This window comes from Bufo bufo, chromosome 9, assembly GCF_905171765.1.
Source record: "Bufo bufo chromosome 9, aBufBuf1.1, whole genome shotgun sequence".
NCBI classification, from domain to species: Eukaryota; Metazoa; Chordata; class Amphibia; order Anura; family Bufonidae; genus Bufo; species Bufo bufo.
In genome coordinates, this window is record NC_053397.1 from 44,482,120 (window position 1) to 44,626,298 (window position 144,179).

The 144,179-nt window shown below is 46.1% G+C and overlaps 2 protein-coding genes across 2 annotated transcripts; one reads left to right on the plus strand and one right to left on the minus strand.

Annotated features, from left to right (window-relative positions):
* The first annotated feature begins 14,426 nt into the window (after nucleotides 1-14,426).
* On the plus strand, nucleotides 14,427-95,844 carry SLC44A3 (solute carrier family 44 member 3). The gene is made up of 15 exons (XM_040406606.1): nucleotides 14,427-14,753; nucleotides 22,065-22,166; nucleotides 29,346-29,488; nucleotides 30,217-30,353; nucleotides 33,723-33,816; nucleotides 35,558-35,727; nucleotides 39,961-40,050; nucleotides 40,829-40,953; nucleotides 41,447-41,633; nucleotides 53,200-53,365; nucleotides 53,993-54,146; nucleotides 72,417-72,500; nucleotides 86,409-86,546; nucleotides 89,414-89,650; nucleotides 94,972-95,844. The coding sequence occupies exons 1-15, from the start codon at nucleotides 14,724-14,726 to the stop codon at nucleotides 95,074-95,076; spliced, it is 1,962 nt and encodes a 653-aa protein (XP_040262540.1). The 5' UTR covers nucleotides 14,427-14,723; the 3' UTR covers nucleotides 95,077-95,844.
* A 7,720-nt stretch (nucleotides 95,845-103,564) lies between these two features.
* CNN3 (calponin 3) lies at nucleotides 103,565-132,005 on the minus strand. The gene is made up of 7 exons (XM_040406608.1): nucleotides 131,852-132,005; nucleotides 111,847-111,968; nucleotides 110,244-110,310; nucleotides 110,012-110,149; nucleotides 107,306-107,422; nucleotides 104,695-104,841; nucleotides 103,565-104,531 (listed from the first exon to the last, which is right to left on the minus strand). The coding sequence occupies exons 1-7, from the start codon at nucleotides 131,906-131,908 to the stop codon at nucleotides 104,196-104,198; spliced, it is 984 nt and encodes a 327-aa protein (XP_040262542.1). The 5' UTR covers nucleotides 131,909-132,005; the 3' UTR covers nucleotides 103,565-104,195.
* Nucleotides 132,006-144,179: the final 12,174 nt, after the last annotated feature.

Sequence of the window (144,179 nt, forward strand, 5' to 3'; positions counted from 1 at the left end):
TTGAAGGGGGCACTGTTTTCAAGCACTACAAGGGGGTCAGTATGGGCACTGTAAAGGAATAAGGAGTCAATGTGGATGGCATTGTAAGGGAAGGATGGCACTATAGTGAGGCAATGTGGATGGCATTGTAAGGGAAGGATGGCACTATAGTGAGGCAACGTGGATGGCATTGTAAGGGAAGGATGACACTATAGTGAGGCAATGTGGATGGCACTGTGAAGGATGGATGACACTGCAGCAAGGCAACATAGATGGTACAGTAAGAAATGGATGGCACTGTAATGAGGCAAAGTAGATGTCACTGTAAGGGAAGGATGAAACTGTAACAGGTTGTTGTTTAGGGGCATCACAGTGGTGGATTTGATGGGCCCAGCAGCCAGCAACACTTGCCCCTGTGGTGTGCCAGTGCCACCTGACCAAAGTCAGCACAGCAGTGAGTGTCAGTGACTCTGTTTAAAAAAAAGTTCATGAGGGGAAGACAGAGGAAAGCAGCAAGCAGAGTTCCTGTTGAAAGGACACGGTTCTGTAGGCTCATTATTATATAGAGAAGCGGTCCCCAACCGCCGGGCCGCGGCCCAGGACCGGGCCCTGGAAGATTGTTCTGGGCCGTCTTTAACGTGGTACTAATTCATTAAACTTCATTAGTACAGGAGGACCAGGAAGCGGTGAAGGATCTGTTCTCACCGCTTCCTGGTCCTTGGCTCGGCTATCGGCTGTGCATGGCTGCGCACAGCGTGAGGTCGCTCTGTGACCGCGATACACAGCCGACAGCAGGATGAAGAGGATCACGATGGTGACCAGGAGCAGGAGAGGTAAGTGTTTTTTTTTTATTTTTTTATTTGCGCTGGCGGCTTGTAGTGTACGGGGACTGTAATGCCCGTCACTACAGAAGGGTCACTTGTGTGCTGTCGTCCCCCTTATTTATGGGGAAGTTGGTATAAGTCATATTTATAAAATGTATAAGTTAATGTAATGTAATGCTATGTATTTCCCTGTTGCTGTAAAATGTGCATGTACAGGCCTGCTAGGGGTGTCATTCCAGCTCTTAGTCACTAGAGGGAGCTAGGGAGCCCTAGTCTATATAAGGCCCAGTCAGGGAAAGGAAAGGGAGTTGGAGTCTGTAATCTAGTCTAACCAGAGTGAGAACCAAGCTGGGGATTAGACTATGTCAGAGTCAAGTCCAGGCCTGAAGCCTGAAGACCAGGAGAGGGTATTGCAGCCCCTGTAACCGGGTTCCAGATCCAAGGAGAAGGTTCCCCTCCTGAGCTCATATATGCAGAAGCAGGAACACCACAGCTAACCAGCCTGAGGAAACTGAGAGAGACAGAGGCAAGTCTAGGAAAGCAAGAGGTACTAAAGACAACAGAGGAGGTACTTGATAATTATAAAACCAAGGATATACGCCAGAGCTAGGGCATTGGACCTTGGAGAAGAGTTTCTATGTTCCAGGATCAGTCAGGAATAGAGTGCAAGCTGCCTGTACTGCAAGTCCTGTGTTTAACACTCTAAAGTCACCTTGCTATATATATATATATATTGCCTGCATCAACTGTATTGAAAATCAACTGTCTTCAAAGGAACTGCGCTTCCGTCCATGTCCCTAAATGATGACTACTAAAGCTTGAATTCTGTTTTAACATCACGTGGTTCCTCAGTTATTCCTGCTATCAGCAAACGGCGTGCCACCGTTTAATTGGCACTGGCGTCACGAACATTTCTCATCATCACCTGCCCTTTCAGAGAGTCAGCCGTCTCAGGTTAGTGTCTATTGCACTACAACACCCAGGAACATTTCTAAACCTAACTTGAGTACGCTGCACCTCTCTTTTGGCGTCACGAACAGGATTCGCACGCTTTCTAGTGCAAGAAGCGTGAACTTTGTGCCTTTTACAGTTGCCCTGTGACCAAAGTGACAAATTGCCTGTTTTATTAAAGTGGACTTTGTGGACTGAAAAACATACCCAAAGTGTGCCTAAAACCGCTAAAAAGCGCTGTGCAGTGTTGCGCTATCAAGAGAAAGAAAATCGCCACACCGGAGTGTGGTTTTATGGACTTTTTATCATCCTGCTTGCTGTCAGTGAATGGACAGCGGATTTTGCTAAAGATGGCCGCTGAGCTTGCTGAATTTACTGCTGCCTCATCTTCATCCCGAAAAAGCGGGAAGAGTTGGCGCCTTTTTGATGAAAAAGCGGGAAAGGGTTCAAGGTCAGGCGCCACTGCTTATCTGGACATTAGCATGTCTGCCAGCATGGACTCCGCCTTCCCCATACTGGAATACCTGGGGGGCGGCCTCCCAGTGCAATGGGAGGATCTGGCTGATCTTATTGGCGCCACCCTGTCGCTCTCCAGAGAAGGATCGAGCATGTTGGAGAGTGAGCACTGCTTTGCTGCCACGTCCGCGCCTGAAATACCGAAAATGGATAATGTTGGTGTAGAGCCTGAGGACGCTCCACCGGCCTACTCTCCGGGACCGGAGAAACCTGCCTGCCCGCCACGGGAGAAAGAACCAGAGCCCTGCTATGGCTCTTGGAGAGACTTCTTTCAGCCCTCTTTCAAGTGGTCCTCATTAATGGCAGAGATCCGGGAGGCCGCTATAAAGCGGAATACAAGGACTAAAATATATTATGAGGAACTGACCAAGACTATTCACGAGCGCCACACCAACACCCAACCCCGCCTGGAAAGGAGAAAGGGGTTGGTGGTGTCCTTTGACAAAACCCGTGGCTACGGGTTCATACAAGACTACCTAACTGGCAGAGACTTATACGTCAACAGGAGATCTGTTAAGAGAGACTACCTCCCTTCGTATCAGCATAGCCTCCGCGAGGAAGAGGAGGTGGAGTTCACCCCTGCCGAGAGCCTGAGAGGCCCATATGCGACTGCTGTGACCCGTCCCAAGCGAGAACCTGAGGACTGGGAGGCAGAAGAAGACTACTCTGGCTGCGAGCGGGAACCTGAACGCTCTCCAGAACAGGCCCACCACGCCTTCCAGGAGCGAGGCTCCTTCATTGGGCCTAATGTCTTCTGGCAGCCAACCGTGTTGGAAAAATGGGTGAGCCCCTATCCTTCCCCCGAGCTGCCCCGCCGGGAGAAGACCATCCAAGACCTGGAAAATTTAAAAGGACTCCGCGTTACCCTGGAAAATATCCGTAAAGGTCGGAGACCAGATGCGCCACCGGAGCCTGCAGCGGCCGCGTCCGACGCATCGTGTACTGTACCTGCGCCGGCGGCGCCAGCAGAGGACAGCGATTCGGACACTGAGAGTATAGGTGACCAGATCGTCTGGCTGGAGGAAAAGTTGCGGGAGCTGCGCAAGATTGCCACCGCCAGGATCCAGACGCCGCCTAAAGGAGACGAGGTAAGGGTGCCTGTCACCACCCGTAAACCACCGTCTGCTAACACTGCTCCGTCCAGGCCCCAAAGAAGACCCACTATTCCTGTGAATTGCTGCACAGAGCCCACCGGACCGCTTGCGGCGGCGGTACCCAATGCAGCACAACCCACAATCATTATGCCGGGACCGGTACGGTCCACAAGAGTGTTTACCCCTAGGCCTATGGGGCCAATACCTATTAGGGGTCCCTTCACTTTGCAGCTGCCCCCTAACACTGTAATGTGGGCACATCCTCCTGTAGAGGACTACTACAGGCCGCATTTGCCAGCAGAGCCAGGTGATTATGACATGCCACTGTGAATCAGCCTGCTAGGCCTTTGATTTATTTTGCTAAAGAATGATGTTGAAAGCTTAACCCTTCCAGGACAGGAGTCCTATGTTTCTGGTCCTTTGTTGCTGCTGCCAGTTCATCCACGGCTCAGTGATGGGTGTCAACCACTGAAATATCAAAGTCAACGAAGCCAAGTTTGTTTCCAGGACCTCCTGCCTGCTTTTGCTATCCCACGCCAAGTTGTGCCTGTTCCTTTGTTGCACCTTTTACCCTTAACCCCCTTTTCAGGTTGATCAGGGGTATTACAGCACTTGTTTTATATTGTGCAACTTGATACTAAGGAACTGTGCCCGGAGATAGACTCAAAAGAACCTGAGCCTCTGAGATTCTTACTCTTTTTTAAAGAAAATGTGCCCAGAGATGGACTCCACCGCATGAGGGCCTCTGTGATTTATTAGAAAAGTAACCTGGGTACGGACTCATATTTGTTCTTTGAGCCTCCAAGAACTTTTATACTGTTTTACCGTTTCTTGCTGTTCTATTAAGGACAATTTGCACATATGGACTATCCTGGTATTAATGTTACGCTGTGCCAGGTCAGCGCCCCAGTTCCATTCACTATCCTGAGAGAAGAGAACGACGCCCCTTGTCACCACCCTTCACCTTTGCCAATTGGACCTGATATGAATGTAAATGCAGATGAATTACATATATGTATGCCTGCATGTGTCTTTTTCTGTTTCAGGTAGAAATTCCAGTTGGGCGGGCCCTGATGGAGTACGAGGTCGTACTCAGCTTAAAGCAGTGGGGTATGTAGTGTACGGGGACTGTAATGCCCGTCACTACAGAAGGGTCACTTGTGTGCTGTCGTCCCCCTTATTTATGGGGAAGTTGGTATAAGTCATATTTATAAAATGTATAAGTTAATGTAATGTAATGCTATGTATTTCCCTGTTGCTGTAAAATGTGCATGTACAGGCCTGCTAGGGGTGTCATTCCAGCTCTTAGTCACTAGAGGGAGCTAGGGAGCCCTAGTCTATATAAGGCCCAGTCAGGGAAAGGAAAGGGAGTTGGAGTCTGTAGTCTAGTCTAACCAGAGTGAGAACCAAGCTGGGGATTAGACTATGTCAGAGTCAAGTCCAGGCCTGAAGCCTGAAGACCAGGAGAGGGTATTGCAGCCCCTGTAACCGGGTTCCAGATCCAAGGAGAAGGTTCCCCTCCTGAGCTCATATATGCAGAAGCAGGAACACCACAGCTAACCAGCCTGAGGAAACTGAGAGAGACAGAGGCAAGTCTAGGAAAGCAAGAGGTACTAAAGACAACAGAGGAGGTACTTGATAATTATAAAACCAAGGATATACGCCAGAGCTAGGGCATTGGACCTTGGAGAAGAGTTTCTATGTTCCAGGATCAGTCAGGAATAGAGTGCAAGCTGCCTGTACTGCAAGTCCTGTGTTTAACACTCTAAAGTCACCTTGCTATATATATATATATATTGCCTGCATCAACTGTATTGAAAATCAACTGTCTTCAAAGGAACTGCGCTTCCGTCCATGTCCCTAAATGATGACTACTAAAGCTTGAATTCTGTTTTAACATCACGTGGTTCCTCAGTTATTCCTGCTATCAGCAAACGGCGTGCCACCGTTTAATTGGCACTGGCGTCACGAACATTTCTCATCATCACCTGCCCTTGCAGAGAGTCAGCCGTCTCAGGTTAGTGTCTATTGCACTACAACACCCAGGAACATTTCTAAACCTAACTTGAGTACGCTGCAGGCTGACATAAGGGCTGGGGGCTGACATATGGCTGACATAAGGGGCTTATGGCTGACATGGGGGGCTGATGGCTGACATAAGGGCTGGGGGCTGACATAGGGGGCTTATGGCTGACATAAGTGCTGGGGGCCGACATATGGCTGACATAGGGGGCTAATGGCTGACATAAGGGCTAGGGGCTGACATGGGGGGCTTATGGCTGACATGGGGGGCTTATGGCTGACATAAGGGGCTGATGGCTGACATAAGGTCTGGGGGCTGACATGGGGGGCTTATGGCTGACATGGGGGGCTTATGGCTGACATAAGGGCTGGGGGCTGACATGGGGGGCTTATGGCTGACATAAGGGCTGGGGGCCGACATATGGCTGACATGGGGGGCTGATGGCTGACATGGGGGCTGATGGCTGACATAAGGTCTGGGGGCTGACATGGGGGGCTTATGGCTGACATAAGGGGCTGATGGCTGACATAAGGTCTGGGGGCTGACATGGGGGGCTTATGGCTGACATAAGGGGCTGATGGCTGACATGGGGGGCTGATGGCTGACATCGGGGTTTAGGTTAATACGGGTGTTATTTGATCATATTTTACGTTTTGCTTCATTTTTTTCTCAATAAAATAAATATTTTCACTGTTGGGAACACCCTGTGTATTTAAGCTTTATTCAGCCTCTATCTTTTAAAAGTTTCTGTAGGGATTTGAACTTACAACCTTCGACATTAAGGGCAAGAACCTTAACCACTGGGCTGTGGAGCTCAATGCTAATTCAGGGCTGAAAAACCTCATAGACGTTTCTCTTCTGTTAAAAACAGCATAGAAGTTTCTCTTGTATTACACAAGAGAAACTTAAATTAGGTTTTTCAGCAGAAACTAAGCATTGAGCTCTATAGCCCAGTGGTTAAGGTTCTTGCCCTTAATGTAGAAGGTTGTGAGTTCACACAGAGACATTTCAAAAATAGAGTCTAAATTAGATTTATACACACAGGGTGTCCCTAACAATAATGACAATGCTTGGGAATACCCCTTTCATGTTCATAACACTGACCCCATATATGGCCATACGGAGTCAGAGCAGGGGCTCCTAAGCTGGGAAATTCTCCGCTCCGGAGTCCTGACTGTTCAACCTTCTGTAATCTGCCAACTGTCCTGACTGCGTCAAAACTTCTTTACTGTGAATCTGTGGCATAGTCACAGCAGGAACAGCGGACAGTTCTGAAAAGGGTTTAAATAAATTCTTAAAATTAAATGACATTAGCGCTTATGAAAATGTGTAGAAACCTGAGTCTCATTTCCTTCTGGGATTCGCGTCCCCACCTATCCCTTGGTTGAACTTGAATGATTTATGTCTTTTTTTAACAGTATTAACTATGTAACTTTGGCGCATCTGCCTCCAGCACATGGGGATTAAGACCGGTGTATCAATCGCCAGTCTTAATCAATGACCCCTGCAGTTTTTTTGGGCCAAAGCCAGAAGTGGATCTGACATATAAAAGTATAACAAAAATGATATTCAAAAATGTACCAAAAACTAGATATGTGATTCCAGCCTAAAATCAGAACACGGGGAGACAATTTTATGGCTTCATTCCAAGTGAACAAGCACAGCTCTTGTGTTTTTCTATGTGGGCTGGGTGTAATGTAATGGAAAGTTCACAGTCCAGTCTCATTTCACGCCACATTAACTTAAAAAAATATGTGCATGTAAATGGACCCGAAATCTTCCATGTGCTTATAGTAGACAACTTTAGCCTGGAAAGACGTGCAGGTTTGATGAAGTTTTGTGCTCAAACTCAGAAGTGGATGGAGCAGGAAGGAGAAGTATAGGTCCTTCCTTTATATGTCCTGTTCCCTTCAATCCAGCTCCTGGCTTTGGCTCAAAAAATTGCACCAAAAACTTCCACAAAAACCGTGTGAAGCCAGCCTTACCAAAACAGCCACGTGGAGCAAATGGCCCAGTGAAATGATGTCTCTTTTATGATTAGTAATTTTTTTTAGTCTATACTTTGTGTCCTACTCACTGAAACTACTAATTCTACAATTTTCTTCTAAAAACAGCGCCACCCATGTCCATGGGTTGTTGTCTAGTATTGCAGCTCTGCTTAATTGGAGTCATTGGAGCAGAGCTGCAATACCACACACAACCTGTGGACAGGTGTGGTGCTGGTTTTGGAAGAAAGCAGACATGGGTTTTTTTCTAATCCTGGACAACCTCTTTAAAGGTTAAAACCACCTACAAAGTCGGGAAGCGTGAAATTGCGACGATATGAGTAGTAGTGGCCCTGATGAGATATTGTGTGCCGGTGTACTCCCTCAGGTCGTTGCTCCCTTGGGATCGGTGCAGTGGAAAGGTAATTTGAAGAATCAGGCCAGAAGTAAATGCATAACAGTCACTCTTTACATAGTGTAAAATAGAACTGGTGGTACATCCAGCAGTATTAAATACAAAGTACAGTTCCTGGCACCAGATGAGGAAGCATGGTGGCTGGTTGGATGGAAATTTAATGGCACGTGCAGCAAGCAGTTGTGGATATGTGTCCACTTTAATACAGACTTGATGTTAGCCTGGCCTAGTGGTGGTTTAGATGATGGGTGTCTGAGCTGTAGTCCCTCACCTTGCAGCATTGTCTGTAAGCTGTTATTTTGCTGATCACTCTGCTGTCTTGACACACTGATGCTTTCTTGAAGCTGTGTTCTTGATTCTGCAGATCTCTCTGGATCTCACAGGAGAATAAAAAGTAGTTCCCAGAGTAGGAGTATTAACTTGTGCTTCCTCTCCCTGTGCTAGATAAATTGTAACTCCCCCTCTTGGCAGAAAGCAGGACCAGCCCACACCACCAGGGGAAGAACGGGGTAGTTAGCCCTGTTCCTGCCAACCATACCTTCCCTAACTGGAATGAACGGCCAATACATGAAAATACATAACAATACACAGCTATATACAGTTACAGATACCCCAAGGTCTGGGGCACAGCAGAAGATTCTGAGCACAGGGGGAAGAGCCCGCGCACAGGGGGAAGAGCCCGCGCACAGGGAGAAGAGCCCGCGCACAGGGGGAAGAGTCCGCGCACAGGGGGAAGAGCCCGCGCACAGGGGGAAGAGCCCGCGCACAGGGGGAAGAGCCCGCGCACAGGGGGAAGAGTCCCCGCACAGGGAGAAGAGCCAGTGCAGTAAGCCAGATTGGGACAGATGCACACTGGCGCAATATTAATAGTTTTTAGTTCGTGACGCCAATTGCAGCTTGCGCAGATACTGTAACAGGGCCCTTTAAGATGTTATAGCTCCCGTACCAGGTGAGGAATGCCAGAGGGGGATAATGTATCTATGTAATGTCAACGGTGTCTCCTACCTGGGTACGGCTGGACTCCTGGATCCTGGCTCACTTGCAATAAAATGAGTGTTGTTAATAGGAGTAATTGAGGAATGAATGAGATCCAAACAGGTAATATGATCCAACTTGTCTTTACTTAATGGGTGCAGCATAAATCCATATGAGTACAGCAATAGTCTTTAGGTCCCAGCAGGTATTGGCAATGTATGGCAGAGGTTAATGCCTCTTCTGCATCTATACTATGTGGCTGGAGAATCTGGCAGGTATTTATCTTCTGCTCTGGCTGTCTTCTGCTGGATATGGGCCTGGCTAGCTGAGGAGGAATTTGTCTTCCCCTGGTCTCTGGATATGTACTCACAGCTTGGCTCACAGGGAATGCTTCTTCCTGGAGGCTGGAGATGGCTGCTTTTCTTGTCAACCAGCTGAGGCTGATGGCTCAGGCTGGGAAGAGTGATCTTGGCCTTAGCCGAGGTTCGATCCTGTCTTGGGATCCCTGTTTCTGGGAGCTCCTACTAACCCTAGCGGGGTGGCTGGTACACTCCGGATCTAACTGGTTTCTTCCCTCCCTTGCTGCAGGGCGTGGGACCAGCCCACTTCTGCTCCAAGAAGAGGGGGAGCTAGACTGGAATGTACTATTCCAGTCTAGGTATACTAAACTGAACTAAACACATTGCTGCCACCTGCTGGTGTACATGGAAATTACAGCAAAATACATAAAACAGGCCTGGATAATGCATATAACGGAAAATACATTGTTAGATTACACAAGATGGCAATACATATGCACCTGACATGTTGTAGCAGGGAGAAAGAGTTTAGGTACATACTCTGGGATGTTATACCAGCGCACAGGGAGAAGAGCCCGCGCACAGGGGGAAGAGTCCGCGCACAGGGGGAAGAGTCTGCGCACAGGGGGAGGAGTCTGCGCACAGGGAGAAGAGTCTGCGCACAGGGGGAAGAGTCTGCGCACAGGGAGAAGAGTCTGCGCACAGGGGGAAGAGTCTGCGCACAGGGAGAAGAGTCTGCGCACAGGGGGAAGAGTCTGCGCACAGGGCGAAGAGTCCGCGCACAGGGAGAAGAGTCCGCGCACAGGGGGAAGAGTCCGCGCACAGGGGGAAGAGTCCGCGCACAGGGGGAAGAGTCCGCGCACAGGGGGAAGAGTCTGCGCACAGGGAAAGAGTCCGCGCACAGGGAGAAGAGCCCGCGCACAGGGAGAAGAGTCCGCGCACAGGGAAAGAGTCTGCGCACAGGGAGAAGAGTCTGCGCACAGGGAAAGAGTCCGCGCACAGGGGGAAGAGCCCGCGCACAGGGAGAAGAGCCCGCGCACAGGGGGAAGAGCCCGCGCACAGGGCGAAGAGCCCGCGCACAGGGCGAAGAGCCTGCGCACAGGGAGAAGAGTCCGCGCACAGGGAGAAGAGTCCGCGCACAGGGGGAAGAGTCTGCGCACAGGGGGAAGAGTCTGCGCACAGGGGGAAGAGTCTGCGCACAGGGAGAAGAGTCCGCGCACAGGGAAAGAGTCCGCGCACAGGGGGAAGAGTCTGCGCACAGGGGGAAGAGTCTGCGCACAGGGAGAAGAGTCTGCGCACAGGGAAAGAGTCTGCGCACAGGGAAAGAGTCTGCGCACAGGGGGAAGAGTCTGCGCACAGGGAGAAGAGTCCGCGCACAGGGAAAGAGTCCGCGCACAGGGGGAAGAGTCTCCTAAGCAGGTTTATTCTGCCTTGCTCTTATTGATTTTCATATAGGAGTCCCCAGAATCCCCACACTTGTCTCTTTTAAAAAAAAACTATGAGGGTCATTTATGATCAGATATATACCACTTGTTGGTGTCTATCTGTCGCATATTCGGTCGCAAAGGGGATTTGAGGCCAAATTTGCGACTTCTTCCCTTTCCACGCCACCTATCCATTCCAGTTCTAAAAAATGGGGTGTGGGGTGAGCAGGGAAGAGGGTGGGCCGCCGGGCCCATCTGATGTATCATTTTCTACGTCAGTTTTTGGAATAGAAAATTATCTAAATCTACACCAGCAAGTGAGCTGGCGTAGATTTCAGTGATGAGCGGCAGGGGCAATATTCGAATTCACGATATTTCGCAAATATTTGGGCGAATATTCGTCATATATTTGAGAATTCGTGATCCCCAGTCATTATTTTCTTGATTGCGAAAATATCAACGCTACTCCTAAAGTCAAAGATATTGCAGCCTTCTCATTGGCCCACAAGCAAGAAGCAGTGAGGGATCATGGGCAGTGATGGCCAGTTCGCAGTGTTCGCCAGCGAACACATGCGGGCTGCCATCTTGACTCACAAGTCCGGCGATGCACAGGTAAGCCCTTACCTGTGCCTGTGCCGCGAGCCGGTCTGAAACAAATGCGGTCACCAGGAGCAGGCAGTTCCGAGAACAGCCCGATGAAGGCCCCCGGCGGCTGTTCTCTGAACTGCCTGCTCCGTGTGACCGCATTTGATTTCAGACCGGCTCGCGGCACAGGCACAGGTAAGGGCTTACCTGTGCATCGCCGGACTTGTGAGTCAAGATGGCAGCTCGCATGTGTTCGCTGTGAACACTGCGAACTGGCCATCACTGATCATGGGTACTGATGAAAAGAAATCTAGAATATTCGCGATTATGAAGATATAGCACTATATTCTAGATATTCGCAAATTCTCGAAGTGCCGATATTCGTGATAAAAATTTGCTATTAGAATATTCGCGATCAACACTAGTAGATTTAAAGCTGTTAGGCGCTAGCGGTGGATGCGCTTAAGTGATGTAGAGGCCGGCGCATGAAGCACCAGCACAGGGCGGCATATGCTAGTGTTAATAAATAACCCAGACTTTCAGAGTAAAACACTGCAGTAATGAGGGAGCCTGCTGGGTTTTATGATGATTCAGCCAGCAAATTGATGACAGGTTCCCTATAAAGAAATCATGTCAATAATTCCCTATATCTCTTAGGCTCCATGCACAACAATAGCAGTGTCATAGGCACAATAGGCAGTGTATTGTATCGCTATAGTAAACAATAATGCACAAGGCAGTGTATTGTATAACTATTGTACAGTCGTGGCCAAAAGTTTTGAAAATTACATAAATATTGGAAATTGGAAAAGTTGCTGCTTAAGTTTTTATAATAGCAATTTGCATATACTCCAGAATGTTATGAAGAGTGATCAGATGAATTGCATAGTCCTTCTTTGCCATGAAAATTAACTGAATCTCAAAAAAAACTTTCCACTGCATTTCATTGCTGTCATTAAAGGACCTGCTGAGATCATTTCAGTAATCGTCTTGTTAGCTCAGGTGAGAATGTTGACGAGCACAAGGCTGGAGATCATTATGTCAGGCTGATTGGGTTAAAATGGCAGACTTGACATGTTAAAAGGAGGGTGATGCTTGAAATCATTGTTCTTCCATTGTTAACCATGGTGACCTGCAAAGAAACGTGTGCAGCCCTCATTGCGTTGCATAAAAATGGCTTCACAGGCAAGGATATTGTGGCTACTAAGATTGCACCTCAATCAACAATTTAGGCCCCTTTCACACGGGCGAGTATTCCGCGCGGATGCGATGCATGAGGTGAACGCATTGCACCCGCACTGAATACCGACCCATTCATTTCTATCGGGCTGTTCACATGAGCGGTGATTTTCACGCATCACTTATGCGTTGCGTGAAAATCGCAGCATGCTCTATATTCTGCGTTTTTCACACAACGCAGGCCCCATAGAAGTGAATGGGGTTGCGTGAAAATCGCAAGCACCTGCAAGCAAGTGCGGATGCCGTGCGATTTTCACGCATGGTTGCTAGGTGACAGTCTATTCACTGTATTATTTTCCCTTATAACATGGTTATAAGGGAAAATAATAGCATTCTGAATACAGAATGCATAGTAGGTGATCAATTGAGGGTTAAAAAAAATAAAAAAATTAACTCGCCTTCTCCTTTTGTTCGCGTAGCTCCGGGTCTCTTCTTTACTTCTCAAAAGATGAACTACTGGCTAGGACCTGTGGTGACGTCAGATCACATGCTCCAATCACATGGTCCATCACCACGGTGATGTATCATGTGATTGGAGCATGTGATCTGACGTCACCAAAGGTCCTTTAGCCGATAGTTCATCTTTTGAGAAGTAAAGAAGAGACCCGGAGCTACGCGAACAAAAGGAGAAGGTGAGTTTATTTTTTTATTTTTTTTAACCCTCAATTGATCACCTACTATGCATTCTGTATTCAGAATGCTATTATTTTCCCTTATAACCATGTTATAAGGGAAAATAATAAAATCTACACAACACCTAACCGAAGCCCGAACTTCTGTGAAGAAGTTTGGGTTTGGGTACCAAACATGCGTGATTTTTCTCACGCGAGTGCAAAACGCATTACAATATTTTGCACTCGCGCGGAAAAATCGCGGGTGTTCCCGCAACGCACCCGCACATTTTTCCGCAACGCCCGTGTGAAAGAGGCCTTATAGGATCATCAAGAACTTCAAGGAAAGAGGTTCAATTCTTGTTAAGAAGGCTTCAGGGCGTCCAAGAAAGTCCAGCAAGCGTCAGGATCGTCTCCTAAAGAGGATTCAGCTGCGGGATCGGAGTGCCACCAGTGCAGAGCTTGCTCAGGAATGGCAGCAGGCAGGTGTGAGCGCATCTGCACGCACAGGGAGGCGAAGACTTTTGGAAGATGGCCTGGTGTCAAGAAGGGCAGCAAAGAAGCCACTTCTCTCCAAAAAAAACATCAGGGACAGATTGATCTTCTGCAGAAAGTATGGTGAATGGACTGCTGAGGACTGGGGCAAAGTCATATTCTCCGATGAAGCCTCTTTCCGATTGTTTGGGGCATCTTGAAAAAGGCTTGTCCGGAGAAGAAAAGGTGATCGCTACCATCAGTCCTGTGTCATGCCAACAGTAAAGCATCCTGAGACCATTCATGTGTGGGGTTGCTTCTCATCCAAGGGAGTGGGCTCACTCACAATTTTGCCCAAAAACACAGCCATGAATAAAGAATGGTACCAAAACACCCTCCAACAGCAACTTCTTCCAACAACAGTTTGGTGAAGAACAATGCATTTTCCAGCACGATGGAGCACCGTGCCATAAGGCAAAAGTGATAACTAAGTGGCTCGGGGACCAAAACGTTGACATTTTGGGTCCATGGCCTGGAAACTCCCCAGATCTTAATCCCATTGAGAACTTGTGGTCAATCCTCAAGAGGCGGGTGGACAAACAAAAACCCACTAATTCTGACAAACTCCAAGAAGTGATTATGAAAGAATGGGTTGCTATCAGTCAGGAATTGGCCCAGAAGTTGATTGAGAGCATGCCCAGTCGAATTGCAGAGGTCCTGAAAAAGAAGGGCCAACACTGCAAATATTGACTCTTTGCATAAATGTCATGTAATTGTCGATAAAAGCCTTTGAAACGTATGAAGTGCGTGTAATTATATTTCACTACATCACAGAAACAACTGAAACAAAGATCTAAAAGCAGTTTAGCAGCAAACTTTGTGAAAACTAATATTTGTGTCATTCTCAAAACTTTTGGCCACGACTGTACACTATAAATAACTGATCGCACAAGGCAGTGTATTGTATCACGTTAGCACACCGACACAGCTGTAGTAGCACTGTGTACCGCCAGGTGGCGCCGCACCCAGCACTGCTCGTCCATGTCGGCCGCAGCGCTGCCCGTCATATAGCACTGGGCTGAGAGGAGTCGTTCACCTGGCGCCGGGCAGAGGGCGGGCACCACTAGCCGTGCCCTGTGTGCTCAGTCCCACTTCCCCGCTCATGCCGCCTGTCAGTGCCAGGTGACGCCCACTCTCTGCCCTGTAGTAAAACTTCCAGTAAGTTCCCGGCTCCGGGGCTGTGTCTGCAGGGAGGAGCCCGGGACATGTCCTCCGCGGTGGTCCGGTGATCCGGTGATCCGGCGGGGGCGACCACCTTCTTCCTCCACCATGTCGCGCTGCTGCTGCGGGGAGTATCAGGTAATCACGTGACCCCAGGGTGAGGTGGGCACAGCCTGGCACCTGCCAGCCGCACCCTGCAGACGGGACAGGGCAGGACTGGAGGTGCCTGACGTGTTTCATACCCTGTGGTCACCAAGTCCAGGCTGAGGCCACAATACCCAGTGCAGACACATGGCTGCCATGCTGCAGAGGGCACAGTGCTCAGGACTGCACACAGCAGGCACCCAGCTTTCCTAGGAGCTGATAGAACTAAATAACCTGATGCCTCCAGGGACTGAGAGTCATTGGGAAGCGCGTTCCGCGGATGGCCGGCGGATTTATGGTTTGTTAGGCAGTGTTCACATGGCTCTGCCACCGTTTCTCCCTCGCTTCTTCAGGTTCAGTGCTGTGGACCCCAGTGAAAGCGAAGAGACCCCAACCGAGGTTTCCTGCCAGTGCAGAAAACGCACCAAGAATGGACGCGTCACAGCGTTAACCCACCAGCCGCAAGGCCTCCCAGGGAAGCGGCCGCTGCCGAAATTTTGGCACGGAGTCCGCAGCAAAATTCTGGTGACGGAATCCACCGTTTGAACTAGGGGTGCACCGAAATTTCGGCAGCCGAAAATATCGGCCGAAAATGCACCTAATCCACTTCGGCCGATATTGTTACATATCGGCCGAAAATATGGGGTGTGGGATTTGTCACCCACCATCTGCGGGCGGGCGCCGGGCGGGCGGTTTACTTTGTCACTGCATCTTAATTTTACCTTACAATCGTGAGGCTCCAGTAACTAACAACTCTGCAGGCAGAGCGGAGGGCGGCGTAACGTCACTTACTCACGTGACGCGCCTGCTCCGCCTCCTTCATTCATAAAGTGGGCGGAGCAGGTGCGTCACGTGAGTAAGTGACGTTACGCCGCCCTCCGCTCTGCCTGCAGAGTTGTTAGTTACTGGAGCCTCACGATTGTAAGGTAAAATTAAGATGTAGTGAGTGATTAGTCTGCTGTGAGCAGCAGGGCCGGGGCTGTTATGGGTAGGGGGATCGGTCTATGGCACTGCTATGGGGAGGGGGGATCTGTGCACTGCTATGGGGAGGGGGGATCTGTGCACTGTTATGGGGAAAGGGATCTGTGCACTGTTATGGGGAAAGGGATCTGTGCACTGTTATGGGGAAAGGGATCTGTGCACTGTTATGGGGAAAGGGATCTGTGCACTGTTATGGGGAAAGGGATCTGTGCACTGTTATGCCCATAACAGTGCACATATCCCCCCCTCCATAACAGAGCCACCCACAGATCCCCCTCTCCATAACAGTGCCACCCACAGATCCCCCTCTCCATAACAGCGCCACCCACAGATCCCCCTCTCCATAACAGCGCCACCCACAGATCCCCCTCTCCATAACAGCGCCACCCACAGATCCCCCTCTCCATAGCGCCACCCACAGATCCCCCTTTCCATAGCGCCACCCACAGATCCCCCTCTCCATAACAGCGCCACCCACAGATCCCCCTCTCCATAACAGCGCCACCCACAGATCCCCCTCTCCATAACAGCGCCACCCACAGATCCCCCTCTCCATAGCGCCACCCACAGATCCCCCTCTCCATAACAGCGCCACCCACAGATCCCCCTCTCCATAACAGCGCCACCCACAGATCCCCCTCTCCATAACAGCGCCACCCACAGATCCCCCTCTCCATAACAGCGCCACCCACAGATGAATTTCATTCATGAAAAAGAATTATTAATAAAATCATTAAAAAAAAAGTATTTTAAAAGTATTTGGGCAAAAAGGCAGTTTCGGTTTCGGTTTCGGTTTTCGGTCAAGGGCATCCTGAATTTTCGGTTTCGGTTTCGGACCAGAATTTTCATTTCGGTGCACCCCTAGTTTGAACATACCCTTAGGGTTTTATTCGCAGAGATTTCCTCTATTGTCCAATTCATATCAGCAGGGCGAGAAGAAATCCAGAAATGTCCCAAACAAGACGGGTTTTCCGGGAATATTACCTTGTCAGGGAAGGCCCTTAGCCTGTATTATCACCTTCCGAAAGATTCCTACTAAGGGTACTTTCACACTAGCGTTATTCTTTTCCGGCGCTGAGTTCCGTCCTAGGGGCTCAATACCGGAAAAGAACTGATCAGGCATATCCCCAAGCATTCTGAATCAGTTTGCATCAGGATTTCTTCAGTTCAGTCGTTTTGACTGATCAGGCAAAAGAGAAAACCGCAGCATGCTACGGTTTTCTCTCCGGCGAAAAAAACTGAAGACTTGCCTGAACGCCGGATCTGGCATTTTTTTTCCCATAGGAATGAATTAGCGCCGGATCCGTCGTTCCGGCATGCGCAGATCGGTAAAAATGTGAAAAAATGTACAAGATGGATCCGTCGGTCCGCATGACAAGCGGAGAGACGGATACGTCCTTGCAATGCATTTGTGAGACGGATCCGCACCCGGATCCGTCTCACAAAAGCTTTCAGTCAGCGGCGGATTCGGCGGGCAGTTCCGACGACGGAACTGCCCGCTGGATCACACTGCTGCAAGTGTGAAAGTAGCCTTAGGCTGCACTCGCACAACATCCGGTAAAAAGGGAGAAACTGGCAGTTTTTCGTGGCCTTTGCTTCAGTGTGCGCATCCGTTTTCTGGCCGTCTATCATTTTTAATGTTCGTTTTGCGGTAAAACCAAATAGATTTTGTTTTTTTTCCCGTTAACCCCAATCTGTGCACTGCCCTCGGAATATACTATGCCCCCCACAGTGCTGTCTGTATATATAATGCCCTCTGTACTGCCCCCAGTATAAAGGTATTGCACCCGGTATAAATATATTGTCACCATTGTGCCCCCAGTATAAATATGCCACCATTGTGCCCCCGGTATCAATATGCCACCATTGTGCCCCCAGTATAAATATGCCACCATTCTGCCTCTAGTGTATGTATGTGTATATATATATATATATTTTTTTTTATATATAGTGTACCTGTTTTTAACTGCCATTAGATGTGCGTACTTCTGTCTAAACAGCCATAAAAAACGGACCCGTGGAAATCAATGGAGTCTGCCTCGCCATTAAAATGTCCAGAAATAGGACTTGTACTAATTTTTGATGGCCGCAATTCACTGACCATTAAAAAACCGCCATGTGAATTGCCTCATAGACTGCATAGGTTCTGAAAATGGCCATTAAAAATAGATGGCTGTCACGCGACCTTTACCACTGTCGTCTGAATATACCATTACGTTGGCTGCAGCGGCGTATGTCCATGCTCTGGCCAAAAAAAAAAACAAGTCGGGGACCAGAAGATGGATAAACAGGAGCCAGCGAGCAGAACTGCGGTGGCGGGGAGCAGGTAAGTAGGAATCTTTTGGGAAGCGGTGCATGCGACGGGCCCCCGATGCTACAGGCTCTTCCGCTCAGGTCCCGGCTGGATGTGTCCCTTTCTCTTCCTGTTCAGCTGCAGTTACTATTGTGCTGCTGAACAGGAAGAGAAGGGAAGACCTGAGCCGGAGCGCCGCGGCCTGTGTGAGTGCAGTGGAGACAGAGGCATCATCACCAGGAAAGGATGTGTACTGTGCGGAGATATCTGTCACTATAGGGCTATTCCCACCTATAAAGGGAAGGCTTATCGCTATTACTTTATAATCAATGGGGGGCCCATCCAGCCCCTGGGATCCCCCCAATCCTGTGATGAAGGGTGCAGAGCTCCTTTTTTTTACTTGAATGGTGGAGGCTGCACAGTAGGTGGTCAGGAGCGCCGAAAGAGGATACAGTGGTAGATTTAGAACTATGTCGGTCCTAAATCTGCAGCTTTGATGCAGTGCTGGTCTGAACAGCGGGCAAGCCATAGGTTGCAGTCCACTGGGGTAGACTGATAATGGTATATTTAGATGGTGCGGTTATACACACACGTTTTATAGTGAATTGCTGCAGTTTTATAGCTAGCACAGGTGAAGATCATAAAAATCACAAACCCACGACACGTTACGCTCAGCAAAAACTGCGCCACAATCGCGTTGTCTGAATAGATTCTGAGGCATTCCTATTTATGGTATTTTGTATGGGTTCTCAGGTTGGGTTGCTCACATTGAATGAAAATGCTTAAAGGGGTATCCACAGGATAGGAGATAACGCTCAGATTGTTGGAGGTCTTACTGCTGGGACCCCCACCAATCACTAGAACAGGTGTCCCGTACCCTGTGGAGCCCCCCTGAAATTGACAGAGCGGCTGGTGGTATCGCCGCTGCTCCCATAGAAATAAGTAGAGGTGTAATATCCGACCAACCGCTCTTTCCATTTCAAAAGGGCTCCACAGGTTACTGGGCCCCCAGTCTCTTGATCCGTGGGGGTCCAAGCAATAGGACCCCCACCAATCTGATAGGAGATAACTTGTTATAGCCAGAATACCCATTTAAAGGCTATGGACTGCTTCAGTGGCATTTTTTATGATTGCATTTTTGGCTAAATATTTTTTTAGTCAGTATTAAAAAAAAAAGTGTTCAGCTATTTCTGAGATACATGGGTTAAAAAATAATTCTGTTTGTAAGCTGTGACTTTCTGTTTTCTTTGACTCCTTTCATCTGACGGCTCATGTGTTGCTCTTATCTCTGATTTCCTGACCTCATAAACACTTATTCAAGCAGTGCTCTTTATCAAATTGCTAAGAATTGAGCTATCAGATGACGGGTTCAAAAAGTCACAGCTTGCAAACAGACTGATCTTTTAACCCATGTAACTCAGAAATGGCTGAACATTTTTAATAAAGACCAATTGAAAATATGATTTTTAGCCCAAATTGAGTAAAATACTTCATATATTACAATACAAATAAAAAATTTGCCTGAAGTTGTCCATAGCCTTTAAGATCTTAGGACAGCCATACACATTAGGCAACTTTCGGACGAGCTTGTGCAGTCCACGTGATGGCCGCATTTCAACGTCTGGCCGCTGAGTTCCTGCCCAACCCCAGGTCTTTTGTCCTGTACGCACATGATTCCCTGTGAGTCTTAGGGTCCATTCACACGTCCGTTTTTTCTTTCCTGATCTGTTCCGTTTTTTGCTGAACAGATCTGGACCCATTCATTTTCAATGGGTCCTGGAAAAAAACGGACAGCTCAATATCTGATTTTTTTCAGGACCCATTGAAAATGAATGGGTCCAGATCTGGTCCAGATCTGTTCAGCAAAAAACGGAACAGATCAGGAAAGAAACAACGGACGTGTGAATGGACCCTTAAAGGGGTTTTCCAGGGCATTTTCGCCGATCAGCTGTATGAGGAGAAGGACATAGCAGCAGAGAGCAAGAAGAGAGACAGGAAAAGCACCAGCCTATGTGCGCTCCCACATTCCAAGCCACCAGAGAGGCCGGCTCTTTTTCCTATACTGTGTGCAAGCACGACCACCACTGCTGGATTGCAGGGTGGTCGTAACCCCTGGAAACAAGCAAGGTATAATGTGATGGAAAAATGAATCCAGCCAGCAAAGGAAGCAATATGGACAATCGCAAAACATTAGGAAGTGCCTTGTATTAACTTTCTCTACATGAAAATGCCATTTGCTGACGGGAGATCTGTTCACAGCTCTATGTTTGACGTGGCAAAGTTTTTTTGTTTTTTTTTGTGTTAATGGTGACATTTCTCACCTTACCATCGTGTGCATGTCAGTGTTTATTCAGGGCAGTGAACTCTGCTGGGGTGGATTTCCTAATCCGGTAGTAATGGCTGAATCAGTGCAGACAAACAAACTGCAAGCTTGAAATACTTGTACTCCGGCCGCACAGTGATCTGTTTATCTCTCATGGACGGCGTCCCAGATATGCTGCAGTAAAATGAAGTATGGTGGGAAAAATCTTTACCCTGCAAGATACAGTATATCCACCACACATACAGCACCATGTTCTTCCATACACAGTAGTGTATTGTCGGTGAAACCTACAGCTATTGAATGTGTATGGGGGAAAGATGGCTGTCAGTCTACAGCTACTGAATGTGTATGGGGAAGAGATGGCTGTCAGTCTACAGTTACTGAATGTGTATGGGGGAAAGATGGCTGTCGGCCTACAGCTACTGAATGTGTATGGGGAAGAGATGGTTGTCAGTCTACAGTTACTGAATGTGTATGGGGGAAGAGATGGCTGTCTGCCTACAGTTACTGAATGTGTATGGGGGAAAGATGGCTGTCAGTCTACAGCTACTGAATGTGTATGGGGGAAAGATGGCTGTCTGCCTACAGTTACTGAATGTGTATGGGGGAAAGATGGCTGTCAGTCTACAGCTACTGAATGTGTATGGGGGAAAGATGGCTGTCGGCCTACAGTTACTGAATGTGTATGGGGGAAGAGATGGCTGTCTGCCTACAGCTATTAAATGTGTATGGGGGAAGAGATGGCTGTCGGCCTACAGCTACTGAATGTGTATGGGGAAAGATGGCTGTCGGCCTACAGTTATTGAATGTGTATGGGGAGGAGATGGCTGTCGATATACCTACTATGATGAGGCAGTAAGGGCGCACAACTTCTGTGAGGGAGCACTAACGGCACTTAATTGTGAGTGGGCACTAAGGAGGTATAAATACTGGAAGGGGGCACTATGGGAGGCATAACTACTGTGATAGGACACTAATGGGATGTAACTACTGGAAGGGGGCACCATGGGAGGTATAACTACTGTGATAGGACACTAATGGGATGTAACTACTGGAAGGGGACATAGTTAATGAACAGTGGCACTAAGAGGCATAACTACTATGTGGCATCACTAAAGGAGCATTTTACTATGTTGGGGCACTAAGTGGGCATAACTACTCTGAGGGGACAAAGCAAATGTCATGGAGCACTAAGGGGGCTTGTCTTCTGTGAGGAAGCACTAAGGAGGCATAACTACTATGAGGGGGCACTAACAGGGGGCCCACTCATTAAACTTCTGCACTATGCCCACCAATATATTAAGACGGCCCTGCATAAGACCATGCATTTCATTATGTTTTATGTGCTATGACTATAGTACGGTAATAAAAATTCTCTCTGTAACATCCCTGAAGGAAATTGAGCGCTTGGTCATGGATACATATCATATCTGACACCTCACCGGCATGGATTCACTCGTGTGTGTTTACAGTGACAGGGGGGCCCCCTCTCAGGGTGACGGACTGCCAGGGAAGGTGACCCACTAGCTTGCCAGATGGCAGAGAGATTTGGAGCTGTCAGTTTCTTCTGTCCCAGGAATTGAAGTCTAGCGTCCAGGAGAGACCCCGCAGGCTGCTACATGGGAGGATTCAGGAGTCGCCTTCTCACTTGTTGCTGGAGGCACATTTTAACCATTGTCATGCTGCAGTGTCTTTTCTTTTTTCTCAGGTTTCTGAAGATACCAGGCAGAGACAATGGAGGCTTTTACTGCGCAGAAAATGTACCGACATCCCATGGCTGGTTGTATTCTTCCTTTTCTGTTGCGGATTGGTAAGTAATGGTGTCACCGTCATATATATTAAAGAAGAGCTGTTTTTTGACTTGTATTTACTTGTGCAAAAAAAATGCATAAAGTCCCTTTAAAGCAATTTTGTTAGAAAAGTCAAGGGGTGCAGTTTGGGGCATAGACTGGGGTCTGCTATGGTCATATAATGATACAGATGCTAAATAGGAGAGCGTAGTCATGTATGCTTGGTGGCTATGGGAATACATTTTGTGGTGTCATTACCCCAAAAATTTTTACATCTTTGAGTAATTATAAAGACTAACATTAACGGGGTTTTCTGAGATTTTTTTTTTTTAACGTATGACCTGTCCTCTGGTGGTGACAGACTCCCTGTAAGGGTGTAATCCCCGTTTGTAGACATTTCTGTCAATCAGACAGGTTGTAAAAGTAAGGCTAAGTTCACACGAACGTGTGTGATTCGTGGCCGTATTGCGGCCCGCAAATCGCGGGCCGCAATACACGGCCACAGTTCCGTGTGAATTCGGCATCACGGATGCGGACCCATTCACTTCAATGGGTCCGCTAATCCGGAATCGCGGAACGGCCGCACGGGACGGGACCCCTCGGAAGCACTACGGAGTGCCTCCTGGGGTTATGTCCCGTTCTTCTGTTCCGCAAAAATATAGGACTTGTTCTATCTTTTAGCGGAACGGCCGGATCGCGGACCCATTAAAGTGAATGGGTCCGCGATCCGATGCGGCTGACCTACGGCCGGCGATCGTGCATTGCGGCCTGCTATTTGCGGGCCGCAGCACAGGCACGGGTCACACACGTTCGTGTAAACTCGGCCTAAGATGGGGATCCAGCCTCTTCATTCGTTCCAAGAACATGGGTCTCAGATCACCGTTCTTGGCTGGAGAGCAGGATCGGTATGTGTCACCTTTCTCCATAACGATGAATGGACGTGTTGGGGCCCTAATACGCTCAAGTGTTTCTGTTGTTCCTATTTATATTAAAAGTGGTTAAATATACCACTTTAACCCCCCCTTCACTCATTCAGCATGAATGAGTGGAGCATCGGGCCATTTCACGCACATTCTCATTGCTAGGTGGAGGCTTCTACCTAGCAGTGATCCCGGTGACGTCACTGGCATTAATTGGCAGTCTATAGTGCTTTCCTAGCCTGTTTTTACAGGCCAGGACAGTGCTAAAGACCGCCCATAAGTGCCGGTGACATCACTGGGATCACTGCTAGGTGGAAGTTCTCGCGATCAGTCGGGGTCTCAGCACTCGGATCCCCACTGATCAATACTTTCAACATGTCTCTGACATATTAAAAGTTTTACCAAAGCTAAGTGACCCTTTAAAGTAGGCTAATGTTCTGGGTGGATATTGGAAAACAATATACCGTATAAACTGGTTGTACAGGCTGATCCCTGCATATATTAGGTCACAGTAGAAAAGCATGACAAGTATATTGGCTACGCTCTCAGAACTAGGTGCTAAATTCCCCGTGTTTATGGTTAGCTAAACAAATATATATCCAGTTACTTCATCCCTATAAATACACACACATTCCTAGTTTAGGACAGACTGAAAATATATTTTTAAAACAGTAAGAGCATTGCTTAAAGAGGCCCTGTCACCTCTCCTGACATACCTGTTTTAATAGCTACAGGCGTTCCTCATGTAATAACAGTTGTGCAGCCTCTATTCTTATGGCTCTATGTTGTGCCGTTCCTTTATTATCTCTACTAGAAGTTATGAAAGGATTTTTAGCAGTCTGCAGTAAGGATACAGAGGGGTGTTACCAGTTGGGGGGGGGGGCGCCTGCACAGACTGACAATGGCAGCACTGACTGGACAGAATGAGACTGTGTAGGCACACGTCTCCAACTTGTTACCTCCCCTCTGTACCCTTACTGCAGACTGCTAGCAATTCACTCAAAACTTCTAGTAGAAATAATAAAGGAATGGCACAACATACAGACATAAGAATAGAGGCTCCAGAATTGTTATTACATAGGGAATACCTGTACCTATTAAAACAGGCATGTCAGGAGCGGTGAATGGCCCTCTTTAAAGGTCTATACAGTGATGATTTATGCACTGTATAGATGCCCAAAGCACTAGAGCAGGCATCCTCAAACTGCGGCCCTCCAGCTGTTGCAAAACTACAACTCCCAGCATGCCCGAACAGCCTACAGGTATCAGCCTACAGCAGGGCATTGTGGGAGTTGTAGTTTTACAACAGCTGGAGGGCCGCAGTTTGAGGATGTTTGCACTAGAGAGTCGATAAGGCGTTTGTGGGCTTTTCACTTTTTGTCTGTTTCATTTTGGCTAAGTTCATGTCTGCGCTCGCCTTTCCGTTCTTCTGCTCTAATATAGGAACAGAAGAACGGAAAGGATTCGTCACATGACTGAGCCAAACAGAGCCTACGGACCCCATAGACTATAATGGGATCCGTTAGGTTTCCGTTCAGAGGATCAGTTTTGTAGCGGAGACAAAAGTCCTGCTTGGCTTGGTTTCCAAGAATACGTACGGTAGTTTAGACCACATAAGAGGTTTTCTGGGGCTCCTATATTGATGACCCACACTCGGGACAGGCCATCAAGATCAGATTGGTGGCGGTCCGACATAACTGCTGACATTGGCCTCACTGTATGTATTGCGCATGTCACTGAGAGACTGCCAGAAGTGGAATGAAAGCCATATTGGTGGTCCCACAGGGATGTCAGGGACACGATGCATGCTCACCTGCGCATGATATGCACACAGCAGAGAGGTGACATCACAGGCAGAGGGCATCGGTGTGTTAGAAGTGCACCGGGAAGGTACAAGATTGGAAAAGCCCTGATGGGCATTTTGTACCTCATTTGCATATCGCACAACTGCATTTTTTGCCATCAGAAATGCACATAAAGGCACCAGAGGGTCGCTTTAAAGAAAGTATAAGCGAATCGATTCTGCCGGTTCAGAATTCATCCCAAATTTCACAAAACGTTTGGAATCGGACCCGAAACACATTTTGAAGTCTGCTCGTCTTTAGTTGAAAATGCCCATTTTTTTTTTTTTTAACTCAGGATGAATTCCAAACGGATAGAATTGATTTGCTCCTCTCGAGCAGGTTTATTTGTACATACAGTAGGTCCTTGTGTTCCACAGAACAGTTTTCTCGTACTTTGTTTTTCCACTAGGTTTTTGGTGGTAGCCTCAAACTGTTCAATCAGTGCTTTTTTCATAGTAAGATTTTTATCTGTTGCTGTGCTTGCATCTCTACATAATGTTTCTCTGGAAAAGAGACATGCACGCTAGACTCCTTTCCAAAAGGACACTACACTTCACCGTTGGATCAGACGGACAAAAGCAATTACACGCAACAGTTTTTGTCTGGCCAACATCTGTGCAGCCAGGATCAGGCACTATGTGCGGGTGAACGAACATACCATCCACACGAATTTCCATGTGAATTGATGTGCTTTTCTGCAGCATATCCACGCCCAAATCCACAATTGCAGATTAGATGCGGTTTTGCCGAAGATCTCACCCTTCCATTGAAAAGGGTAAAATCCTTAGCTAAAATATAATTGATATGTTATTTGAAAGGGTTCTTCCTCTGGATAGGTCATCAATATCTTAGTGATGGGGGTCCGACACCCGGGACCCCGGCCAGTCAGCTGTTTGAGAAGGCAGAGGCGTTCCTGTGAGCACTGCTGCCTTCTCACAGCTCACTAAGCACTTGGCCGTACATTGTATAGCAGCTGTGCTTGGTATCACTTAAATGGGGCTGAGCTGCACCTAGGCTATGTGATGGGCCATGTGATTTGGGCTGAAACGGTTACTCGAAATAATCGAGTAACTCAACACAAAAAAATCCTCGATGCAACTTTTTTGCATCGAGGATTCGTTTGTGGCATGTGACCATGGAGCACAGGTAAAGCGCTTGCTATTACTCACTACTCCGTGGTCTCCCGCCGGCCCGCACCATGCTGCACTGTATCCTGATGTGCACACCGTCAGGACATAGTGCGGGCTTACGTGCACTATGACCTGATGCTGTGTGACGCCAGGCCCCGATGCAGCATGTGAAGAAGAGGAGAGAAAAAGTTTGAGCACGCCTACATTTTTTCTTTTTGCCTACCTGAGCATGTGAAGAAGAGGATGGAAGATCTGTGGAGTGTCGGCAATGTCCCTACAGGAAAGGTAAGTATTTTATTTCACTGGCGATGCGACTGGGCACTGATGGCTAGGACGGGGAGAGTGGGGGAACTGATGGCACTGGGGGAGGAACTAATAGCATTGGAGGGAGAGTTGATGACACTGGTGGCGATGGCACTGGGGGGGAGCTGGTGGCACTGTGAGTAGCTGATGGTACTGGGAGGGAGCAGATTGCACTGGGGTGAGCTGATGGCATGCGCGGGAGTTCGTAGCACTGGGTGGAGCTGATGGCACGGGGGAGTTCATGACACGGGGTAGCTGATGGCATGGGGGAGTTCATGACACGGGGTAGCTGATGGCACTGGTGGGGAACTGATGGCATGGGGAGTTTGTGGCACTGGGGGGAGCTGATGGAATGGGGGATTAGGGCACTGGGGGGAGCTGATGGAATGGGGGAGTTTGTGGCACTGGGGGGAGCTGATGGAATGGGGGAGTTTGTGGCACTGGGGGGAGCTGATGGAATGGGGGAGTTTGTGGCACTGGGGGGAGCTGATGGAATGGGGGAGTTTGTGGCACTGGGGGGAGCTGATGGAATGGGGGAGTTTGTGGCACTGGGGGGAGCTGATGGAATGGGGGAGTTTGTGGCACTGGGGGGAGCTGATGGAATGGGGGAGTTTGTGGCACTGGGGGGAGCTGATGGAATGGGGGAGTTTGTGGCACTGGGGGGAGCTGATGGAATGGGGGAGTTTGTGGCACTGGGGGGAGCTGATGGAATGGGGGAGTTTGTGGCACTGGGGGGAGCTGATGGAATGGGGGAGTTTGTGGCACTGGGGGGAGCTGATGGAATGGGGGAGTTTGTGGCACTGGGGGGAGCTGATGGAATGGGGGAGTTTGTGGCACTGGGGGGAGCTGATGGAATGGGGGAGTTTGTGGCACTGGGGGGAGCTGATGGCACTGATGGCATGGAGGAGGGCTGATGGCGGGGAGGGTTGATGAGTTTTTATAGAAAATGTTCTGTTAAATATTTTTTTCTTATTAGAGTACTTGATTAATAGTTGGACTAATCAGTAGAATACTTGAATACTAAAATATTTGATAGCTGCAGCCCTACATGTGATGTCACTGCCTTCTCAAACAGCTGAACTACGGGGGTCCCCGGTGTCGGACCCCGCGATCAGATACTGATGACCTATCCTAAGGATAGCTCATCAGTAAAAATCCTGGAAAACCCCTTTAATTTGAAATCCGCACAGCGGGTCAATTTCAGCACGGAAAAAATCCACAAAGTGTAAAGGAGATCTGTGTAATCTCATACACTTTGTTGGTACTACAGTATATTACGCTGCGCTTTTTCCGCTCAGCAAAACCTCACGTATTCTGCAACGTGTACAGGGGACCTGCGGGTTTTCCTTCCTTCTTTATGCCTTTGCCTTTCTTCTGTTAGGTCTCTTTAGTGCTCATTTCGCTGTAATAACGCAGACATTTTAATTTGGGGAGAATGGCTCACTTTGCCTACGACGCTATGCCACGTGGACATGAGTAGTTCTTTCCATGTATGAATCGGTTCGTCTCTGGACTCTTCCTCTAAGCAGCATTTTATTTTTCCATACGGTAATCTTGGATCACAGAGCGTCCGTTACACCCTCGGACTCGCTCCCTTGGTTTTAAGAGAAATAAAAGGGACATTATTTGGTCTCATTCTTTGGAGTTCATTCAAGAAGAACATATGGCGGGTGCAGGTGTAATTAACTGCTTGGCTTCGGGCAGAATATTTTGATGAAGGGCTGGGAATAGCCGGGTATATAGCATTGTTGTTTCACAGAGTTAAGCCAACTGAAAATTTTCCAATATCCAAAGTGATGTAGCTATGCCTGTAGGCTGTAATATATGGCAGCTCCCTCCTTTACTTTACGTCTATGATTCTTGCTATAATAAAAGGGGGAATAAAGCCGGCTATACACCTTTAGATAAAATTTGCCAACTACCTAATTAAGTGGGGATCTTCCGACTTGCCCTTTGATGGCAGAAGTCGCCAGAAGAACAGGGTACGATGGGTTTCAATATGCCTGATCTGCTCCCATGGGAGATGCCATCAGTGGGGTCTGGCAAAGCCATATATCTCTCCCTGACCGAAACAGGCATGAAGTTGGGCTAGTGTATGTGACGGGCTTAAAGGGGTATTCCTATCTTGACATTTACGGTATTTGCACAGGATGTGCTATAATTGTCCGATGGGTGCAAAGCCCTCTGCTGGGACCTGCCCCTATATCGAGAACGGCGCCTTGTTTTGTAGCCGATGTGGATGGAGAGGTGGTCACCTATCCATTCACTTTGAGCGGAATTCTGAAAATAGCGCAGTAAGTAGAATCTACGATTTTCGGAACTCCCTTAGAAGTGAGTAGAGGGAGTGCCGCATACGTGACCACCCCTCCATTGGCAGCGGCTGTAAGATGGGGCCCATTCTTGTGAAAGGTGTGGATCCTGGGAAGTACACCATCAATGTTGAGATGGGACCAGCCCTTCAGGTCTCCATGTCACTTGTCTCGATTCTCCGATTATTGTATTCATGAGTGGAAAGCTATTACTGAGCAGTTATGATGCTCTGTACGTGTAAGCTGATCGTTCAGAGCCATCGGTGTTGGACAGTACATGCCGGGGACATAGGCTACAATATGAAGGTGTATTCACAGCAGGTGATTATATATATATATATATATATATATATATATATATATATTTTTATATATATTTTTTTTTTTAGAAGATAATAAAATAAAGCCGTTGTAAATTCTAGTCTTCAGTGAAAGCATGGGATCTTACAAGACATACTGTACTATGATGCCACCAGTCTGTAGATGGCGCTCGGTTGTACAGAGTAGGGTTCTGATCGGCTGTGGACTGTAAAATCCACAAACTATGGTATATTGCTATAAAGAGCAATCATAACCGGACATATTGGGTGGTTTTATCTAATTTATTATTCCTGTAGTGAGCAATGAAGAATTGGGGGAATCTCGGGGAGGCTATGGTCACCTGCTGTCATACGTCTTCTTCTTATTTTGCAGGTGTTTATCAGTGGATATTCCTTGATGGCCGGAGCTGCAGAGAGACTCATCTTTGGTTACGATAGTTATGGAAATGTGTGTGGGCGAAGAAATTCTCCGATACCTAATGCTCCCTTTTCTGGAAAGGACATGACTGACAGAAAGTAGGTACAAAGCATCCCGTGATCCGTGAGAATACATCAGTACATGTGAAGCTGGAGAGAGGTCGGCACAATGGGCCTAGGGGCTTATTCGGACAACCATATGTGTTTTGCCGTCTGCAGAATACGGATACTGGCTGTGTGCATTTTGCATTTTACGGAATGGCCGGCCCTGTGATAGAAATGCCTATTCTTGTCTGCAATTATGGACAAGAATCTGACATGTTCTATCTTTTTTGTGGGGCTGCGGAATGGAAGTACGGCATACCGTGTGCTGTCTGCATCTTTTGCGTCCTCGTTGAAATGAATGGGTCTGTATTGCAGAACGGATGTGGACACAAACTTATGGTCGTGTGAATGGGCCCTTAGACCTCACCCACATTTCCGTGTCAGTATCACGTCCGTGAACAGAAACATACGCATTTCATCCTTGAAGACGTCCGTGAAGGATCCTTGTTTGGTCCGTTTGTCTGTTTATACCATCCGTGTGTCATCCGTAATTCACGGACGTTGCTCAGCTGAAAAAGGAGATTCTTTGGAAATTCAATCGGTGTTCAGTGAAAAACGGATGCAACATGGATGCCATCCGTGTTGTGTCTGTGATTTTCACTGACCCATAGACTTCAATGGGCGTGCTTGATCTGCATCACTGATCAAAGTACTGCATGTCTCCGTCATTTTTTTTACTGACCCACTAAATGATCTGGCGATATTTTTTTTTTTTTCTGCAGACATGTTTTCTTCCTGGATTCATGCAATATGCAGATCAGAGACCTCAGAATCAATTCCACTGCTTTGTGCGTGTCAAGTTGCCCGCAGGAAGAGCTAACCTCTCTACAAGACCTGCAGCACTTTGCAAAGAATAATGGTAGGTTTCCTAGTTTTTTTGGTGTTTATATGGCATTGTAAATAACACGCTTCAGTTGGGAAATATGCAGTATATATTTCTTTTTGACAGCTTAAAGGCTATGTACGGTACACCTTTTGGGGATTTTTTTAAATTATTGCATTGTACTCCTTTTGAGCTAAAAATATTTTTTTTAATTGGTCTTTATTGAAAATATGGCATCCTTTTTTCTGTACAGAGTTGAGATGCTCTAGTTGCACCCTCTGGATTTTCTGTCTTTTCCGTCAGACCAGGTGCTGACAGACTCCTTATCTCTGCTCTCTGACCTCCGAAACACTTGTTATAGCTCAGTTCTTATCTTACTGATAACAATGTGGCTAAAATAAGTGTTTATGACCTCTCAGTAGTTTAGAGATGAGGTTTATTAGATGACGGCACAAAGTGAAAGTACCAGTTACACCGTTAGAAAAACAGTTAACCCTTTGTGACAGAACAGCTCAATATTTTTAATAACGGCCAATTGAAAAAAAAAAACTATTTTTAGCCAAAAATGAGTAAATGTGCAATCATAAAAAAATAATTGCCTCCGAAGGTGTACATAGCCTTTAAAGGTGATGTCCACCTTTGGGGAGGGGAGAGAAGCATACTTATCAATTTCTTTCCACTGGGTCTGGACTCCTTCCCTCCACGGCCTCGGCTGCTCCATTGGGTTTCCTGGATAAACTTATTGTTTGACACCGCTGCTGCCATTCCCTTTGCGTCATGTTGAATGGTCATGAGATGCACAGAGGAGCAGTTTACATCCAGGATGCTCAGCGGAGTAGCTGAGGCCGTGAAATGAAGGAGCTGTGAGCCGGCACTGGAAAGCAGGTAAGTATGCTTTACTTCACAGGTCTGTATGCTTTTCTCCCCCAAAGGTGCACAACCCCTTTAGGCCAGTTTAATCTTTCTTTTTTTTTTGTCCTTCCTACAATGTGCACACGTGTGCTGCAGAAGTCCGCCCAGCCCCATTCACTATAATAGGGACCGGCCACAGCACGGCAAATATGCCAAGAGGCGGCCGGACAAAAACCACTTCCTGCAAGCCCTCAAATGGATATGTGAACGGAAAAATAAAAATCTTTTGGCTCCAGGAAGATAGTGAAGAAAAATTAAAACAAAAAAACCTCCTGTATCCAAGGGATTAAAGGGGCAATTTAATTAGAAACAAGCCTTTATGAACTGTATTTTAGCAGATTAAAGGGAACCTGTCACCAGGATTTTGTGTATAGAGCTGAGGACATGGGCTGCTAGATGGCCGCTAGCACATCCGCAATACCCAGTCCCCATAGCTCTGTGTGCTTTTATTGTGTAAAAAAAAAATGATTTGATCCATATGAAAATTAACCTGAGATGAGTCCTGTACGTGAGATGAGTCAGGGACAGGACTCATCTCAGGTTAATTTGCATATGTTTCAAATCGGTTTTTTTACACAATAAAAGCACACAGAGCTATGGGGACTGGGTATTGCGGATGTGCTAGCGGCCATCTAGCAATCCATGTCCTCAGCTCTATACCCAAAATCCCGGTGACAGGTTCCCTTTAAGCTAGGGGAATTCCTCTCTGACTGGACTTTTAAGTACATTTTCAGTATTTATTGAGACATTTATAGTATGACATGGAAGACATTCACCTCTGTGACACTCTTATCGGTAGGGGTGCACCGAAATTTCGGCAGCCGAAAATATCGGCCGAAAATGCACCTAATCCACTTCGGCCGATATTGTTACATATCGGCCGAAAATATGGGGTGTGGGATTTGTCACCCACCATCTGCGGGCGGGCGCCGGGCGGGCGGTTTACTTTGTCACTGCATCTTTATTTTACCTTACAATCGTGAGGCTCCAGTAACTAACAACTCTGCAGGCAGAGCGGAGGCCGGCGTAACGTCACTTACTCACGTGACGCGCCTGCTCCGCCTCCTTCATTCATAAAGTGGGCGGAGCAGGTGCGTCACGTGAGTAAGTGACGTTACGCCGCCCTCCGCTCTGCCTGCAGAGTTGTTAGTTACTGGAGCCTCACGATTGTAAGGTAAAATAAAGATGCTGTGAGCAGCAGGGCCGGGGCTGTTATGGGTAGGGGGGATCGGTCTATGGAACTGCTATGGGGAGGGGGGATCTGTGCACTGCTATGGGGAGGGGGGGATCTGTGCACTGCTATGGGGAGGGGGGATCTGTGCACTGCTATGGGGAGGGGGGATCTGTGCACTGTTATGGGGAAAGGGATCTGTGCACTGTTATGGGGAAAGGGATCTGTGCACTGTTATGCCCATAACAGTGCACAGATCCCCCTCTCCATAACAGCGCCACCCACAGATCCCCCTCTCCATAACAGCGCCACCCACAGATCCCCCTCTCCATAACAGCGCCACCCACAGATCCCCCTCTCCATAACAGCGCCACCCACAGATCCCCCTCTCCATAACAGCGCCACCCACAGATCCCCCTCTCCATAACAGCGCCACCCACAGATCCCCCTCTCCATAACAGCGCCACCCACAGATCCCCCTCTCCATAACAGCGCCACCCACAGATCCCCCTCTCCATAACAGCGCCACCCACAGATCCCCCTCTCCATAACGGCGCCACCCACAGATCCCCCTCTCCATAACGGCGCCACCCACAGATCCCCCTCTCCATAACGGCAACACCCACAGATCCCCCTCTCCATAACGGCGCCACCCACAGATCCCCCTCTCCATAACGGCGCCACCCACAGATCCCCCTCTCCATAACGGCGCCACCCACAGATCCCCCTCTCCATAACGGCGCCACCCACAGATCCCCCTCTCCATAACGGCGCCACCCACAGATCCCCCTCTCCATAACAGAGCCACCCACAGATCCCCCTCTCCATAACAGCGCCACCCACAGATCCCCCTCTCCATAACAGCGCCACCCACAGATGAATTTCATTCATGAAAAAGAATTATTAATAAAATCATTAAAAAAAAAGTATTTTAAAAGTATTTGGGCAAAAAGGCAGTTTCGGTTTCGGTTTCGGTTTTCGGTCAAGGGCATCCTGAATTTTCGGTTTCGGTTTCGGACCAGAATTTTCATTTCGGTGCACCCCTACTTATCGGGGATTATGGAAAGGGGTTGTCTTCTTGAGACAGCTCCGTCACGGCAGTTTTGCAGACCGTTGGGTTTCCCGACAGTCTCTATACTGGGCTGCAGAACTTGTTAGGCGCTATATAACTAATGGGAAATAAAATAAAAACCATAAAGTAACTGCTAGAGGAAGGGTAAAATGTCCTTATTGCAGTAAAGGAATTGATCATTTATAGGTTAAGTATATGCAGTGCATCCAGTTAAATTGTAACTGACCGATGTGTCCTGTGTTGCTTCCAGGCTCACAGCTTTGTGTATATAAACTGAACTACACGGAGTACACAAACCATCCCAAGGTTTCAGAATGGTGTCCTGCACTCCCGGTTCCTCCAAGGTAAAGTTTTAACAACATTTGTAAAACATTTTGGTGAGATGATTTATTCTCAGCGCTGGAACTAGCCCTTTGAATGGAGATGGAGAAGGAAGCACAGCGCCATTCAGAGTGTAGTGGCCATGCCAGGTTACTGCAGCTCAGCTTCTATTTCCTTCAGTGAGAGCTGAGCTGCAGTAACCTGATACTTAAAGGGGTTATCCGAGATAGAAAAATGTCCCCCATATGCCCAGGCCCCTCACACTGAATATACTTACCTGGCTCCCTGCACCGCTCCAGGTCCCCGCACCTCCGCTGGGGTGGGGAGCCAATGGCAGGTGGTGATGGGGACGAGCTTGTCCCCGTCACCGCCTGCTCCCCACGACACCGGATGTTTTCATCCGCACACTGGGAGAAGCAGTGGCTGCAGTGCAGGGACAAAGAGCAACGCAGGGAGCAGGGTGCCAGGTAAGTAGATTTAGTGTGAGGTGCCCGGGCATATAGGGGACATTTTTTAGTCTTAGATAACCCCTTTAAAAGAGGACCTGTCTCCACCCCTTGTATGTGTCTTAGTAAATAATTGTATTCCCCATGAAATGACAATCCTTCAGCATACTTTCTTAGAACTCTGGGGGACATTTATAATGGGGTTTACGACACTATTGTGGCTTTAAAAAGTTGTGAATTATGGTGCGTGCTATAATTTGTGACCTTTTACACTTTTTTCGCGCTTATCAAGAGGGGTGGAGCCTATCGCAGCCCGCCAGATTTACTATAACTGACATCAGAAACTGGCGTAAGTTATAGCTCAAGTCTACCCAGCCATGGGTTAAGTTTCTGTGTTAGAGAGGCGCCTAATTTATTGAGAGGCATCTGCCCCTTGATAAATGAAGCACATCTCATTCCAGCAGGAGTGACGTTTGGGAATGCCAGTCTGTGTGTTACCGGTTGGGGTGCATCAGTGCACACTTTCACACTGTCCAGTTGGTGCTACCAGTGGCAGACTGTACAAGGCCACACACCTTTGGCAAGGGGGAATGCTAACACCGAGTTGGCAATTTTGTGATATATTTCTAGGAGGAGGAACAGCAAAAGAGTAAGAAAATTTTTCTACAGAATTGTTATTTTATGGGGAATGCCAGTATTTACTTGAACAGAATATCAGGAGAGGTGACAAGGCATATCACTATTAAAAAACAACAACAACTGTAAATCGAGGAGGAAAGGAAAAGTTGGCACAAACTTGGGGAGCCTTGTGTGCCACAGTTCACCAAACTAGTAATACTTCTGAGATGTTTTTAGCAAGTATTGTAAATGCATATCACAAGGGCAGAGGACTCTGGGAAGGCCACATGGCAACTTTGCCGTCTAAGTAGCCTCCTTAGCAGTATTTTTTTAGTGGTAATTGGAGAATTATTTTGAATCACAAATGTAAAAGATTGTAAAACATTATTCTCCAAAATTCTTCTGCCCTATCTGAAATTTTAGCATTTTCTCTTTATTTCTGGAACACTCACCATAAGCTGGCATTTCCAGTGTTCTGCTGCTCACTTCTCAGCTTTTCTGTGTAGACTGGTATCAGGCTAGCAGAGTCATCTCAATATCATTGAACAACAAGGGATTTAATGACAAGCGATAGCTCTGTTGAGCGGCAGTGAGCTGGCACCTCCTAGATCCGTACATGAAGCAATAGGTCAGCATACAAGATGTAGAACGGTATGACGTATGTGCCTGTTAATCAGCTATGTTTTATTGTTTCTCTCAGCAAATCCTTCCCACTCTTCAATCGCTGCGTTCCTCAAAATCCAGACTGTTATAGCAAGTTTGCATCAATTTTGATAAATGTGATCAATGAAGTGGACTTCTTTCATCGTATACTTAGTGGGATTATGGCTGGCAGAGACAATGTTGTGGGCCTCAGCATTCTTGCAGTTGGTATGAAAAATGTTAATTTTATATATTTTTTTTGAATTTTTTTATTCTTCACTTGCAATCCAACCAATGCTCCCTCTGGGTGGCCGTACACATGAGTTATCTGTAAGAAGAAAATAATGAGCTCATTTTAAGGTGTTAAACAACAGTCTCACCAACAAAATGTAGAAGTTACAAACTATATGGGGAGAGTACATTTGCTTACTGTAGACAGTTCTGTGTATTATATTCCAGTGGCATTACTGCCCCATATATGCTGTAAATGTTCTCACCACTGAACTCAAGAACACAGTTCTTGCCCAGCTGTATTGTGCGTGCCCATCTCTACCGTTGTAACGTAACTCAAATTCAAAAGATTTGATAATGAATATACCTACGCAGGCTAAGTGAATAAATATATTTAAGTGGGATTACCCCTTCACACATTTTGGCATAACTGTACGTCCAAATTGCAGCCTGAAATCAGGCGTTACTGTGCTCCCGTGCCCCTGATAATCATTAACCCCCCATATGCTGCCATTGTTCACTATATACCCCCCGTTGCCCCTGCAGCTTTTTTCTTTTTGCTGGCTATGAGATTTATTCCTTGAGGGGTATAATTTCTAAAATGGGGTCACTTTTGGGGTTTTCTTTCTAGGGTTATTTCGGGGTCTTTTTAAATGTGACATGGCACCTGAAAAACATTCCAGCAAAATCTGCCCTCTGTTAACTATATATAATAATTTAGACAGCACTCCAGTATTAGATTAATGCTTTTTATTTGCCGGACATAGAGGTCCTTTTTTGGGACTGAGGCAACGTTTCGGGCAAAAAGCATGCCCTTCATCAGGCTAGTTGTGTGAGCGGATGCATAGAGGGCCGGCTGTTAACTATATGGCGCTTCTTTCCTTCTACATCCTGCAGTGTGCCCTTACAGCGGTTTACCTCCACATATGGGGTGTTTCTGTAAACTGCAGAATCAGGGTAATAAATATTGACGTTTGTTTGGCTGTTAACCCTTGCTGTGTTACAGGAAATTTACAGGAAAAATTGATTAAAATGGCAAATCTGCACAAGAAAATCAAATGTAAAAATTTCCCCTCCATTTTGCTTTGTAAAAACAGTTTGTAAAATCAGTTTTGAATAACTTGAGGGGTGTAGTTTCTAAAATGGGATCATTTATGGGTGGTTTCTACTATGTAAGCCACACAAAGTGACTTCATGACTGAACTGGTCCTTAAAAAAAAAAAAAAAAAAAAAAAGTGGGTTTTGTCAATTTTCCTAAAAATTTTAAAATTTGCTTCTAAACTTCTAAGCCTTCTAACTTCCTGAAAAAATAAAATGACATTTACAAAATGATGCAAACATAAAGTAGACATATGGGGAATGTCACGTAAAAACTATTTTATGAAGTATCACGATCTGTCTTAAAAGTGGAGAAATTCTAATTTTGGAAATAGCGATTGTTTTCCAAATTTAATGCAAATGTTGGATTTTTTTATGCATAAAGGTAAAACGTATCTACTCAAATTTACCACTAACATGAAGTATGATGTATCACGAGAAAACAATCTCAGAATGGCTAAGAGAAGTAAAAGCGTTCCAAAGTTATTACCAGATAAACTGACACATGTCAGATTTGAAAAATGGGGCTCCGGCATTTGGTCCAAACTGTTGTCACGGAACGTACCAAGACATACGGACGTCCCGGGGACAGTGAGTGACAGAAGATCTGTGAGACTGGCAACACGTGGTTTGATCTGAAAGGTTTTCCTTATGGATCAATAGGTGTCTGTGTTGTTTCTGGGAATGGCCACACCCCTTGCCTCAAGGTGTTGCTTATGTGGTCATTTAACCTTTTTTATTTATAGTTGCTTCTCCCACTATGCTGTGCAGTTTATACCTTCTGTGCCTATGGATTGTTTGTGGTTGGATCTCAGCTGAGTTCCTGGTGCTTCCATAGCCTCTTTGAAGTTAAGTCTTTCCTTTCCCTTTTGTATTTTGTTTGGGTTCTGTGTGTTGCATTTCCCTATTGTTTGTTTTAGGCCTGAAGTAGACTCCTGTTCATACTGGTAGTCAGTCAGGATTTTGGTTAGGGTTTTCACTAGGAGGTGTCCATCTTCCTTTCCTAGTTCTCAGGCCTGATTCCCTGTTTTCCCCTTCCCTCCTATGCTCAGTGTGGTGTTTCCCTCCCAGACCGAAGCGTGACAACTGGCTGTTGCTTGAATGGGTTAAATATACGATAACACAAACGAATCACATACAGAATAAAAAGTAAATAAACATCACTAGCCTAAATATGGGGTAGGGGTTTGGTCGATCATGCTATATAACACATGGCTGTCTACCACATTATAACACATGACGGACACCCCAGGGTGTACTACAAGAGATAGGGCAAATCAATACTTACATCCTACCTAGCCCCTCCTCCAGCGTGCATCACGCATGTCTCTGAGATCACTCAGGAATGTGATCTTATCAGCACAATAGGAATGGGTACTACATTACAAAGCACATCACACAGAATGTTAATAGGAAAAGGGAATAGAATTAAAGGGACAGAACCAATCAGTACTTAAAAAATACCCTTACAATACAACCCTTTAGTGTCTAATGGAGGATAATTGAGGACAGCTAGTGTGAAAATAAAACTAAATGTGTAACATATACACCAGTCAGCCATAACGTTAAAGGGGTTGTCCGGTTACCTATATTGATGACCTATCTTTAGGATTCAGATTAGCGGGGGTCTGACTCCTGGAACCCTCACCGATCAGTTGTTTGAAGAGAATGCAGCACTTCTGCAAACGCTGGGTTCTCTTCATTGTTTACCTGCTCGCCATCAGTATTGGAGCAGCAACCAGCGTAATTACAGCTCCTCTGTCCTATTTACTTGAATCTGAAGGAGCCGTTGTAGTTACACTCCCTCCTATTGAAGTGAATGGGACAGAGGAGCTGTAATTACACCTGCTCACTGCTGCCATGCTGACGGTGAGCAGGTAAACTGTAAAGAGAACGCGGCGCTTGAAAGAGCACTTCATTCTCTTCAAACAGCTGATCACCTGAGGATAGTTAATATTGGAAACCGGATAGCCCTTTTAAAACTTCACAAGACCTCTGAAGGTCATAAGCAGATGCTTTTAAGTCCTGTAACTTGTGAAGTGGGGACCCCATGGATCAGCCTTGTTTTTTCAGCACATCCCACACATGCTAAATTGGATTCAGGTCTGAGGAATTTGGAGATCAAGTCAACACCTTAAACTCTTATGTTCCTCAAATCATTCCTGAATAATTTTTGCGATGTGGCAAGGCACATTATCCTGTTGAAAGAGGATACTTCCATCAGGGAATACCACCACCCTGAAGTGGTGTGCTTGGTGTGAAATCATATTTAGGTTGATGGTACTTGTCGAAGTAACATCCACATGAAGGCAGGCACCCAAGATCTCCCAGGAGGACATTTCCCAGAGCATCACACTGTCTTTGTCGGTTTTCCTTCTTCCCATTGTGCATCCCGGTGCCAACTCTTCCCCTGTTAAATGATGCACATGCGCCCAGCCGAACTTGTGATTCATCAGGTCACCTTCTTCCATTGCTTTGTAGTTCAGTTCTAATGCTCAAATGCCCATTGTAGGCACTTTTGGGGGATAGGGGTCGGCATGGACACTCCAATCAGTCTGCTGGTACTCAGCCCCATAAACTGTAGGCTGTGATGGGCTGTGTGTTTCTACTTAGCAGCTATAACTTTTTCAGCCATTTATGCTGTTGTGGTTCTTCTGTGGAATCAGACCAGACAGACTAGCCTCCACTCTCCATTGGCATCAAGGAGCCTTGGGCAGTCATAACCTTAGTGCTGAGTCCTTCCGTGGACCACTTTTGGTAGGTACTAATCACTGCATACCAAGAACCCCCCACAGGGCCAGCCATGTTGGAGATGTTGTCATCCAGCCATGTAACCATCGCAGTTTGGCACATATCACTCAGATCCTTACGCTTGCTTTTTTCTACCAACCCATTAACTTCAAGAACCGACTCTTCACTTGCTGCCCAGTATATCCCAGTCCTTAGGTGGTTTTAATGTCGGTCTATATAAAGAATGTGGTGACCAACACAGGAATTTATTAGCGGCCTGGGAGACATCAGAACATGCAGTAGGGTGGTCTGAGGGCTCGGAGAGCTGCTCAGCATAGCTATGATTTATTGTATAGACATCATATGTTTTTCTGTCACCAGATAATATGTTTTCCCTTCCAGCTTTGTCAGTGGTGATGGTCTTATCATTTCGTTATATCAGCACTCTGATGGTCCACATCTTTGTAACCCTGCTCATGTTCGGATTACTTTGTGAGTATCTTCCCACCTACTTTATACAATTTCCCAAGTCAAAGGCTATAGGGATTTACTCCATTAACGTACTGTAAATTGTTATATATTGTTATATAGTTTTCATTTTTTATCTTAACTGTGGGATTGTCTCAGCATAGCCGTTGATGTCAGATCACTAGGATATGTCATCAAATGTGTCCAATTAGTGTAGGTCCAGTCACTGTGACGGTCATTGATGGTTCAAGCACAGTATAAGCAACACCAGAAAATCGCGGTGCCACGTCTACTCCTGTTGGCTCCACGAAGCATTCTCCATAGGCCCCATTGGACTTTTTCAACTACATAAAAAAAAAACATGTAAAGCCTCATTCACTTTACCGTGTTAGTATTACGTACGTGAAAAAAAGCTTCCTTATTTAATCAGTGAAGATGTCCATGAAGGATCCGTGTTTGGTCAGTGTGTCCATTTTTACACTCCGTGTGTCATCTGTAGTCCACTGGAGGTTGCTCAGCTGAAAATGAATATCAAGAGCATTTCCTATCTGTCTTCTGTGAGAAAGGGATGCCATCCCTCTTGTGTCCGTGATTTTCATGGACCCATAGACTTCACGGATCAAAGTGGTGCATGTCTCCGTGATTTTATATTATTATTTTTTTTACTGACCCACAGTCCGTAAAAAAAAAAATTATTGATGTGTGGACAGATGGACAGACACATTTAAATCAATGGGTACGTGTGCTATCCTTGGAAAATGCATTTCTACCAACCATTCATTCTGTTGTATTCTTCTTCCAGTTGTCACCGGCGTTCTCTGGTGGCTGTACTACGATCACATCCATGACGTTAGCTATGAGCTGGAAACTGAAAAAGAGAACGCAAAGTTTTTGCTTGGATTCTCCATAATTTCTACACTAATATCTGTGAGTATTCCTTGTGCAGGCTGCTCGATCTCGTATAACAATACTTGTACCCGTCCTTTACTGTCTGTGACTGCACTCTATGGTAACCCTGTGTTTAAGAAACATTTTGCAAAGGGGTTCTCTGGGATTTTGATATTGATGGCCTTTCCTCGGGACGGGTCATCGATATGAGATCGGCAGGGGTCCGACTCCTGGCACCCCATGCGGTTGTATCTTACCAAGCACAGCACCATCCATTTGTTAGCGGCTGTGCTTGGTATCGCAGGTCTGAGCTGTGCCTAGGCCATGTGACTGATGAACGTGACGCCATATGGCCTAGGAAGATGCCTAAGTGCTCATGGCAGAGCCACGGCCTCTTCATATAGCTGATCGTTGGGGGTCCTGGTTTTTGGACCCCCGCCGATCTGATATTGATCACCGATCCCATCAATGTGTACATCCCGGAAAACCCCTTTTAACATGTAAGCAATTTCCAGTTTTGACCTTTTTTCAGATTGTGCTTTTGACGTTCATATTCTTGTTGAGAAAGAGAATACAGATGACAATTCGGCTCTTCCAAGTAGCGAGCAGCTTTACCAGCCACATCCCCTTCCTGCTGCTTCAGCCCCTCTGGACCTTTCTCATTCTTCTCTTCTACTGGATACTTTGGGTGGCCGTGCTTCTTAGCATGGGGACCTCAGGTGAGTCGGAAATCTTTTTAACCGGCTTTATCACATTTCCTTTGAACACAATGAAGCAAGGGAAGGAGAAATGGGGAGTGGGTAAGATGGAAAAGAAACAAATAGACGGGGGTGAGCTTGAAAAATCTATTTGAAGATCTGAAGTGTATTGATGACATAAAACAATTCATCACTGCTTTCAGATTGCAGCATAAATCCTTCAGTCATGTAGCCCATTCCTTTAGAAATCACTTTAACCTTTGGCTCAAATACCTGCTTCCTTTCCCCCGAATAAAATGCTGTGTGTGAAACTGTTCTAAATGTAATCCTAAAGGGGTTGTGCAGTGCTAGTATATTGATGACCTGTCCGCTTATTAAGTTACCAAATATCCGATCGGCGGGGAAGTTGGACTGTTTGAAGAGGCTGCAGTGTCTTCACTGTTTAAAGAGGACCTATCTCCTCTCCTGACACGCCTGTTTTAATAGCTTCATGCATTCCCCATGTAATAACAGTTCTGGAGCATCTATTCTTATGTCTCTACGTTCTACTAGAAATTATGAAAGAATTGCTAGCAGTCTGCAGTAAGGGTACAGAGGGGTGGTAACCAACTGGGGGGGTGTCCCTGCACAGTCTCACTCTATCCAGTCAGTGCTTTCTTTTTTAGACTGTGCAGGTACACGCCCCTGCAGTGGCCGGGTTTGGGGTGACCCCAACGCTATGCTGGGTCCCCCAGACACCGTCAAGGTGTCACTACGTGTTGCTGCTCTCCGGAAAGGGATGGTAATGCGTGGTGCACCCCAATGTGAAATAAGTCCAGAGAGTCAGGGTCTGCAGTAAACCAGGGTGCTTCTTTACTGGAGGAATACAGGTACAAAACAATACAGGCGAGGCATTTGGCTGGCTTCTCCAATCTCCTCCCTGGCAGAAGAAGGGTTTGATGCTGAGGAAAGGCCTGAGCTAGCTGTCCCTCTCTCTCTCTCAGAAAGCTGGTACCCTGGTCAAGGGCCCACAGTATGTAGTTCACTAGTCCGGGTGGCTCCGTGGTCACAGGCTGACATGAGTCTCCCCTCCAAGCACTGTTCCCTAACTGTAGAACACTAGGGGCTCTGACTGCTCTCCTTATTTACAGTTTTTGCTAGACTAGAACCTTCTAGTGGGAGGGGAGGGGGGAAGTGGAGAAACTCGGCACAAACAGATACATTGTTTCAGCTCCCGTCTGTTAGGCTACTTTCACACTTGCGGCAGAGAGATCCGGCAAGCAGTTCCGTCGCCGGAACTGCCTGCCGGATCAGGCAAAATGTATACTAACTGATGGCATTAGTAAGACTGATCAGGATCCTGATCAGTCGAAAAAATGCATTGAAATGCCGGATCCGTCTTTCCAGTGTCATCCGGCAAAAACGGATCCGGCATTTATTTTTTCACCTTGCGCATGCGCATACCAGAAGGACGGATCCGGCATTCCGGTATTCTGAATGCCGGATCCGGCACTAATACATTCCTATGGGAAAAAATGCCTGATCCGGCATTCAGGCAAGTCTTCAGTTTTTTTAGCCGGAGATAAAACCGTAGCATGCTACGGTTTTCTCTTTTGCCTGATCAGTCAAAACGACTGAACTGAAGACATCCTGATGCAAACTGAACGGATTACTCTCCATTCAGAATGCATGGGGACATACCTGATCAGTTCTTTTCCGGTATAGAGCCCCTGTGACGGAACTCTATGCCGGAAAAGAACAACGCTAGTGTGAAAGTAGCCTTATAGATTTACATTAGAGCTTCAATGATACTCAATGGAAATGACACAGCAGGTTTTCCAGACAAAAACAAGTGTCCAGACATAACATAGATAAAACCAGACATTTAAAAGGTCAGACTGTCTGCTATTTGGTGCAGTGCTCCAGACAAAAAAAAAAATACCTAGTTGCCATTGGCTCCTGAACTGAAAAATTTAGGAGCCAAATTAAATTTTTAGTCGCCAAATCGAAACCGAATCAAAATTTTGGTATCGTGACAACGCTACGCTGATCTGATCGGCGTAGGGTTGTTTCGATACCAAGATTTTGATTTGCTTTCGTGGTTCCACGCAAAAAATAAATAAAAACACCAAAAAAAGCCGCGTGCATTGTGCATTTTATGAAACGTTCGGCCCATAATAGACCAGTCCTATCCTATTTTTTGGGGTGACAAGGTGACAAAAAAATGGCGATTCGCATGGTTTTTATTTATTTATTTCTGTTACGGCGCTCGCCGCATGGGAGATATTTTTTTAATAATTTAATAGTTTGGACTTTTCGGACGCAGCGCTATGTAATATGTTTATTTATTTATTATTTATATATTTTATATGTAAAATTGGGAAAGGGGGGATTTAAACTTAATATTTTAGGGTACTTTTACACTAGAGTTTTTCATTTCCAGCACTGAGTTCCGTCACAGGGGCTCTATACCAGAAAAGAACTGATCAGGCATATCCCCATGCATTCTGAATGGAGAGTAATCCGTTCAGGATGCATCAGGATGTTTTCAGTTCAGTCATTTTGACTGATCAGGCAAAAGAGAAAACCGTAGCATGCTACGGTTTTCTCTCCGGCGAAAAAAACTGAAGACTTGCCTGAATGCCGGATCCGACATTTTTCCCCATAGGAATGTATTAGTGCTGGATCCGGCATTCAAAATGCCGGATCCGTCCTTCCGGTCTGCGCATGCGCAGATCAGTAAAAATGTGTAAAAAGATACAAGACGGATTCGTCTGTCCGCATGACAAGCAGACAGATGGATTCGTTCTTGCAATGCATTTGTGAGATGGATCCGCATCCGGATGCGTCTCGCAAATGCTTTCAGTCACATCCAGATCGGCGGATCCGGCAGGCAGTTCCGACGACGGAATTGCTTGCCGGATCACACTGCCGCAAGTGTAAAAGTAGCCTTAGTGTTTTGTTTTTTTTTTTGTTTTTTTTTTACTTACTATTAGCCCACTTAGGGGCTGGAACCCTTGTCCTATTCACCCTTAGGCCCCTTTCACATGGGCGAGATTTCTGCGCGGGTGCAATGCTTGAGGTGAACGCATTGCACCCGCACTGAATCCAGACCTATTCACTTCTATGGGGCTGTGCACATGAGCGGTGATTTTCACGCATCACTTGTGCGTTGCGTAAAAATTGCAGCATGCTCTATGTTGTGCGTTTTTCACACAACGCAGGCCCCATAGAAATTAATGGGGCTGCGTGAAAATCGCAAGCATCCACAAGCAAGTGCGCATGTGGTGCAATTTTCACGCTTGGTTGCTAGGATAAAGTCTATTCACTGTGTTATTTTCCCTTATAAGATGGTTATAAGGGAAAATAATAGCATTCTTTAATACAGAATGCATAGTAGAAGGTCAATTGAGGGTTAAAAAAAGGATAAATATGAACTCCCCTCCTCCAATTGATCGCGTAGCTGCCGGTCTCCTGTTCTTTCTTCAGGACCTGTCAAAGGACCTGTGGTGACGTCACTGAGCTCATTACATGGTCCATTACCATGGTGATGGATCATGTGATGTACCATGTGATGAGCTCAGTGACGTCACCACAGGTCCTTTGACAGGTCCTGAAGAAAGAACAGGAGACCGGCAGCTACGCGATCAATTGGAGGAGGGGAGTTAATTTTTTAATTTTTTTTTTTAACCCTCATTGGCACTGCGCCACAAATGTTCATTATACTGGGGTGTGGGGGGGGGGGGGGGGGGGGCACCAATGTTTATATGTTTATTATACTGGGGAGATAACTGACCTGTTAATACAAATGCAGGAGGCTGGGTGTGGAATCAAATAGCCGGGACCCGACCTCTATGACAGGGAGCTGCGATCAGCGGCAGTTAACCCTTCAGGTGCGGTACCTGAGGGGTTAACTGCCGCTGATCGCAGCTCCCTGTCATAGAGGTCGGGTGCCGGCACCCGCCTCCTGTATTTGTATTAACAGGTCAGTTATGTTCATTGGTGGCGCAGTAGCCACAGCCCCTCCCCTCCTCCTCCCGTCTCTCTTCTTATTAGCAGCGGCGGCGGCAGCACAGGGGGAGGGAGAGACTCCTCCACTGTGCTGCTGAGAAGAACATCAGCGGCGGGGCAGAGAACTATCATCTCCTGTGCCCGCCGCTGTATTCAACTGCAGAGCTGCGGCGGCGGGTCTAGTTGCAAATGGGGACAAGAATAAAAAGTCTTGTCGCCATTTGTAAATTCTAAGTCGCATTGGCGACCATTTTGGTCACTATCTGGAGCCCTGTGGTGGTAAGCAAGTTTGGGTTTTTCCTTACAGCAGTTTATGACCGCATATGGAGTGTTTCTGTAAACTACAGAATCAGGGTAATATAGAGTTTTGTTTGGCTGTTAACCCTTACTTTGTTACTGGAAAACATGGATTAAAATGGAAAATCTGCCAAAAAAGTGAAATTCTGAAATTTCATCTACATTTTCCTTTAATTCTTGTGGAACACCTGTTTACGTTGGATCCCCGCTATATTGATGATATTGAGAACTTATTGAGAGCAGAGGTAATCAACATACTAGCGCTGCACAACCCCTTTAAAAGGTTATTCCATCTTTTATATAAGTTATCAAATAAATAAGAATTCACTCACCAGCTCCCCACCACTTGGTTCTAGTGCCAAGGGTTCAGTCTGTCTTCTTCCAGTCCCTCGCCTGTATAAAGTGCCTTGCAAAAGTATTCACCCCCCTTGACTTTTTTTTCGTATTTTGTTACATTACAGCCTTAAGTTCAATGTTTTGTAAATCTGGATTTTATGTGATGGATCAGAACACAATAGTCTAAGTTGGTGAAGTGAAATGAGAAAAATATACAATATACAAATAAAACTATTGTTTAGAAATAGAAAACAGAAAATTGGCATGTGCGTATGTATTCACCCCCTTTGTTAGGAAGCCCATAAAAAGCTCTGGGGCAACCAATTACCTTCAGAAGTTACATAATTAGTGAAATGATGTCACCTGTGTGCAATCTAAGTGGCCTTTTTTGAAAGGCCACAGAGGCTGCAGCACCTAAGCAAGAGGCATCACTAACCAAACACTGCCATGAAGACCAAGGAACTCTCCAAACAAGTAAGGGAAAATGTTGTTGAGAAGTAAAAGTCAGGGTTAGGTTATAGAAAAATATCCAAATCTTTGATGATCCCCAGGAGCACCATCAAATCTATTATAACCAAATGGAAAGAACATGGCACAACAGCAAACCTGCCAAGAGACGTCCGCTAACCAAAACTCACGGACCGGGCAAGGAGGGCATTAATACGAGAGGCAGCACAGAGACCTAAGGTAGCCCTGGAGGAGCTGCAGAGTTCCACATTAGAGACTGGAGTATCTGTACATCGGACAATAAGCCGTACCCTCCATAGAGTTGGGCTTTATGGCAGAGTGGCCTGAAGAAAGCCATTACTTTCAGCTAAAAACAAAAAGGCAGTTTGTGAAAAGGTATGTGGGAGACTCCCAAAATGTATGGAGGAAGGTGCTCTGGTCTGATGAAACCAAAATTGAACTTTTCGGCCATCAAAGAAAACGCTATGTCTGGAGCAAACCCAACACATCACATCACCCAAAGAACACCATCCCCACAGTGAGACATGGTGGTGGCAGCACCATGCTGGGGGGACTGGGAAACTGGTCAGAGTTGAGGGAAAGATGGATGGTGCTAAATACAGGGATATTCTTGAGCAAAACCAGTCCCACTTCTTCACCTTCCAGCAGGACAATGACCCCAAACACACTGCTAAAGCAACACTTGAGTGGTTTAAGGGGAAACTTGTAAGGCTACTTTCACACTTGCGTTTGGAGCGAATCCGTCTGGTGTCTGTACAGACGGATCCGCTCCTATAATACAAACGCTTGCATCCGTTCAGAACGGATCCGTTTGCATAACTGTTTTTTTCAGATCCGATTTTTCACTTCGTGAAAACTCAGATCCGACAGTATATTCTAACACAGAGGCGTTCCCATGGTGATGTTAGAATATACTAAAAGAACTGTGTACATGACTGCCCCCTGCTGCCAGGCAGCAGGGGGCAGACACCCCCCCCCCCCCTGTTTTTAACTCATTGGTGGCCAGTGCGGCCGGCCCCCCCCCTCCCTCCCCTATATTTAACTCATTGGTGGCCAGTGCGGCCGGCCCCCCCCTCCCCCCCTCTCCTATATTTAACTCATTGGTGGCCAGTGCGGCCGGCCCCCCTCCCTCCCTCCCTGTTTTTAACTCATTGTGGCCAGTGCGGCCGGCCCCCCTCCCTCCCTGTTTTTAACTCATTGTGGCCAGTGCGGCCGGCCCCCCCTGCTTTTAACTCATTGGTTGCCAGTGCGGCCGGCCCCCCCTCCCCCCTGTTTTTAACTCATTGGTGGCCAGTGCGGCTGGCGCCCCCCCCCCCTAATTAAAATGACCGACCCCCCATCATTGGTGGCAGAGGAGAGTTCTGATCGGAGTCCCAGTTTAATCGCTGTGACTCCGATCGGTAACCATGGCAACCAGGACGCTACTGCAGTCCTGGTTGGCATGGTTACTTAGCAATTTTAGAAGCATTATACTTACCTGCGATGTCTGTGACCGGCTATAAGCAATGCGCCGCACAGACCTTTCACTTACCAGTAGGAGGAGCGCCGGGCCGGTCACAGACATCGCAGGTAAGTATAATGCTTCTAAAATTGCTAAGTAACCATGGCAGCCAGGAATGCAGTAGCGTCCTGGTTGCCATGCTTACCGATCGGAGTCCCAACGATTAAACTGGGACTATGATCCGAACTCTCCGCTGCCACCAATGATGGGAGGGTCGGTCATTTTAATTAGGGGAGGGGGGCCGGCCGCACTGGCCACCAATGAGTTAAATATAGGGGAGGGAGGGGGGGGCCGGCCACACTGACCACCAATGAGTTAAAAACGGGGGGGGGGGGCGGTTGCACTGGCCACCAATGAGTTAAAAACAGGGGAGGGGGGGCCGCATTGACCACCAATGAGTTAAAAACAGGGGAGGGGGGGCCGCACTGGCCACCAATGAATTAAAAACGGGGGGGGGGGGGGCGGCGGCCGCACTGGCCACCAATGAGTTAAATACAGGAGGGGGCAGTCATGTACACAGTTCTTTTAGTATATCCTAACTTGAAGCGTCCCCATCACCATGGGAACGCCTCTGTGTTAGAATATACTGTCGGATCTAAGTTTCACGATCTAACTCAAATCCGATGGTATATTCTAACATAGAGGCGTTCCCATGGTGATGGGGACGCTACAAGTTAAAATATACCATTGGATTGTAGAAAACTCCGATCTGATGGTATATTAATAGGGACTCCTGACTTTACATTGAAAGTCAATGGGGGACGGATCCGTTTGCAATTGCACCATATTGTGTCAACGTCAAATGGATCCGTCCCCATTGACTTGCATTGTAAGTCTGGACGGATCCGTTTGCCTCCGCACGGCCAGGCGGACACGAAAACGCTGCAAGCTGCGTTCGGGTGTCCGCCTGCTGAGCGGAGCGGAGGCTGAACGCTGCCAAACTGATGCATTCTGAGCGTATCCGCATCCACTCAGAATGCATTGGGGCTGGACGGATCCGTTCGGGGCCGCTTGTGAGAGCCTTCAAACGGAACTCACAAGCGGAACCCCGAACGCAAGTGTGAAAGTAGCCTAAATGTGTTGGAATGGCCTGGTCACAGCCCAGATCTCAATCCAACAGAATATCTGTGGTCAGACTTAAAGATTGCTGTTCACAAGCACAAACATCCAACTTGAAGGAGCTGGAGCAGTTCTGCAAGGAGGAATGGGCAAAAATCCCAGTGGTAAGATGTGGCAAGTTCACAGAGACTTATCCTAAGCGACTTGGAGCTGTGATTGCCGCAAAAGGTGGCTCTACAAAGTACTGACTTTAGGGGGGTGAATAGTTCTGCACATTGACTTTTTCTGTTATTTTGTCCTATTTGTTGTTTGCTTCACAATAAAAAGAAAACCTCTTCAGTTGTGGGCATGTTCTGTAAATTACATGATGCAAATCCTCAAACAATCCATGTTAATTCCAGGTTGTGAGGCACCAAAATACGAAAAAAGTCAAGGGGGTGAATACTTTGGCAAGGCACTTGCATATCTGGAGGGGGTTACGTGTGCAGCTGCGGCCAGTCACTGCCCCCCCCCCCCCCTCTCCCATGCAACAAGTAAGACAGAAGTGATGTGCTGTTTGGGGACACATATAACCGCTGAGGCCAGTGATTGGCGGACAGAGCACACATGACCCTGTCCTAATGTTTACAGGCCTAGGACTAGAAAGAGCTGAACCAGATACTTGATGCTGGAATGGTGGCGGGGAGCGGGTACCTCTTTACTTTAGGATCAGCACTCTTGGCTTTTAGAGCAGTCATGGAAATTGTCTATTGAAGGGGTTGTGCCAAGTTAGAACCTTATCCCCTGCCTACAGGATATGGGATACGTTTCTGACCATTAACGGTCCGATCGCTGAGAACTCCGTCATGAGAGGGGACTCCCATGCCCACTATGAATAGAGGAGGTCACACATTGCTGCTGCTCCATTCATTCATTCCGACAGTCCTATAGAGGATGAATAAAGAGGCAGAGGCCATGCAAACCAAAGCGAGGGATGAAAGCCACTTCTAGGGGGCACTAAAAAGTGTCACTTTGAATTCACCACATCATTAGAGCACTGGTTCAGTGCTGTTATCATCATTCCGCAGATGGTCCTCCAATATCTACAGTTTAATGGTAATCCTGCAGTGCTGTTTTTGACCACCAGATGTCAGTATAGTAACATGTATCTGTAATATGAGGGTCTGGGAATACAATCTGCTTGCACATTTGCCACAGAGACAAAACTATTTTATTTAATTTTTTTTATAAATTCTGAGTTTCGTATTATAAAAGCCTTATCAAATGTTGAGTAGTCTTGTAAATATACTTGATTACCAATCTTGTACTATTCCTGAGTTCCAGCCTCTGCTACATAGCCCATCTGTGCACTAACTGAGATCTTAAGAGGAAGACACAAAATAGGTCTTTGCAACTTTTTGGGGTCACTTGCGCAATATTATTTTTATTAGGTAATAACCCCCCATATGTCCAAAAAGGTTGTCATGGTGTATCTTAAAAGGGGTTGTCCAAAGATCAATAACTATCACCTTGATTGTTGGTGATTCCACTGCTGGGACCCACTGACCATGAGTATGGGGGTCCCATGTCCCCCGTTTGAGCTGCAGCACTTCATTGGGCACAGGACCCATATGATCGTAGGGGCCCCTGGTGATCAGTCACTCATCCTCTATCCTAGGAATAGGTGATAAGTGTCGATTTTAGGACAACCCCCATCATTCTTTTAGCCATCATAGAAACTGGACAGTCTACTTTAAAACGTACAGTATGTTATATCTGGGATGAGACTCAGATTCTTAATAAAGGTGTACAATATTTAATGAAAAATATGTTGGGTTATAAAGATGGAATTCACAATTTTACGATTAACCCCTCCAAAACCAGAAAAGAAGGAGGAGAGAGGAAACGCTGTGATAGAAAGGAGGTTTCTGCACTTAGGGAAACTTGACTACCCAGCAAATGCTTGTGGTGATTTGTAGCATCTGTCTTCAGTTATTTAGGCTACGGCTATAGGAGATAGATAATCATTTCAGATCCAAGACCTAGGCACGCCAGAATCTCGCCCATTGAATAAAGTGTGCGGCTCCAGTAATTGTGGACTGAAACTTGGACATAGGCTTCTTCATACAAGGATAGGATAGGTCATTAATATCAGATCTGCAGGGGTCCGACACCCAGTACCTCCACCGATCAGCTGTATGAAGGGAAGGCGCGCGCAGTGTGCTTGTGCTGTCTCTTTCTGCTCGCTGTTTTGCTATAGAGAGACGGCACATGCACACTGCGCGCACCTTCCCTTCATACAGCTGATTGGCAGGGGTGCCAGTTGTTGGACCCCCGCCAATCTGATTTCGGTAACCTATCCTGAGTATAGGTCATCATCAATATTAAAAGCCCGGAGAACCCCTTTAAGGAATGTTCCTGGAAAGGACTACCAACAATAAGAAATAAAGTCCCCCTAAAAATCTGAATGCAAATAGATTCTATGATGTAAAAATTGTACGTAATGAAGGATGGACTCAAGTGGAATATTTCTGTACATCAGGAAACGTGCAGATGGTTTATTTTCATTCAAGTACTGAAAATGCATAAAATTAAAAGTGCAAAGAATAGGCTGAGGCCCCCATAATGTGTTAACGATCATTAATAGGATGGTGTTCGATTCAGTGTAGAAGTGTGAACTTAGACTTAGATAAAATTATATAACACATAGATATAATATTAAAAGGCTTTTCCTAGAAAAGACGCTCGTCTGTCTTTTTCATCCCCATAGAGGTGAAAAGATTGGCTCTTGTAAAGGGGCCTAATGACCTGTCCTCAGGATAGGTCATCAGCATCTGATTGGCAGGGGTCTGACACCCGGCACCCCCACCAATCAGCTGTTAGATAGCGTCTGTGCTTAGTATTGCAGGTTAGCCCCACTTGAATGGGACTGAGCTCCTAGCCTATGTGACCGATGAACATGTCATCCCTGGCCTAGGATAAGCTGCAAGGAGGCCGCGGCGCCATCCGGAGTGCTGCATCCTCTTCAAGTAGCTAATTGGTGGGGGTGCCGGGAGATAGACCCCCACGGATCAGATACTGATGATCTATCCTGAGGATAGAATTAACACATTTTTTCAATTGTCCTTTATTTAAAATATTGAGCTGTTCTGTCACAAAGGGTTAACTGTTTTTCTAGCTGTGGGACTGGTACTTTCACTTTCACCTAATAAGCCTTATTTCTAAACAGAGGTTATAAACCCTTATTTAAGCCACATTCTTATCAATAAGATAAGAACTGAGCTATAAAGAGTGTTTATAATGTCAGAGAGCAGAGATAAGGAGTCCGTCCGCTCCTGGTCTGACGGAAAAGACAGAAAATACAAAGGGTGCTACTACAGCATCTCAACTCTGTACATAAGAAAGGACGCCATATTTTTTAATAAAGACCAATTCAAAAAATAATTTTGAATGTTATTGTTTTATTATTTAAGTAAGTTAGAGCAGAACAATACAAGCTGAGCCAAAACCAGTAATGGTTCCAGGACATTAAGAGGTACAATTCTTTCCATTATGCTTTTTCTCTGATTTTGGCTTATGCTGATGCAAATACTGACCATGTGAAAGTGGCTTTAGGCTAGGCTGACATCTACGTCTGCATTTCATTATTTTGTTCCTTCATAGGAACAGAAAAACAAAAGACTTCATTGCCGTATATACGTCACTTCACAAACACCAGTGGTGCCCAAAAGACCCCGCTCACTATAATGGGGTCCATCTCCTCTTAGCTTGTCAGACCCTTGCCTGGGAGTATTTTATTTAAAAAAAATTGGTACATTTTTGGTCAGGATTACATGAATGTCAGAAATGCAACTTGTGGAATTTCACGTTCCCACTTTCAGATCTATGTAAATTCATCTTTTTTTCAGTATTGTAAAACTGTATAAGGCTGAACCTCTGCCTCTTCTCCCATTTTAGGCAGTGCCCAGGTGTCATCAGAAGGACAAGTGGAGTATAAGCCACTGGCCGGCATCCGCTACATGTGGTGGTACCATGTACTTGGTCTGATATGGACCAGTGAGTTCTTCCTCACATGTCAGCAAATCGTTATTTCTGGAGCTACTGTTACGTGGTACTTACACAGGTAGGAGTGCATTTCATGTATGTAGTTAACATAAAGTCAGAAAGGTTAATGTCTAACATCACTATTGGACCAGCAAAAATGTATTTCGTAGTATAAAATTATTGCCAATATTCTGTGTGTGAAGCTAGCCTTAGTCCTCGTTCACATCTCCGTTAAGAGATCCGGCACAGAGCAGCCTGCTGGATCCTCTGCGTCATCGCTGGATCCCCATTGACCACAATAAGGTCCGGCAGAGATGGGCCAATTTCCGGCATAAATGCCAGGTTTTGGCCGGACAAAAAACATTGCATGCAACAATTTTTTTGTCCGGCCAACAGATGTTATTTGCGCTGGATCAGGCAACCGGATCTCCTAAACGGAGATGTGAACAAGGCCTTTGCTATCTATACCCAAAAATACGAAAACCTTGCCTCTAGCGCCACCTGTTGGAAGGCAGCTGACAAGTGGAAGGTCTGTTCTGAGCCATTATAACAGCAGTCATCTAGATTTGTGAATTCTCTTTTTGATATCTGAATACATCAATCTTGTGGATCTTTTCCCATTTTTGCTGTTTATAACCGTGTATGTGTTATTTTTGATATGTCAACTCCTAGGTTTATACTTAATTTCCTGCTTTTTGTTTTGCAGAGATAAAAAGAAAGTTAAGCATCCAATCCTATCCTCCTTGTCTCTTCTGTTTTGGTACCATCTTGGCACTGCCGTCATGGGATCTTTATTACTGATGCTTCTGAAAATCCCGCAGATTATTTTAATGTATCTGTCCAAGCTGCTGAGTAAAGGGGTAAGTCATTATGTAATACCATTGCTTTTATATTCGTACACGGAGTCTGCCGGCTTGTGCTGCAGGCACCAATCTGAAGATACATCTTCTTTGTCCTTGGATCCTGTGTGTATATGGGGGTAACAGGGGGACTCGTGCTTTGTGCGGATCTGTCATGGACGGATCCGTTCAGATAATACAACCGCCTGCATCCGTTCAGAACAGATCCGTTTGTATTATCTTTAACACAGCCAAAACTGATCCGTCTTGAACACCATTGAAAGTCAATAGAGGACGGATCCGTTTTCTATTGTGCCCGATTGTGTCAGTGAAAACGGGTACGTTCCCATTGACTTACATTGTGTGCCAGGACGGATCCGTTTGGCTCCGTTTCATCAGACGGACACCAAAACGGAATGGAGACGGAACGGAGGCAAACTGATGCATTCTGAGCGGATCCTTTTCCATTCAGAATGCATTAGGGAAAAACTGATCTGTTTTGGACTGCTTGTGAGAGCCCTGAACGGATCTCACAAATGGAAAGCCTATCCTTAGGATAGGTCATCAATATCAGATTGGTGGATGTGCCGAGTGTCGGACCTCTGCCGATCAGCTGTTTAAAGGGTCCGTAACGCTTCGGTGAGTGCTATGGTCTCCTCACAGCTTACCAAGCACAGCGCCATCCATTTGATAGCGGCTGTGCTTGGTATTGCAGCTCTGCTCCATTCACTTAAATGTGACTGAGCTGTGCTTAGGCCATGCGATCGATGAATGTGATGTCACAGGACTAAAAAGAGCCTGCGGCGCTTTCCGAGCTCTGCAGTCTCTTCAAACAGCTGATCCACGGTAGTGCTGGGATTCTGCCCTGTGCCCATCTGATGTTGATGACCCTTCCTGAGGATAGACCACCAGTATTAAAGTCGCAGAAAACCTGCAATGTTTGAGTCGAAGGCTGTGCAAATAACCACAGCAAGCTGGGGGAGACTTTGAATAGATTTCTGCTCTCAAGCTATAGGAGTGTGAATGCAGCTCTGGGCTGTAAAACAGACGTGGAACTCGGGATCCGTTATCTAAACCATTTTGCAAGAGTTTAGGGTCGGCTCTGGGTGTTTTATGTTCCATCATAAGCTGCACTGCAGGAACTTTGTGGCATACTCTCAACAGCGCATATATATGTGGCTGACCGTTGTGGCACCAGGAGGAAGGGAAGTAATGAGCACGTGCTCCTGGGTGGGCACCAGAAGGAAGAGTCATTTCGATTTTGGTATATTTGAGTAAGTGTGGCAATAGTTGTATGTAGCAGAGTTGAATTTGTTAGTGTTAGTGTTGTTTGTATACTTTTTCCTACAGTTAATCCCAAAAGAGCACATTATGACATCACAGCTAGTGATGCCAGATGGCATTGTGACATCATAAGTCATGATGTCATAATCTGTGTCACTTGTAGGTTAAATAAGCAAACACTTGCAGCAACAACGTTTCCTGCATTCAAATATTTTCTAGCATGTGGATTCACAGCCAAGCATTAAAAGGGTTATCCAGGAGCAGAAAAAACAGCACCACACCTGTCCGCAGGTTGTGTGTGGTATTGCAGGTCAGCTCCGTTCACTTCAATGGAGCTGAGCAGTAATACCACACACAACCCATAGACAAGTGTAGTACTCGTTCTGGAAGAAGGCAGCCATTTTTTTCTAATCCTGGACAACCACCTTAGAGGGGTAATCCAACTAGAAAAAATTAAAATTGGTGAAACTTACTAATAGTTTTCTGGTACTGTACCACTACTTCCACATAGGCTTTCTTCTCCCTCCTCTGTACTGGTGATGTGCTTGCAGGGGGCCAACTAACTGGCTCAGTTCATTAGCTAAGCCAATGCCTTTCTCAGTCTCTGCACCCGCCATGACATAAGAGGCGGCTGACTTAGCTACCGAAATATGGCAGTCAGGCAGTCCCCCGCAAGCATGTCGCCAACACGGAGAGGGGCAAGGAAGCTCTCTCCTGTGCAATGTCTGTGTAAGTTGCATCTATTTTAATGTGAAGCAGATGAAAACTATTTGGACAACCCCTTTATGGGGGGATTTCAGTTTTATTAAGTTATACCCTATCCACAGGGTCTGATCGCTGGCACTCACACCGATCACAATAATCGGGCCCCTGTACCTTGCTAGACCCCCCCAAAATGAATGGAGCGGCAGGTGGAGAATACGCATTGCCACTCCATTCATGTCTATGGGGCTGCAGGAAATAGCTGTACTCTTCTGTCTCCGGCAGTCACATAGCCTCCCCTCTGCTGACCTCCCAGATGAGTATGATGGGGGTTTATGGAAGACCTGTTCTCATGAGCAGGGGGGATCCCATTGGTCTGAATGGCCAAGTGTTACCAAGTTTATATTCTTTTTAATATATGAGGAAATCCCCGGCATGACATTGTAAGTGCTGTCAAACATGGAGTCTGAAATAGGAATAGAGAGCCAAAGTCCTACAACAGGCACGCTAACATATCCAATATTCCTGTCTCGATGACATCATATTTGTGCTGTCATAGGTAATGATGTCATAATTATGCTTCATCTGTATAAAGCCCTAGTGTGTTCTGCAATGAATGAGATAGATAGAGCTATTGAAGGGTCTCTGTATGTATATGAAGCTCGGGGAATTGCGCTTTAGCTCCTGTTCGGGACGCTTGGCATGTGCATCATATGGTAACTGACCGATAGGTCACCCAGCCGCGGCCACCTGTTTGCCATAGGGCATACGGCATGCGTTTCAGATGAGATGATAGTTTTCAGTAGTAACGCGTTGTACAGGAAATCGGGCTTGTCTTATCTAGTAACACAACTGGAGCGGATGAGATATCGCTTGGGGTGATTTATCGGCTTAAGAATTAATGATGATGTGATTTGTCATTGCCTGTCATTAAAATAAGTATTCAGTATGGTTTGTTGAATGTGCTGACTACTTCAGGCTATGCATTTACACATGTTCATTGCTTCATGCTCAAGAGGAATGACTATGGAAATCTAATTAGATTTAGTGTTTTGGAACGTCATTCACATAACTGTCAGGTGCTTCTTAGGAATAGGAAAAAGGTAGGTCTATAAGGCTACGTCTACACGACGACATTTGTCGCGTGACAATATTTATAATGGCAGTCTATGGTGTCGCACTGCAACATGCGACATACTGCGACGCAACAGTTGCAGAAAAATCCACCTCGAATAGATTTTTCTGCGACTGTCGCGTCGCAGCATGTTGCATGTTGCAGTGCGACACCATAGATTGCCATTATAAAAATTGTCGCGCGACATTGGTGCAGCAAAATGTCGCGCGACAAATGTCGTTGTGTAGAGTAGACCTAGCCTAATTTGCAGCTTTTACTCTCCTGACAGGTGTACGCATGTGTATTAATGGTTATATAATGCCTCCATTTTATTATTGTCATCTTTAAAGGGGTTTGCCAGTTTGTTACTAGCCGCACATGTGCTGAGAACAGGACTTGCATGCAGGGCCGGCCTTTGGGGTGCGGCGCCATAGCAACAGGGGCGCTGGGTGGCCGACAGCTCGCAATGTAATATGCGGCAGGCGAGGCTGCACTTGTGTTCTCCCTCGGGGCGCCCCCTCCATCTCCCCCTCCCCTGTCTGACCTGATTCCTCCTCCCCTGTGTCTGACCTGCCTGCTGCCCCCGCCGCTGCCAATAAGAAGAGAGACGGGAGGAGGAGGGGAGGGGCTGTGGCCACTGTGCCACCAACGTTTCTTATAAAGTTATACAAATACAGGAGGCGGGTGCCGGAATCAAATAGCCGGCACCCGACCTCTGTGACAGGGAGCTGCGATCAGCGGCAGTGGAGTTAACCCTTCAGGTGCGGTACCTGAGGGGTTAACTGCCGCCGATCGCAGCTCCCTGTCACAGAGGTCGGGTGCCGGCTATTTGATTCCGGCACCCGCCTCCTGTATTTGTATAACTTTATAAGAAACGTTAGTGGCACAGTGCGCCCCCCTCCCCCCCCCCCCAACACCCCAGTATAAGAAACATTGGTGGCGCAGTGGGAAGTGCCAAAGAGGGTTAAAAAATAATTAAAAAAATTAACTCACCTCCTCCAGTTGATCGCGTAGCTGCCGGTCTCCTGTTCTTTCTTCAGGACCTGTGGTGACGTCAATGAGCTCATCAGATGGACCATTACCATGGTGATGGATCATGTGATGTATCATGTGATGAGCACAGTGATGTCACCACAGGTCCTGAAGAAAGAACAGGAGACGATCAATTGGAGGTGAGTTAATTATTTTTTTATTTTTAACCCTCATTGGCACTGCCCACTGCACCACCAATGTTTATTATACTGGGGTGTTAAGGGGGCGCACTGTGCCACCAATGTTTATTATACTGGGGTGTTGGGGGGGGGAGGCGCACTGCGCCACCAATGTTTATCATACTGGGGTGTTGGGGGGGGGCGCGCTGCGCCACCAATGTTTATCATACTGGGGTGTTGGGGGGGGGGGGGCGCACTATGGGCCAGTGCACAGGTGCGGTGATCGGATGGATGTTCTCAGCTGGACACCGGCCGACACTGCGCATGCGTTGGGAGCCTCACCAGCGGTTAGGGTAGGGAAAAAGCACTGGCCCGTACGTAATTTTTCCCTTCCCTAACCGCTGGTGAGGCTCCCGGTGCATGCACAGTGTCGGCCGGTGTCCAGCTGAGAACATCCATCCGATCACTGCGCCTGCGCACTGGCCCATAGTTTTTCCCTACCCTAACCGCCGGCGAGGCTCCCGGCGCATGCGCACTCTGCTGTGAAATTTCCCTAACCTGTCGTTGTGCGCCTGCGCGGCGCTGCACACCTCCTCACGTCATGTCCGGTGCGACCGGAAGTGACGAGGGTAGGGAAATCTCACGAAGTAGGCAAGTATAACATTACACCGGACTTTGGGGTGTGCAGGCTGGTAACTACTTGGTTGGATAGTCAGCCAGCCTATGCCATGATGCCAGCAACAAGCAGTGTTTTTTTGTTTTGTTTTGTTTTTTGGGGGGGGGGGGGGCCACAAGGTTAGCTCGCACAGGGGGCCTGAACACCTAAGGCCGGCCCTGCTTGCATGCAGCTAGTAATAACCATTATTAGACCATCGGCGCTGATGTCCAATAGTTTTTAATAAGCGTTCTGGGTGCTTCGCTCCGAACATGGCCCTCCATCAGCGCCCTCCGTTCTTTTACACTGGGAACGGGCTGCTCATCTGCTAGTTCCATTATCCGTCCCCGTTGTAAATGAATGGAGGCCGCTGATGGACTGAACTCTCCATCTCTGGCCTTGTTCGGAGCGAATCAGCCAGGAAAAGGTGAGTGGACCTGGAACTGCCTGCCGGATCTGGCAATCTGCATGCAAACGGACAGCATTTGTAGACTGATCCGGATGCGGATCCGTCTTACAAATGCATTGCAAGAACAGGTCCGTCTCTCCGGATGTCATCCGGAGAAACTGATCCGTTATATATTTTTCTCACACGCATGCGCAGACCGGAAGGACGGATCCGGCATTGTGGTATTTATAGTGCCGGATCTGGTACTAATACATTTCAATGTAAATTAATGCCAGATCCGGCATTCCGGCAACTGATCCGGAATTTCAGACTGAGATAATACCGCAGCATGCTGCGGTATTTCCTCCGTCCAAAACGCTGTTCAGAAACTGAACTGAAGACGTCTCCATTCGGAATGCATTAGGATAAAACTAATCAGTTATTTTCCGGTATTGAGCCCCTAGGACGGAACTCTGTGCCAGAAAAGAATAACACTAGTGTGAAAGTACCCTGAGAAGGACAATTATAGTCGGGCCTCATGATAATCTGTCCACACTCTGATTTTCACTGCGGTGTATTATCAAGATATACTATTATCAATTAACTATTTAATAATAGGGGTTTTCAAATACTTTTAAATTGTGTAATGAAAGTTATATTTTAATTAAGGAAGGTTATTATTAGGGATGAGCCAATCGACTTCGGATGTATTATCCGAAGTCGATTCGCATAATACTTAGTTTGAATACTGTATGGAGCGAGTGCTCCGTACAGTATTAGAATGTATTGGCTCCTATGAGCCGAAGTTATTACTTCACGAAGTCTCACAAGACTTTCCATAATAATTTCATAAATCAATTTCTACTGTAAAAAAAACATTTCCCGAACTCCGGTTCGGTTCCAAGGTACCACTTGGAACCGAAGCCGAGTTCGGGAAATGTTTTTTTACAGTAGAAATTAATTAATTAGTGGCTATGCCTTGTATTGCAGCTCAGCCCCATTCACTTCAATGGGGCTGAGCTACAACTAGGCGATGTGACCGATAAACGTGACCTAGGAAGAGGCTTTGGCGCTCACGGCAAAAGTGTGTCTGATCTGATATTGATGACCTATCCAGAGGATAAGTCATTAATATAATTTACCGGATAACCCCTTTAAACTATCGGACATCAGCACTGACTGCATGCATGTGCTGTTCCCAGTATATGTGCAGCTAGCAATATAAACTAGACCATCCCTATAATATAAAAACAGTATTCTAATGCCTTCCTAAATCCTAGAGATCTGATCTTGGGGTCCCTAATGCATGCGAGGCCTGTATCTTTGTAATACACAGTTGTAACCTCTCTAAGGGATTCTCCTGAATTTAACAATTGCTGACTTATACCTTGGATAGGTATCAGCACAGAGGGATATGTGTGCAGACAGCCTATCGCACACCTTATATACCCAGACACCACACATGACTTCCTTCATAGGCTACACGCTGCCGATGCAGAAAGTGGTCATAATAACGTGACTCGTCTGTGTAGTCCACAGAGACATATAGCCCAATAGACCCCAATTATTCCTACATTTTTTTTCTGTAATTTGGTATTTTGTAGGTGATCGGAGCCTTGAAATCTTTTTTGCCGCTAATGAAAATTATCCTTAGCAAAAGGACTCTTTTTACTACACAGCATATGATTGGGTTAAAAGCTCCAAATTTTGAAGAAGGTGCAGCCAGTATCATGTATAGAAGCTAACGCAGGAAAAATGTGGAGCAGCAGCCGTCCATATCGCATTGTTTAGGTACTTCAGAAAATTAATTCTTTGGCGTCTGTTTCCTGTGGACGACTGTTGTGCTTTTTCTTAGGCACTTGAGGATTTGGATTGTGCGCGCCCCCCGCTTTTCTCGTGGACGCATACATAAATCTAATCATACAATCCATCCCATTGAAAGGCTACTCCCATAAATGTCAAACCAGACTGTGCAGTAGTCAAGGAAGCAAGCGGGGGGGTATTTTTAGCTTCAGCTCATGAGGTTCAGCTTCCTCTGAGATTTAGGGAATTCCTGGCTATGAAGATCTAATGGCATTATAAGGAAGAGGGAACTTAACTAATTTCATTTTCAGTTTAATGGGACGTCCCCAGTGGCAGTTATAAGATGGAATGATCGTCCCCATATCTCGGAGCGTTCGCTAAACACGCATCATGTAAATCCCAGTATTAAATAGTAAAACCAGTGCAACATCTGGGGAGTGGATGTTTACTGTCAGTGACAACTGCTCCTCTCCCCTATCATTTATGATTTGGCTTGGCTTTACTTACTGTTTGTGCCAAACTCATGGACAATTTCATTGAGAGTAATAAAACAATCATTCTTTGTTCGCACCGTGTTTTCTTGGCTTCGGTCACAGTGACCTCTGTTGTGAGTTACTGTGTATAAAAAAATGCTATTTCCTCTATAAAACCAATAAAAATACTGAAAATACTGGCTCATATTTTCCATAGAGGTTACATTTTACTATTGATTGCCAGTATTTATTTATATACACACTCACCTAAAGAATTATTAGGAACACCTGTTCTATTTCTCATTAATGCAATTATCTAGTCAACCAATCACATGGCAGTTGCTTCAATGCATTTAGGGGGGTGCTCCTGGTCAAGACAATCTCCTGAACTCCAAACTGAATGTCAGAATGGGAAAGAAAGGTGATTTAAGCAATTTTGAGCGTGGCATGGTTGTTGGTGCCAGACGGGCCGGTCTGAGTATTTCACAATCTGCTCAGTTACTGGGATTTTCACGCACAAACATCCAGTATGGGCAGTCCTGTGGGCAAAAATGCCTTGTGGATGCTAGAGGTCAGAGGAGAATGGGCCGACTGATTCAAGCTGATAGAAGAGCAACGTTGACTGAAATAACCACTCGTTACAACCGAGGTATGCAGCAAAGCATTTGTGAAGCCACAACACGCACAACCTTGGGGCGGATGGGCTACAACAGCAGAAGACCCCACCGGGTACCACTCATCTCCACTACAAATAGGAAAAAGAGGCTACAATTTGCACGAGCTCACCAAAATTGGACTGTTGAAGACTGGAAAAATGTTGCCTGGTCTGATGAGTCTCGATTTCTGTTGAGACATTCAAATGGTAGAGTCCGAATTTGGCGTAAACAGAATGAGAACATGTATCCATCCTCTGATGGCTACTTCCAGCAGGATAATGCACCATGTCACAAAGCTCGAATCATTTCAAATTGGTTTCTTGAACATGACAATGAGTTCACTGTACTAAAATGGCCCCCACAGTCACCAGATCTCAACCCAATAGAGCATCTTTGGGATGTGGTGGAACGGGAGCTTCGTGCCCTGGATGTGCATCCCTCAAATCTCCATCAACTGCAAGATGCTATCCTATCAATATGGGCCAACATTTCTAAAGAATGCTATCAGCACCTTGTGGAATCAATGCCACGTAGAATTAAGGCAGTTCTGAAGGCAAAAGGGGGTCCAACACCGTATTAGTATGGTGTTCCTAATAATTCTTTAGGTGAGTGTATATTATATATTTATTTTTTTATTTTATTTTTTTCCATGAAAGATATGAGAAGGTGAGGTTGTCCTGTTTATTCTAACTAGCTATTTCATCCTACTTTATATTATTCCCCTTGAACTGATTCAATCCAGGAGAAATCTGTGACTGCGACTTCACTTACTCACAGGGCAGTACAAATGAGCTGCCATCCACGCGAATGACCACCAGTGGGAGCTGTGAGGAATGACTTATGTAATGAAAGGTGCTATTTAACATCGTTTCTGACAGCAAATTTCAGTTTTGTTTGTAAAAATAGGAACTCTACTATGGCAGGCTTGTATGCCTTAGGCTGCCATAGCATCTGAAAGCCTTAGGCTGCCATAGCATCTAAGGATCCTGCATTCCCTGAATCTTATGGTGGCCGTCATGGCACATAACTGGTAGTATTTAGTGTTAGGTTCCCGTTTTATAGAGATCGCCTTGACGCCGGCAGACGGGCCCAAATAATTTTGTACAAATTTATTTGCCAAGAATCTGAAATCTACAAAATAAGTGTAGCATTAGCACAAGAATATCTTCTATAACTATGGCATTATTTTACGGTATTTGTGTTTCCAGAGTGCTGTTGCATTGTGGGTTTTTTTCTTCGTGTTTCTAGCCAAGGCGGCTTGCGCCTGCTCATTAGGATGTGCTGACTGATCCCCTTTTTCTTGTAGCGCTATACACCGCCCATCTGTGCCGGTGACGTCACTGGGCTCACTGCTAGGTGGGAGACTCTGCCTAGCATAGTGCTTTGAAGCCTGGTACATCACTGGCTCACAACAAACAGTGGCTCACACTGCGTGATGCAGCCAGGCAAAGGGGAGCATTGGAGCAAGGAAATGCTAGGGAATACAACCCTGAACCCAGACAAACTCTTTAAAGGGGTTATCCTATGAACAATGTGAAAAATGAAAATCAGACATCATATAGTACATGACAATACATTTCTAATAAATCTAGAACAAGTCCTGTACCTCGCATGGATCCAGAGAGCTATCCATTAATTTCTCTTCTAGATTTATATCAAGCTGACAGCTCATGGGGAGTGTCTTTTCTGCTGCAGATACGGGGGCGTGTCTCAGCTCTCCCTATCACAGCTCAGGGGGCGTGTCTCAGCTCTCCCTATCACAGCTCAGGGGGCGTGTCTCAGCTCTCCCTATCACAGCTCAGGGGGCGTGTCTCAGCTCTCCCTATCACAGCTCAGGGGGCGTGTCTCAGCTCTCCCTATCACAGCTCAGGGGGCGTGTCTCAGCTCTCCCTATCACAGCTCAGGGGGCGTGTCTCCGCTCTCCCAATTAAACTAGCTGACAGCGATGTGCTAATGTCAGCTGAACCTAACTAGCCTATTCCTACTTTTATCTATGCCCCCGTTACTGCAGAAATATAACTTTTTTTATAATATGCTAATTAGCCTCTAGGTGCAGGGGGGGGGTGTTGACCATTCTACCAACTCTGGCCACGCCCTGCTACACTTGATTGACAGGGCCAGGCATCCTTCACCTCCAACTGCCTGCCCTGTGCGCTGGGAAAATCTTGCGCCGTTCAGTATTCGGCGAAGGCGCAGTGAGGAAGCTGGCAGCCAGCGAGCACCCTTCACTCACTGCGCCTGCGCCGAATACTGAATGGGGCGGCGCAGGCGCGAGATTTTCACGGCAGACAGGGCCGGCAGTAGGAGACCAACACTGCCTGTCAATCTAGTGTAGTAGGCCGTGGCCAGAGGTGGGAGAACGGAGCCTCTAGGAGCAGGGTCAACCCCCCCCCCCCCTGCACCAAGAGGCTAATTAGCATATATTTCTGCAGTAACAGGGGCATAGCTGAAAGTAGGAATAAGCTAGTTAGGTTTACCTGACCCTAGCACATTGCTAGTCCAATAGGGTTTTTTCTGGTGACAGGATGAAACTGAGCATGTGCGGCCATCTCAATGAGCAGATCAAAGAAATTAAGAGACACTGACTATAAAGATACATTTTAATGAATAACTCAGTACCTATAAAACATTTTTAATTATATGCAATTACAAAAGTATTCAGATCCTGGTGCTGGTTTGTAAACTGTAGAATATTTTTCGTGGGACAACCCCTCAAAGTTACGATTAAAATCATCTTGTACAATAGCAAACAGTAGCCAACATGATTCAGACTCAAAGTCTAGTCTTTAGTCGCCCCCCTATAATCCCAGAGAAATCTGTGGGCCTTCTTCTGTGGATTGGAGCACGTACTTCACCTTGGATCCCACTGCCCCAGAATCGGTAAACGTTATCCAAAGAATCATTTTTACTTTTTTACCAACTTAGAAAATGCTTTTTTTCGATGGTGGTGAAACAAATAAAACCCTAAAATGAATACGCAGATGAAATCCCTGTGTGCTGTCATTATTCTTTGGATAACCCGTCATCCATTTACACGGTGACCTGATATGGCCTCCAAAGAGAGGTCTCTGGGAGTGAGGCTACACAGTAAGGACTGGACCAGTTACAAAGTGGGACACAGAGGACGCTTGTTTCAGTTAGGGCTCATGCACACTGCTGTAGCCGTGTTTCAGTCCTTAAATTGCAGATCTGCAAAACACGGATAGCGGCTGTGTGCGTTCCGCATTTTGCAGAATGGAACATCCTGCCATCTATAGAACAGTCCTATCCTTTTGTATTGGACGTGTTCTATTTTTTGACGGCCGCGAAACGGACATACGGATCTGGACAGTACACTGTGTGCTGTCCACATCTCTTGCAGCCCCATTGAAATAAATAGGTCCACATCTGATCCACAAAAAACACGGTCGTGTGCATGAGCATTTAACTTGATAACATTATTCCAGGCAGCCCCTCAAACAATAAGGGATGCCATTGGCCAGCTCTTGTCAGCCCTTTCGCTGAGGCCAGTGATTGGCTGCTGCAGTCATGTGTTGTCGGCAGTCAGTTATCTTACAGCCACAGAAAGGACAGTGAGGGTGGCATGGCTGATCATCTGAGATACATACTCTAGAGAAGTTTTTTTTTTTATGTATTTTGCGGTTTTAATTGTAATATGAGACAAAATAAGGTAAGAGGTGAGCTGAAGGGATAAAGTATTGGGAAATGTCCTTCTTTTATGCCTATTTTGTGTTTAGTGTTTCTTTTAGGAGTTCCTTTGGAGCTTTATATTAGAAGCGCTGCCCTGCGGGGTCATCACACAATGTATTAAACCTTTTGTGAACAGGGTGTGCCGTGCTGATTACTTCCAGAGACCTGTTTCTGTCTACTCTGACTAAGGCCTGTATTTCTGTTTTTCATCCTCGGGGTCCATGCACACAACCGTATTTTCGGTGCCGAACAGATGCGGACCCGTTCATTTCAATGCATCTGCAAAAGATGCAGACAGCACACAGGCCCCACAAAAAAATACAACATGTCCTATTCTTGTCCATTTTGTGGAGATGACAAGGCATTCGTTCTTTAGTGCAGTGGCCAGTATCCGTGTTTTGCGGATCGGTGACTTGCAGACTGCAAAACGGATGCGATCGTGTGAATGCCCCCTCGTGGTGATGTTCTACATTTCTGGAACCAGTCAGTTAGGTGATTATGTTGCAGAGGACATTGGGGTATAGTATCCCCGTGCATCGTACGCCATATATAAACAGGCTGATGTTGATCTTAGCTTCATCTGAATGCGGCAGAAATAATAAATTAGCCATGTTCAGTGCGTGTTTTTTCCGATACGCTTGATAGCGCCAGAAAAAGGGGCCAAAGAAATTGATGTTTTACTTGCTATATGTTTTTTCCTGCATGACTGTTAAGAGCTCAGAGGCAGAGGGTTAAACGAAAATGCACAAAGGAAATGATTGCAGACAAATCCTATTATCTATGATGGTGATTGTATGTGTACAGAAAGTGTAATGACACCAGAAAAGTGATGTATTCAGCCAAGCGGAGAGAGTCTTTTACTACTCCTGTATTAGTATAAAGTGCACCAAATTTATTAAAGGGCATCTGTCAGCAGATTTGTACCTATGCCTTGTACCTTAGTGACCATTTAACGTATAGAAGCGCTCTCTTTTATTTTTTTGCACATTTGTTGACTTTGGGGAGCTTTTTAAATAAGTTGGACAAGCCCTTTAATGAAAGAAACAGTATAAACGTGATCACACCCGGCCTTGTCAATCAAAGTGCAGAGAGCGCAGCAGTTGCAGAGAGAGCTGAGCCTCTAGGTGTAACGGCGACGCCCCCGTTGCTCCTAGAGGCTCATTTACATATATTAAAACTTCATTTCTCTCAGCAATGCGGGCACATATGAACATGGGACCAACACACTTCAGCTGCCAGAGGCACATGTAACAGGTCAGCCAGTGTCATAGGGACAGATCCGCTGACAGATGGGCTTTAAGAGGCACAGGCCTCTGAATAAATGTGGTGCATCTTCTGGCAAATCTGACAGGCCGTATGAGACAGAACTCCTCCCGCTGAGCCCACCCACTTCCCACCTCTGCAGTGTCAAGAAGGTAAAAAGTCTGAACTTACTTTGTAACCACGGTGTGCACCATAGTTTTTTACCTTATTATGCCACTTTATTTGCCTCCAAATACTAAAATGACTTTAGTGTGTTTTTGCAATGTTTCTTTCATTAAAGGGGTTATCCAACTTATTTAAAAAGTTGCCCAGAGCCAATAAATGTGCAAAAAAAAGAGAGCACTTCTATACTCAGCAGTTAAATGGTCACTAACGTTCCACACAACGTTACATAAATGAATAGTGCAAGTGACCATAACTGTTACCTCTCCCCTACTTGCTAAATGGTTTTCTCTTGAAACTGCCTAGAATGGAGCAGCTCACTGATGGATTAGATTACACAATGCAATACATGTCTATGGAGAGGGGAGGGGGGAGAAGTGAGCAGAAACTCAGAGACAAGGGAGACAAAAACAGCCTGAGACTGCATAGACCGTTTGTGTCTCAGCCCAAGTGCCTTATTCACAAATCTAGAGGTCAGTGCCTCTCTTTAATGTCCTCCATAGAATGTGTCGGCAGATAAGAACCATTTGGCCCATCTAGTCTGCCCAATATACTGAGTACTATAGATAGCCCCTGGCCCGATCTTATATGAAGGATGGCCTTATGCCTATCCCATGCATGCTTAAACCCCTTCACTGTATTTGCAGCTACCACTTCTGCAGGAAGGCTATTCCATGCATCCACTACTCTCTCAGTAAAGTAATACTTCCTGATATTACTTTTAAACCTTTGCCCCTCTAATTTAAAACAATGTCCTCTTGTAGCAGTTTTTCTTTTAAATATTCTCTCCTCTTTTACCTTGTTGATTCCCTTTATGTATTTAGCAGTTTCTATCATATCCCCTCTGTCTCGTCTTTCTTCCAAGCTATACATGTTAAGGTCCTTTAATCTTTCCTGGTAAGTTTTGTCCTGCAATCCATGTACTAGTTTAGTAGCTCTTCTCTGAACTCTCTTCAAAGTATCAATATCCTTCTGGAGATATGGTCTCCAGTACTGCGCACAATACTCTAGATGAGGTCTCACTAGTGCTCTGTAGAGCGGCATAAGCACTTCACTCTTTCCTCTAAATCCCTTTCCTCAGATACTGAGGTTAGGACTGTATCACTGATTTTATATTCTGCTCTTGGGTTTTTACGTCCCAGGTGCATTATCTTGCACTTATCAACATTTGAGTTTTAGTTGCCAGATTTTTGACCATAGTTTTCCTAAGTCCTTTTCCATTTGGTGTATCCCTCCAGGAACATCAACCCTGTTACAAATCTTTGTGTCATCAGCAAAAAGACACACCTTACCATCGAGGCCTTCTGCAATTTCGCTGATAAAGATATTAAACAATATGGGTCCCAGAACAGATCCCTGAGGTACCCCACTGGTAACAAGACCTTGGTCTGAATATACTCCATTGACTACAACCCTCTGTTGTCTATCCCTCAGCCACTGCCTAATCCATTCAACAATATGGGAGTCCAAGCCCAAAGACTGCAATTTATTGATAAGCCTTCTATGTGGGACAGTATCAAAAGCCTTACTAAAGTCTAGATAAGGCTACTTTCACACTTGCGGCAGAGAGATCCGGCAAGCAGTTCCGTCGCCGGAACTGCCTGCCGGATCAGGCAAAATGTATGCAACTGATGGCATTAGTAAGACTGATCAGGATCCTGATCAGTCGAAAAAATGCATTGAAATGCCGGATCCGTCTTTCCGGTGTCATCCGGCAAAAACGGATCCGGCATTTATTTTTTCACCTTTTTTTCAGTCTGCTCATGCGCATACCGAAAGGACGGATCCGGCATTCCGGTATTCTGAATGCCGGATCCGGCACTAATACATTCCTATGGGAAAAAATGCCGGATCCGGCATTCAGGCAAGTCTTCAGTTTTTTTAGCCGGAGATAAAACCGTAGCATGCTACGGTTTTCTCTTTTGCCTGATCAGTCAAAACGACTGAACTAAAGACATCCTGATGCAAACTGAACGGATTACTCTCCATTCAGAATGCATGGGGATATACCTGATCAGTTCTTTTCCGGTATATAGCCCCTGTGACGGAACTCTATGCCGGAAAAGAAAAACGCAAGTGTTAAAGTACCCTACTATGTCTACTGCACCTCCACCATCTATTATTTTAGTCACCCAATCAAAAAAATCGATAAGATTAGTTTGACATGATCTTCCTGAAGTAAACCCATGCTGTTTTTGATCTTTCAATCCATGGGATTTTCGATGTTCCACAATCCACTCCTTAAGTATGGTTTCCATTAATTTCCCCACTATTGATGTCAGGCTTACTGGCCTATAGTTGCCCGATTCCTCCCTACTACCTTTCTTGTGAATGGGCACAACATTTGCTAATTTCCAATCTTCTGGGACGACTCCTGTTACCAGTTATTGGCCTACATCCATGATGTCCCGATTCTACATCTGAGCGAGTACGAGAAGGTTAGGAAGATTCTCCTCACCTTTCTGTGTGCAGTGGATGGCAGCCTGTCTCCAACCACCAGATCTGAAAGAACTGCATACTAGAGATACAGCCTGCAGAGGGGAAAACTGCCTAAAATACCAGATACAGGTGCTAAATTGGCCAGAAATAGTGTTATTCCTCACTTGACACACACTGCACGCTTTAATCTCCTGCCATTTCTAGCTCCACCATTCTGAGCCTCCTGTGCACAGGACTGCAGCAGTGACATGGCGGTATACAGCACAAGACCAGTGAGGCCAGGGATTTGTTGCAGTGGTTACATGGGGTATACAGCTATGTCACCGGTACAGCCATGTAAACACAGACTAGAGGTGAGGACTAAAGTGACCGCTCTGGAAATGGCAGAAGATTAACTGTTGAGTGTGGGATCTTTGTTCTATTGGAAGTTTTAGGAAACTTTATATGTCCTCCTCACAACCTCAAGAAAGCCCTTCCCTTCAGCCACTGCCTAAAATATGGACTAGATCCGGAGAAAACCAACACCTCTGTTCCCTGCAAGATTTCTACAAGACTGTACTTGTTTTCTGACCTGCAGGATATCCTGCAGACTGACAATGTGTGTACATTTCTCTAATGTCTACTTTTATTACACATTTACTAGTTTAATATTCCTTTAAGTTGCCTAGTTAGCCTTTACATTGTGTCTAAAACGCTTGTTTTAGAAGGAAGATACTTGGATATGTGAAGGGAGTCTGTCAGCAGGAAATTCACTGTGAAGCCAGGCACAATACTTTCTAGAGCTAGCTTGGCCTACTTTCAGACCTAGCGTTTAAGTTTTCCGGTATTGAATCCGTCATAGGGGCTCAATACCGGAAAAAAAACGCTTCAGTTTTGTCCCCATTCATTGTCAATGGGGACAAAACTGAACTGAACAGAACGTAGTGCTCCAAAATGCATTCAGTTCTGTTTAGTTGGGTTCCCAGACCGGAGAGCAAACCGCAACATGTTGTAGTTTGCTTTCCGCCCTGGGATGCGGAGAAAGACGGATCCGGCATGACCCCCAATGCAAGTCAATGGGGACGAATCCGTTTTCTCTGCCACAATAGAAAACTGATCCGTCCTCCATTGACTTTCAATAGAGTTCATGACTGATCCGTCTTGGCAATGTTAAAGATAATACAACCGGATCCGTTTATAACTGCAGACGGTTGTATTATCAGTAACGGAGGCGTTTTTGCTGAACCCTGCCGGATCCAGCAAAGACGCTAGTGTGAAAGTAACCTTAGCGGAATGTAATGATACCTGTCACTAAAGATCCCTTAACATGGGACGACAGAGCATCGGATTGTCGGGTAGGAAGCGACAATCTGCTGATCGCTGGCGGAGGAGAATGAGGGGCAGTGATCACTAATGCAATCGCTTGTCCCCATACTGACTGGTTGTTTGCCGACAGCAGATTGTGTTTATACAGTACGATCTGCTGCCATCAAACGACCATTTTTGTGTACGCACAAGCAATTGGATTACCCGATGAGTGAGCGTTTCGCAATGCCGGATAATCAAGTTAGCGATTTTTCTTTAAGGTTCTCAGCTCATGTAAAGGGCCCTTTAGTGATCTGTAGCTTCATTCTGGAGAAAAGTGCTTTTATTAACTCGTATGCAAATAATAAAATAAAGTGCAATCAAGGCTTGTCCAAGCCACTTTGTGCACCCGCACTGCTTTTGCTTCTCCTGCCAGCCCCCACACTTGATTGACAGGGCCATGTTCCAGCTTAGTCATCTTGCCTTGCCCTGAGAGGGAAAGGTTGGCAAAGAAAGCAGGGGGGGCAGAGGTGCACTGAGGGGCTTGGGCTCACCCCAGGTGCACTGAGGGGCTTGGGCTCACCCCAGGTGCACTTAACTGCTCATTTGCATATGGATTAAATGTAATTTTCTCCAGACCAGTACTCTTCGCTGGGCTGCATAACACACTGGTTTTCCATGAGGTTCTCTAACTAAAATGTGGGTCTAGTGCAGGCATGGCCAACCTGTGGCTCTGCAGCTGTTGTAAAACTACAACTCCCACCATGCCCTGCTGTAGACTGATAGCTGTAGACTATCCGGGCATGATGGGAGTTGTAGTTTTGCAACAGCTGGAGAGCCTCAGGTTGGCCATCCCTGGTCTAGTGATTGGTTGTGCCGAGGTTTGCCCTGTAACCAGTTCTGTCTCTTTAAGTCATGATCACAATAGAAAAAAAAAAATAAACTGTCAGCGCTATAATTGAATTTCGCATATCGTAGAGGACAGCGCTATTTCCTGTTTGGCTGGATAACAGAGGTTATTGCACTGCAGATTCTTGCAGCTGTTGAACCAGTTGTTTTCCTTCCAAAGCGGCATGTTCTGCTCGGTGGGAAAAGACATTCAGTCCATTAATCCTTACTTTAAAAACATCTCCACCATCCCAGGAAAAGGGCGTGATAACCGCCGTGTGGTCAGTGTCTTTATAAAACGCTCTGAATAAACTCACCTTTGTATATGTTTGTTTTCAGGACAACGCCTGCACCAGGTGCACATCTCAGGGCTGTTTCTGCTGTCTGTGGTCCTATGGAAAATGGCTGCGATATCTGAACCAGGTACAGTATCCGGGAGCGTTCGCTGTTTTTACGTGATAAAGAATTAGTCATTTTCGTTTAAAAAGAAAATTTAAGTTTCCACTTTCAATAAATTTTTCCTTGAAATCAAAATAGCACCTGAAGTCCAAATGTGACTATGGCCGCAGTTGGATGGGCTTTGTCTGGGGGTCCCAAGCCAATGGCAGGAAGAAATGCCGTACATACCGCCAGCTTTGCTTTGGGCACAATTATTGTCTAGCACTGTGACGTATCAGCCAGGACACGCTTCTGATGGTGATCTCTGGAGGCCGACACACGGTAAACCACATACAGCCTGGTTCTGCTGATGACTATAGTTTTGATGGGGGCAGGCTGCCTTCACACATGCTGTTTCCATACTGCTGAAGGAGTGGATGGTAAAGAGAGTCAAAATACATAGGAAATATTCTGCTTCCCCTTTGTTAGTCCACTCCTAGTTGCGGTTTTAAAATCAGCATGTGGAAAAGCATCATTAAAGGGGTTTTCCTTTAGATAGTTCATCAGTATCTGATCGGCGGGGGTCCGACACCCAGGATCCCCGCCGATCAGCTTAGCGTAGGCCGTGTGATGTCAGGTTAATCAGTCACGTGGCCTAGGCTCAGCTCAGCCCCATTGAAGTGAATGGGGCTGAGTGCGATACCAAGCACAGCCACTATACAACGTACGGCGCTGTGCTTGGTGAACTGCGAGAAGGCCGCAGCGCTCACATGAGTGCCACTTGCTTCTCGAACAGCTGATTGGCAGGGGTTCTGCAAGTATGACCCCCCCCCCCCCCCCCCCCCACCGATCAGATACCGATAACCTATCCAGGAAAATCCCTTTAATCTTCTCTTGTCACACCTCCCTTCTTTAGGAACCTGTTACACAATTTTTCTCTATTCGGCACTATCTGGCGGGGAATACGTTTTTTTCAGAAGCATAGAATAACTCAGCAGATTGCCCTATTACATATACCACATAGTATATGTTTTTTTTTTAGCATGGGTGCCCATGGACGACAAGGGCCACCTAGTGGTGTTCATCTTATGGGTCCATTTATTGGGTGCTCTGGGACTTCTTCTAGTGCAGACAGTAGACTATCGAGTGTGAAAAGACTCTAAGATTAATTTAGCGTAAATGTTGATGATTTGCACACTAAAGAAATCCCATCTACACGCTGCAGAAATGAACCAGGTGGTCTTCTGAATCCACAGCATGCCATTTTTTGCTGTGAATTTTCACCAAGAATTTTACCCATTTCATTGTAGAAAGGGTTAAATATGTAGCAAAATCCTTGTGTTAGGCTACTTTCACACTTGCGGCAGAGTGATCCGGCAAGCAGGTCCGTCGCCGGAACTGCCTGCCGGATTTGGCAAAACTTATGCCCACTGATGGCATTAGTAAGACTGATCAGGATCCTGATCGGTCTGAAGAATGCCTGATCAGTCAGAAAAATGTATTGAAATGCCGGATCCGTCTTTCCGGTGTCATCCGGAAAAACGGATCCGGCATTTTATTTTTTTCACCTGCATGCGCAGACCGGAAGGACAGATCTGGCATTCTGCTATTTTAAATGCCGGATCCGGCACTAATACATTACTATGGAAAAAAATTCCGGATCCGGCATTCAGGAAAGTCTTCAGTTTTTGGGCGGGAGATAAAACCGTAGCATGCTGTGGTTTTATCTTTTGCCTGATCAGTCAAAAAGACTGAACTGAAGACATCCTGATGCATCCTGAACGGATTACTCTCCATTCAGAATGCATGGGGATATGCCTGATCAGTTCTTTTCCGGTATTGAGCCCCTAGGACGGAACTCTATGGGCTCTTTCACACTTGCGTTCTTGTCTTCCGGCATAGAGTTCCGTCGTCGGGGCTCTATGCCGGAAGAATCCTGATCAGGATTATCCTAATGCATTCTGAATGGAGAGAAATCCGTTCAGGATGCATCAGGATTTCTTCAGTTCCGGAACGGAACGTTTTTTGGCCAGAGAAAATACCGCAGCATGCTGCGCTTTTTGCTCCGGCCAAAAATCCGGAACACTTGCCGCAAGGCCGGATCCGGAATTAATGCCCATTGAAAGGCATTGATCCGGATCCGGCCTTAAGCTAAACGTCGTTTCGGCGCATTGCCGGATCCGACATTTAGCTTTTTCTGAATGGTTACCATGGCTGCCGGGACGCTAAAGTCCTGGCAGCCATGGTAAAGTGTAGTGGGGAGCGGGGGAGCAGTATACTGACCGTCCGTGCGGCTCCCCGGGCGCTCCAGAGTGACGTCAGGGCGCCCCAAGCGCATGGATCATGTGATCACATGGATCACGTCATCCATGCGCATGGGGCGCTCTGACGTCACTCTGGAGCGCCCGGGGAGCCGCACGGACGGTAAGTATGCTGCTCCCCCGCTCCCCGCTCCTACTATGGCAACCAGGACTTTAATAGCGTCCTGGCTGCCATAGTAACACTGAACGCATTTGGAAGACGGTTCCGTCTTCAAATGCTTTCAGTACACTTGCGTTTTTCCGGATCCGGCGTGTAATTCCGGCAAGTGGAGTACACGCCGGATCCGGACAACGCAAGTGTGAAAGAGGCCTTAGCCGGAAAAGAAAAACACAAGTGTGAAAGTACCCCTAGACGTGCTGCAGGTTTCCCCTAGATTTATGGCGAAATCCGCTGCATAAAAATTTGATCTGACCCTTAAAAACAAAAAAAGGAGCATATGCTGCTGTCGGACACTGTGCAGTAGAGAATGGTCATAGCCCGTGAAATATGTGCGATTTAATTGTAAGCTGCGGACTGAAACGTGTTTTTTTTGTGCTCTGTAGCAGATTAATTTTCTGTCCTCTGGATTTCTCGGAAATATTCTGACAACTGTCCTTATTATGATGACATTTGAGTCATTGGGGCTAATAAGCAGAGCAACTATTTCATGCCGTCAGCACGTGTGAGGACCGTGTTAATATGTCACCGAATGTGCTGCTGTAGGCCGAGCACGTAGCTGGACCGGTGTACAGGCTGTCTAATTAGCTAAATGGAGCGTGCACTTAGCCTTCCTTTATGGGCATACTGTAAAGAAGAAATGCGCTAGCACTAGGGCCTGTTGCTCTTGAATATATTCAGTATACAAGGGTACTATAGGACCAAGTCAGTAATGGGACCGGCTGCTTCTATGGAATCTCATGCATCATTGCAGACAACCAATAATGTGTTTTCTGCTCTTAAAGCCGCCAAGAAGGGCATTCGAGAACGTGTATTCATCCACATACTGTAATGCAGCGCTCCTCTTAGGGCGTTAGTCTGTCAGGCTACAGGTCCTGCTGTAGTAACTGTTTGATTCTTTATAGAAGTCAGTTGTAGGGTGGCCATTAGCGTTGGATCTCTTGGGTGATTCATGCTTGCATCTGGCGGCGACTTTTATCCCTTTAAACCAAAGGATCAGGCATGTTGAAATCTGACTGCCCGATGCTTTCTTCCCTCGATATCATCATACAACCAGTCCGGCAGTGCGACATTGCCATTGCAAATAGAAGCCACAAACGTGAATGGAGTCTGAGACCACCGTTATGCCGCAGCCGCGTTCTCCGTTAGCTTACCACTAAAAGGCTACAACTGTCATGTAATAGTGTAGCAGCGTGTAAAAGTTTTTTCTGTTGCAGCTGTTAGTGGCCCCATCGTGTGACATCTGTATATTACTGCAGATGCAACCTATTTTTTGCCATATGACCTGTGTCCAAAATCATCCTATAGTTCAGATTTATGGCGCCTTTACACATGCCGACTGAGCAGGCAATTATCAGGAATGAACCAAATCTTCCTTATAATTGCCTGCTCATCACAGAAGGTGAGAGCTACATTTACCGGCAGCAATCACCTCCACTGTACGGGGACAAGGGATCACCCATGCAGTCGCTCGTCCCCATACAGATTCATTGTTTTTGGTCAGCAGATCGCTGCTACCCGGAAATCATGGTTTGTATGTGAGGATAAATGATGATTTCACCTGATGAACAAGCATGCTCTGTGGATTTACACATTGGTGACATATCTTTAGGCTATGCCACCAGTGACCAGGGGCAGACTGAGAACGTAAAGTGGTCCTGGATAAAAAAAAAACACCTAAAAGCGGACCCATTTTGGAGTCTGGTCCAAATTGACAGACTTCAAGGCCAACACAAGTAGGCAGGGCCATATTGCAGCACATTTTACCACCCAGCAGAATCAGAAAATACTGCCCCAGCAACACAAAATACCATCTCAAAAACTGCCCCTCAGCTCCAGCTGCCACGTTCTGTCATCCAACTCTAGTTGCAGCAGGATGGCAGTACAGTTGAATTCAGGAGTCGGGAGGGGAGCGTCAGATCATTGCTTACCCTGGTTGGTGGCTGTGAGCAGGGCTAAGATATGCCCCGGGCATCGTGCCACCGAGATGTTTTCGATGGCCAGTCTGCTCCCTGAAAATGTCAGGTAGGTGTGCGGGTCCCACCTCTTGAACGTAGTCCCAAAAGTAAGCAAGGGCACATGCACTTGCCTATTTTCGGAACTCCCATAGAAGTGAATGTAAAGTGTAACATGCTCGCTGCGTTCTTGTTCACTTTGGGGTCTCCGTTCCAGAGATAGGTGTTGGGACCCTCACCTATCTGACTTGGTGGCATATTCTAGCAACCCCTTTAAGATATGTATCTATTCTTGAATAAAGAACAAGCGGCCAATTTGCAGACAAGGACAGGCATTGTTACAATGGATCCGCATAAAAAACGGATGCCACACGGATGTCATCTTTTTTTTTTTTTTTTGCTGATCCGTGTTTTACGGACCACAAATTACATACGGTCGTGAGCATTAGCCCTAACTGTGGGTCAATTTTGCAGGGAGTCCCCATGAAAGGGTTAAACGGCTAAATCATCCCCAAATAGCTTTATCCAGTGGGCGAGGTTTTAAAGCAGAAGTAGAGCCGGCGGTGTCGAGTAATTCTGCTCAACCATTTGTCGTATTCCAAGCCTGCGTTTCCATAGCGACCCGTTTTCTGCCGTGACTCATATTGTTACAGTAGGGTCTTTAAACTGTGCGCTGGATTCAGCCATCACACAAAGGGGCGATTATTCCCGGCCTGCAGGCCGCGTCCACAACTAAAAAGCCTCCGCTAGGAAAAGTGCTGGCCGCCTGCCCGAGAGCCATCAGCATTTCCTAAACTTCTGACATTTAATCAGTCCTAATGTCAAGCACACAATAGCGTCCTGCTAAACTGCACTTCTGTTCACTACATGGACATAATGAGCGGGTTTAAGAAAGGAGCGAGGAATGCTTCTGAGCGCTCTGATCAATGCTTGGCAGCGTGAAGTGGGTTTTTCCGCCTTTTCCGCTTTTTTTTTTCTTTCTAGCTTCTTAGGCTATTTATTGCCAGCAATTTCCAAAATTAAAGGCGCAAGACACTGAACATGCAAATACGCTGTTATTGAATACAATTAGCATCCATTATGTGTGTGTGGGGGGGGGGGGGGATTTACTGAGGACTGTGTTTGTGCCCCTGCCACCAAATAGAAGTTGCTTCTGTGTCACTAGGTTGGTAGGCATATACTACATGAGTGAGCTTTTCTGACCCCTAAAAATTGTGGGCTAGTGGTTTACAATGAAAAAAGTTGGGGGGGGGGGGAATAGCAATAACGTACTGTTGAAATTTAGCGCCGTTATTCACAGGGGTCCTCCATCACTTCATGACAAATCCTCTCATGCCATGGAAACAGGACCCTCAGCTCAGGTTGGCACAAGCCCTCTTCTATATTGGTGATGGGAATCTGAAATGATGATTTGGTATTGTCCATTGGCAATGCAATTCTACAAAGTAATGGTGGCGGTGGTTGGGGGGGGGGGGGGGTTATAAAACACAAACAAAACAACACTCTCAAAGCACTGAATGCAAAGGCGATATATAAACTAGAAAGTATATTTTGATAAAAAAAATATCTATGCCCACCCACAACGGCAAGGTAACTTTAATCCAGGCAGGAACCTACTCTATTTAATACCTATCTATCTCTATAGTATATGAGCATCTAAATTTAGGAGCATGGAAACCAAAGATATATATGGTGTTACTACAGTTGTTTCCTCTATGTGCCATCAGGCTTCCAGTGAGAGGAAGGGCAGACTCTGCTATATGTATCACACTAATTTAAAGCAATCTGTAGAATGGATGGGATATAAGGAGTAATCTAAGTCCCTTTTAGAGACCCTCGGGATATGAATTATACTTTGAATACGGTCTATAGGACCAAAAAATCCCTTTAGGGGTCCCTAACTATTACTGTTGAGTTCAGTTTTCTTTTTTTTTTCTTCTGGCGCTTATCTATTTGTCATGTCGTGCAGGATGTTTATCAATTTTTTAGCACAAGGATGCACTTAGGTAGGGAATGTATCATGAAGGTAATATTTAAAGTCAGATATTCGGGAGTCTGCATTGGGCACTTTGCACCTAGTTTATCAAACGTCGGACATTGTTAAATCTAGTGCCTCTTTAAACACTTTTGCCTAGAAATGCTGCTCCAATTTTGTTTTTTCGACACTCCCTTATTAGAGTTGGCTTGTGACTTGTTTTGCGACTTTTTCGCAGCTATAAATCTGGAGTGAACCAGGTCTACTTTCCCACCCACTCTTGCAGACTGAAATGAGCAGTGAAAAAATGCAAAAGTCACAAATTTTTGCACAAATAAGCCCAAAAGCCAGAATCTGGGAATGCAGGGCAAGATACGTTTCCTTCTTAGTTCTTTTATATGTTCTAGAAATTGGCGATATTGTCCTTTTTAAAAGCAGTGCCGATACTCGCTGTCTTTGGCATGCATGCCTTGGCGAATAACGGGTCACACAGTCATAACAGAGAATGATTATATCCTCCATAATGAATTATTCACTCATTTTCTAGATAAGCTTCCTCTGAACTCTTCAAAAAGCTGCCCACACACATGGAAATCTGGTTATCAGGATTTACTGCCAAATAAATACAACTGTAGCTGGAGCTTATAGAAAGGAATTGAATTGTAAGGGCTTCTTTTTGATGAGATAAAATAGTATTTCCTGGCACTGACAGACGTGTGCTACAATGGGCCAGTCATACACATTGCAGTAATGTGGGATTTCCACATGCTACATCCTTTCATGTGCCAGGAGATAACGTGTCTGGCAGTAGTTTGTCTCCCTCGCCCCTGTTGCATCAGCTGGACATGTGTGTCTATTGGAGGTTGGCAAAAGACTTTTTGTTTCTGCAGATCCCCCCAGTGTCCTCTTCTGGGCCACAACTGAAGCCTGAGCTGGCCATGGCAATGCAGCAGTCCTGTCCTGACCCACTTGGGTGTCAGCGTAGGAAGCATTGCAGTTCTCTTCTGCACCCCATAATGACAATCAGATCATCCCTGAATTTGCAAAACTTTTTAGGAGGTGACCACTATGAAAGAAGGAGGTCTGGTCTGAGCAATCACATTTTCTTTCACGTCCTAAGGATGGCCAGGTGTGCGCTCTGGGGAAGACATGGCACTAGGATCCACTACAGAAGATGGCACACTGGTGGAGGCTGTGTGAGGCCATGAGAAATGTTCTACTGGAAAACCGTGGTTCTTGGCATTCCTTAGGATGCTACGTTGACACATACCATCCACCTAAGCATTGTTATAGACCAAGTATTCCCCTTCATGGCAGCATTATTCCTTAAAGTGTTTTTTTGAGACTTTTATACTGATGACCTATTCTCTGGATAGGTCCTTCAGTATCTGATCGGTGGGGGTCAGACACCTGGGACCCACGGCAATCACCTGTGAACACCACAGCTTTCTCTCAGCTCACCAAGTGCAGCACCGTACATTGTATATAGTGGCTGTGCATGGTATCCTCGCTCAGTCCCTTTCACTTCAGTGGGGCTGAGCTTCTTCTAGGCCTTGGGACCGATGAACGTGACGTCACGTGGCCTAGGAAAAGCTGGAGAAGGCCGCAGTGCTCTCAGGAGCGCCGGTGCCTTCTCAAACAGCTGATCAGCGGGGTCCCGGATGTTGGTTTCCAACCGATCAGATACTGATGACCTATCCTGAGGATATGTCATCAGTTAAAAAAATCTCAGAAAACCTCTCCCGGAGGAGGGAGGATCCTCTGGTCAGCTCTAAGCTCCAATACTCATCCATGAGTCTGTCTGGACCATTACCTCGGGGGCTTCATGCTGCTGTTGGCCAGGCTTGTGCAGGGGATCTGAGTGATACAATGGGAATTGCACATTAATGGTAGTGATCCCACGCTGTTCATACACTATTCACATCTGAATTTACTCTACCCTTATATTTAACCGCAAAATACTAAATGAAATTAAAGTAAAGCAGAAAGTTTGTGTCTGTTCTGATATTTGCAGAGATTATCACGTCGGCATTTCTACGCCGGTTCTCATACTCCAGGGAACAGTAAGGCCATTGTAACCCTGCCGGCCTCATACCCCAGTAGTTGTGAATGCAGTTGTATCTTCTTTGGGTTTCAGGAAGATTTATTATGTAAAGGATCAGCGAAGGCTCCGACTATTGATCAGTAAGCTACCTAAATATGCAGGGTATATCAGCTCCTCTTCTGGCACACCTCTGTTCTGTGCGCTCCAGAGCTGGATGAATAGCTCCCGTAATCTTGGTAAACAGGAGGGTTTGCCAGATGTAACAGTGCACCGATCAGCTCCTCCGTGGTACCAGATGGAAGTATTTATAGGAAAGCATTTTCTCAGAAGGGGTCCATGTTGTACTGGCTGAAAAAAAGAAGACCCTCTAAAGGGCCAGGTGCAGGGGTTTGTGACTTTTTGGTGTTATTTCTCAATCATCTCATCATTGACGACATGACCTGTGTATGCAGTCACAACAGGGAAGTTTTACCATGCAAATACACACCGACTTAAGGGCCGTTTGCACGGGCCGAAAATCTTCAAGATAAACGCTAACGAGCATTCATAGTAGCGCTCGTTATCGATTATCTGGCAGTGTAAATGTACCGCCAATTTACCCAATGAACGAGTGAAACGCTCGTTCATCGGGTAATCCAATCGTTTGTGCGTACACAAAAATCGTCGCTTGCCGGCAGCAGATCATGCTGTGTGAGCAGGATCTGCTGCTGGCAAACTACGAGTCAGTATGGGGAAGAGCGATGGCATTAGTGATCACTAGTGTAGAGCGAACTTCTGTTTTAAGTTCGGCGTCTAAAGTTCGGCTTCCAGTTAGCGGAGAATCCCGATATGGATTGCGAATTCCATTGTGGTCCGTGGTAGCGGAATCAATAATCGGCCATTATTGATTCCGCTACCACGGACCACAACGGAATTCGGAATCCATATCGGGATTCTCCGCTAACTGGAAGCCGAACTTTAGACGCCGAACTTAAAACAGATGTTCACTCAACACTAGTTATCACTCCTCCTCATACTGTGGAGGAGATGTACATGCAGCAGTCTCCTCCACCAGCGAGCAGCAGATTGTCTCCTGCTTAGTCATCCCTTGTAAAGGGCCCTTCAGGCTGACCGAACACTGACTGTGTGAAAGCCACGTTGTACAGGGGATTCAAATCCAGCCACCAGCCAATGTACCTCTGTCAGACACTGCTTGGGGAAACTGCAGCCTGCGAAATAGTAAATAGTGTTGAACTAGTGACACATAGATGAGACCCCCATTGTTCATCAGACCCCCCTCCGCCCCCCCATCAGACCCCTAGTCTTTATCAGACCTCAGATCACAACCCCCATCTTTATCACACCTCCAATCCTCATCAGACCTCAGATCAGACAATAAAATAAATAAAACAACTTACCTTTCCTGCTCTGGACAAGATCCAGCTCTCTCTTCCTGCACTCACCGCTCCTTGGTGTTCTGCCATGCTGCACCATGACTTGATGTCACACAGCATCAGGTAATAGTGCACGCCTATGTCAGGGCAGTGTAGCACGGCACCCAGAAAAAGTCCAGGGAGCAGTGAATCCAGGCAGTTCTACGCTCCCCGCTCCTCCTTCATACTAATGAGTGCTTCCATAATGAAAGATGTGTCCCACAAAAAACCATCATGTGATGGTAGTATACCAATGAGACTAGTGGTTGACTGTAGCCGTGAAGTGACGTAAAAGGCACATGTTCCTTGCAGTAGCATAAAAATTTCCGGCAAGAAGGGCTGCAGTGGCATTGATGAAAATGGGGGGGGATTAACTGGCGAGTATAAAATCTTTTATTAGTTAATCACCTTCAGTGTCTTTGGACTCAGCAAGTTCCTACGGTCTGTGACTGTTGCATGACTTCAGATCTAAATGTTATTAGGGTTTTCATAGTCACCGGTCAAAAGTTTTGTTCAGTGGGGTTTCAGGTATTGTGGCCCCAGCTGATTGCTACAACAAAGGTGCAGACACACTCTGCCAATTTGAGCCCCTTCAGAATTGTTTTGCTGATCCTTGTGCAGTGACCCAGTGGATCACTGCTCAAAAGGGTTAAAGATGTAAGATATATTTTTGCTGTTTATGATTGGGTTGTATGCTGCTGCTATTTTACCTGAAGCCTGTGTTTATGGTTTTAATCGTGGTGCCATGAAGGGTAGAAAGTCATTGGCTCTAGCGGCATAAATCAGTAAGTTTACATCCAGGGAGCCCTATGGAATGAAGGAGCTGTAGGTATGCTTCTCTTCACAGATCTGCCCAGGAGGGGTGGTTTGCAACGCCTTTACGTACAGCAGGGAACAGACATCCCTTGGGGATCCAGGGAAAACAGATCAGGTGGCATCCTTCTGAGAGAAAAAAGTACAGCATTTATTAAGAGGGTAGGACAGCCAGCATTGTGTGGAGGTAACGCATGTATCTCGGCATCTGGACTTCACAGCTTTGGCTGGGTTTAAAGGTCTCTGCTCCCAGTCATACCTGAGGGACAGATATAGGTCTGTTACGTATTTTGAGAGACTATAGACTTTATATTGGAAAGTAACTCAGGGAGTTCCTGTACTGTACCTCCCTCCCCCCCCCAAAAAAAATCTATTTGTACCCCAAAATGATTGTTAAAGGGGTTCTCCGGTAATTTAATTAAGTTCATGATATCACTTAAATATTACTTTATTGTAAATATATTCCCAAATACCTTTCATTAGTTATAATGGCTCACAAGTTACTTCAAAACACTGAGCTAAAGAGCTGCCTCAGCCTCCTCTCTGCTCTGCTTGTCAGGGATTATGATACTAGATACAGCTGAGAAGAACTATAGCTGAATCTCTGGGAATGGAGTTCATGAGGAGACATGAAGTACAGAGAGGACGAACAGGACAGACTGTGGTAATGGAGCCTGCATACACATCCCACATCCCACTCTGTACTTCATCTGAGGAACTTATCATCTGTATTCAGGATCGTAAAGTAGAGCAGAGAGGAGCATGAGGCAGCTCTTTAGCTCCGTGTTCTGAAGTAACTTGTGCTGCTGTGTGATTAGGACAGGTTTTGTGTGTACTAATAGGACGGTGGCCATTTTAGTTCTCCTAATGATTGCTTCCCAGACAAAACGAGCCATTATAGTAGACTAGACTCGTAAGTATTTTCAGTAATTCCCGGAGAACCCCTTTTAAGCAAAAAAACAATGGTCACATCGATTGGATAAATAAATTAATGTGGTGACATGGAAACGTTTTTTCCCATGAAATGTTCTATTGTGCTAAAGTAGTGAAACAGAAAAAGATGAAAATCTATATATCGCTGGGGTTTTTGCCAATAAGATGTGTCCCCCTGTGAAAAACAAGCCCTCAAAGCTTGAAAAAAAAAAAAAAGTAATGGCTCTTAGAATTCAAGAAGACGGAAACAAAATAAAAGATGCCAAAATAGGCTCAGCACTGAAGAGGTTAAGGGAAAATGAGTGTTTTCTGTATTTCGTGCGTACATTATATGCTAGTACATCTGCTCCACCACAAAAAATGCACTTTATTATGATCGGCCTGATACTACTGCATTTACCCCAAACATGTAGAAACTGTGATCACCAGAAGCACATTTCCAGTGCAACCATGAAAATGAATTTCCTTTAGATATAAACCAGTAAAGCCAATGCGGTAGAGAGTATTAATATTACACATTCTTCCCATGTCCCTGCGCTGACCTATATCGGAGCCATTCTGTTCTAGAGTCAAACAAACAGATTTAAAGGGGTTGTACAAGTGTTTAATACTGATGACCTATTCTCATGGTAGGTCATCAGTATGTGATCAGTGAGGGCTCATCCCCAAAGATCAGCTGTTTGAGATGCTGTAGCGCTTCGGTGAGTCCCGTGGCCTCCTCGCAGCTGTACAAAAGCGCAGCACCGTCCATTGGATAGCAGCGGTGCAATGGGACTGTCACTGGTGTGGGAAGAGGCTGTAGCACTCTGTTTGTTCATACAGCTGATCGGCGGGGTGCCAGGAGTCGGACCCCCACCAATCCGATACTGGTGACCTTCCTGTTGATAGGCCATCAGTATTAAACAATCGGACGACCCCTTTAACACGCCAGCCTATGATATGACACGGAGGAGGATCACTTGTTTGGGACCCTCACTGATCTCCAAAGACTGGAGAAACTAAAAAAGCTTTCAGTTAGGGGACACGCACACAAACGTATTTTCTTTCCGTGTCTGTTCCGTTATTTTTGCGGACCGTATGCGGAAACATTCATTTCAATGGGTCCGCAAAAAAAAACTGAAGTTACTCCATGTGCATTCCGCGTCCGTATGTTTGTTCCGCAAAAAAATAGAACATTTCCTATTATTGTCCGCATTACAGACAAGGATAGGACTGTTCTATTAGGGGCCAGCTGTTCCGTTCTGCAAAATACGAATGCACACGGACGTCCTCCATATTTTTTTCGCGGACCGCAAAAAACATATGGTTGTGTGCATGAGCCCTTAAAAGTGTTATCCAAACTATAAAACATGCCCCCCAATGCCTGGGCCCCTCATATAGATCATACTTACTCTAGCACCCACGTTGCTCCTGATCCCCCGCATGGCCGCCGCTGCATCTCCCCGTTGCGCTGATCAAAACATCCGGCAACGGGGACGAGGGTCCCTAGCATCACGGGTGAACTCGTCCTCATCGCGGCCTGCTATTGGCTGCTCCCACCGTCGCTGGATGTTTTGATTCGCGCAACAGGGAGATGCAGGGGCAGCCGTGCCGGGATAAGGAGTGGTGCAGGTGCCGGGGAGCAGGGTAAGTATAATCTATATGAGGGGCCCAGGCATTGGGGGGCACGTTTTATAGATTGGATAACCCCTTTAAATACAAGGGGTTGTCCTTATGAGACCACCCTTTTAAAGCCTGTATGAAAGGTGCTTCCAGTAGGTGATGTTACATTATTATCACAGGACTAGGGACACCCTTTGGAGCTATTTTTTTTAATTATTGATCTAGATGTATTTTGTATGGGTTGAACTTTGATGTGGTAAATCAGCTTAGAAGATCGTCCAGGAGAGGAGAAAGAGGGATCGGAGAATGAGCCATCAGACGGTCAGCAGCTGCAATGTAGCGTTAAGCATAGAACTGCATAAACCAAACAGTGCAAAATATTTAATAAAAACATTTTTACCCCCAAAATACATCTAAATCAATAATAAAGAATGGCTCCAAAGGTATCCATTGCCTTTAAAGGGCTTGTCTTACATTCGAAAATGGCATTTATCATGTAGATGCAGTTAATACAAGGCACTTACTAATGTATTATTATTATCCATATTGGCTCCTTTGATGGCTGGATTCATTTTTCCATCACATTATACACTGCTTGTTTCCATGGTTACAACCACCCTGCAATTAGGCACTAGGGGTTGCGCTTGCACACTATATACACCGGGGTCATCCATACATATCGCTTGTTTGTATTCACTGTTTGAGAAATTTCACTTACCTCTTGATCTCTCCCACTTGTAGAACGCTTACACAGCGACTGTAATTAATGGAACGTCACTATGTGCATCTGCAAGAGAAGCCTACGCACTCATGGCGAAGAACCCCCCTTCTGTCTCATTACTGAAGTCTTCTGGGGTGTTCCTGATTTTTCTAGGGAAGGTAATCATTATATATTACATTATAAAGTTCTGCCACTTCCCTACCGCTGTAAGACTATATATATCAGAGGTAGGGTCTTTAAAGATGGCGCCCGGCCCAGAGCCGCTAAGTGACTGCTATTTCACACAGTGAACGTCCGATTGCAGACATTTAACCCCTCAGATGCTGTGGTCAAGTCACCACACGATCTGACAGCTAAAAAAAAAATTGTGCTGAGATCAGGGAAGGCGTTCCTTAGTAGTAATAGGCCTAAGCCTGTACAAGGCTTCCAGGCCTATTACTGGTATATTCCATTGCAGGCCTGCAGGTGGCAGCGCTGCATATAATATACAGAATGTTCTATTACTGAAAAGAAATGGCAATCTGGTGATTGCATGTTGTTAGGCCTCGTATAAAAATTCTGATCACCCTCTTTCCCCAAAACTACAATGAAACTAACTAAGCAATAAAACAAATTAACATCATATGTATCACTGCGTCCGAAAATGCCCATACTATTAAAATAAAAAATGATTATCCCATACGGTGAACGATGTAACAGAAAATAAATCAAAATGGCCGATTCACCGTTTCTTGGTTGCTTCAACTCCACCCCCCCCCCCCCAAATTATTTTTTTTTTTTAAATAAACAGTGATCCAAAAGTTATACTTACTCCAAAATGGTATTAATGAAAAGTACACATCGCCCTGCAGAAAAAAATAGACCTCACACAGCTCTGTAGATGTAGCTATACAAAAGTTATAGGGGTCAGAATTTAGCAATGCAAATAAAAAAATTTCAAAGTTTTTATATATTTTTTAAGCATTAAAACACAAGAAAAACTATATAAATGTGGTATTGTTGTAATCGTACTTGGGGATTACAGGGTAATTTCCCAGTGGACCAATGCCCAGAGGGCACTATTGATTAGTGCTAGGAGCATCAGGTACTTATGCACCTAACCGGTAGCCACAGGTGCCCTCCTGAATCCAACTGTAATACAGTTGAATACTGCGGCTGGGGCAGCAGTATTTTGTGCTGCACTGTGGTATTGTTTGCTCTTCATACTTCTGTTGTTCCTGCCTACATTTGTTGCCACACCTTCTGTCAATCTGGATACACCCACAACATAGGGCCACTTTTAGTGTGTTTTTCCCCCCCAGGGCCACTTTAACCCCTTCACGCCCGATGACTTACATGTACGTCATCAGTACGGTCTTTAAACATGGCGCCAGCAGCGCACGCGAGTGGCCGCCTTCTTCTTACAGCAGACACCTGCAGCTCATATTTGCAATTGGCAGTAATGCCGATCGTGGACATTTCACCCCTCAGATGCCCTTTTTTTCCCCCCAGGGCCACTTTAACCCCTTCATGCTCGTTGACGTACATGTACGTCATCGGTCCGGTCTTTAAACATGGCGCCCGATCGCCTGCGCTGCAGCGCCATAGCCACGGATGGCCCCCTGCTTCTTATAGCAGACACCTGCAGCTCATGTCCACAACTGGCAGTAATGCCGATCGTGGACATTTAACCCCTCAGATGCCGTGGTCAATACTGACCACGGCATCTGAGCTTTCTGAAAACCGAAAGCACGCGCTTTCGGTTATGCGCCGGCTCCCCCGTGTGGCGATTTGTCTCGCAAAAAAAAACAAAAAAAAACATATCATGGGTTGCAATGTGCGAAAACGCCTATAGTATAAAAATATTAAAATATTTTCTCCATACGGCAAACAGCAAAACGGAAAAGTCATACACACCCCATAATGGTACCAATGAAAAGTTTAGATCACCCCGCAAAAAATTACCCCCCCCCCCCCCCCCCCCCCCCCCCCACAGCTCTGTACACATAATTACAAAAAAGTTATAGGGGTCAAAATATGGCGACATAAAAATAACAGATTTTTTTTTCCCACTTTTTAATTTTTTTATCACTATCAAAACGCAAGAAAAACTACACATATAAGGTTTCGTACTGACCTGTAGAATAAAAGTGAGTTTTATCGAACATCGTAAATAAAAAAAATAAAACGTTAAACTGTGGTGGAATTGCTTTTTTTTTTTGCAATTTCACCCCATTTGGAATTTTTTCCCCACTTCCCACTACATCATACGCAATATTTAATGGTGATGTTGGAAAGTAGAACTTGTCCCGCAAAAAAAAACAAGCCCTCATATGGCTATGTGAACAGACAAATAAAAAAAGTTATGGCTCTGGGAAGGCAGGGAGCTCAAAACAAAAACGTGAAAAAAAAAAAACTCTGGGGGTTAAAGGGGTTTTTCGAGATTTTAATACTGATGACCTATCCTCTGGATCGGTGGGAATCCGACACCCAGGACCCCTGCCGAACAGCTGTTTGAGAAGGAACTGGTGCTCGCAGTAGCGCCAAGGCCTTTTCCAAGGACAGTGACAACACGTTTATCAGTCACGTGGCCCTAGGAGCAGCTCAGCCCCATAGAAGTGAATGGGGCTGAGCGTGATGCCAAGCACAGCCGCTGTGCCTTCTCAAACAGCTGATCGGCAGGGGTCCTGGGTGTCGGATCCCCACCAATCTGAACCTACTGACCCGGAAAATGAAGGTAACTGGTCAGTTTAACCACACAGGAAAGGTTGTAAAAACAAAATTCATAAAAATGTGGCGGAATTGCGTTTTGTTTTTTTTTGTTTGTTTTTTCAATTCCACCCCATTTGGAATTTTTTACAGCTTCCCACTACATCATATACAATATTAAATGGTGCCTTTACAAATTACATTTTGTCTCGCAAAAAAAACTAAAAACCCTCATACAGCTATGTAAATGAAAAAATAAGTTGCCCTACAGGGAATAAAGACATTGTGAACCTTCTCCTCAATCATACCTGATCCAAGGTGTTACTTTGTCCTTTAGGTTTTTGTTGTGTGCTTCACTGTGTTTGGAGGACTTATGGCTTTCAACTACCATCGTGAATTACACGTGTGGGTCATACCCTTGCTCTTGGTTGCCTTCTTTGCATATCTGGTCGCCCACAGCTTCTTGTCTTTGTTCGAGACCGTTGTACACAGTCTACTCATGTGTTACGCAATAGACATGGAGACCAACGACGGCTCTTCTGAGAAACCATATTTCATGGATCAAGATCTCATGGTGAGTGGCTTAGGGTTTTTTTATGTATACTGCAGTACTCAATTAAAGGTGATGTTTTTAAAGGGAATATGTCACAGATAGTTTTTTTTTATTTTTATGCCAGTCAAAGCTATTTGATGATAGAGGCGGCCATCTTGCCTGAGCTATTGTTAACAGCACTTAGAGACATGCTTTGCAGCGGACTCATTGACTTCCATGCTTTGAAGCGGACTCATTGACTTCTATGGGAGAGTTTTCTAGGCATGCTCTATGACGTGTGCAGAGGTCAGGAGGGAGTAGATAAGCTGTGATATCACCTACTGTGGATGGTGGATCTTGTCTTATCTATACCTAGGTGATATCTCTCAATGTAATCATGTCTGTGATGATGACATGACTGCTAAAAAGTGATCTGTACAGACTTGATGTGGCACCTAGTATTGGGCTTAGTGGCCAGTGCAAAAATTGCAAGATTTTATGATTTTTTTTTTATGATGGTAACGTGGAAAATTAAATATAACATTACCAAAAAAAAAAAAAAATAGGTTTAACTTGAGAATTACTTAGATGGAATATCTTGCCCATCACTCTCATTGGAGGACAGCAACCTAATGGAGGAAGATATTACTCTGGAAGAGATACAAAATGCAATTGCTGGTCTGTCGAATGGGAAGTCGCCGGGCCCAGATGGGTTGCCACTGGAGGTATACTCCAAGTATGTTGACGTCCTTGGGCCCCAATTGAGAGAGATGTTCAAAGAAGCGTGGCGTATTGGTAGGCTCCCAGACTCCCTATATGAAGCATCCATAGTAGTGATTCTTAAACCTGACAAGGACCCGTTGGATTGTTCCTCCTATCGGCCAATATCTTTGCTAAACCTGGATTACAAAATCCTCACGAAGGTTTTGGCCAATAGGTTAAACAAAATAGTGCCTAGCATAATCCATTGCGATCAGACTGGGTTCATACCGGGAAGATCAACTTCTAGTAATATCCGTAGGGCACAAATTATAGCCCAAATTGGGACCTGTCAAGGAAGACAGTGGGCGATGGCCTCATTAGATACAGCCAAGGCCTTCGATTCTCTAGAGTGGCCATACCTGCTGAGAGTGTTGGGGAGATTTGGCTTTGGCCCTAGATTCCTACAATGGGTCCGGGTACTATACAAAAATCCGAAGGCTAGTATCTCGATTAATGGTACGGCCTCCTCCTACTTCCCTCTGCAGAGGGGTACGAGGCAGGGTTGTCCTCTCTCTCCCCTTTTGTTCGCAATTGCCATAGAGCACTTAGCTCTGCGCATTTGCCAAGATTCGATATTCAGAGGAGTCGGGCTGGGGGGGAGAGAGGACAGAGTAGGCCTATATGCAGATGACCTCATATTATACATGAGTGATATGGACACTTCCTTACCACAAGCGATCACGATCATAGAGCAATTTAATCATTTTTCAAGATTGCATATTAACTGGGCTAAGTCTGCCTTGATGCCGCTGTGGCAATCTGATTGGCCCGAAGTCTACCACAACCTCAGAGTAGTGGACCACTTTAAATACCTGGGGATAATCATTACCAGAGTGCCGGGAGACTCCTACTCCAGAAATGTTGCCCCTCTAGAAGCCATATTCACTGAGAAGTTCAAGGTGTGGAAGACCCTCCCTCTGTCTGTCATGGGCAGGATCAATCTAATCAAAATGGTCCTACTGCCTAAGGGACTATACATACTGGAACATGCTTGCACCCCAATACCACGGAATCTCTTGGACCGCCTACACTCCTTAATGATTCAATTCATTTGGGGTAGGGCCAGACACAAACTCGCTATGAATACATTACAGAGGTCTAAGGGGCAGGGGGGGGGGGGGGGGGGGGGGCGTCGCTACCAAATTTCCACTTGTACTTTTTGGCAGGACAAATAAGATTCTTAGCTAGTTGGGTTAATGGTGAGCCCCTGCAGAATATGGAATATTATTTGCAACAGCACCTGGGCTTATCTAACTTGTGGCCTGTACTAGAGAGGGTAGGCTCCTTGTCGAGGCATTTGCTACCAGTTCATAGGTTGGCACAGCAGGTTTGGAGGGACGCTAAATTGAGACAATTTCAGGATTGGGCCGACACCATGCCTTTATGGGATAACCCTTTGTTCCCCCATTTGCAAGGGATAGAAGGAACACATACATGGGCAGATTCCGGGATTGTACTCTTGCGAGATTTATATAGTGAAGGTGTCCTACGCTCCTTCTCTCAAATTCAAGAACGTTTTGGAATAGCACGTACCCAATTCTTCAAATATCTGCAGATTAGGCACGCCTTTCAGGAACAGTTTGGGGATGGTAATAGGGCCATTTCTTCTTATCCCCTTATCGGAGTTATTAAATCACAGGGACCCAGAGGTATGGTGTCTGTGCTATATACTCATCTTTTGGAGAACCACATGTCAGCACAACCCATATTAGCTGAGGCCAGATGGAGAGGGAACATTTCACATCTCTCAGCGGAGGATTGGTCAGAGGCGTTAGAAGCAGTCACTAAGGTATCTCCTTCGATTAACAATAGATTGATCCAGTTATTTATGCTACATCGCAGCTATTTAACCCCCACTAGGTTACACAGGATGGGAAGGATCCCCCAATCCAATTGCTTAAGATGTGCACATAATAATGCAGACTTCTGGCATATGATGTGGGAGTGCGAGTACATCAAGTCATATTGGCAAGCGGTATTGGGGGTACTCTCATCACTGGGCTTAGGTCCTATCCCACTTTGCCCCAAGGTATGTCTCCTAGGGATCCTGGATGATGATAGCTGGACCCACTATAATAAGATATTTTTAAGCGAATCTCTATTTTTAGCCCGCAAAGTTATTGCTCTCAAATGGATGGCGGATGATTTACCGACTCTGGGGATATGGAAGAGGCTAGTTAATCAAGTGATTCCTTTTGAGAAGGTGTTATATGTCAATAGAAAGTGCCCTGATAAATTCCAGAAGGTGTGGGGTCTATGGTGTGAGTCACATCTAACGACTTCGGAGAGGTCAGCGGTTTCTTTAGGCCCTTGATAGGACTAACACATGCCGAGTCTTGCACTCCACCTTGTACAACTCAGTTTATTGTATTAAATGCCTTGTCTTCTCTCCATCGAATTGTTTATGTATGTACCACCACCACTCAGCGTGATCTGACCTGTAATATGTCTTTGTATTTTGCCCATAAGACTGTACCATGTATATGCCTTGTTACTCTTTTTCAAAAAAATAGGTTTAACAAAAACTTCACTTACAAAAAAAAGGTTATTTCCTATCACCAGTTGCAGACGTACCAGAAGTAATACCAAGTCCTGTAGGGTAGGTCACTTGGGCTGCTGCACTGCTCGGTTCTCCTGACGGCATCCGCTGCTTGTGCACATTCCTTGCTCTTCCAGTCACCGTCTACATCGATGTGCACCCACACACACGACTGCCACTATTCAGTCCATTAAGTATGTAGCTAATGAGGATAGATGGTGGCTTGGAGCCACATGTCATGAGAACCTCACAGCAGAAGAAATTGTGAAGTTAGGTTTGTTTAAGTTTAGGCTTCATTTTGTATTTTCATATGGGTCGAATTATTCCAGAAAGAGATTTCATGGATGGACCCCTGCCCCAAGCACCTTCCCGGTGTAAGACAGAGGCTGAAATAGATACACCTCCGCTTCAAATGTTTGGATAAGTCATTGCATGGCCTATGCCAAACCACAGCCCCTGTCTAATTATTAGGTCATGCCAAGAGCATTGTTTTCTTTGCTGCATGTTATGTCTGCACTGGATGTAGAGCATTTCTGTGTTACTTAAAGGGGTTTTCCGCAACTTCTATCATGATGACCTACCCTCTGGATTAGTCATCGGTATCTGATTGGTGAGGGTCCAACAACAGAGACCCCTGCTTGAGAAGGCAGCGACGCTTGCAGTAGCGCCACTGCCTTCTTTCAGCCTTTCCTAGGCCAGTGGTGGCGAACCTATGGCACGGGTGCCAGAGGGGGCGCTCAGAGTACTCTATGTGGGCACCTGCACCCTGGAAAAAAGTCTATGGCGTACCAATATACCTTTAGACTTTTTCTGCCATTCATCAGTGCAGGGCGCACTATGAATGGCACAGGCAGCGCACTGAATGTAGGCAGCTAAATGATAAAGTACATGGTGGACTATAGTATTCAGGTTAAATTGCTGTGTTGGCACATTGCGACAAGTAGGTTTTGGGTCGGAGTTTGGGCACTCGGCCTCTAAACGGTTCGCCACCAGTGGCCTAGATGCAGCTGAGCCCCATTGAAGTAATTGGGACTGAGCTGCGGTACCAAGCACAGCTACTATAAAATGCACACGCTGTACTTGGTGAGCTGAGAGAAGGCCACAGTGCTACTGCAAAGTCTCAGAAAACCCTTATAATGAAATATTAGAACAAGGTAATACATTTCTATCATACCAAGATAACTTTTCTGTAAAATTCTGCAGAATAAGGCTGCCAGTGGGGGGCGCAAACTGAAGACAGATTTCCACAGCTAGTAATAAATGAAATGAACCTATCCATAGAAATCCCCTGAAAATTAAAGTGTAACTGACATGTCATAAATTTTGATTGTGGGTCTGGGTTCTGAGACCCCCCAACGACCACTACTAACAAAGTGGGGTATGGGCTGATAGAAGGTTTCCGAGCCGGTACACGGATAATAGCGCCTGTCCAAGGAGAGACGATCACAACTTGTCCAGCCTTTTCTACGTGAGGGGATCAGCGCTTCAGTAAAGCGCTCCATCCTCGGCAGGATTGCCAGAGCTGTGGCTGGACATCCGCTTTAAGGGGCTCAGTGCGCTACTGTCTGTGGGGGTCTCAATAGCTGAACTGAGCACAATTTATGACTGTCAGACTGAATTATTATTATTATTTTTTTAAATAGTTACACTAATATCATAAAAGGTGATTCTAAGGGTGGGCACACCACGTTTTTCCTGTCCGTTTAACATATAACGGATGCTACCATACAGTGGCATTTGTTCCCCATAGAGTTCCATTATTTTTTTTTAAAAAAAGGTATACTTTTTTTTTTTTACCAGTGTAAAAAAAAAATATATACGGTATTATTATTTTTTTATTTTTTTTACCGGAATGTTAAGGATACAAGAACATGGTGAGCTGGGTTTTTGTATCCTTTTTTTCTAACGTGTATGTCAAATGGAGGCGTAAAACGTGATGTGAACCCACCCTAACCCAGACTGTGGACCACCACCGATAAGATGACCGATTTTAAATTCAGTTTTTTTTGTATTTCATCTGTCTATTCAGTACACAGTAATGTATTGTGTTTCTGTCTTGCAGACATTAATACAGCAGAGCAACTGTGACCCTGAGATGTTGAAAAACAGACCCGTGCAGAATGGGGAGGACGGTACAGAACTACGTCCAATAGCCAGAGCAGACTAAACATGATTCATGGTAGATAATCCAGCGCCAAAACAGAGGTGGACGAGAGCACTGAACACGTAATAGTGGGGGGTGCAGAGCCAGAAGTTACTGCTTTGATGAATTCGTACCCTTTGATGTCAGACCACAACATGTTCATTTCATTTTAAGTTTACTGTGCGGAGCAGACAAGAGGCCGGAGATCTGGCGGGTTTAGCGCGCTGCATATAACTGCAGTCTGGAGACAGCTCATTCATTGTGAGGTTATAGAAAAGATCTGCATTTGTGCCGGTATAAGGGCGCCCTCACACGCTGCGGATGTTGTTGCTAAATTTCCTGCGGCTGAAAATCCGTTCTCTTCACCACCTACAGAAATCCATGTGCTTGCTGCCCCCATTGAAACAAATTGGACCGATTTTCAGTTGTGGAAAATTCTGCAACAAACTCCGCAACACATGAAGGAATCCTAACAGATCACTTTTTATTTTATTTTTATTTTTTACAAAATATGTGTTTTTTTATCTCCCCTCTGGAGCCAAAAATTATTGTAGAAATAATATTTATGCAATACCTTAATATGTTTGTACCTGATTGGAGACTTTGGTGAATGGCACTTGTATCATTAACTGCCCTTCAGACGCAACACTGGTAGGACTCGTGTACATGGTTATACACTGCCTGTCCCAAAAAAAAATCGCCACCTGGATTTAACTAAGCAAATAGTTATGAGCCTCCTATTGGATAATTACTGCCGGGCGATTATCTTTCAGCTGGCAACAAGTTATTTAACCCCAACCGGTGCAATGAGTTGCTTCTCATTTCTTAAACAACCATGTTGAAAGACACATCTCGTGGTCGTGGAAAAGATGTTCGTCTGTTTGAGAAGGGTCAAATCATTAGCATGCATCAAACAGAGAAGACATCTAAGGAGATTGCAGAAAACTACTAAAATTGGGTTAAGAACTGTCCAACACATTAAAAACTGGAAGGATAGTGGGGACCCTTCGTATTCGAGGAAGAAATGTGGCGGGGAAAAAAAAAAATCCTGAATGATCGTGATCAGCGATCACTTAAACGTTTGGTGAAATCAAATCGAAGAAAAACAACCGTAGAACTCAGGGCTATGTTTAATAGTGAAAGTAAGAGCATTTCCACACGCACAATGTGAAGGGAACTCAAGGGATTGGGACTGAACAGCTGTGTAGCTGTAAGAAAACCACTAATCAGTGAGGCAAACCAGAAAAAAAAACTTCAATTTGCTAGGGAGCATAAAGATTGGACTCTGGAGCAATGGAAGAAGGTCATGTGGTCTGATGAGTCCAGATTTACCCTGTTCCAGAGTGATGGGCGCATCAGGGTAAGAAGAGAGGCAGATGAAGTGATGCCCCCATCATGCCTAGTGCCTACTGTACCAGCCTGTGGGGGCAGTGCCATGATCTGGGGGTTTCTGCAGTTGGTCAGATCTAGGTTCAGCAACAGTATGTGCTCCAAGAATGAGGTCAGCGACTACCTGAACATACTGAAGGACCAGGTTATTCCATCAATGGATTGTTTCTTCCCTGATGGCACGGGCATATTCCAAGATGACAATGCCAGGATTCATCGGGCTCAAATTGTGAAAGAGTGGTTCAGGGAGCATGAGACATCATTGTCACACATGGATTGGCCACCACAGAGTCCAGACCTGAACCCCATTGAGAATCTTTGGGATGTGCTGGAGAAGGCTTTGCGCAGCGGTCAGACTCTACCATCATCAATGCAAGATCTTGAAAAATTAATGCAACACTGGATGGAAATAAATCCTGTGACATTGCAGAAGCTTCTCGGAACAATGCCACAGCGAATGCGTGCCGTAATCAAAGCTAAAGGCGGTCCAACAAAATATTAGAGCGTGACTTTTTTTTTTTGGGACAGGCAGTGTATTACGCCTCCGAATTCATTTGGAGTTGGATTCCAGGAAAAAATAATAATATGCATTGTCAGAAGCCTTCTGAATAGAAGTAAAAGCATTACTCCTAGGAGAGAATCTCTCTGTACATAGGGCAGCACATGCGGCTTCAGAATACGGTACAGTTTGGATTCCACGCCTGCTGCTCAGCCGTGTGCATATGTTCTCACTGGTCAAAAAAAAAGCTACAACACAGGAACATGTGAATACACATAATGATCTCTTCTGGCGCATCTTGGCGGCCTATATTTTGCAGGCAACCTGAACTTCTCCTGCAGATGATCACAGCTCTCCTGCTGGTAAAGTGAGTCTGAGAATTAACACTATATTAGGGAATTGCAGTAAAAAAAGAAAACTGTTATTTTTGGACGTAAAATTTTTTTTTACACTGCCAATATATCTAATCTGAATTACATTCTATTTTGTACAGATGCGGAGGTGTCTGTGTTTTCTTGTCTGTACCTTCATCATGAGTAGTTTCTTAATTAGGGCTCATGCACATGAAGGTGTGCTGGCCAGGCTGCGGACTGCAAAATGCACGGGCACTGACCGTGGGGCCGCTGCATGCGGACCCATTCACTTGAGTCACTGACAGAAAACCCACGGTAGCACTCTGTAGTGCTTCTGATCCACTTCAGTGAATGGGTCCGCATCCGTGATGCGGGTAGCACATGGCCGGTGCCCGTGTATTGTTGACCCGCTGTAGGCATTTTCTTGAACTGATATTGAAGGGGGAAAAAAACATTTTGTGTTTACGCCAAAAACTGCACTGTGTGAACCTGACCTTAATGGGTGACGAGCATTGTTTTGAAAAATTTGATTCGGCAGCTTCACCAAGAAATTTGAATTGTTCTGCCACAAATTGCCTTTCATTGTATGGAGCAGGAGCAATGACAGGGAATGGTGATCGTGCCATCCTCTGCCATTTAACCCCTCAGGTACCGTGTTCATCACTGATCATGGGATCTGAGAGTAAGGTACTCAGGGGGTTGGAAAAAAAATAAAGAAAATTATACTCACTCATCCACATCCTCGCGGAGAGGCCGTCCGCTCCCATCTTCATTGAAGAAAACCCGTTAAAGGACCTGCAGCAGGTCACACTGGCTGTGCCCGGTGATGTCCAGTGGTGCCGTCTTCACGCTCACCGTAGGTTTTCTTCAATCAGGCCTCTCCGTGATCAAGTGGATGAGATGTGTATATAATTATTATTTTTTTATTAAAAGAATTACATTTATTTAGTCTTGAAAGAGGCATCTAAGGGGGGAGGGACATGAATTACCTATACAAATATATAAATGGGCCATACAAAAAAATACAGTGAAAAGCTGTTCCATGTCAAATGCCCTCAAAAGACAAGGGGGCACTGCCTCCGAATGGAGAACAAAAAGTTTAGTCACCAGAAGCGTCAAAGCTTCTTTACTGTAAGAAGTGTGGAATAGACTCCTCAGGACGTGGTCACAGCAGGAACAGTGGACAGCTTTAAGAACGGATTTAGATGTATTCTTAAAAGTAAAAAACATTAATGCTTATGAAAACGTGTAGAAATCTGAGTCTCACTTCCTTCTGGGATTCGCGTCCCCACATATGCGTTGGTTGAACTTGATGGACGTGTGTCTTCTTTCAACCGTATTAACTATGTAACTATTTTCAGCCACCATTTTAGAAAAAATTGATTCGTTATCACAAAGCAGGAGGAAATTCGGCTTTGTGGCGAATCAAATTTTTCCTAAACTTCGGATCGAATTCTGCTTTGTATGCTTCCGTTCACTCAACACTAGTGCTATCCCATCTGGCTGATTTATTTTTTTAAACAAGTGCAGAGCAGTGTTTTATACTATTCTGATCCTGTTTATATTTATAAAAAAAACTCAGGCCGAAAACCCTTTCGGCACACGTAGTGGACTTCTGCAGTGGTCGTCACCCTCTGCATTGCAGGGGCAGAAATCTGCAGAGGAAATATACGGCATAAATGGACTCGCTGATTTATAATATGTGCACGTTCCATCACAGAAGTTCCACATTATGTCGATCCCTTTTTAAATTGCATCTGCTTTACTGCTGCTGTAATCGCTGTGGAAAATCCACAGCTTATGTGCCACATGTGGTACTAACCAGACACCTTCAGTAACTGCTGATGGACTGTCAGTTGAGGGAAGTCAGTTCAGAGGATCTTACTGTTATGCCGATGGTCCCCTTTACAATGGAAAAGGAATTACAGTACCACAGAAATGCTGTCTATAAAGTGATCACTGTCCACGTTTACAGAGGTTTCAGTACGTGGACCAGACAAGTCCAGAATATTCAAATAGTTCTGCTGTGTCTCATCATCACCACAAGGGGTCTGGCTTGATCTTTATATATGCCATAAATGTCTCAGATAGTAATACCCCTTTACGTTTTTTTTGTGGCCCTTGGAATGATTCAGTCAGACATTGCGGGCCCCAGACAATAAAATGTTGTGCATTCCCAGCCTATAACATTCAGCAGTAACAGAACTGCATTGGCTTTTGGCAGCACTACCCTTAGGAAAAGGTACTGACGGCCATTTACTACCACGATGACATGACTCTCCCTGGTCACTGATAGGGCCACATATTTCATGTAGGATTCTTGTTTTTGGCACAAATACCATGACCCATGGTTATACCATCTGAGCTGGGTTTATTTTTTTTTTTTATATAAACCTGTATTTGTGCAAAAGCATTCCTGACATTCCAGAAATTCATTCATTAACATCCAAGGCCAGAGGATCAGCTAGAAACTTCCATGCAGCTAGCAAATGTCTGCCCAGTCTCTGGTCCGAGACATCAGTATTAGCAGGGAAACCACTGCTGTAGGACACCGGTCTGGTGGAAGCATCAGACAACAACAGATGAGAGGAACTTTTCATGGTCTGTATCTGTAAAGAATAAATCAAGGCAACTGGACGTACTGTAGATTTCTTGAAACGTTTCATTCGTTCTTCCAACGAGCTTTCTCAATTCTGAGTGACTGTACAAGAATTCTCTGGGAATAAATACGTAACTGAATCAACATCTGATAATTATACCCAGCATGTGTATAATAAGAAATCTACAGTAAGTCCAGTTGCCTTGATTTATTCTTTACAGATATACCATGACCTGGATAAATGAGAACCTTCAGACATTTTTCATGGTCTGGGAACCAGTTTTCTGGTTTGAAGGTCACATTTTTGAGCAAGCATAATTTTGACTTACAATTTATTTTTACCAGGACTGGCATATGCGCTCGAGCAGGGGCAGAGTACTGCGTGACCGTAGGAGCCACAGCAACATCATTAACTAATTAGACCTGCAGTTCACCATATGCTGTCCGTATCTGTTCCACACAATCACAGATCATTTCCTATTCTTACCCATATCACGGACAAGGATAGGACTGCTCTATTGAGGGCCAGATGTTCTGCATTTTTCAGAGCAGAACTCACACAGCGGGCATCTGTGTTTTGAGGACTGCAAAATAAGGACTCGTGCACACGACCATGTCCAAAGGGGTTGTCTCATCGCTACGGTATGCCCCTATTGTCGGAGAGGTGTGGGTCCCCTACGGAGCTCCGAAAGTGGTGGAGGGTGCACTGCACACGCACAGCCGCCCTACATTCATTTCTATGGGGCTTTCGAAAATGGTTGACGGCTGGCTTAGCTATTTCTGTCGGGCCCATAGAAGTGAATGGGAGCGGTGGCCAGTCATGTGTGGTGTGCTCCTATTCACTTCTATTGGGAGAGTGCTTGGGGGTGGCCGGACCAGAGTTCTCCAGCCACCACTTTGGGCCGCTCCGTTATCAATACATGTGCAGGTCCCAGAGGTAGGACCCCGCACCTCTCAGACAATAGGGGCATGTTGCTAGGATATGCCCCTCTTTAAAGTAGGTGATAAGACTCCCTTTACTGATGTAAAACTGCACAAATCACACTGTAGGTCGCATACACAGGTCACAAATTGTACCTTTTCTTGCCTCGTTTGCTGCTCTGATGGTTCAAAAACAAACTTTGAAGCCATATGCAAATGACCTTGCATGTGCCCGGGGCCCCAGTTGTTACTCGTGATACTCCTCCCCTGTCTAGGCCAGCCTAGTATCCTCCTGACATCACTGTCTTCTGCATCGGCGCATGCACAGTCCCTTCGTCGGTGCAGCGGCACAGTCAGTATTGTATGGTCCATTCCTGGCCCCAGCGGTGATGTGCTCAGTCTGGCATCAAAATTAGTGTTTGGACCATGAGTGCAGCAGACAAGGCAATAAAGGTACCATTTGTGAACAGTGTGCGCTACTTACAGTGTGATTTGAGTAGTTTTAAATTAGTTAAATAGATAAGATTCCCTTTAATGGCTGTGCGGTAACCCACAAGTATACGGTCATTGACCATGAAGACCGAATAAACAATGCGGTTCTAATTAGTTACTGGTGTTGCTGTGAGGTACTTGGCTGCAAAGACGCCTGATGGACTGTCTGCTACTGGGATGTGGCCACAGCAGCCGCTCCGTGTAGCCGTACCCATATGGTTTTAGCACAAAAAGGTGCAGCTTTGAAACCATTGTTTTTTTTGCAGGTACGCAGCAATTCATATGGATATTAATACTTAAATAATGTTCAGCTGCTACAGCCTAAAGCATCTTTATAGTGCAGCCTATAAAAAGAGCTACTAGAGATATTTGAGAAAGTAGCAATCACGTCAGTCTTCCTAGCGAAGACCATGGCAGACAAGTTCTCCTCCGCAGCCCAGAATGCATTCAGTAGTGTGCACTTATATAACTGGTATCCCTCTCGTCAAGGAACCAAATAAACGACACCAGAACAAGTTTTGTCTTCAGGGAAAAAAAAAATATCAAAATTTATTTATAAAAAAATACATTGGGATCAGTTTAGGCTGAGAAATGTGACAATAAATACACATAAAAGAAACAAAGCACATCTACATGGGTACAATATGGCACAAAATGTAAATGCGCTGTCATTATGATCCTGAAGGCCGAGAAGACTTTCTGATGGAAGACTTCTGAGCCCTGGAGAAATGAAGACATCTGCACGGTCCGACATTTTGGAGACACTCCCTTTTTAAAGACAAGTTGAGCATTGACAATGCAGATTAAGAAAAAGCGCTGTATTTTCCCTGCCAGCTCTGGCACAGCAGCATCAGGGGGAAACCATGTTCTACACATTCTGCATCACTGAGAATGAGGTCCCTCACCCGTCCTAACCTTCAGTCATGCATGCCTCCCCTGCCATGCTGGAACATGAATTTCCATTCTGGAATGTGTTGTGTGTACACTGCATGGCGAAATGCCCGCCGCTAAACTGTAGAAATAATGAACATGCACGTCCTTGGTCATTATATAGACTGCGCTAGTTCACAAGGCAGAGGACAACCATCGTGGCTCAGCTGAAGTCCACAAGCCACCAGAATGTTGTGGTAAGCACAATGCAGAATCAGGTGCCAAATATCTAGCACCATAGTAACCTGCATGCTACATAAACACTAGGTTTAGGGTGCCTTCACACGGCCGCAAACAATATTGATGACGTCTGTGTGGCGCAGTTTTTTTTTTTTTTTTGCAGACCCATGGGTACAATGCCCATTCTTGTCTGCAAATTGGACATGTTCTATCTTTTTTGTGAGACTGTGGAACAGACATACAGATGTACTGTCCGCACTGTTTTGTGGCCTCATTGAAATGCAAATTGGATGCAGTCTAAGAATACAGTTGTGTGAATGGGGCCTTACTCTGAAGCCACCAAAACCTGCGTACACTATAGAGAAGAGAAACCCTCACAATTTCCGTAGACTGAGTGCCTATTGGCAATATAAGGGGTGGTTTTTTTTCCTGGCATCCAGCAAATTAAGACAAGAAATTGTAATCTGCCCCCTACTGGCACTTTTGTATGCACAGGAATGTATTCTACGATATAACCTCTTCACTATCAGCCCTTCAGTCAACCTTCGGCTTCAAACAAATCCAGGCACTGACCAGAAACGTTCTGATGTTACCTCTCCTACAAACCAAGGACGTTGTTCTTCCAGTATATCCAGACAAGATCACAAAAACAAACTGGACCTCAAGACCCTCAAGCTCATATCAAAATTGCCCATAACCCCCAAATCTGTTCTCCTAATGCAGTTCTGGAAAGGAAAGCCAAAGTCTTGCTGTGGGGAACACATGATGAGGAAGTTCTTGGTGCATTGAAGTGTTTGAGGCGAAATATGCAAATCTACACGAGCTCCATTATCACGGTGCCTCGGTAATGATTACGTGTGGCACCGCTCCTATCAGTCTACCATGAGGCTTCACCCCCCCTGCCCTCTTACGGAGTTATGGCTTTTTAAGTGCAGATACCACCACAAACACTGAAGGATGAAGTCTCTTATACAAGGGCGGATTTTCCCAGATGAGCATCCATTTACTTGGTCGCGCTAATATATGAAGTGGGAATGCATTCTGAATTTCTCCTACGCTGCCCATGGTCTTAAGAGAAGTGGGCATGGCCGGGATTGGCACAACGCTCGTGTTGTGGGCCATTCGTTATACAGGGCTGAGGAAACCATGTTGTAAAACTGAAAATAAAAAAAATTAAGGAATCAGCCTATATTTCACTGAGAAGAGGTTCATAGAGAGAACTGAGGCACATACAGTGTGCCTCAATCATGAGGCTTTATTCATGCCCACAAAAATGGCTGCCTTCGACCTATGCACGATGGCTCCACATTCATACCATAAGGCAATAAAACTGATATCTAAAAAAAAAAAAAGGGGGCTAAAAAGCTCACGACGGCCACTGGTAATCTGTTTTTAGATGCTCATCGATACATAAAACTACCAAAAGGCAAAAGCGCTGTAAAATCGTATTATGACCCAAGCATGCATCTTGATATGTAAAATGCATAGTCCGAATATAGCAAAACTGTACAAAATCTCCCTTCATTATTCACAGTATTCCTTTTAACTTCATACACAATTCTTAGTAACGCGGCGGAACGTCCTGTCTCAGCACTTACAAGGCAACTAGGGATACGAAAGGCAGAACGGGAAGGAGAAAAATAAAAAGGAATGTACATAAGGCAAATTTTCTTTCCATATTAAAGCATAGTAGTGTTTTAAGGAAGACAGATAAAATTACACAAGGCTAGCTTGGTCTTCATTGAATAAAATAATGAACTAATACTGAGTAGACTAATCTCTAATAATCTATGCCCTGGTCACTGTACTGGCCGTGATAATCTCTAGGATAATCATCTGGGTACTCCCCTGGGTACTCTGCCTGGTAGTCGCTGTCACTGATTTCTGAGCCATTTGTTCCGGTGCCTTGGCTGCCGTTGTGTATGATGGGTTCTGTGGGGGCAGCGCAGTACTTGGGGTCATACACTTGCCGCCCAAGGCCGTAGACGCTCATCCCCTTCTGAGATGCCACTTTATTGGTGCCCATTTGTAATGAAATTGTGGAGTTGTCCAAAGGCTGCAGAATTCCTTTCTGATCATAGATATCCCTCCTTGTTCCTGGTGCCGCCATGCCCGCCTGATGTGTGGCAGATAAAACAAGAGGAGCACAGTTACCAGAAGGCATTAAGAAAGAGCAGCATTTCCATGCATGGATCTCCTCTACGGGCTTGGGATCGGTTCACAAAGGGGATCATTGCATGCATTCCACCGATGTCTCCCGTTTTGTAAAACACACTTACCTGACTGGCCCCTTTGTTTGTCCCCATCTGTAAGCTTATGGTCGTCTGATCAAATGGTTTGTCGGTCTGCATCTTTGGGTCATACAAATGTCTTCTGGTACCGTAGGCGGTCATACCGGCTTGACTTGCACATTTGTTGGTTCCCATCTGCAGGTAGAAGCGATAAAGCTATAATCAGTATTTCTAACCACATAAACCATGCAGCAGTTACTAATAAAAAGCCATATGAATAGGTGTCATATAGTCATCTTACCTACACATTGGTCAAAAGTAGCCAGCCCCTTTAAATACATGTTCAGTAGCTAAGGAAGTCCCATGGCGTAGAGCGTGCAGCATGAAGAAACTCTTAGGCCCCCTTCACACGGGCGAGTATTCTGTGCGGATGCGATGCGTGAGTTGAACGCATTGCACCCGCACTGAATCCCGACCCATTCATTTCTATGGAGCTGTGCACATGAGCGGTGATTTTCACGCATCACTTGTGCGTTGCGTGAAAATCGCAGCATGCTCCTCTTTGTGTGTTTTTCACGTAACGCAGGCCCCATAGAAATGAATGTGGTTGCGTGAAAATCGCTAGAATCCGCAAGCAAGTGCGGATGCGGTGCGATTTTCACGCACGGTTGCTAGGAGATCCACTTGATCGCACAGCCCGGCATCTCCTTCTGTCTTCATTTTAGCTGTGTGGAGGAACAGGACCTGTGGTGATGTCACTCCGGTCATCACATGGTCCATCACATGATCCATCACCATGGTAAAAGATCATGTGATGACCAGAGTGCTGTCACCAGAGGTCCTGTTCCTGCACACAGCTAAGATGAAGACAGAAGGCGATGCCGGGCTGCGCGATCAAGTGGAATAAGGGGCGTTATATATAAAAAAAAAAATTAACCCCTCCAGCGCTATTTTACTATGCATTCTGTATTCAGAATGCTATTATTTTCCCTTATAACCATGTTATAAGGGAAAATAATAATATAATCTACAGATCACCGATCCCAAGCGCGAACTTCTGTGAAGAAGTTCGGGGACCAAACATGGCGATTTTTCTCACGCGAGTGCAAAACGCATTACAATGTTTTGCACTCGCGCTGAAAAAAAAATTGCGCGTGTTCCCGCAACGCACCCGCACATTTTCCCGCAACGCACCCGCACATTTTCCCGCAATGCCCGTGTGAAAGAGGCCTTAGAGCTTCCTGGGTGCATAGCCAAGGATCCTGGCCAGAACATCCCATATGGTTAACCAGCACTGCAGTCCATGAAAACATATTGGGATTCGAGATCATTTCAGTCTGCAATGAAGGACTTGTAAAAGAGGTCAAGGCTCCAGTACTGACCTGTAGAGAAGTGAATGAAAGGGGTCGGCCAGTTAGCCATGGAATTTCCCATCCATGACTATATACTGTCCCCCAGCTGCCCTGGTATCAGTGGAGTAAATCTACTCACTTGTCATGATCCGCATTCACGGGCTGCAAGATGGGGTCGCCACTTTCATGGGTTGTTCCTGGTTACATATAAATCTGTACAGGCGCTGAACAGCAAATGGACACAACCAGCGAATGCGGAGACGCAGGGTTGCCGCCAGCATCTGCAGGTGTGCATGCACTTGCCATTCAGCACTTGTGTAGAATTACAGGTACAGCCCATGGAAGTGGCGCCGCCATCTAGCAGACTATGGACAGAGGATGACAGGTATTTTTACTCCACTGATACCAGAGCAGGCAGTATGGAGCATAAAGTGACGGTTTATGGCATTCTGAGAAAACTGGCCAACCCCTAACATATCAGATAAACCAGTACTTTAGTCTTATGGGATCATCTCTCCAGTTTTCCCCTCAACATCCAGTCAGACACAGATCTGAGAAGTCTTCCAGCGACTATAACAAGATCTATGCCACGGAGTGCGTAAGAAAACCCTGCATCAATCCTGAAGCAAATGGGATTGGCAGATGCTTATTCACTAGACCCCTCCCAGGACCTTTCATACTCTCACTGTTCACTGCCTCTAAGGTGTGGGAGAAGAGAGAAGGGTGGAGGGACAGTAGCAAGATCCAGCTCTGTGGAGTGATGGACCAAACCGCCCCTCCATCACAATATTTGAGCTGGCAAGAGAAATCAGAGCACTGGGAAAAGGACATATGTGGGAAGCACACAAAAATATGTCTGGTTCTCTTTAAACATGTGCATAGCCTTTTATAATATGTAATGCAGGATAAGGGTGCAGTCACACAACCATATGTATTGTGCGGTTCGCAAAACACGCAAGAAAAGGACATGTTGTATCATTTTTGCTGGACCGCAGAACGGACGTATGGATGCAGACAGCACATGGTGTGCTGTCTGAATTTTTTGTGGCCCCATTGAAACAAATGGATCTGCATCCGACCCTCAAAAAATGCAAACCAAAAATATGGTCTGAATGGATCATGGGGCAGGGATCTCCAGCTGCGCCCGACATGAATCAGCAGCAGTAAATGAGGTTAAGTGACGTCCACACTGAAGCACTTTCAGCTGTCCGAGTGAAGAGGCTCTTACCCATACAAAGTGTCGTGTAATACTGAGAAGTGCAGCGAGGTGTCGGATGACGGGCACGCTCCGCACGCCGCAGTCTTACCTGTAAGCCAATGACGCTCTGCCCGGCCTTTAGTTTCTCGTCATCAAACTGTCTCCTCTGCTTCTCTGCGTATTTCACTCCAATGTCTACGGTCGTGTGGAAGCCTTTTGTTTTGGCCTAGAAAAATCAATGGGGCAGATTTACTAATCCCGTCTAATAGTTAGACTTGCTAAACTGTGCGCCAAAATCTTGTTGAATCTTAAAAGGGATTCAGTCACCTCTTTTTACCCTATAGAGATGCGGACATGCACGGCTAGATCGCCGCTAGCATGTCCGCAATATACCTGTCCCATATCTCGGAGTGGTTTTATTGAGTGCAAAAAATGATTTTATATATATAAATCAGCCTGGTAAGGAGCCCAAGGGGCTGCACTAACCGTTCTGGAGCCTAGCACCACCTGCATCCAGGAATCTCCTCCTTGCTCACGAAGTCAGATCGCCGTAATCTCGCGCATGCGCAGTGCCAGCATACTGTTCCTTCCCTGTGCTGGCATCAGCCTCAGGGAAGGAACTGCGCATGTGCGAGCTCGCGCACCTCGAGATTACGGCGATCTGACTTCGTGAGCAAGGAGGAGATTCGTGGGTACAGGCGGTGCTGGGCTCCTTCACAGGGGACGAGGCTAGGCTCCAGCCAAGCACTTCCAGTAATGCGTGGGCACAGGAGCTGGGCGTCAGCCCCCCACCGATGTCATCCTTGAGGGGAGGTCATCCATATCTAGACAGCGGAGAACCTCCTTTTACGACAGAGGATCATTTAGCTACTATGCATTGGATTAGGCAGTGGTTAAACTAAGTGCAGTCAATAACCGTTGTTGGGAAACGCCATTTAAGCAATTCCCAGGTTTTAGAATAGGCGGTTCTGTTATCTGTGTAGCCCTAGCCTTATTTTATAGAGTTGGAGATTTTACCATTAAAGACCTTGAGGAACATTTATGAAGACCGGTGATTTTGACGCCGGTCTTTGTCCCTCATGCGCTGGCCTATATATAATTCCTATATATAATTTAGGCAGACTTTACAGTTATCTATGCCAGCTCCCTTGCTGTCGTAGATTTATACAATTTTCTACACCTAAAACAGGCATAGAAAATGATAACCCAGATGGACCTGCTGGCCTGTCCCTTTCCACACTGCCTTTTTTTTTAGCAATGGCGTGAGTGGCAGCAAAGGTGGAAAGTCGCAGATTGCGGCACAAATAACCTTTGCTCCATAATCTGTGACAGATTTATGCCAAAAAGTGGCATGTCTGTTTGTAAATGAGCCCCCTTGTCCTTACACCTCAGCCATATGTCTTCGTCAGACTCCACGTTTTGAGCTGCCAGGTAATAAACACAGAAGTGAAGAACAATCACTGTTTAGAAAGAGCGTGATGTCTTCTGTCTGAAGGACACGCGAGGAAGCAATGACTTCCTCCAGAGGATGGGTCCAAGGGGACGAGGCTGTACGATGGGTCCAAGGAGGAACTGCATCCCACGTTCCCATCAGTTATGTCACTGACGGCCTGGTCTCATCAGTGGGGACTTATTAGTGCACAGTATTCACTGACCCCACCAGACGACCATTATCTGACCCACTAGTTCAGAGACTATTCTTTGTTCGGTCTGCAGCTTCCTTAGTATTTCTTATCTTCCAAGCCTAGAAAACACTTTTTATTAACGTCATATCAGTCAGCAGCAGCAAGTTAGTAAAGGTTCTGCAGCAGCTGAGGCAATGTACCTCAAACAAAAAAGCTACAGCCCACAGAAATGCTGAGGCTGAGGTGTATGTGAATCACTGAGCGTCAGCATGAACAGTTTTAGGCTACTTTCACACTTCTGGCGGGTAAACAGCATGTCGGATCCGTGCTGCCGCTAGTGCACGCGTGCCCCTGGCCTACCGCTCTGGCCCCCTGACTATAATGGGGGCGGGCTGGAGTTCCGGCGGCAGCACGGCAAACATGCCGAGAGGCAGCCGGAATAAAACTATGGCATTTTTGCCGTGCTGCCGCCGGAACTCTGTCCCGCGGCCATTATAGTCAATGGGGCCGGAGCGGTAGTCCGGGGGGCCCCATTGACTATAATAAGGGTAAGCGCAATCTACTAGCGCCGGAACAGCCTGCCGCTAGTGTGAAAGTAGCCTTGGCGTACTTCAGACATTGCATAAGAGCTGCAGATGGTGCAGTTCTGTTGCAAAAAAAGCTGCTTAATGCATTACAATGGGTAAAATCCGCAGCTTGAATTGACAAAATTCGCCACAGGTCAGTTTCCTCTGCTGATTTCTCCACTGCGTATGGATGGGAATTCACTTTGCTCGTACTGTACAACGCTGCACACAATTCCACAACAGAAAATCTGCAGCATTTTGCAAAGTGTGAACTTGCCCTTAAGGTTTATGTAAAGGGGGTTTTCTGCTGCTTTTATATGGACATCCATTCCTTAGGATAGGTCATCAACATACAATCAGTGGGGAGGGGGGTCTGACTCCCAGTACCCCCACCATTCAGCTGCAGCATGCTACAGCCAGGTACAGGCCGTACTTAGTGACTAAGCTGCAGTGACCGGGCATGGCCGCTAACACCATTTGTGTGCTCTGAAAACAGCTAATCGACAGGGGTGCTGGACTTCTTTTAATGGCTTTCTGTGGGGTATAACTTTATCCTAGAAATCTTAAATCACAGAAGAAAAAAATCTTTACATCAAATCTGTAGTTCACGTATAGAAAACTTACCAGCCCGGCCAGTGATGCCAGGGATATCTGAACCTGAGTCATGTTTCCATTCTCAAAGAGGTCATTGGATTCGAAGGTGTCGTGTGGCTTCATCCCGTAATCCTGCATGGCTTTGATGAAGTTCCCGATGTTCTCCAGCTGCAGAATAAGCGTGCACCATCACATATACAACCCCATGTAGTAATATGGAGAGGACGGCAGGTAGACGCGAGACGTGGCAATCCCTGCTTACCTTGTGCCAGTTTATCTTGGCTTCATTAATTTTCTTCACGGATCCCGGGTGCAGTTTATTAATGAGACTAGGGGAGAGAGAGGAAAGAATGAATACTGAATGTGGAGGCCAAGCCGCTCATCCACTACAGGGGTCGTCCAGTCTTCTGTACATCAAGTGTAACCAATATATATAATAGAAGTTATGTAACTTCAATCCCCTCAAGACCACTGCTTGCTGTAAGTAACAGGGAGCACCATTTAGAGCCAAAGACTGATGAAGTCATAGTGATATAATTGTGGACTTAAATCTGTGTAGGCAAGAGCCGTGTATCTGCCCAGAATGATGCGTCAGTGGATTGGAAGATTGGACCTTTTTTTCGGCGCTGAAGCAGATGGACTCAGGACCAGGGTGGTGTTGATGAAGAAAATAATTTTATTCCAAGTCCACGCGTTTCAGGGACGAACTGCCCCCTTCATCAGGACAATAAAAGCTTATACATAAAACCTGTTTTAGTGTGGTCTCATATATATTATATATATTTTTGAAATATGAGACCACACTAAAACAGGTTTTATGTATAAGCTTTTATTGTCCTGATGAAGGGGGCAGTTCGTCCCTGAAACGCGTTGACTTGGAATAAAATAATTTTCTTCATCAACACCACCCTGGTCCTGAGTCCATTTGCTTCAGCGCTGAAAAAAAAGGTCCGATCTTCTACTCCACTGACGCATCTACTCATCCCAGAAACCGCAACCCACGGTGAAGGGCAAGGACCTGGCTGCAGCAGCAGATTTTTCCCGAACGCTGAACGGGATTTTTTCAGCAAAGCGAAGTATAGGTGTTGTGACTCCTCACAACCCTAAAGGGTAAGCGCAATCTACGTAAAATCACTATAGCCATACATAACGGTATCACACACGGGGCGCTGCCTCCGCTTTTTCTCTTTCTCCTTATGTTCTGCCCAGAATGAGAGACATTCGTTCATTTCTCACATAGGGCTTATATTACTTTCGAGAGCATGCAGCGCTGCATCTGTGACCTTAAAGGGGTCGTGTCACCTTCGACAATGGGGCATATTGCTAGGATATGCTCCCATTGTCCGATAGGGGCAAGTCCCACCGCTGGGACCCGCACCTATATTGGGAATGCAGCCCCGGAAAGTGGTGGCTGAAGGACTCCTGTGCGACCACTGCCAAGCGCTCTCCCCCATAGAAGTGAATACATGACTGGCCACCGCTCCCATTCACTTCTATGGGCCTAACGGAAATAGCCGGGCCGGCGCGTGGCATAGAATATGAAGGGAGGGAGGCTGCACATGCGCAGTGCGCCCTCCAACACTTTCAGGCCACCGTTCGATATGGGTGCGGTTCCCATGCCTCCATTCTTGACATAGGTCCCCAATGGTAGATCTGAACAACAAGCCAAGCAGTCACTGGGGTCTGTCCTGTGCCATTCCAAGTCGTTTATGAAGGCCAAGATGCAAGTGAGAATGCAGCCATTCGCGTTCCCTCCATCCTTCCATCAGTCCTGCAGGCACCGGACAGCTGAAGTGTATCTACCATGTATGTCACTGCTGAGGACTCCCCCAGGACCCCCGCGAGCAGTATATAGATGTACTTACTGGCAGAGAATTACACCGTCTCTCAGTCCCAGCTGGAAACTTTCTCCAATGCTCATGCCGGTGGCCTCCTCTATCCATGAACGCAGCTCCTCTTCTACTTGAAGGTCATATTTCTGAGCAATCTGAAGGAAAAAAAAAAAGGCGCACTCTGAACACGGTCCAGAATCAGGAGGTAAGGCTAATACAAGACGACACTGGCAAGTAACCTTCCTACTGTATACATACATTATACAAGGTCAATGAACCTCCCCTTCTGCAGTAGCATGTGTGAACTACGCCAGAACCAGACGTCCGATCTAATGTCTGCCCGACTCCGGGACTAGACTGGCGTCCAGATTCTCGGTTATTCTGTCCGCTGCAACCAAGTGCCATATGCGAGGCCACAGCTACCGCTCCTGTGAATGGAGGGTTCATTTATGCAATTTTCCATCTTACGTGGTCAGTGGCGGCTCCACATACACGTCAAAAAGGAAAATGCAGACCAGTCGTGACATTAAAACACATTGTGACGATTGCGCAGCTAAATGCAGTCTATTGTTCTCTGTAATCAGCCTCTCAGGCTGTCTTCGGGTATGCAGGGCCTACAGGCACAGGTTAAGGGCCATTTTTGGAAGAAAGCAGCCATATTTTTCTAATCCTTAACACCACCTTTTAAAGGGTCACTGAGTTTTCATAAAACTTTTGATATGTCCGACATATCAAAAGTTTTGACCAGTGGAGGTCCGATTGGTCCCGGGACCCCCACTGATGAGGCTCTATACAAGTCTATGGGCCTGTCTCAATACAGTCCTCTGCAGTGAGGCTACGAGAGCCCTCCTCTCATCCCATTTCTCAGACCCCCAATGCTCAAAACTTTGGATTATGTCTCTGACATACTGGATCAAAAGTTTTTTGAAAATCTAGCGACCCTTTAAAGCCATCACTTTATGATCAGAGGGGTCACAGCACCCCCTTAATGGGTTTCCCCAAGACTACCTGCTGAATAAGAACCTGCAGCATGGCCCCAAATAAGAGAACTTCGAAGACGACGCAGCACTAAACTAGCGTCGTATCCCCTCATTCTCAGAGGTCGGAAACCCCGGGGATCATAAAGTGAAGGTATCGCTCCGTGCCATCACCTTGTAAGATGGGAATAACCCTTTAATAGCAATGACCATATAGGCCATCAACTGTAGGTGGGTTTGTTTACTGAACCGGCACATCATGAACATTTCTGTGAACTTTCAGCTAATGTGTATGGGCAGTAAACAGGGTATTAAGGTGTTAATAAACAAAACCCATGTCCCATTCACTGCATGACATTACCTACCAGGAGTACTTAGTGCAGTGTGATCTCTAAAAAGCAGCTTGATGACCCTTTCCATGTAGCAACTGAAGACAAACACATGATACAAAGTAAAACAAAAAAACAATACAAATAAACTACTAAAGTGATATATTGTAACAATGCAGGATGTTCTGCTTTGTGACTGTTGTAGACGTCTCCTATATCCCAGACATATTATAAATACCATCTGATTGATAACTCCAGAAGTATCCTACAACGGTGTCATACACACCAGGCCCCGCTCGTTCCAGTGCACACAATACAAGACCAAAAGCCGTTCATATGATCCATGAGACGCACGCAAACACAGCCAATCATCTGGCAATGTCAATGGCGTCCCCAACACCGCACTCGGTCCCACTTACTGAGTGATCACAAGTGACAAGGAAAATCATGGCTCCTGTCAAACACTACGTGTGCATTGTGTGAGGACGCTCAGAACTGAAGCCATGTCTGCTCCAGTATCCCCCACCCATAGAGAAAGAGGCTGCCATATGGTAGCAATCCCAGCCAGGCAAAACTCCTGCCCCTAAGATACGCTGTTCCGAAGCAATAGCCGTCACATCCATGTTCATGGCGTCATTACAGGAGACTACATCTGCGCACGTTTTGTTGCAGAAAATCTGTCCCGTTCATCTGGATTTATGCGCGGTCAAAACAGCTAATGGTACGCATGCACAGGGCGGTGTAGTTGATGCAGATTTTCTGTGCAGTTTTTGTTGCGTTTCAGCCCCATCCCGCATGTGCTACTTGCAGAATTTGATGCGGATTTGCCCCCAATCTCATTCTTTGCACTGAAATGCGCACAAACAATTGACAGCTTATGGATTTCAAAATCCACACCACAGGTTGATTTCCACGCGGAAAGTTTCTGCACCGTGTACGCCAGACATTGAATACCGCATCGACTTGACTGGCACTGTAGTAAAAACTGCACCTTAGTAGGCACTACAACATACATTGATCTAAGGTGGATTTAAAATTTGTAATGCAGGTCAATTACAGCTGCAGATTTTGGAGAGCGTTTAAAAAAAAAAAAATTCGCACAAAAACTCCAGTGGGAAAATCCGTAGTCTATCCACCACATGTGAACATATCCGAGAGATAAGCCATCTCCATGGTGTTCAAACCCATAATGAAACCGTATGGATTATGGGGCACATTTATTAAGACCGGCGTTTTAGACACCAGTCTTATTAATAACCCCTATATGTGGCGCTGGATCTGCCGAAGTTATGAAGAGGCGCAGAAACCAGTAAGAGATCACTCCTCTGAATGACATACTGGGATTTACCTGCACTCGAGCATTGTGGGTAAGGATGTCAATCACGCAGCGTCTGCCACACAATCCGCTTCGACGACGCACAGTCTCCGTCCCATTCAAAGGATCGTTTCACTTAACTTTTTTGCATGAAGCAATCAAAACGAAAAAGTTTCACATGAGCTAAGGGAAGAAAAATCTGCTTCGAATTTCACCACCAGTGCTGGCGGTGCGCCAGGCGTTGTAAAACTTTTCCTGCACGGATCTGCGGCTGAGAACTTCAGAAGGTCTCCATAAAAGGATGTGCCCGATATGTAAGCGCCATCCACGTACGGAGCCCCTCTGCCCCGATCCCACACAGGTCACAAGAATGAAACATTTAATTTACGTCAATGTTCCATCAGCTTTGCCAGGAGCTGCCTGAACCGTTACCAAAAATCACAAGTGACGCTTTCTTCATTGCCCAGAGATTTAGGCTCAGAGGGTCAGAAAGTAAAAAACGAAGAACTCAATGATTCCTCTTTCGAGGCCTGAAACATCTCCCTTGTTACATAGTCCGGGGAAAACAAGTGCCCCCCCCCCCCCTTCTTAAAGGTTCCCGCAGTGTTGCCATTCAGGCTACTTTCACACTTGCGTTCTTAATTCCGGTATTGAGATCCGTCAGAGGATCTCAACACCAGAATTAAACGGATCCGTTTTGATTTTGCACATCAGGATGCATCCGTTCCGTTAGGATGTGGTTGAGTGAAATCAAAACGGATCAGTCACTAAATACATTGAAAGTCAATAGCCGACGGATACAGATTTTTAGACAAAAAAAAAAGATGGTGTGTCCGATCACAAAAACGGAACGCAAGACCTCCTGATGCATCCTGAACGGATCTCTTTCCATTCAGAACGCATGAGGACTAAAACGGAAACGTTTTTTTTTTTCTGGAATCGAGATCCTCTGCCTTTCAATGCAAGTGTTAAAGTAGCCTTGGCTGGTCTCTGATGGAAATGTAGCAGTTGTAGCCATTATGTAAGATATCGGGTCACGTGACCTGCTAGAGCAGAGGTCGGCACCCCCAGCTGCTGTGAATCTGCAAGGAAATCCACTGAAACTACAGGCTTCCCTAAACAGCAGCCCGTTCTTCATGATTTGCAGAGCAACAGCTAGAGCAGTGGTCTGCAACCCCCAACACTCCAGCTGTTAAACTACAACTCCCAACATGTGCACGCACTTAGCTGTTTTCAGAACTCCAATACAAGCGAATCGAGCATGCTGGGAGTTGTAGCTGGCGTGCCGGAGGTTGCAGACCCTTGCTACAGGGAACAAGTCCAATGATATTGCCATTATAGGGAATTTCCATGTAAACAGGTCGACTTCTTTCCCCTTTATCACATCTCCTCGAGGTGGAGCACGGGAAAACAAACAACCCTGATATCACAGACCTCAAGACCTGCGGGTTTTTCCGAGGCATTGGCTCACATTTTGCATATACAACATTCTCCTCAGTTTGACGACATCAGCTCAGGTTTTGCATACACAGACATTTTGTACGTTACAGAAGGTGATCTATCCATTAGCAGGAAATCCACTGAAACTACAGACTTCCCCTAAACAGCCTGTTCTCTGGGTCCTTTTCCATGTACAGACGGTCAGGAAGAAAGACGCTCCCGATCAGATCCTCAGTGGAGGTGAGGGCAGCATCTACATGTAGCAATCACCTCTGCTGTATGGGGACAAGTGGTTAATACAGGAGTCGTTTCTCCCCATAGAGAATCATTCTTCCTGCTCAGCCGGTCGCTGCTTAGACAGTACGATCTCCTGCACAGGAACAGTCATTTTCCATCCCAGCAGAACCACACGTTCCCCTGATGAATGAGTGTTTGCTTCTTCATCCGGCACCCTTCTCACAGGCAGATTATCAGGAACGACCATCCCCCGCCAGATCGGTCCATGTAAAAAGACCCTTCTATCAGGTCACATGAACTGCTAGAGCAGAGGTCAGCACTCCAGCTGTTGTGAAATCTACAACTCCCCGCATGGTGGACCTCCAGACCTGTGGATTTCTCCAAGGCATTGGCCTACATTTTGCATGCACAACCTGTGTGTGACGACATCAGCTCAACCTTTGCACAGATGGACACATTGGGGGCCTTAGGAACATTTTTACAGTAGTCTTTGGCGTAAAAATGTCACACAAGCCAGGTTTTTGTGACTTTTGGAACACCTGTGTGACAGCAGACAATATTTTGTTGCACTGGCTTTTTTGTACCGCGTTCAACACAAAGTGTCAAGGGTGTCCGAGTCTGGGACTCCGGCCCCGACAAACGTACCAACATTTATGCCTGGGAACGGCTGGAACGGTCAGCTATAAACTACTCCAGCCAGGAGTTGGTCTAGTTTTTCTGCCAGGTGCACGGACTGCTGAAGATGCACCTAATTTAGGGTACTTTCACACTTGCGGCAGAGTGATCCGGCAGGCAGTTCAGTCCCTGGAATTGCCTGCCGGATCAGTCAAGACGCATGCAAACTGATGGCATTTGTAAGACTGATCAGGATCCTGATCAGTCTTACAAATGCATTGAAATGCCGGATCCAGCATTCAGGCAAGGGTTCAGTTTTTTTGGCCGGAGATAAAACTGTAGCATGCTGCGGTAAGACTGAATTGAAGACATCCTGATAGGATTGCTCTCCATTCAGAATGCATGGGGATAAAACTGATCAGTTCTTTTCTGGTATAGAGCCCATAGGACAGAACTCAATGCCGGAAAAGAAAAACGCAAATGTGAAAGTAGCTTTATGGCGAGGTGTACGCTTTATCATAAATTAGGTGCATCTTCTGCCAGCTCAAAAGGAGAGTAAAAGAACGGCATAAAAAGTCAGTCTTTGTAAATAAGCCCCCCCCTTTAGTATTTCACAGAATTATATATTTTATACTAGGGACCGACCGATATTGATTTTTTAGGGCCGATACCGATAATTTGTGAACTTTCAGGCCGATAATTTATACCGATATTCTGGGAATTTTCATTTTTGAAAAAAAATATAAATCCTACACAAATCTGCTGAAAATGTATGTTTTTTTGTTGGTTTTTTAATGTGTATTTTTTATAAATCTTTCTTTTTCATTAATACTTAATATTTTTTTTTTTTTTTTTTTTTTTTACTAACTTTTAGCCACCTTAGGGACTAGAACCCTTGCCCTATTCACCCTGATAGATCTCTATCAGGGTGAATAGGATCTCACACTCTCCCTGCTGCTCTGGGCTTTGTGCACACAGCAGCATGGAGCTTATCATCGCAGCCAGGGCTTCAATAGCGTCGTGGCTGCCATGGTAACCGATCGGAGCCCCAGGCTTTCACTGCTGGGGCTCCGATCGGAGAAGGAGGGGAGAGGGGGACCCTGTGGCCACTGCCACCAATGATTAATACTGGGGGGCGCACTGCGCCACCAATGAACATAAATCTCTCATTCATGTACAGGAGCAGGGAACTGGCTGCAGAATCACATAGCCGGCTCCCGACCACTATGAGCGGTAGCTGCGATCCGCGGCACCTGAGGGGTTAACTACCGCAGATCGCAGCTACAGCTCATAGAGGTCGGGAGCCGGCTATGTGATTCTGCAGCCAGCTCCCGCCTCCTGTATATGAATGAAAGACTTATCTTCATTGGTGGCGCAGCGGTCATAACCCCTCCCCTTCTCTTGTCCTCCTTCCTCTCATTGGCGGCAGCAGCATCACAGGGGGAGGGAGACACTGCTTCCTTCTCCCCTGTGCTGCTGAGGGAACGCGGAGAGCGCGTTCTGTGTTCCCAATACGTTATTGGTATATCGGCAAAATAGATGCCGATAACTTCCAAAATCCTGAATATCGGTAAAACCGATAATCGGTCGGTCCCTATTTTATACCAATGAAACTTGAGCTGGATTTAGACGCAGAGATTCACCACTAAGACTGAGAGCGCAGCTTACTTGATTACTTGTTCTCATTTTTATATTAAAATAAGCATCTAAAAGACCATGTCAAATTACTCTTATAAGGCCACTTTCACACTAGCGTTTTTGCTGGATCGGGCAGGACTCAGCAAAAGCGCTTCCGTTACTGATAATACAACCATCTGCATCCGTTATGAATGGATCCGGTTGTATTATCTGTAACATTGCTAAGACGGATATGAACTCCACTGAAAGTCAATGGGGGACAAATCCATTTTTCGATCCGTCCCCATTGACTTGGATGACTGATCCGTCTCGCTCCTCATTCCCTGATGGAAAGAAAACTGCGTTATGATGCGGTTTACTCTCCGGTCTGGGAACGCAACCAAACAGAATGGAATGCATTTTGAAGCATTCCGTTCTGTTCAGTTTTGTCCCCATTGACAATTTTCACACTAGCGTTTTAGTTTTCCGGTATTGAGATTAGTCATAGGGGCTCAAAAAAAAGCTTGGCTAAGCAGTCACTTCCTGTGTCTTGACCAGTAGGACCTTGGGAAACATGAGAGCTGGAGCAGCGGGGAACTTTTTTTTATGCCATTCACAACTAGAGAAATCATGAAATTGAGAAAAAGATTGTTGCCACCTCTGACCAGTCACCGAGACCAAGAAGAACACTGGCATGTCTGGGTCCTAAAGGTCTCACAGCTACCAGAGGCAGATCCACACTTGACGTCATAAGCCTAAAGTTACTGAAAAACATCCAAACCCTTCTCAACACAGAATACTCGTATAGAGAGAGTATTCAGTTATACTGAAGCCACCAGCCAGTAACCTGACCTCAAATGATAAAAGTTCATAGCACGAAAAAATTCTAGCAAAAATTTAAGAAATCACCCCCCCCCCCCTCAATATTGCAACCCTATTATTTTTTTTAATACAGACGTCAAGCCGTAACTCAACAACTACCTACCTCCGCCGTCCTCCCCGCTACATTAAGAAATACCAATCATTTCCATCCTGAAGGAAGATCTAAGGAGGCATCCCGAGCCAGCAACAAATGTGTTCCTGAGCTTCAGGGAATCTGGAATGTATGGTTCCCCACCCAAACAAATGATAATATCCGATATCTTCTACTGCATTCCCTCCACGTGTCCGACTTATTTTAGGATCTCAGATATACATTCCATACTGGGATCGGAAACCACAAACAACTGCAACATTATTCATTTCTAAGAGATTCTCCAACCTCTGTGTGGACCATATTACGGAGCGTGAGGGGAGAAGAAAGTAAAAATCTTCCAGTTCCTGGAAACTTCCATGTTCAATTCTCCTTTAAAAGGAAATGTTTTTATTTTCTGATTACAGATTTTTTATTTTAAATTTCCTGAACTTGATTATGGGGGCGGCCATCTTGGCTCAGCTGTTGTCAACTACATTTAGAGCTCTATTTTACAGCAACCACCCCGGGCCATAGACACAATGGCCAGGAGGGGACCTCATTGACTTCTATGGGAGAGTTTCAGAGGCATGCTCTGTGCAGAGGTCAGGAGGGAGCAGATAAGCTGCGATATCACCTACTCTGAATGGTGGATTATGCGTTATCTATACCCAAGTGATATTTCAATATAATCCTGGCTGTGATGAGATGGGTGCCAAAAAGTGATCTGTGCAGACCAAGAAGAGGCACCTATTAATGGGCTTAGTGGCCATTGTGAAAACTGCAAGATATTAGGATTTTTTTTAAATATAGATGACAATGTGGGAAATCAAAAATAACCAGTACATTTTATTTCAAACATAAACTTAATTTAGGTCATTTTCTGATGACATATCCCCTTTAAGAGTCCTCCGAGAGCAGATTTGAGACTTTCCCCCAACCCCATCCCCCGGCCGAGTGTTTGGCAAAAAAATTGAACGTTACCGTCCCTGTTAAAGAAAACCTAACGGGAAGAGAAATATGTGGAAGTGGAAAGCTTTCAAGATGGAGACAGTAGAAGGAAAGAGAAGATAGACAAAGAGTTGTAGGAAAAATCCAGACACCTCGGGCTCTCACGTAGGACAATATGACTTCTCATTAGTTGGAGTCTTTGAGAACAATAGTAAATGCAAGCATCTGCTCCATTTCAGCTGAGCTTGCAATCTGCCAGGAGATGTGGCACATCACAGGCTGAAATCTGACCCGCACTTCATGTAGGGGGAAGGACTCCTTTGTGCTGCTTCACGTACAAGTGTCTTAATTCAGTTCACAGCCAATTATACCGCTATAAATCTCCTTAATCCAAAAGATAAGTCAAAACCGCTTAGATAAATATCCCCGCAAATTCTGCGACTAACAGGCGCTGCCATGAGAAAAGACGGCCTGGAGATCAGGCCTCAAAACTGCGCCATCCATCTGCGGCCCGACACTGTTCCTACCACCGCTGGTTAATTTATTAGTTGCTGGCGTTTCCATTTATTTTTGGCCTTTAATGGCACAATGAAGAGTCAATAACAGCTTAAACATCACGTGTCATGGCCTTTAGGAAGGCCCAGATGTTACCTACAGAGCCAACTTGTAACCAGTAACAAAGGGGTTTTCTGAGGTCGGAAAAAAAATTGGCAAAAGGGAGAAAATGCTGCAAAATAACAGAAGACCCGTTACTTGCATGTGGATGCACGGTGCAGAAAAATCTATATCTGGCCTCAGCGGTATTGTGTCACACATGTCACCATGAGCACCGAGGTCAGTGATTGGCTGCAGCAGTCAAGTAAGTGTACGGCGCATTACACTGGCAGAAAACAGACCAGAGGGGACCACTGAAGCTGGATTTAATCGGGTGGATACTGGTTCTTTGGCCGTTTTATGGCATTGCCACCCTTCAAACAAGTTTTTTAATATGTCTAAAACCCTTTAATACAATCGGGGCACCAGAGGGCGCTATGAAAGAACAGCATGGCACATCATTTGGTCACAAATTACAAATTTTATTAAAAATCTATATACACTGGGGGCATATTGCTAGCATATGCCCCCAATTAGGGATCGACCGATACCGATAATTTGTGAACTTTCAGGCCGATAGCCGATAATTTATACAGATATTCTGGGAATTTTCATTTTTGAGAAAAAAAAATTCCTACACAAATCTGCTGAAATTTAATGTTTATTGTTAATGTGTATTTTTTTTGTTTATTGTTAATGTGTATTTATTTTTGTTTTTTTTAAATCTTTTTCATTTATACTTAATATTTTTGTGTTTTTTTTTTTTTTACTAACTTTTAGCCCCCTTAGGGACTAGAACCCTTGTCCTATTCCCCCTGATAGATCTCTATCAGGGTGAATAGGAGCTCACACGGTCCCTGCTGCTCTGTGCATAGTGCACACAGCAGCATGGAGCTTATCATGGCAGCCAGGGCTTCAATAGCGTCCTGGCTGCCATGGTAACCGATCGGAGCCCCAGGCTTACACTGCTGGGGCTCCGATCGGAGGAGCAGGGGAGAGGGGGACCCTGTGGCCACTGCCACCAATGAGTAATACTGGGTGGGGGGGAAGGGCGCACTGCGCCACCAATGTTTTTACTATTGGGATGGGGGTGGGGGGCGCACTGCGCCACCAATGATTAATACTGGGGGGCTTGGGGGGGGGGGGGGTGCACTGCGCCACCAATGATTAATACTGGGAGGCTTGGGGGCGCACTGCGCCACCAATGAAGATAAGTCTCTCAATCATTCATATACAGGAGGCGGGAGCTGGCTGCAGAATCACATAGCCGGCTCCCGACCTCTATGAGCGGTAGCTGCGATCCGCGGCACCTGAGGAGTTAACTACCGCAGATCACAGCTACAGTTCATAGAGGTCGGGAGCCGGCTATGTGATTCTGCAGCCAGCTCCCGCCTCCTGTATATGAATAAATGAAAGGCTTATCTTCATTGGTGGAGCGCTGGCCACAGCCCCTCCCCTCCTCTTATGTTCTCTCCTCTCATTGGCGGCAGCAGCAGCACAGGGGGAGGAGACACTGCTTCCTTCTCCCCTGTGCTGCGGAGGGAACACAGAGAGCGCTGAGAGCAGCGCGTTCTGTGTTCCCAATACGTTATCGGTATATCGGCAAAATAGATGCCGATAACGTTCAAAATCCTCAATATCGGCCAAACCGATAATCGGTCGATCCCTACCCCCAATGTCTGATATGTGTGGATCTCACCTCTGGGACTTGCACCTCTCTCTAGGACAGAACCCACAAAGTGAAGGAGAGGACACTGCGCATGCGTGGTGCACTCACCTTCTATTCAGGGGCCTCATTCTAGAGATAGGTGCGGGTTCCAGAGACCTGCACCTATAAGACATGGGGGGGGGGGGTATATCCTAACAATATGCCCCCAATGTATGAGATGACACTATTCAGTAGCTCAAAATTATCCTTGCACAGTGCAACATAGACTTATAGCGGAGGACCCAAGTACTACAGCATGAAGTATCTGGTAATTAGGCCACCAGCTAAAAGTCACTCAAGGTTGTCCATGCCCAGTGGAGAGGTGGGTACACACGAGCGGTCACCATCTATTACAGTCAATGAGTTGTTAGTCAGTGGTTTCCATATGGCCTGCTTACTAGAACGGGCACTGACCATGGGATCAATGGGGATCATAACAGCACAACCCATTCCTACCAGATACTTGATATAACAAATCTCCACTAGACAAACCCATGAACATTGGCCGATTTCCAGCGGTTTGGTTCTATTGGGGTGAATACATGTATGAGGCCCTTAGCAGAGGGAATAGGCAAGTAGATACCAGATACTTCTGATGTCACTTGTCCTTATGTATTAAACCAGCACAATGCCTTCCACCTCACTGGGAGCCACAGTACAATAGGGACGTTGTGGGTGGTTGTGTTCCTCTGTGCAGAGAGCAAATCCAAATGCAGAATCGTGGAAATGCTAAGGTTATCGATTTTTGGTAAATTATTAACATGAGAAAGGGCAAGCGAAATATAGCACACAATACCCAGCGAGGAACCAATGCATTACCGTCGTACATTACAGGGGGTCATAGAGTTTAAAACAACAACTTATTGGATTGTGGGAGAAAAGCAGATAGCAGGAGAAGGGGCGGAAAGAGGGGGCTCACTGATGGCAGTTCCTAATTTTTGAAGAGGTCTTCAACTCATGTCCTCAACACTGTTTCAGGGTTCTTGCCTCTCATCAGTACAGCTCAAGGTATTTTAGAGATTCCTTACATGGATCTCAGGGGGGAGAAGAGGTATTGTACTTCATTAAAGAGACACAGCGATGTATAGAGACTTATTTTTCGGGCAATGCTCCATGGGGAAAAAAAATATATATAAAGTATCCAAATTAACTCAAGTCAAACCAGCAGCAATCTTCTGAGGTCCCTCGTCAGCATGAGGCCGACATGAGTTAATTTGCATGCTTTTTCCCCATGTAGCTTGCCCCTCATCAGTACTGAGTAGGATTCTGGCTGGCTTGACTCATAGTGGGCCACCTCCAATGGCTGGTGCCGGCGAGATGGTTCACTTTCTTGGGAGATACCCCTTTGCATATATGTTTCCCAAGGAGCATTGCCAATAAGTCTCCATACCATGAAGTGCTTCCGGTAAGTCTCCACACAGGACTGGTCTCTTTAGGGAGATTCAGCACCCTGCCTGAGCTACTAGGGAACATATGGAGAGGGTCTTTCCAAACCATGAAGAAGTATACTGCCACCAGTTTTACATGAACTTTACTTTCAACCATGTACCTACCGCCGGGATACAGGTTGTACTAAGCGGATGATCAGATCAGGTCGTTGCCCTTTTCTGCACGTCAGATTTTCCACTACAGCAGCCAGTTCTCTACTAACATCAGTGGACGTTATGGAAAGTTAAAGAGACCGGCCACAGCTGTAGACGAGACCACCCATCCCCCCGTATTTACGACGAGCAGATACCTTTATTGCAGCTCGACTAATGACCTCACTGACAATGATAAGCAGATTGCTGCCATTCCCCTGAGATCCTCCATTAAATATTAACAAGTAAAGGCAATGGTCATTATTTTCCCGCAGACCCAATTTCCTCTCCTGTCCTACAGACATAAAATAAAGCTTGGAGTAATTATATCTTCAGAGGAATCTTCCTGAAATGTTTACAAAGCAAATATCACAAGTGGCACGAAGATCCGAACAGGACAAACCAGTCCCCGCAGCACGGGGCTGCAATGTCACCGAGAAGAACGCCAGGCGAGGCCCGTGGGAGCACTTACTGCGCAGGCATCTGTGACGTCCTGATGGAGGAGGATACTCAACCTGAAGGTTTACAGCTCAGATCTGCTGCTGCAAAACTACAACTCCCAGCATCCTTCAGGAGTGGTAGTGGACTACACTGCCCACCACTGACCCAACCTTACCTTCATTAAATGGTATTTATTATTCCTAGCGCAAAGAACGAAGAGGCACTAGGTGCATTTACACGGCTCCTGCGAACAGTTGCTCCCAACAATCTGGCCGTGTAAATGTGCCATCGATCACCCGATGAACGAGCGAAACGCGTGTTCATTGGGTGATCCTGTCGTTCATGAAAGCACCACTGATCATGGCTAATGGGCAGCACAACGTGTGGTCTAAACAGTGATCTGCTGCTGAGAAACCATTAATCTGTATGAGGATGAGGGATCGCAATAGCCATCACTCGTCCTCATACTGTGGAGGTGATCATTGCATGGATACCTTCACACTAGCGTTATTCTTTTCCGGTATTGAAATCTGCTAAAGAGTCTCAATACCGGAAAAAAAAAAAAAACACATCAGTTTTGTCCTAATGCATTCTGAATGGAAAGCAATCCGTTCAGTACGCATCAGGATGTCTTCAGTTCCGTCCCTTGTACAGTATTTGACCGGACAAAATCCCGGAACACTACCGCACTTGCCGGATCCAGCATTAATTTCCATAGAGATGTATTAATGCCGGATCCATGTATCAAGTGTTCCGGAAATTGCTGCGTTGCCAGATCCAGTTTTCCGGTGTGCGCATGCGCCAGGGCATAGGAGGAGCTATTTTTGCTTTCGAATAAAAAAAATAAAAAAATGCAGATCTGTTATTCTGGATGAGACGGATCCGGTATATCACTGTATCCGTCTAACGGATCCGGAAAAAACTGATTTCCGTTTGCATACGGTTTGCCGGATCCGAACAATGCTAGTGAGAATGTACCCTAAATCCTTCCCTGAACGAGCAGCCGACTGTCAGGAAGGAACGCTTGACAACTCAGTCAGCCCGTGCAACTCCAGCTTAGGCCCTCTCACATGTCAGTGAATCATGGACGTTTGCTGTCCATGGTCTCCACTGACCACTTACATAGCCATTGACCTTAATGTGTGTATTAATACATCAGTGGTGTGCCATGGCCGTGGGTCAATGGTGACACCACAGAGGCATGCCCTATATTTGTCCATGATTACGCACATTATGGCATCCATGTTTTTGTGCGTTGGTAGGAGATGCTCTGTATATTAATTTTCAGCCTAGAAGTGTCTAAGGGATACGGAGGACACACGGAGGGCAAAAAAGGGACACATGGACCAACCACAGATACTTCATGGACATCTTCACACCTATGAAAGTGGCCTTACTATAGGGTTCTTTACAGGGAAAACTGATAAGAAGCCATAAACCTCAGCGCTCATCATCACATCCACTTGTGAGAACCTTAGGAAACCGTAAGATCAGTGTCTGCTTTGACTTCATCAGCTTTGGGCTTTAGGTCTAATGGTGCTTTAAATACCCAAATCACATTCCACACATCCCTACAGAAGAGCCCCCCATTCTTTACATGTGGAGAGCAGGGTCTGGACAGCTGGTTACCACCAGTGAGGCTGAACTTGCCTCCTGGAATTTTTCCAGTATACATTACGCAGCCAGGTTTTTAGGTTTTCCACTGCTGAACCGGTTTGTTTGGCTCTGCGGACGTACGGTCTAACTTTAAATGGAAAGTTCATTGTCTTCTGAACATCGATATCCATAAAACTAATGGTGTGTTTACAGGGGGGGGGGGGGGGGGGGTATTAGCCCACAAACATTAGCACAAACACACGTTCCCGATCATCAGCCCGTGTAACGGCGCCGCAGATCACTCAATGAATAAGCAAAACGCTTGTTCAACGGGTGAAATGATTGTTGATGCGGACGTCTAAGTCATCATTTCTGGGCTGCAGATTGTGCTGTGTGAACAGGGATCTGCTGCCCAGAAAAATTAAATTAATCTGTATGAGGACGAGCAATGGCAGTAGCACTGTCTGGGACGAGAGAGTGGAGAACATTGCTGCATGTAAAGGTAGATCTTACCTTCAGTGACGAGCGGGAAATTATTGGGAAGAAACGCTCTCTTCCACAATTTCCTGCTCAGTCGTCGCGAGTACCTTTAGGCCGTCTTCACAGACACCAGGAGTGACAATGGCTGTTGCTCCCCAAGGAAAAGAAGATGCGGGACGTGGAATATGGGGTACATTGGACATACAAATTAGATGCATATCCGCCAAATCACTGTCCATCTTGTGTATGGGGTGGTCGGGAGAGATTAGCTTTCAGTCATCTAATGTACATGCCCTACCTTATAGGGGAGGGGGGGGGGGGGGGGGGTTAGAAGACCATTAACACTGTGATGGCTGACCTCCGGCACTCCAGCTGTGGTAAAACTACAACTCCCAAGATGTACACTTGCTTGGCTGTTCTCAGAACTCCATAGAAATTAATGGAGTTGGGAGTCGTAGTTTCACCGCAGGTTAGCCATCACTGATCTAACATAATACTGCTTAAAGGGGCTGTCCAACCCTTTTCATGACCTCAGGATAGCCCATCACTATCTGGCAGGGGTCCAACTACACAGCTCAGCGGACTGGTTACTGCAGCGCTGCGAGCACTGATGTGAACAGGAACAGCGCTGCAGTAACCAGCTCCGTCCACTGAACAACTGAGGGGGGCAGTTCTGGAGCCACAGCAGATCAGCAGGGGCGCGGGGTGCCAGACCCCTCCCAATCATTTAGTGAGAAACAGACCATCAATTGTAAAGGATTGGACAATCAATGAAGAGCGTTCATGGTTTCATCCCAAAATTTAAAAGGGGTTGTTCAGGATTAGAAAAAACAAAGCTGCTTTCTTCCAGAAACGGCACAACCTCTGCCCATGGGCCGTGTCTGGTATTACTGCTCAGCTCCGCTGACGTGAATGTGGCAGGGCTGCAATACCGCACACGACCTGTGGAGCGGCGTCAAGCGGGTTTTTTTGATCCTGGACAACCCATTTAATGTCTTAGGCCAATCCCAGGAGCCAGGTGACCAGTGCACCTAGAAATCTGCTCATGACTTCCTAGCATTTGGGTTGTTTCCATGGATGTGTGGAAGTTTACCAACAGGAGGGGAAGAAATGAAGGGTTGTCCACCTCTGCTGTGCTTCTACCTCCCGCAGCATAGCCGCAGTGGTGAGCATACTTACCTGATCCCGCCGCTGGGTTCCTGCTCCATCGCTGCCCCTATTGCACCGCTGGTCTCACGTGACCACCCCAGCCAATGACTGCCCGCAGTGGGGACTTGACAGATGCGGCCTGTCATTGGTTGTTGGGTCTGAAAAAAAAACGCACATCTAAGCTGGTAAACCCCTTTAAGGAATACACTTGTATCTACTGTTTCAATAGGCCATACCATTGTGTCCTGCACTACCCCAGACTAGGCGAGGGGTGGGGGGAAAAGCAGCGACCTATGGCAGCACGTAATGACATCACTGAGGCATATGGCCTCTGGCCCCCAGGAGACCATTACCTTCTGATCTGGTCAGCCCATTCCAGGTCGATGACAAGGACATCTTGGATACCAGCAAATATTTCCTTTGAAGTCTATGCCAATGACTACCGGTACGTTTGCGGAACCATTCATTTCAATGGTTTTGCAAAAAAAAAATCTGAATGTACTACGTGTGCATTCCATTTCTGTATATCCGTTCCGCTAAGGGATAGAACTCGTCCTATTATTGTCCGCAAATAATGTTCCTTTGCGCTATTCAAGTCAATAGATCCGCAAAAAAATACAGAATGCATACAGAACACATCCGTATTTTGCAGATCCATGCCCACGCGTTTACTGTTTACAAACATTACAGTAATAATTACAAATTTTATGTTTCCGTTTGCGATCCATTTTTTCACATGGAAACCATACGCAGAGGAAACAAAAAAATAAAAATAAAACACACAACCCGGAACAACGGATCAGTGAAAAACAGAAAGACATACGGTTGTGTGCAAGAGGCCTTATTTACCACGTACAAGTTCTCGCCGTCAGCCAGTGAGGAGAGCGCCAAGAAAAATTCAATGATCTCTTACAGTCAATGTAATAAAAAGGAAAAAAAAAAAAAACACAATAAGACGCAGCCGTTTCCCTGGGTCGTAGGGGGTCGCCGGCAACTGATAGCAGCAGTCACACAATGGACTGCCGCTGAGACATTTGTTTTCAGATGCAACTAATGACAACGCCGCGATACATCCCAGGGAAGATTTAATTGCGTTCAATACAACTGCGGAAGGAAGAGTCCGCCCTGTAGACAGGCCACGGGACAGCATCTCAAGTGGGGGCCCCACCCCCAAACTAAGAGGTAGCCCCTTTCTGACAAGCTGTAAGGGTACAACCACACGGCACACTATTCTAGTCAGCCATCATCTGATCTGGATGACAACCATCACTGCTACCAGTACAACGCCCAGAATGGTTGTCACCTGGTTTACATGCTGGCCGCACCGTGCTACATCTCCAGACCCCACTATATAAAAGGGTGGTATCCTTAGAGAGCCATGAGGGGTGTCCAAGGTGGTCGTCACCCAGCTTTCCCCGAAACAGCAATTTTTGAAGGGGTTGCACAAGATTAGAGACACGTGCCCGCTTTCCTCGAGGAGCAGCAGCAGCACACCGGTCACGAGTTAAACACTATTGAAGTGATTGAAGCGGAGATGTAATACCACACGCAACCTATGGACAGGTGTGGCGCTGTTTGCGGAAGAAAGCTGACACGTAAGGCCTCTTTCACTGAATCACAGATGTGTGCTGTCCCTGGTCTCCACAGATCGCTCACGTATCCATTGACTAACGTGTGTATTCACACCTCAGTGGTTTTCGTGGGCCCGGTGGGGACACGCCACATATTTGTCTGTGATTACCGATCCATCACGCACATCATAGTCTATGGGTCCTTGAAAACCATGGGCACAACATGGATGCCACCCGTTCTCAAATCTGTGCACAGATGACACACGGAGGCGTGAACCAAACGCGGCTCCTTCACGAATATCAGCTTATAGACATGCAAAAGAGGCCTTTATTCTTAGGGCCCATTCACACGACTATTTTTGGTCCACATCTGATGCACATTTATCCATTTCAACAGGGCCGCAACAAGATGTGGACAGAACACCGCACCCGCAAAAACTATAGAACTTGTCCTATTTTTGTCCGTTTTGCGGACAAGAATAGCCATTTCTAACATAGGGAATGAGTAGGACCGCATAATGCGGAACGCACGTGGTTGGTTTCGGCAATTTGCAGAGCGCAAAACGGATACGGTTGTGTGAATGGGCCCTTATCCTGGACAACTCCTTTATCAGACATAATCTAATTATTTTTAAAAATATGATACAATGTATCCTTCAAATCCGCTACATTGTATCAAGAAGGGCGGAGACTGAAGGAGTAGAAGCTTCCAACACTAAGGGCTCTTTCACACGAGCGGATCCCGTGCGGGTAATCGTTTGCGTGAAAGAGGCCAAGCCCCGCTCCGCAGAGACACGGAGCAGTAACATGATTGATAATGCTCCGTGCCTCTCTGATCTTTTTACTACAAAATCACAGTGAGATAAAGTTATGCTCCGTGTCTCTGCTGTCCGGAACGGGGCTTGGCTCTCTCTCACGCAGCGGATTAGGCTACTTTCACACTGGCGTTTTGGCTTTCCGTTTGCGAGATCCGTTCAGGGCTCAGTTCACGGATCAGTTTTGCCCTAATGCATTCTGCAGCGTTTTGGTATCCGTCTGACGAAACTGAGCCAAACGGATCCATCCTGGCACACAATGTAAGTCAATGGGGACGGATCCGTTTTCTACGACACAATCCGGCGCAATAGAAAACGGAGGTCACCGCAGAGGATGCGATATATTGGCGATTGTATAATGAAGGAGTGTGCGTCGATGGAAGGTGCAGTAGTTACTCCTGGCAAACAAATAAGAACAAATGACAGGAGGGATCCGATCGGATGCCAAGGACAATTGCCCCAAATTGCAGAAATTGGGGAAATTTAACACCCCGACCGAGCGCCTAACACATGTTTCCAGCCAGCAGATTTTCCGTCTGGTTTCCGCCCATCTGCAGTGATAACAGACGGATCCGGAGAAAGTGGCGCAGAGCTGAAGGGGTTATTGAAATGTGGAAACCAGCAGCAAGGCTTTGTGCTTCTGCTGCTTGGCTGGAGATGCTGGAAACAGACAATGAGGATTCTGTGTGCGGAGCCCACACCACTGGATGTTCCCCTGCCCAGAAGCCGTGAGGTAATGCCCCTGGAATGTGATGGGGGGGGAAGGGGCGGTAGAAAAGGGGGGGGGGGGGGGTGAAAAGTGATTTTTGTTTTCCCCCCTACAGAATTTTCCCAGACTATGGAGTCAAGGCGAAATTACCATCCAGCAGACAGCAACACCTTCTCCATCAGCGAGCCCTACTTCTGCGTCACGTCCCCAAGGGCAATTTTGCAGAAAACGCTTAAAAATCCACGCGACACGTAGACGCTTCTTGCTGACGTTACAGATTATTATTTTTTTATTTAAAGAAATTCCAAAGAGCAGAAGGTTCAGAGGCAGCGGATCAAAGGGCTCCAACCGTACAAGACGACTCCCAGGACAGAGGGGAAAAGAAAAAAGTTATATTTGTCGAGAAGAAATTAAAAGAAACTTTGAAAACTTTTCTGCTTGAGCCGAATCCCCAAAGAAAATGGCATTTGTCCCAATTTCTATGTTTTCACCCCAACGGGATGCGCTGAGCACAGCTGCGTCACACACGGATTGTCCTCTCTTCCATGGCCTCCAGGCAGTATAAAATAAATAAAGAGTAGCCCATTTTTGCTTAAATATATATATAAAAAAATAAAAAGTAACAAAAGGGTTAAATTGTAAATGGATGCTGCTCTGCTGGGAAAGTCATCCAAAATGTGGAGGAAGAGGCTACAGAGATGACAACAACCCTCATCGTGTTATCGGACGGCAGGACTTTGGTATTGATCAGGGGGCTCCTTACTGTTTCCCTGGGGTAATGATACCTCTATGTGCAGCTGCAGGGTGAGGAGGGGGCTCAGCCCACTGACTGCTGAGCCTGCACGGGACACAGGGGGTGATGAATAGACTGCTGTGGAACTACTACACCCAACATCTGCACGGCTGCAAACATGGACCACACAGGGGATGTTTTCGTATAACGGTTCTATGGCAGCAGTTACCTTGTTCTTGACCTCCGCGGAGAGCCCGTAGGCCGGTCCCCTGTTGAAGTTGGCCATGTCTCCTGCCCTTGTCTGTATAACGCCCGGTGGTCACTTATCTCCCAGCGGCTCCGGCGACGACACTGAACCGGCGCGAACAGAACCTTCTAGTCTCTGCTCCCGACAAGGGATCGTGAAGGGGGCGTGTCCTCCAGCAGAAATGAGCGGGGACGACGCGCCTCTGCCAATCGGAGCCGAGGACTTTCTTGCGAGGGGCGGGGGAATAAAGTGAAAGCGCTCTCCTATTGGTCAGCGCCTCAGCAGAGCTTGCGGGATTGTTTGCTGGAATGAGACTTTCCTTCATTAACCCCTCAGCGCCCGGGGTGGACTGGCTGGTTTCGGGCTCTTGTCCCTCTGAGGCTTTGAAGGCTGAGCAATGGCTGACAGTAGGATGGATGTGCATGTGCCTCCTTCTGAAGATAATGGGTGGATATTTATCAAAACTGGTGAAAAGGAAAACTAGTTTAGTTGCCCATAGCAACCAATCAGAATCCACCTTTCATTTTCTAAAGGAGCTCAGAAAAATGAAAGCTGAAATCTGATTGGTTGCTATGGGCAACTAAGCCAGTTTTGAATAAATCTCCGCTAAACTGTGCCCTAAAATTCAGTCCAGACTAAATGCCAGCTCCACTTCAGGTTTAAGCCTGGTGCCACGTTGTACGGATTTATAATAGACGCGTGTTCACACCGCTGACTTTCAACCAGCATTGTGGCGCATTTACTGCACGGAAATCTACGTGAAAATGGAGTGTATTCGGCCTCTCATTGTTTTCAGAGACATGGAGGCCACGTTACCCGTGTCAAACCCGATGTTGACACCGGGAGAGCGGCATCAGTAGGGAGGGGGACCGAAGGAGCTGGAACCCATCAGCAGGGAGGCAGTAAATAGGCTTTCCTCCACAGGTCCAGCCATGTGTGGCCCCCAGGGGTGAACAATCCCTGTAAGCTGCAATCCCTGCAAAAATTGCGGCGGGTCTCCACATGCAGATTAGTGGCAGTGAATGAGATAAGAGGATCTCGCTCAGTCCCATAGAGTCTAATGGGTCCCGCACTGGACCAGAGGCCAGAGGTGAAACCCAAAGCCCCTGGTCCCCAACGTAAATCTGTAATATCACTGGAAGAGGGGCCTTTTGGGCACCAGGACCCAAGTGCAACTGCTATCCCTGCACCCCCTAAACTATTCCCCTGATGGAGGCACGTGGGGGTGTTCCTCACAGATTTTGGGGCACACGTGCTGCTAATACATCAGTAACACAGGCACATAGGGACTCCATGAGCTATCCACCAACAAGTGCTTTCCATGGCTGTCCCCAGAATTGCCATAGAGTTAAATGGAGCGACAGTGGACATGCACAACCGCTGCTTGGTTCACATGGGGAAACACGGGACAGGGCCCAATTGTCGTGATGGGTCCCAGAGGTCGGCCCCTGTGGGTCAGTCAGTTATCCCATATCCTGTGGGTAGGGAATATTGTTTGTGGGAAAACCCCTTTAATTCATGTGACCATAGGAGCCAAGGAACTGTTGAAATAATACAAGGCCCAGGTAAGGCTGGGTTCACATTAGCACAAATTACGACAATATGGTACGTTACCCTATATTGTCCATCAGAATGACCAATCCCCATTATTGTCAGTGTGGTCCGACAGGCGCCGTCGGTATCGTTCATGTGACAGATTAAGTGCTTTTGTTTTGTTTTTGTTTTTATATATTTTTCAGTTTCTAGACTGGAACAGAAAAACGGAAAATCCGCTGCAGATCTGATCCTAGCCTAATGGGGATATGTATTGAGAATTTGCTGGTCATACGTGTCCCCCGTCAGTGGAGTTCATCCAGATTTACACGCTTGTCATGTGCCCTCACGCTCCGTAGAGCAGAGGTTAGCAACCTTCCGCCACTCCAGCTGTAGTGAAACTACAACTCCCAGCAAGCCCCGTTCACTTCTATGGGAGTTCTAAGAACAGCAGAGCAAGAGTACACGCTGGGAGTGGTAGTTTTGTCACTGCTGGCTTGCTGACTCCTGCCACAGAGGTTAGTAGAAATCGCCAATCACACAAAAGGCCTCATGCACACGACAGTTGTTCTGGTCCGCATCCAATCCGCAGTTTTTGCGGCTCGGGTGCGGACCCATTCACTTCAATGGGGCCGCAAAAGATGCGGACAGCACTCAGTGTGCTGTCCGCATCTGTTGCTCCCTTCCGTGGCCCCGCAAAAAAAAATATAACATGTCCTATTCTTGTCCGTTTTGCGGACAAGAATAGGCATTTCTACAATAGGCCGCCTGTTTCGTTCCTCAAATTGCAACGGAACGGTCGTGTGCATGAGGCCAAAGCCGCCTGGTACCTCAGGCATCCGGGAGAGGGTACGGCAGACCCGTGTGACGGATTATATAAAGCTACACCTAGGCAGTATATACTGCTCCTCCACCCCCCATACTGTGTACGATATTATTCCCACAGTGAAAAGTAAAAGTGCGAGGTCGTCAGCCGCATTAATCCCCGGGGACAGGCTCGTCAGACTCCCTTTTGTTCTGGGAGGGGTGCTCAGAAGTTTGTGAAGCCAGTGGATGAAAAGGACCCATCAAAGGAAATTTCCCTTTAAACAAGTGGATGCAGTTCACTGTGATCGTCCCAGAGAACCCAGTTTACATCCCTGCTGCTGACATTACTCCATCCAGTGCGGGATCCACCCATGTGCAGTTGTGTTACTGAGGAGGATGGCAGGTGGATGCGCAGGATGAGCTGTCGCTGACTCACCTGCATTGATTAGGATTTCTCACCAGGGTCATTCAGTTCACTGTACTGTCACATCATTGCTTCATAATTACGGTACTTTATTGCAATAAGAGAGGTGCGCAATTTGCTAAAAGAGCCCCGCGCAGGGGGAGAACATCATGGTAATGAACAAAGTACATAATGTCCGCCAGGACTGAGGACTAGGGTAGAACAGTAAAATCCCAAAGGATCAATCAGATGCCCAGACATCCAGATATTCATATAGGATAGAAATAAGGGGACATGGAAGCAGGAGACATTTATTAGGTTCGGACCAGATGCCTCAATCCAAGGGTGCATTCACACGACCGTAAGTGTTTTGCGGTCCGCAAATTGCGGATCCGCAAAACACGGATACCGGCTGTGTGCTTTCCGCATTTTGCGGACCGCACATGGCCGGCGCTATATAGAGAATGCCTAGGACACGCTACATATTTTTTGCGGGGCCGCGGAACGGAACAATGGATGCGGACAGCACACGGTGTGCTGCACGCATCTTTTGCAGCCCCATTGAAATGAATGGGTCCGTATTGCGGAACGGATGCGGATCCATTTATACGGTCGTCGGAATGCACCCCAAGTCTGCCATATCAGGAACTGATTCATAGTATCTGCTTGAAGGGCTGAAATCCTTCAGCACTCCAGCTGCTGTGAAACTACAACTCCCAGCATGCGCTCTTACTCTACTGTTCTTTAAACTCCGAAGGAAGTGAAAGGAGGATTCTGGGAGTTGTAGTTTCTGAACAGCTGGAGTGTCGGAGGTTGGTTCTAGACCACCAGTCTGTTCATTTTCTTTTTTACCAACCCAAAGGATAGATGTTGGTTGCAGTCCCTACCCTGACTGCTCTGCAGATAAACTGAGCTACTTTATTTTGTTGTTTAAAGCCTCGTGCACGCGACCGTATCCGTATTGCAGTCCGCAAATTGGCAGCAGTCTGCATGGGAGGTCCAGATGAGCGTTACCAGTTGGGGGGGGGTGTCCCTGCACAGACTGACGACACTGGCAGCCCTGATTGGATAATGTCAGACAGTGTCTAGGGACACGCCCCCAACTGGTAACATCTCTAGATGATCATGTGTTGCAGACTGCTGGCAATTCATGCATAAGCTTCTAGTAAGAATAATAGAGTCGCAACGTAGAGTCATATGTAAGTGGTTACTGAAATGGGACAGGTCCCCTACTAGAAAACGGAAGGAGATTTGGTTACATAGTTTTTAGCAGATTCTTGAAGCAATCTGGCACAACCACCAGATATGGAGATGAGAACCCATCTCCTGGTGAATCCAGAAGTAAAGCGAGGAAGAAGGAGAAGAAGAAGGGTAAAACCTGTGGATTCTCAATCTGATTAAGGGTACTTTCACACTAGCGTTAGAAGAATCCGTTGCCGGAACTGCCAGCCATATCCGGAAATCCGTATGCGGATCCATCTGACAAATGCATTAAAATACCAGCTCGGTCTCTCCGGTGTCATCCGGAAAAATAGATCCAGTATTTTTTTTTCTTCACATTTCTAAAGGTCTGTGCAGACCGGAAAACCGGATCTGCCAATGCAGCAATTTCCGGAACACTTGGTACCAGATCCGGCATTAATACATTTCAATGGAAATTAATGCCGGCATTCCGGCAAGTGTTCCGGAATTTTGGCCAGAGAAAATACTGCAGCAAGGGAGGCCTGATGACTGACTGCCCCTGGATATGGTGGTTGTGGTGCAACAATGTTTCTAATGGGGCGGAAATAAAGTTACCCTTAGGTCTTGTTCCCATAAGAGCATGAACTTGAAGGGCATCTGTCAGCAGGTTTGTACCTATGAAACTGTCTGACCTGGGAGATTACTGGGAGTGTAACCAGTGTTCATATCAACATTACTTCCAGGAACGACACGACAGGAGCAGACCTCATTGACTTCTATGTGATAGTTTTCTCGGTGACCTGTTCAGAGGTCAGGAGGGAGTAGATCAGCCCTGATATCACCTATAGTGAATGGTGGATCCTGTGTTATCTGTCATTGTCATCCTGCCTGTGATGATCATGAGATGACTACTGAAAAGTTACCTGTACAGGATAGAAAGTCTTAATATATTGTTAGGCCTAGTGCAGAAACTGCATGATTTTAGGGTAATTTTTCTTTTTCTTTAAGAGTGGGAAGTGATATGGAAAATGAAAACAAAAACCATCCACATTTCTAAAATATTCAGTTGAACATAAAAAACATGATTTAAACAATAGGTTATTTTCTGATAACACATTGCCTTTAAAATCTACACGACACATCAAGTTACAGTATATGCGGATTTTCTTACAGAAAACGTCCACAGCGTGTGGATGTGATATGTGAAGCTCTCATCTGCTGTGCTGCTAGTATAAACGTTGCAGATTTTCCGCACGCAAACCCACTGTAGAAAATCTCCAGAGTATTTGCCACATAGCCATGCCCTCCTTACTGCACTCTCTTAAAGGGCATCTGTCAGCAGTTTTGTCCCTATGACACTGGTTGACCTGTTCCATGTGCACTTGGCAGCTGAAGACATCTGTGTTGGTCCCATGTTCATATGTGTCCGCATTGCTGAGAAAAAGGATGTATTATTATATGTAAATGAGCCTCTAGGAGCAACGGGGGCGTTGTCGTTACACCTAGAGGCTCTGCTCTCTCTGCAACTGCAGCACTCTCTGCACTTTGACAGGGCCAGGCAGTGTAAATGTGAACACACCTGGTCCTGACTTCTCCTCAATCAAAGTGCAGAAGGCATGGGAGTTGCAGAGAGAGCTGAGTCTCTAGGTGCAACAGTAACGCCCCTGTTGCTCCTAGAGCCTCATTTGCATATAATAAAACTTCATTTCTCTCAGCAATGCGGGCACATATGAACATGGGATCAACACAGATGCCTTCAGCTGCCAAGTGCACATGGAACAGATCAGACAGTGTCATAGGGACAAAACTGCTGACAGATGCCCTTTAAAGATAATCTGTCACCAGAAACAGGCTGTTTTATTTAAAAGTAATCATTAGTGCCCTAAAAAGAAATATTTTTCTAAACATGAGCCTTAAAAAATGTCCAAAATAATCTTATTGTATAGGTCTTGTGACCAGTAGGTAAATGATCCAATTCCCTGATGACTGAGCCTCTTGGTTAGGCTACTTTCACACCAGCGGCAGGGGACTCCGGCAGGCTATTCCGTCGGGTGAACAGTAACGTCCTGCTGCTAGTGACCGTGTGCCCCCGGACTGCCGCTCCGTCCCCATTGATTATAATGGGAGCGGGGGCGGAGTTCCGGCGAGGTACGGCAGCGCACAGTAAAAGGCTGCCGGGATAAATGTCGGACATGTCGTAGTTTTATTCCGGCAGCCTTTTGCAGTGCGCTGCCGTGCTTTGCCGGAACTCCGCCCCCGCTCCCCCTGGCCGGAGGTCCGTGCCGCTAGTGTGAAACTAGCCTTATGTGATCCTGACATCCCCACAAACCAGAAGTTCAGACCCAACGCTGCAAGGAGTCAGTCATTTACTTATGAGGTGCAAGACCGATACAGCGAGCTAAAAATGACATTATTTTAATTGATTCTTAATTAGGAAATATTTATTTTGAGGGGCTAATAATTTATACAATAAACCCCAACTCTTTTCCAGGTTTTTCACACACGGGGCCACGGAACGGAGCAACGGATGCGGACAGCACACGGAGTGCTGTCCGCATCTTATCTTTTGCGGCCCCATTGAAGTGAATAGGTCCGCATCCAAGCCGCCAAAATGGCGGCTCGGATGTGGACCAAAACAACGGCCGTGTGCATGAGGCCTAAAGAATGAAAAAGAAAACACTCTCTCCTCCGAAAAGCATCCTGAGGATCACACGTGTTTTAAACGAAGCAGATATATATAGGGGGTCGTTTATCATTTGATATCCCCTGCCGCTGCTGAAGGATACGTCCAATTTATGACGAGGTGCAGACCTTGGCATAAATTAGGTGCACCCTTCAGCAGTCCGTGCACTTGGAGTGAAATCTACTACAGTCCCTGACATCATTTACGCCTGCTTCCAGGCGTAAATGTTAGTCAATAGTCAACTAGTCGGGCCGGGATATCGCGCCTTTTTTTTTTTTTCTAGTTCACTTCCAGTTAAAATATCATTGTCAGAAAAGCTCTACAGAAATACCATTTCTTCTAGGTGTAAGGTAACAGTGATTCAGCAAAGTGTCACGTCTCCATGAAAACACGCAGACACATATGAAATGTCTACAACAGCGGAGCGTGACCTCATGCGTCTCCTTGTATGGCAGTCGGGAATGTTCCTTCACCTGATTAATGGGTTTACCACTTGACCTTTTTAACATCTTGATATCCTCACTGGGGGATTTTTTCTCTTTTTTCCGGTGAAGACAAAGCAAAGTTTGGCTCCATTCACACGTCCGTGGTGTGTTGCGGGTCCGCAACACACCCGCCCGGCACCCCTATAGAAATGCCTATTCTTGGCCGCAAGCTGCGGACAAGAATAGGACATGTTCTATCTTTTGCGGAGCTGCGGACCTGAAGATCGGTGGCGCGCTCCGCAAATGCGGATGCTGGCAGCACACTGTGTGCTGTCCGCATCCATTCCGTCCCCATAGAAAATGAATGGGTCCGCACCCGTTCCGCAAAATTGCGGAACGGATGCGAACCCATTTGCGGACGTGTGAATGGAGCCTTTATCTAATGTTCATCTGGGTAAAAATCAAGGCCTGTATTACTGCTAGGCTTGAGTGAATCGAGCTCCAGATCATAGATCTAAAGTCGATTTGTTCAAAAACGTTGTTGCTAATGCTGTTTCCGTACAGCATTACAATGTATTGGTTCTGTGTGGCCAAACTTTGTGCAAGACTTCATTGAATGAGTGCAGTATTCCTATCTGCGTATTTAAAATAATTCTAAAATAGGAATCCAAAGTCGGCTTTGGTACTGGATTTTAAATATGCAGATAGGAATGCCAAAGTCATTCACCGAAATCTTGCACAACTTTGGACACACGGAGCCAATACATTGTAATGCCGTACGGAAACAGCATTAACAACAAAGTTTTTGAATGAATCGACTTCGGATCTATGATTCGGAGCTCAAGTCACTCAAGCCTAATTACTGCACCTACTTAAAGAGGACCTACCGTATCCCCTCTCCTGACTTATCTGTTTTAGTAACTACTTACATTCCTCATATAGTAACAATTCTGGAGCGTCTATTCTTATGACTCTAGGATGTGCCATTCCTTTATTATTCCTGCTAAAAGTTATGAATAAATTGTTATCAGTTTGCAATGAAGGTCCAGATGAGTGACCCTGCACAGTCTAACACCGGCAGCACTGATTGGACTGGTAACACCCATCTGGACCTTCATTGCAAACTGCTAGTAATTCATTCATAACTTCTAGCAGGAATAATAAAGGAATGACATTTCATAGAGTCATAGAAATAGATGCTCCAGAATTGTTATTACATGGGGGATGCAACTAGTTACTAAAACAGATGTTGGGAAAGGGAACAAGTCTTCTTTAACAGATTTCAGGTCTTGTACTAGTAAAAGTTTTTTTATTTGAGTGGAGTTCTCCTTTAAAGGGTCACTTGGACCACTGACTTGTTATTCAATACCCCACCTGTTTTTAAAAAGAAGGTAAAAGGGGTTGAATGCCCTGTGGACCCTAGCACGGCAATCATTTATTCTCATGATTGGCCGAAACCTCACGATGACACTACGATGGCATATCCTAGCCTACTAGTTTTAATATCCATGCATCGTAAGGGTTTATACAGTATAAGCAAACATTTGGCCACATTAAAAGGGGCATAGAGGATCATGGCATGGCTTTCCTGGTACAAAGGGCTCGTTCACACGAACGTATTTTGCGTTCCGTATACGGGCCGTTTTCTGCGTTCCACATACGGTCCGTATACGGAACCATTCATTTCAATGGGTCTGCCAAAGATGCAGACAGCACTCTGTGTGCTGTCCGCATCCGTTGCTCCGTTCCGTGGTCCCGCAAGGCATTTCTTTAATGGGCCTCCTGTTCCGTTCCGCAAATTGCGGAAGACACACGGGCGGCTTTCGTTTTTTTTTTGCGGATCCGCAATTTGCAGACCGCAAAAAAACAGAACGGTCGTGTGAACGAGCCCAAAGTCTGTATCTGAATGACCGAAGAGAAGCAAAATCAAAGTTTTGGATTGGTTTAGTCAAAGGGGGTTATTTACTAACAGGAATATGTCTAGGCATATTCTTGGTGCAGATTGCGGGGCAAAAGTTCTTTGCGCCGCAGTCTGCGACTTTTCTCTGCTCACTCCAGGTCTAAAAAAGTGGGCGTGGAAAGGGGATGGGTCAGCAGGCCCGTCTCATTCATTATTTTCTACGCCTGTTTTAGGCGGAGAAAATGGTCTAAATGTAAGACAACAAGGGAGCTGGCGTAGATTTAGAAGCAGCGGTGGATCCGCCAAAGTTATGTAGAGGCCGGCGCCTCTACATAACTGCGGTGGATCCACCACCCGAGCAGGGCCCTATTAAGAACGGCGTCTAAAACTTTGGTCTTAATAAATGACCCCCAAAGTCTTGACTTGAACCCTAGAGAGAGCTAAAAATTTAAATTCCTCTATGGGCTGATATCCAATTATGGGCCGGATGGCATTGCAATGATCACAGGTAAAGTCATATATGAGGTTCCATTTGTCCATTTAGTGGCAACCGAGGATGTCTGGAAGGGGTACACACATTTCCACATCACTGTACATATATTTTTATGATTCATTTTGGTACTCTATGGCTTTTATCTTGGTGGGAGAAATCATGTAGTCTACAGAAACAGTGGTGACTGTCAAAGACGTTCCTACTGATCGTTCTCCAAAAATGTCTTTAGGCAGAACATGAAACTGCCTCCCAATTACTGAGGCTTTTAACCATATCCCATGAACCATAACCTGTGACCTTCTCAATGACAAGGCTGGACATTGTGTATTCTTGTCAGAACCTGGTGGAAATGGAAAGCATTAAACCTTTGAAGAATCTTGGGTCTTCTCCAGGCAAACGGGTTACAAATGCTTGTCTATCACCCAGCCTCCAGGACCTCCCAGATGTATGGTGGACTTTGAGGATCTCTGCACCATGTGGCTTTTACAGTATTGTTATTTTTTTTGTCTCAGAGTATGATATCATAAGAGTCTGAACAGATAATGGTATTAAAATGTGGAAGCAGCTAAATGTGGTGACTGTTCCAGATACGTCTGAGCACCAGAACTAGACGTTATTAGTCATGGTCCTGATTTCAGTGAAGTTTAATTCTTCATAACCTACAGTGAAGATCCCGTGTACATGTTAAGAATAAGTCACCGGTTAGACCTGACTCGTTGTAATTTGTCGGACACTTATTACAGTCTACGATGACTCACAGACTTGTCACTCCGACGTACCCCAGGAGCAGGTTCATCGTCAGGATTACACTAGTTTATACTACTGCAGGTGTCAAGAAACGCAGAGGAATTTTCTACAAAAGTAGTCATCACTTAAGTTATTCCCTGAGGCCTGTAACAGCAGCTGATTCCTGAAGAACACTCAGACAGTGTTTGCCATGTTCGTGGTATCATGATATTTTTCGGAGATTCTGTAATTAAATGCCAGCTAGACACAGTTTATATGATTATTTTATGAATTTAAGTCAAAAAGGTTGATGTTGTGTTGGTGGTTTCTGATGGAAATCTCAAGTTTAGAAGAGCCCCTAGAATTAGACAGTCCTCCAAAAGCTTATGCCATGTGACAGTGACTTCTTGAGGTTGCCTAATTAAAAGGCACAGAACGTCCACTGTACAGCCACACAAAGTGGAGGTAAAGGGGTCTTTGGGAGTAAGATATTGATGACCTATCCTCAAGATAAGTTAACAATACCTGATCGGTAGAAGTCGTGCCGCCGCCAGAACTCCGCCCCCGCCCCTATTATAGTCAATGGGGACGGAGTGGCAGTCCGGGGGCACACGTGAACTAGCCAGAACAGCCTGTCGGAGTCCCCTGCCGCTAATGTGAAAGTAGCTTAATTCAGAACCTGTTCTATTAAACGCGTATACAAGTAGAGCCCCCCGGACAGAGTCACTGATTAATTTGCCCTTCCTCTGATCCGTCAGAACAATAATCCACAAAAAAACGGATCCTGCCTGTTGAGCATACGCCTTTACTCGGTCAGCATTTGCTCAATAATCCATCAGTATTGCTAAAGCCCCAAAAAAACAGGAGTGGATCTAAAACTGAGATGACACGTGAATGGAATATTTGCATGTCTTCTGTCTTTTGTACCCACTTCTGCTTTTGGCTACCAAATCATAAGCAAATTCTGATGGACCATACAGGCCTTACAGCTGCTACACAGACAGGATCCATTGTGCGTCTCATTTTTCCTTCCTTCCTGTCAGATCAGAAGAAAGGTCAAATAAATCATTATGTCAGCCAGGCCAAAAGGCAAAATAGTGGCCCAATCATGAAGTGGGGAGGGTGGGAACAGCATGAGAAGTCCACAGAGTGGCCCTATGAAGAGTCTGGAGTTGGCAGCAGTATGAGGAGGCCACCGAGTGGCACAATGATAAAGTCTGGAGGTGGCGGCAGTATGAGGAGGCCACCAAGTGGCACAATGACCGAGTCTGGAGGTGGCGGCATCAGGAGAAAGCCACCAAGTGGCACAATGACAGAGTCTGTAGGTGGCGGATGCAGCAGCAGCATCAGGAGAAGGGTATTGAGTGGCAAAATAACAGAGTCTGGAGGTGGCGGATGCAGCAGCAGCATCATGAGAAGGCCACCGAGTGACACAATGACAGAGTCTGGAGGTGGCAGCAGTATGAGAAGGCCACCGAGTGGCACAATGACAGAGTCTGGAGGTGGCAGCAGTATGAGAAGGCCACCGAGTGGCACAATGACAGAGTCTGTACATGGCAGCAGTATGATGAGGCCACCGAGTGGCATAATGACAGAGTCTGGAGGTGGCGGCAGCATCAGTAGGTTGTCATTGTTTTCATTTACTTTTTGTATATTTGTTGTTTCATAATATATATCTCACACGACGTCAGTAGGTCCATACAGTAAAAGGAGTTTTTCAGTCACCCTTCATTTTCACAGAAAAAAACTAACTTGAAAGAATAAATTTCACCACAACGTCATTTGGTTCATACAGCAAAAAGAGTTTTGCAGTCACCCATCAACATTACCGAAAAAAAAACACTTTGAAAGAGTGGCACAATGACAGAGTCTGGAGGTGGCAGCAGTATGAGGAGGCCACCGAGTGGCACAATGACAGAGTCTGGAGTTGGCAGCAGTATGAGGAGGCCACCAAGTGGCACAATGACAGAGTCCGGAGGTGGCGGCAGCATCAGAAGGTTCTCATTGTTTTCATGTACTTTTTGTATATTTGTTGTATCATAATATATATATATGTGGAGATGGCAGCAGCAGCAGGATACCACAGAGTGACAAGGTGACATAGTGTGGAGATGGCAGCAGCATGACGAGACCACAGAGTGACAAGGTGACATAGTGT

Excerpts from the sequence above, each read along its gene's own strand:
- CNN3 (XM_040406608.1), bottom strand. The coding sequence starts at position 131,908 with ATGGCCAACTTCAACAGGGGACCGGCCTACGGGCTCTCCGCGGAGGTC. Across the intron at positions 110,150-110,243 it reads CCAAGATAAACTGGCACAAG|CTGGAGAACATCGGGAACTT; the intron begins GTAAGCAGGGAT and ends CTTATTCTGCAG. Across the intron at positions 104,842-107,305 it reads AGAGCGTCATTGGCTTACAG|ATGGGAACCAACAAATGTGC; the intron begins GTAAGACTGCGG and ends TTCTACCTGCAG.
- SLC44A3 (XM_040406606.1), top strand. The coding sequence starts at position 14,724 with ATGTCGCGCTGCTGCTGCGGGGAGTATCAG. Across the intron at positions 14,754-22,064 it reads GCTGCTGCGGGGAGTATCAG|GTTTCTGAAGATACCAGGCA; the intron begins GTAATCACGTGA and ends CTTTTTTCTCAG. Across the intron at positions 29,489-30,216 it reads AAGGACATGACTGACAGAAA|ACATGTTTTCTTCCTGGATT; the intron begins GTAGGTACAAAG and ends TTTTTTCTGCAG.